We start from the raw sequence: 144,179 nt of genomic DNA on the forward strand, positions 1-144,179 counted from the left end.
CTAGGGCCATGACAAGGACCATTGTCCTGTATTCGCAAACAATTTGGCAGGAGGGGGACCAATGCCATTGAAACCAGAGGCACAGGTAGGGCCAAGTGTGGCACCCGCGCTCTGGTGCACAATCTGTCAAGTGGGAGGAAAGCACATGATGGACAACTGTCATTTGTTGCAGAAGTATACACAGGAGTCGCTGATAAGAATAATGTCAACAACGAAGGGAGCCGTGTAGAGTTCTACGCCACTGGTAGGGGATGCACCAGAAATCCCTAAATCGCCCTGGACGTTGAGGCCCAAGAAGGACCCACAGGCCATAGGACCAGTCCGTATGTCTCCCCAAAATCCACGGTTTGGCAAACTGTCGATGGAAGAAAAGGGAAAAACAGTTACTATTGACAGCAATGATGAGGAGGAGGATCATCAGACCTTTGTGGAAGAGATGGAACCAGAGGAAGAAATGGAAGAAGACATCCAACCAGTATGTGCCACAATGAAGCTGCCCAAGTATGTCCCTTCGTGGAAAGGGAGGGTAAAGGTACCTAAAGATTTGGATGTTGTTAAACACTCGCTCCAGACCTCGTTCCTCCCAGAGGAAATCCTGTTTGAAGGGTCGGCCTTTGGCCGCGTACCGACAATGAAGTTTGAAGAGTGGGACCTCGTGGATAGCGAAAAGTTCCCACATCTAGAAACTCCCAAGATCATGAAACAAAGCAAGGAGGGGGGCGTTACAACGTTGCAGCCACGGAAATGGTTGCACGGGGTGGAGGTAGCTAGGCTACTCCATCTCCTATCGATTCCACACTTTCATCGCGCCCCAATCACCATATTTGTCATCAGGAAACTGCTTTGCCTAGTGCATGATGGGTACTTGTGGTTAGAAGAGCCCATTCTCATAATGGCGGAACTCATTCATAGGATCTCTCGGTTTCTCTATATGGGGTGGGACCTCGTCGAGATTTTCGGTACAAGTGGAGACTTGGCAGAGGCCATGAAAAAGAAGTATAATTTGGAGAAAAAGCAGAGGGGTTACGTCATAATTAGCATTCCATACAAAGTGGTCTGGGTCGCTACCCTGTTTCTGGCAGGAAAAGTAATGCGGAAATGCCGTAGCAACGAGGTACCAGCAATGGTCATCGCACTGGCCGAACAATGCGCAGATGGTGTACAATTCAACTTAGCGCAGTTCCTCTACAAGGAGTTCTTGACAAACTGGAGGGAGGCCCAGGAACAAGGTAAGGCATTCCACTATGCGTGGCTACTCTTATCCATCCTTTTGGTTAAAGGGGAATTGCCGGAGGATAGTTAGTTTCCTACCCCTGACCAGGATTGGCCAGAGGGAGCCAAGTATGCGTCGCTATGGGCGACAAAGGACGTGACGTGAATCCGTGAAACTAATATTTTCTGGATTTCGATGGACGCAAGCGTACGACTATGGATACAAAAATGGTCGCGTCTATTTGCCTTGGTGTACAACAGTCTAAAGAGCTTTGCAAACTTTAAAGAAGATATGCACAATGTGTATGTCAGGGCGCGAAAGGATCTAGAATAGAGGTGGACCATACTTCCCTTCATCGCATTCGATTACACTATGTTTGGGGTGCTAGACAAATGGCCACCGGAACTGTTTGCACCAGACCTAGTGGTGCGCGATGAGATGAAGATTCAATGATAGAAGGTTGCCGCCAGAAAAGATAGCAACAATAGGGACCACTACGACACAGGAAGAGACAGGCCAGAACTTGACCATAGGGCATGGGGCAAATGATACAATATAAGGCACGGACCCAAACACCACCTCTCCACAATTGAAATGGCCATGCACGATAGAACGAGCTGGGCCACAGAAAAAGGCCAAGGCTTCCAATTTGGATGGGGAGCTTATTACATTGATTGAAGGTGACCTATGCGACATCAGCGATACAGTTCGTGAAGTCATCAGGGAGGCGCTCAAGGAGGCAATGACGGAGCAGCAGAATGTGTTGGGGGCACTCCAGATGCAACTCCAGGAACTTCAAGAGTGGGCCTCACCACATGGAATGGTAGCCGCCAACGAGGCTACGGGCACATGAGCAACCAATCAATTGCTACAGGCCAAAATGGCTAATACCATTGCGTTTCCAGAAGGAGCACTGATAGCAGAGAACGCAGAGGATAGAGCCATGGTAGGCCAGCTCAAGGGACTTGGAATAAACTTGGCTGCCCTTAAACAAGAAATATTATACTGGTTATAGGATGGAACAACGACAGAGCTTTGCGCTAGGGAAGGACACGTAGTATGGATGCTCAGTGAACAACTAATCAACATCAAGTAGCTGAGCCTCCAACGTGATGAAGCAGTAGCATAGACTCTATAGTTGGAGCAAATCATTGAGGAAGCATGTCGCTGCATCCATGAGCTCGAGATTGCAGCAAAATTACCAGTAGGCATATGGATCCACAAATTGGCCAGTGGATTCTGCAAGGCGAAGGAGGAAGCAACCAAGATCTAGTTGGACCTCCACTTGCAGATCACAGAGCTGAGGCTGAAGGCACAACCCTCTACCCCATCAGAGGTCAGAGAGTAGTGGCACCATGCCATTCAAGCAGGGTTGGAAGTAATACATCACGCCATACAGGAGTGCACTGGCTTGCTCGATCAATCACTCGTCACCCTCACTTCACTGCAGGAAGACCCAACGCTACAACGGTTAGAGACAGAAGTGAGGGAGTTGTAGTATACTTACAACAATGTCTAGGGGACCACACAGATGGTTGCCCTTACATAGCGTCTAGCCAAGATGAGGGAGGCCTGGGCTCTAAAGGCACAGGTGGATGCCGCGCATCAGAAATAAGCAGTGCTTAAAGAATGTATCCAGCCTTAGCTCGAGGAAGCATTCACGGTCACCGCCACAATAGAGGGAAAGCTGGCACAGATGCAGGGTGTATATGCACTCAGGCAAGGGATCGCACCTAACAATGAAGCATTGGAGATAAGAAAACAACGGGTACAACAGAAAATAGAAGAATTTGTTCTGGATGTAAGCAAAATGCAAATATTGCTTAATGAACTTTGCGCGAAGATCCCCGCACCAGCCGAGTGACTCGGGACGAGTCACGATGATTGTGTTGGGGGCCTATTGGGTAGCGGATCTCCCCATAGTGGGTTTTTGGGGCTTGTAGCCCAAATTTTTTTCAAAAGTGATGTAAGACCCCACAAAATGCGGGCACGAAGCGTGAGAGTCTAGGGTTGTTCGCCCTAAAATATTGTAATTTAATCTAGGATGTGTCAGCCTACCCATGGCCCGTTGGCCATGGGAATGTATAAATAGAGCAAGGCTCTAAGGGTAGGAGGCAGTTCAACTTTTTGGTTCTGATTGGAAGTATTATGGGTTTTTGAATGTGATATTCACTCTGAGTTTGTAAGTCCGAGTTGTGGGTTATAGTAGGAGATAGAGGCTCTGCAGTTGTGGGCGCAGAGGCCTGGTAGATTTCACAGTTGTGTGCATAGACCCCTGCATCTGAGTGCACAGGGTGGAGTTGAGGTTGTAACAGAATAGAAGTTTAATAAAAAGATAAGTTGATTCTGAAATATTGTGCATCTATTCGCAGATCTGTATGTTTATGCTTTTGTTATATGTTATGCATCTCGTGATAGTTTATGATTGCGTGCATTGATTATAAAGGTTAATTAAGTAAATAAGAGTACTGGGCCCACAAAATTAAGTCAGATCTAGAATAATAACACTGTAAGGATAATAGATCTGGATAGCGCTTCCTCGTGCCCTATATAGAGCTATGCGAAGGCCAGACTACTGCGCGGAGCAGCGCGAGCACGCAGGACCAGTTTGTGACCTTTCTAGACCTTGTCAAGACATCCCTAGGGTGTGGAAACCTGATTCCAGCACCCTCCCATACTACCTTGGGTTAGACCTCAGTCTGCGCTCTGCGGACTGTTGCCGAAAGGGTCAGTAGTGTCGGGATTTGTTTGGCTAAAACACTTCTGAACCTGGGTCAGGCCCCAATAAACCAACAAAAATTAAACAATAGAGGCCATGAAAACATTAACATACAAACCCTTCAAACCACATACCTTTGTAAAACTCCAATGAGGAGACATTCCAAGTTCTTCCTGTGAGACCTGCCTTATGTCTCATGTTTTCTATAAACAAACCATTGTTGAATAAATAGTAATGTATACTTTAGTCGTATTGATCTAGTCGACTTCAAGCCATTTTGAAAGGGAAAAATTAACCCCTTTTTTGTATTTATCAGAGAAACACATGCATATAAGATCTTAACTTTTCATCCACTATTGGTAGAATGAGAGATGAAAAATACACGCACTCTGGATCCAATTCCCTTTGGAGTTTTGTACAAACATGTCCTTTTCTAGTTTCAACATAACAACTTCATTTTGCATTTTTATCTTTGATGATACCATAACCAACTTAACAAATAATTTCTTAAGAAGAATAAAACAATATGTAACTCAAATATTGAGTCTAAAGATAATCTTTATAATTTCATACAAGGAAATTGCCAATTATAACAATTATAAATGTTGGGACATACCTTCCCCGATGGATGGAAGTAGCAAGGCCTCCAAAACCATACATCCAAAGCATGACAACAATGATAATATTTTATTAGAGGAAATCTCAAGCAGCAAGCCACACATAAAAAGACAATGAAAATAATATTTTAAAACCAAGTAATTTACTTATAAACCAAATAGAATAAGAAAACCAAAATACTTTAACCTTAGCACAAATGTTTGAAGAAAAATTACATTTACAGTTTGATCATAATATATGCTCTTTGTTAGTGCTGGTATCTTCATCCCTCCATCAGTGATCAAATTTCTCTTTTTGCATGCATATTAGGTGTCCCATTAGATCAGCTGCATTCCATTACGTCATGGATCAACTGATGGTAGTGGTTCATTGTCAATTTCCCTCATGGCATTTACCTACTGGCATGTTTTCACATGTTTAGGTCATTTACTATCATTTTGTTTCATTTCATTTACCAAAATCAGTTTTAGGGTTTTAGTCTCACTAGGTCTAGGGTTTGCCACCATGGTCATCCAAAACTCAATAAAAGGTCAGCAGGCACATGAGGAGGTTTTATAAGTTCATAAGATCATAAATTCACTAATGATATGACCCAATAAATTGTTTTTACCTCAAAACTCTGTTTTGAGGTGAAAACAGAGTTTTTTTATTTCTATGTACAAATTTTATGTAATTTAAAGTGTTTTCTATATGTAATAAGTTCCAGCTGCTGCCCTTGGTCACCTTGCCAACTCCAGCCACTACAAGAAACAAAAGCATCAATGCATTAGTTCATCAAGTGATCAAGAAAAGTCAATTCAAATGAAAAAAAGAGTTTATGAGCAAAAGTGACTTTGACATTATAAAAGTGGGTTTGAAATAAGGAAAAATTAAAAGGCATCCATATATAAAGTGAAAACATACTAGTCATCTATTTCATTGTGCAAGACATCCATGAAGAGCTAAAATCGCGATTTGGAGGAAAATTGGGCAAAAGAAGGTGAAAACCCTGTTTTTCTAGCAAATCTTCTTGGCACTGCGCATCAGACTGGCGCTGCACATCAGCGGGTTTCTGCTAGTGTAAATTTACAAGGGCACTGCGCATCAGGAGGGCGCTGCGCATTGGGCCCAGTGCGCTACACATCAGTCAAGAAGCTGCCAAAACATTCCAAATCACCCAAAAACCCTCAAAAACACTGCATTTCTCTCCTACAAGTAATTTATCATTGTTCTTGAGCTGAATTTGATCTCCTACATGTTTTCTTCATAAGTTTTTCATCTTGAAACTCAAACCCTAGCTTGTCTTCATCAATTTCCATTTCATTGTAAAGCTTTCACTCCATAACCAAAACCCACATAATTTTCCCCTTTTCTATATTTCATTGCCCTAAATTAATCCATTAATTTCATTTTCCATATCCCACTCCCCTAAGGACACTCACTCCCCTCATCAAACCCTAAGTTCCCCTCAAAACCCTAATTTCCCAAAACCTCTCCCTTCATTCCCCAGCTCCATTTCACATTGGTAAAATCTCTTCATACTCATCTCTCTTGTCCTCCCCCATTATCATTTTCCACCATATCATCATCACATCACTTCCCTAAGACAAGAACCATGACAAGAAGTAGTGAATCAAGTTATGAAGAGGAAACACTTAGTGACAGCTCAAGGGAAAGAAATGTACAGCCTAGGAGACCTCACAAGGGTGGAAAAATTATTAGAGAGGAACCTATTAGCATGACTGAACTCCTTGCTTGCCCTCTTGCTACCACATGTTTCAGATACCAGTCTTGCTTTGAGTTTTGTGAGATGGTTGAGAGGGTTAAATACCATCATGAGTTGGCAAGGAAATTTGTCATAAACATGGAGAATAATGTGGTGCACCTTGCTGGGATCAATTTCACTCTTTCACCAGCTATTATTGCAGAAGCCACTAGAATGCTAGATGTAGGGGAAAAGTGGAATAAAAGGCAGAATATCAGCAAGCAACATTATGAACCATATATTAAGGCCAAATATCATGGTAAATTGAGCAGGGTGTTTCCTTTCAAGTTCTTGGAGGACCGGTATGTTCCACTTATGAAACTTATCATCAAATACTTCACATGTGAGGGTAGGTTCTCCAGACTCTATGCCTACCATATCAGATTACTTATGCACTTCACCAGGGTCAGAATGATGAGTATTCCATATTTCATATGCAAAAACATAGAGAGGATGACTGTGATTGCAAAAAGAAAACCATACCCACAACAGCTCAACAGTATTTATCACTTTGCTGTCATCAAAATTATTGTTTTGCATCAGCTCACTCAGTTGGGAGTGTCATGGGAAACTTTCATTGCCCATGAAATCTTCAAGGGGCCTCAAATTTTTGCAGATCCTCAAGAGGAAGGTGAACCTTCCGGGCAACAAAAAGAGCCTAAAAGCAAAAATGATGAGGCTCATATTCTTGTGTTTGTAACTTATGAGAAAGGCACTAGGAGGTTTTTTGCAGCTGCCAAACGAGTACTATCTCCACCAGGGGTGGAAGGGGTCTTGTTTTCTTCACCGGATCATAGGAAAATGCTATCTTCACCTGGGGTGAAAGGGGCTTTGCCTTCTTCTTCAGCTGAACAGGTATAGGACAAAGACAAAGGAAAGCAACAAGTGCATGATGAAGGCCCTACTGAAGGGCAAGACAAAGATTTTGTTTTGGTTGAGGAAGATGACACTGATTTGGGTTCTCAAAGCTCAAGACTCAAGGATGTGATCATCAAAGAGAAGGAGGCTGAAATCCAAGCCTTATCACTTGACCTAGAGAGGGCCAAATGGATCATTAACTTTCTTGAGCAAGAGAACAAGCAACTGGAGGACAAACAAGCAATTATGGAGCTGCAAACAATTAGAGAAAACCGGCAAGTGGCAAAAAGAAGGAAAATCAAGATGACATCACTTGAGCAAGAAATTGAGGCTGACCGAGAATCATGGTTGGAAAGAGTGAATATCCACCTTGAGAAGATGATTGATAAGGCTAACAAGGAGAAGAAAATGTTGCACCACATGGCTTATCATTACTTAGCTCAGAATAGAATTTGCAAGACAAGGATAAATGGCCTAAAAGCTAAGTTAAAGAGAGCCTTAAGAGCCAAAAAGGAACAAGACAAACTTAAAATTTTGGGTGAAGCTTCCTTGGCTCAGCAAAGCAATTAGTAAACTTTCCTCTTGCCAAATTTGAAGCAATTTTGAGAAAATTTCGTCATTTCACGATTTTTAAATGCAAAACACAGGAATTTTCAGCTGTGCACTGCACATTGAGTTGGCTAATAATTTTACAAAATGGCTTGCATTTTTGGATTCCTCATGGAAAAATAATGAAACCCAAAAAGTTTCATAAGTTTTGGATGAGATCTGGGTCACCTAAAGGGCATAAAACACCTAAAAAATGCCCTCTTTGCCACTTTTTGGACCCACAAGAACCAGTCTTAGGAGAAATGATTTTTGAAGGGGCAAATGGACTCCCTATCCAAAAATTATAGTTGTCCTAGAAAGTAGACAGGCAGAGATTTCCAACAAGCTATCTTGGGCCTGATTTGGTGAAGTGGAAGGCCTCCAAACTCAGCCTTGAAGTGGCGTTGTGCATCAGGCTCAGGGCACTGCGCATCAGGCAAAATTTTGCCAATTTTGCCTAAAAACTCAGGATTTCACCTAGTTTGCTGTCAGTTTGACTTTTTCTTCTCTCTTTGGTAAATTGATGATGTAATATGATGTAATATGATGTAATATGATGTACTATGATGTAAGAATGATGAAAAATGACTTGAGGGGGTAGATACATCAGTTAGAGTTGGTTTGAGGATGAATGAATCAATTTCCATAGTTTTAGAGGCAAGCTGTTCCACTACCTATTTTCTAGTTCTTAGTTTAGATGTTGTTGAAACAGCTCCTTGGCTCATGGATTCGACCCCTAATGGCTAGCATAGGTGGTTTGATGCCTATATCTTGTACTTTCTTAGTCATTTTTCAAGGTTGGACTCTTGTGAATGCATTGAGCTACTTTGTGAATCACTTCTGCAGTTTGGCAAAGAAATGAACCAGGGTTTTGTAGCATTTTTTGGGATTCTTGTTGTAATGTGAATTAGCATTGTTTTCTCCTATGTTATTTAGTTTATCTTATGTGTATATGTGCCATCATCTATCTTTTTCTACATAACTAAAAGAATCAATATTAAAGGGTGGAAACCATTGATGTTCAGTGCTCTGCCTTGGGGTTTTATTTAGTTTTAAATGTTTTCTGTTGTTTGAAGAGGACTCATGAAACTTGCATGCCCTCTCCAACTCCACACCAGTCTTTAGACTCACCATCACATTCATATCAAAGTGCTAAAACACTTTCCTATCTTGCCCCACAGAAACCTCTGCAAATCTGAGTTGATTTCCCGGACCCAAAGCTGCCTTCCTCATCTGATCCAGCAACCAACCATTAAAATCAAATAAAATCCTCTAAGCAAACATACCTAGCCTAAAAGTAGTAGTCATATCAGTCATCTCAAGCCTTATTTGCCATATTATTTTTGAAATTGACAAGGAGAGAGCCCTCTCCCAACCTGGTAGGGCTAGCTACCAGGTTAAGCATGGTTTGATGTTACCCTAGACCTGCCTTTCTTCAGCCTGAGGTAGATTTAGGCTATAACATAGTGGCGACTCCACTGGGGAAGAATTGAAAACTATTACTCTAGTACATTAAACAATCCTAGACTTTTGGATGATAAGTGTAGAATTCAGTAGGCTGAAAAGATTGTAATGTCTATTTGAAATTTTGGGAACAATTCAACACACTGGCTTCTAGACGATACACCAGGGCCAATCCTGATCTTGATCCTTCTCCCGTGTATGAAAACCCAAAACTCATTCCAAGAATTCTCTGGCAAGAAAGTTTTGTGATACCGGTTTTCAGATCTCATTCATGCCCAGTTGTATTTCAATATCTCGAAGATCTCCCGTTTGATGAACATTTTGATAAATCTTTGTTTGAAACTAAATCTGAAAGTGCAGTTGGTGATACTGTTCTAAATCCAAAATTCGTCCAATATCTTGAAACTGAAAGAGAAAATAGATCAATTGATGCTTACATCCTGAATTCACTTCAAAACTCAATTGTGGCTACCAATATTCCCAAACTCTTAGAATATGCTTCTGCTACTCTGGGTTCATTTTCTCTTTTGTCTAGTTCTGAAATTTCTACTGAACCTCCTTTTATCCCCACTCTTCCCATGTAGCCCACCATATATGATCAAAGATTTGCTATCTCTTCTCCCCCTTCAACCCCTTCAACACCTCAAACATCTATCATTTCTTCACCTCCGTTGACACCTCATACACCCATCACATCAACTGCCATTGTTATTACAAATCCTCCATCTTCTCCAAGGCCAGTTTCCAATCCACCTCGAGCAATGGCTGCCAGATATGCACCTCTCGTTTTGCCACAGAACTTGGATGCTATGCCTGCTGATTACCAAAGTAAAATTCCATTGTTTGATGCTACCCAAGGTATCACAATGCAGCAGCATGTTGATAGGATGAGCGACTTCTTTGATCTTCATGAGATAGATGAAGAGAATGTGACTATGAGATTATTTGTGCAAAGTTTTGGAGGCGAAGTGCGAAAGTGGTTTAGAGCACTGCCCACAGGAACTATCAATACATTGACGGTTCTTCATAGACAATTTCTGGATCGTTGGGAGGTAAAGAAAAATCCACTCCAAATTCTTTCTGAGTATGAAAATATAAAGAGGAATGTTGGTGAAAGTGTCTAGGATTACTGTGTAAGATTCAATACTTTCTATAATGCCATTCTAGCTAATATCAAGCCACCGATGGGGCTGGCTTTGATAAAATTTCCTGATGGTTTTGATCATGACATGGAATACCAATTGAGAGCACGAGACCCTACTACATTGGAGGATATGCAGAAAATTGCAGTGAGTGTGGAGGAAAATATGCTAGCTAAGAGAGCTAGGACAAAGACCGAGAAGAAGGTGACCATAAAGGAAGAATCTTCTTCCTCAGATCATTTGCTTCATAAAATTGAGAAAATGTTTGATAGATTAACCATTGCAGATAAGCCCAAGACACATATCAGAAATCCAAATTTCTGTGGTCAGTAGTAGCCACAGTTTAGGATTAAACAACGAGAGCAAAGAGCGCAAGACCAAACAGCACAACAGAAAGTCAAAACACCATTACAGCAGAACTATGTGCATGGCCCGAATTCAGAGGATGATGAGAATCCAATAGGAGAGGAGAATCATTTTTTTACACTAGATGGTTTGCCAATTTATATCACGGAGGATGAGGAATATTCAGAAAGCCCGGCTGTAAAGAAAGATGAGGATTTTATACTAGCAAATGAAACAGTCTTAGAAGAAGAATCAGATGAATATCAGAGAGGATATGTGAATGCAATCACAACGTAGAAAAGATAGTATTCACTCAGGAGAAAAGATGTACCAATTAATCCAATTCAAAAGCAGAAGGAAGCAACACCACCAAAGAATGATTCTCCAAATGTTCAGAAAAAAGGAAAGGAGCCAGCAGATCCTACTTCTAGCAAAGTACAATCTGCAAATGAAAAGTCAAATCAGCCAAGTGTAGCAAAGGAAAAATCTGAAAGGAAGGATGCTCCGGTCAAAGAGGTAGAGAAAACTACAGCCTTTAGCTCAGAGAATGAGATTTCTAAGTTAAAAGTGTCGATACTTTTAACTGAATTAATGAAGAATAGCAGTTATAAGAGTCAAGTGTCAAAGATTTTAAATGTAGATCCCTTGTCTGATATGGTTAATGTGGAAGATGACCAACCCGAGCTTATTTATGGTCTGGAATTAGAAGGCCAATCTGTGGATAGTGATGTGGCCCCATTTTACATCAGCCTTAGATTGCATGATTATGTCTTGCACAATGCCATGTTTGATTCAGGAGCATCTCACAACCTAATGCCAAAGGCAATTATGGAAAAATTGGGTTTGGACATCACTCGCAAGTATCATGATCTTTATTCTTTTGATTTCGGTCAGGTCAGATGTATTGGTCTCATTAAGGATTTGGTTGTGACTTTAGATCAGATTCCAGCAAAGAATGTTCTCATGGATGTAGTTGTGGCCGACATTCCCCCTAGATTTGGCATGCTTTTATCTAGGTCATGGGGTGCAAAACTCAAAGGGACATTGCAGTTAGATTTCTCCTATGCCACTATTCCCGTGTTTGGTCAGTTGAGAAAATTATATAGGGAGAAAAAGATGAAGTATATGATCACGAGCAAGGAGAAACCTTTGGATCATCTGATTAATTATGTACATACATATTTAGAATCTTTTGTTCTTTATTCTGACAGTGGTTTTAATGATGTAAATAGTCATCTTGTTGAAGTCAAAGATATTCCAGAGATAACAGAAAATTTTAGAGAAGTACTTGATCAAGAGAGACAAAGGCTTGAAAGTATCACTGAATAGTCTACATTCTACCAGCAGCAGAATATTGATGGACAATGGCCAAAGGTAGAAGAGCAGGCAGAGTTCCAGCACTTGGAGGAAGAAGCCAGTTTGTGGAGTATGGATTTTGATGGAGTAGTAGGTAAGGATGGTGCAGGAATTGGTATTTGGATACATAGCCCTGTTTTCCTACCAAATAAAGTCCGGAGTAATGTAAGAGTTTGTTCATATAAATTGGTTTTTGATTGTTCCAATAATGAAGCCAAATATGAGGCACTGATTGCAGGCTTGAAAATCCTCAAGAAGTTGAATGCAAAGAGAATTTCAGTTTATGGCGACTCCGAATTAGTAATCAAACAAGTCAAGGGTGAATACCAAGCGAAACATCCTCGAATACGGGCTTACTGTAATGCGGTTCTGGATATTTTGAGGTTGTTTCTAGATCATACTTTGACATGTGTCCCTCGTACAAAAAATGTTATTGCAGATTCCCTTGCTACAACTGCAAGTAACTTAAAGATCACAATGAATTGAAAAAATAAGTTTGAAATTCATGTGAAGCATCACCCAGCTGTCCCTGATAATCTAAGATATTGATAGGTGTTTCAAGATGACAAAGAGATTGAAGATTTTCTACAAAATGAAGGCAAATATAAAGAGACTTCTATGGATGGTGAGCAAGATGATGGTGAAATAGAAATGGAGGTAAACCAGATGGAAGTCTTACAGTTGAAGGACAATGTTATCCCTAAAGGCCTTATACCTTTAGAGGAATTATTTGATCAAGATGATGTAGCATGGAAACCAAGCTTAGTGCTGACCGAGAAGGGAGTTGAAGATGTGAATATTGGAACAACATAAATCCAAAGATGGTGAAGTTGTCAAAGGCATTACCTCCTCAGGTAAAAGCTAAATACATTAGCTTATTGTCTTCATTTTCTGATGTATTTGCATGGGACTATATAGATTTGAAGGAGTACAAAAAAAGTGTAATTCAACATATCATTCCAATTAAGCCAAATCAGAAGCCATTTCGCCAAAAGTTGAGAAGGATAAATCCGAAGTTGCTACCATCAATAGAAAAAGAGGTGAATCGATTGTACAAGGCTGGTATAATCGTTCCAATCAGATTTTTAGATTGGATCTCCAATTTGGTACCCATGCAGAAGAAGACAGGTGAGATTAGATTATGCATAGATTTCAGAAATTTGAATAAGGTATCATTGAAAGATAATTACCCATTGCCGAAAATGGACCACATACTACAAAGAGTAGTTGGGGCATCTCTTATGTCACTGCTCGATGGGTATTTCGGCTATAGTAAAATTTTGGTTCATGAAGATGACAGGGACAAGACAACATTCACCACTCCATGGGGGACATTCCACTATGCCAAAATGCCGTTCGGTTTAAAGAATGTTGGAGCAACATTCTAGCGGGCCATGGATATCGCCTTCGCAAATGAAAAAGATGTGTTTTTAGTAGTGTATCTTGATGATTTGACTCTCTTTTAAAATTTAGATGAGGAGCATCTTTACCATCTGAAAATTGTTTTTCAACGTTGCAGAAAATATCAAATATCACTCAATCCCAAAAAGAGCTTGTTTGCCATGGATGAGGGGAAACTTCTCGGTCACATAATATCAAAAGAAGGAATCCGCATCGATCCTGCTAGAGTGGAAGCTATTCAGAAAATTGATTTTCCTCGTAGTAAGAAAGAGATCCAAACATTTAACGGTAAGATGAACTTCTTACATCATTTTGTGCCTAATCTAGCTAAACACTTGAGGGAAATTACAAATATGTTGAAGAAGGATAATGTAGTCAAGTGGACCGAAGAAGCCATGAAGTCTTTTAACCTGGTAAAGTTGGCTCTTTCTTCAGCTCCGATTTTAATCAGTCCAGATTATTCACAGGATTTCATATTATTTTCATTCGCTTCTGAACATACTATGGCAGCAGTTCTAATGTAGAAAAGAGATTAGCTTGAAAAGCCAATTTCCTTTCTCAGTAGGACAATAAGAGATGTAGCTTTAAAATATAACATTATCGAGAAGAAAGCTCTTAACTTGGTGAAAGCTTTGAAAGATTTCTAGGTATATATTCTGCACTCATATTCTTGCTTTTGTCCCTAATGTAGCCGTCAAAGATGTTTTGGTAAAAACAGATCCGGAAGGGAGGCGAGGCAAATGGATCGCAACATTGCTAGAATATGACTTGGAGATAAAGCCCACAAAGCTAATCAAGGGGTAGGGTCTAGCAAAGTTGATGGCGGAGTCTAATTTACATGCATTGGACATAAACCTGATTGCAGCCATGTCTGAAGAAGATGAAGCTAGTTCGCTGATTTATGTATCTGAAATTTTTCTCCATTCTCCTTGGTATTCAAAAATTGTATATGAGCTCCAGCACCTTTCACCGCCACTGGGAATGGCTAAAAATAAAGGTAGAACTCTGAAACTGAAGGGTGCTAGATTTTGTATTTTGAACAATGCACTTTATTGGAAAGATCCCGGAGGCATTTTGCTGAATTGTTTGGTTGAAGAGGAAGCAAAATAGGTCATGAATGATTTTCATAAGGGAGACTGTGGAGGTCACTTATTTTGGAAGATGATAGCTAACAAAATGTTGAGAGTAGGGTACTATTGGCCTACCCTCTTTGTTGATGTTTATAAAACTATCACAAGCTATCATAAATGCCAGATTTTTCAAGGAAGGAGAAAGTTGTAGCCTCTACTTCTCAAGCCAGTCAAAGTTAGTGCTTCGTTTTAGCAATGGGGCCTATATTTTATTGGAGAGATACATCCCACATCTTCAGCTCAGCATAAGTGGATCTTAACAGTGGCATATTATTTCACAAAATGGATTGAGGCGATCCCCACTCGGCAGGCTATAGACTCGGTAATAATTCAGTTTCTTGAAAATAATATTTTGTCACATTTTGGTTGTCCTAACAAGCTGATTACAGATAACGCAGCAGCTTTCAAGTCCAAAAAGATGATTGACTTTTGTAGCAAATACAAAATTACCTTGGGACATTCTACTGCATATTATCCGCAAGGTAATGAATTGGCTGAATCTTCAAACAAATCATTGGTCAACATCATTAAAAAGCTGTTGGAAACCAATAAGAAGAGTTGGCATAAAAAATTGGTTAATGCACTATGGGCGGATAGAGTAAGTCAAAAGAAGTCAATCGACATGTCTCCGTTCAAGATTGTATATGATATTGATATGGTGTTCCCGACATCTCTCACAGTCCCGGTTGTTAAACTTTTACAGGAAGCTGGCAGCGAGGAAGATCATTTTCAACGGAGAATAAGCCAAATGATCCATTTACAGCAGATGAGAGAGGAAGTTTTTTAGAATACCTTCAGGCTGCAAGAGAGAATTAAGAAGATTTATGATCGGAAGGCAAAAGCGAATAAATTTCAGATTAAAGACATAGTGCTAAAGTGGGATGCTAGAAACAAGGATAAAGGCAAGCATGGCAAGTTCGAGAACCTGTGGAAGGGACCATATAGAATTGCTACATATCGAGGTCAAAATGCTTTTCTACTCAAAGAAATGAACGGGGAAGATTGTCCAGGAGGGCCAGTCAATGGTCGACTTCTGAAACGGTATTATCTTTGAGAAGTTTTCTACTGTCACATTTTGTCATTGTACATACCATTTTATTTCTTTCATTGCAAAGTTTGTACTGTCATCATTCATTCAGTTTGGGGCCCGAAGTGAAGGCTATAAAGCTGAATGTTTGGCTTCAGTCTTTAGTTATTTAGTGTCAGTTGTTCGAGTCATTATTGAGTCAGTTTTGAGTCAAGATATTTGTTTTAGTGTTCTGAAGTTATTGACTCCATATTGCCCAATGGATGAAGGCACTTATCTGATTTTCCAGATATATGGTTCTTGGCACCTCCCAGGAGCTACCATCCCCATTGGAGCCAATGTTAGTGTCGGTATCTTCATCCCTCCATCAGTGATCAAATTTCTCTTTTTGCATGCATATTAGGTGTCCCATCTGATCAGTTGCATTCCATTAGGTCATGGATCAACTGATGGTATTGGTTCATTATCAATTTCCCTCATGGCATTTACCTACTGGCATGTTTTCACATGTTTAGGTCATTTACTATCATTTTGTTTCATTTCATTTATCAAAATCAGTTTTAGGGTTTTTAGTCTCACTAGGTCTAGGGTTTGCCACCATGGTCATCCAAAACTCAATAAAAGGTCAGCAGTTACATGAGGAGGTTTTATAAGTTCATAAGATCATAAATTCACTGATGATATGACCCAATAAATGGTTTTTACCTCAAAACTCTATTTGGAGGTGAAAACAAAGTTTTCTTATTTCTATGTACAAATTTTATTTAATTTAAAGTGTTTTCTATATGTAATAAGTTCCAGCTACTGCCCTTGGTCACCTTGCCAACTCCATCCACTACAAGAAACAAAAGCATCAATGCATTAGTTCATCAAGTGATCAAGAAAAGTCAATTCAAATGAAAAACAAAGTTTATGAGCAAAAGTGACTTTGACATTATAAAAGTGGGTTTGAAATAAGGAAAAATTAAAAGGCATCCATATATAAAGTGAAAACATACTAGTCATATATTTCATTGTGCAAGACATCCATGAAGAGCTAAAATCACGATTTGGAGGCAAATTGGAGAAAAGAAGGTGAAAACCCAGTTTTTCTATCAAATCTTCCTGACACTGCGCATCAGAGGCAGTGCACTGCGCATCAGCAGGTTTCTACCAATGTAAATTTACAAGGATGCTACACATTAGGAGGGTGTTGAACATCAGCGGGTTTCTACCAGTGTAAATTTACAAGGGCACTGCACATCAGGAGGGCGCTGCGCATTGGGCCCAGTGTGCTATGCATTAGTCAAGAAGCTGCCAAAACATTCCAAATCACCCAAAAACCCTCAAAAACACTGCATTTCTCTCCTACAAGTAAGTTATCATTGTTCTTGAGCTGAATTTGATCTCCTACATGTTTTCTTCATAAGTTTTGCATCTTGAAACTCAAACCCTAGCTTGTCTTCATCAATTTCCATTTCATTGTAAAGCTTTCACTCCATAACCAAAACCCACATCATTTTCCCCTTTTCTATATTTCATTGCCCTAAATTAATCCATTAATTTCATTTTCCATATCCCACTCCCCTAAGGAAACTCACTCCCTTCATCAAACCCTAAGTTCCCCTCAAAACCCTAATTTCCCAAAACCTCTCCCTTCATTCCCCAACTCCATTTCACATTGGTAAAATCTCTTCATACTCATCTCTCTTGTCCTCCCCCATTATCATTTTCCACCATATCATCATCACATCACTTCCCTAAGACAAGCACCATGACAAGAAGCAGTGAATCAAGTTATGAAGAGGAAACACTTAGTGACAGCTCAAGGGAAAGAAATGTACAGCCTAGGAGACCTCACAAGGGTGGAAAAATTATTAGAGAGGAACCTATTAGCATGACTGAACTCCTTGCTTGCCCTCTTGCTACCACATGTTTCAGATACCAGTCTTGCTTTGAGTTTTGTGAGATGGTTGAGAGAGTTAAATACCATCATGAGTTGGCAAGAAAATTTGTCATAAACATGGAGAATAATGTGGTGCACCTTGCTGGGATCAATTTCACTCTTTCACCAGCTATTATTGCAGAAGCCACTAGAATGCCAGATGTAGGGGAAAAGTGGAACAAAAGGCAGAATATCAGCAAGCAGCATTATGAACCATATATTAAGGCCAAATATCATGGTAAACTGAGCAGGGTGTTTCCTTTCAAGTTCTTGGAGGACCGGTATGTTCCACTTATGAAACTTATCATCAAATACTTCACATGTGAGGGTAGGTTCTCCAGACTCTATGCCTACCATATCAGATTACTTATGCACTTCACTAGGGTTAGAATGATGAGTATTCCATATTTCATATGCAAAAACATAGAGAGGATGACTATGATTGCAAAAAGAAAACCATACCCACAACAGCTCAACAGTATTTATCACTTTGTTGTCATCAAAATTATTGTTTTGCATTAGCTCACTTAGTTGGGAGTGTCATGGGAAACTTTCATTGCCCATGAAATCTTCAAGAAGGTGAACCTTCCGGGCAACAAAAGGAGCCTGAAAGCAAAACTGATGAGGCTCATATTCCTATGTTTGTAACTTATGAGAAAGGCACCAGGAGGCTTTTTGCAGCTGCCAAATGAGTGCTATCTCCACCAGGGGTCGAAGGGGCCTTGTTTTCTTCACTAGATCACAGGCAAATGCTATCTTCACTTGGGGTGAAAGGGGCTTTGCCTTCTTCTTCAGCTAAACAGGTACAGGACAAAGACAAAGGAAAGCAACAAGTGCATGATGAAGGCCCTACTGAAGGGCAAGACAGAGATTTTGTTTTGGTTGAGGAAGATGACACTGATTTGAGTTCTCAAAGCTCAAGGCTCAAGGATGTGATCATCAAAGAGAAGGAGGCTGAGATTCAAGCCTTATCACTTGACCTAGAGAGGGCCAAATAAATCATTAACTTTCTTGAGAAAGAAAAAAAGCAATTGGAGGACAAACAAGCAATTATGGAGCTGCAAACAATTAGAGAAAACCGGCAAGTGGCAAAAAGAAGGAAAATCAAGATGACATCACTTGAGCAAGAAATTGAGGCTGACCGAGAATCATGGTTGGAAAGAGTGAATATCCACCTTGAGAAGATGATTGATAAGGCTAACAAGGAGAAGAAAATGTTGCACCACATGGCTTATCATTACTTAGCTCGGAATAGAATTTGCAAGACAAGGATAAATGGCCTAAAAGCTAAGTTAAAGAGAGCCTTAAGAGCCAAAAAGGAACAAGACAAACTTAAAATTTTGGGTGAAGCTTCCTTGGCTTAGCAAAGCAATTAGTAAGCTTGCCTCTTGCCAAATTTGAAGCAATTTTGAGAAAATTTTGTCATTTCACAATTTTTAAATGCAAAACACAGGAATTTTCAGCTGATGCGTAGCACCACCGGCACTGCGCATTGAGTTGGATAAGAATTTTGCAAAATGGCTTGCATTTTTGGATTCCTCATGGAAACATAATGAAACCCAGAAAGTTTCATAAGTTTTGGAGGAGATCTGGGTCACCTAAAGGGCAAAAAACACCTAAAAAATGCCCTCTCTGCCACTTTTTGGACCCACAAGAACCAGTCTTGGGAGAAATGATTTTTGAAGGGGCAAATGGACTCCAAATCCAAAAATTATAGTTGTCCTAGAAAGTAGACAGGCAGAGATTTCCAACAAGCTATCTTGGGCCTGATTTGGTGAAGTGGAAGGCCTCCAAACGTAGCCTTGAAGTTCCACTGCGCATCAAGCTCAGGGCACCATGCATCAGGCAAAATTTTGCCAATTTTGCCTAAAAACTCAGGATTTCACCTAGTTTGCTGTCAGTTTGACTTTTTCTTCTCTCTTTGGTAAATTGATGATGTAATATGATGTAATATGATGTACTATGATGTAAAAATGATGAAAAATGACTTGAGGGGGTAGATACATCAGTTAGAGTTGGTTTGAGGATGAATGAATCAGTTTCCATAGTTTTAGAGGCAAGCTGTTCCACTACCTATTTTCTAGTTCTTAGTTTAGATGTTGTTGAAACAGCTCCTTGACTCATGGATTCGACTCCTAATGGCTAGCATAGGTGGTTTAATGCCTATATCTTTTACTTTCTTAGTCATTTGTCAACATTGGACTCTTGTGGATGCATTGAACTACTTTGTAAATAACTTCTGCAGTTTGGCAAGGAAATGAACCAGGGTTTTGCAGCATTTTGTGGGATTGTTGTGGTAATGTGAATTAGCATTGTTTTCTCCTCTATTATTTAGTTTATCTTATGTGTATATGTGCCATCATCTATCTTTTTCGGCATAACTAAATGAATCAAGATTAAAGGGTGGAAACCATTGATGTTTAGTGCTCTGCCTTGGGGTTTTATTTAGTTTTAATGTTTTCTGCTGTTTGAAGAGGACTCATGAAACTTGCATGCCTTCTCCAACTCCTCACTAGTCTTTAGACTCACCATCATGTTCATTTCAAAGTGCTAAAACACTTTCCTATCTCGCCCCACAGAAACCTCTGCAAATCTGAGTTGATTTCCTGGACCCAAAGCTGCCTTCCTCATCTGATCCAGCAACCAACCATTAAAATCAAATAAAATCCTCTGAGAAAACATACCTAGCCTAAAATTAGTAGTCATATCAGTCATCTCAAGCCTTATTTGCCATATTCTTTTTGAAATTGACAAGGAGAGAGCCCTCTCCCAACCTAGTAGGGCTAGCTACTAGGTTAAGCATGGTTTGATGTTACCCTAGACCTGCCTTTCTTCAGCCTGAGGTAGATTTAGGCTATAACACTCTTCAGTTAGAAGTTAGGATACTCTAATTCAAAATTCACACTAACATTCCTTTGTTTTTCAATTCTTTAAAGAACTTCTACCTTGAAATGTCCAACAGTGATAAGAATTCCTTACCAAGCAACCCCACATAAGGTAAATGGCTCATTTTAATACAAGCTAAATGATTTCATATTTCCTTAACATGCATAGTTGTATAAACAAGCAACTTGTGCATGCACCTACTGAGTGATTAAATATTGTGAATATAAAAATATGGCTACCAAATTGACACGATTTTGTTAAAGGCCAACTAGTATAAGCCAAATTGGTAATTAGAGTGGAAAATAAAATTGAAAATCTAGTAGCAACGTGAAAAATTTAGCCTTAAATTGTTCCTAAGTACCAATAGACATCAATGATGAAAAATAGCAATTAGAAACAAAGTATTAGAAACTCAAATTTCATTTCAAGCTAAGTGGTAGGAAACAAAAAATTACACAAATGAGATATCGAAGAATCAAAAGAGCTTAGTTTTCTCAACTATGAATGGATTTTAGTCTTTTACTTCATAATTCTTTCAACTTCTAGTTTCCTTTGATGGAGGATATCTTCCTCATTTAACCAAAAATGGAGCTGAGAAGGTGATAAAATATTCCAACAAATACCAGATAAAATTTTTAGTGATATTTTAGGTTCAACCACTAAATTATATAGTTTATGCTTTAGTGGTCATATAATGTCTTATACTTAGTACTGAGGACCAAAGGAGCTTAGTTTTCTCAACTATGAATAGATTCCAACTCTTTTACTCCATAGTTATTTCAACTTCTAATTTTCCTCAATGCAGGACATGTTCCTTATTCAACCAAAACTAGAGCTCGGATGGTGAGAGAATTTTCTAACACAAGCCAGATACAATTGTTTGTGATATTTCCTGTTCAACCCTTAAATGAGAGTTTATTTTTTAAAGGTCATGGTGTGTATTATACTTGTTACTTTCTTCTTTCGTTAGGGGGAAATACATCGAACACTAGATTGTAAATAAAGTTGAAATCCAAAGAGAACCCCAAATTCCCAAGTAGTGAGAGAAAACCATGGACCCCATGTCACCAAGAAGAGTTGCATGCCAATGAATTTGTCCTAGAAGCAACACATAATATCAGTCCTGTACCATTTTCTAGCATGACTTAGCAAAATTTCACAGGAAGTTACTTAGTGTGTTCATGTTATGAGCATCTAAATAAGTAAATCAACTTCAGCATTTAATAAACTCACATGTCCTTTTTTCTTTGATTCACTATGCAATGTTTCTTCTCTACCATACATCTCTCTCTCACACATATATCATTATGTATGGATAAAATACACACATTGAATAATACATAAGATTTCTCTCCTCCCTCTACAAGTGTTCTGCATATGTGAAAGTGAAAGTCTGATATGGAAATGATGTCAAGCTACATAGTTAGCATCTAGGAGGTCAAAGCGCTAGCTACGAATTGACATAAAAACAGGGACCCCAAGTCACCAAGAAGAGTTGCACACTAATGAAGTTGTCCTTGAAGAAGCACATAATGTAAGTCTAGTACCAACCACCAACATGACCTAGCAAAACTACACTGGAAGATACTGAGTAATTTTGAGTTACGAGCATTTATGAAGTGATTTAAGCATTTAATTCACATTTATTTTCTTTATGGCTGCATTTCCCAGTGGCACTGGTCTACCTTACATCTCTCTCTCATGGAGATATCATTGTGTATTGATAATTAAACATTGAATACTATATCAAATGTCCCTCCTCTCATTACAAGTGTTTTGCATATGTGCATGTGCAACTTTAATATGGTATTGATTCCAAGCTACAAAATCAACATCTATCACATAACTCCTTTCTCAAGTGTTGATCATAAATTTTTAATACAAGTCTCCTCTGCCTATCACATTTACTTAAGTGGTATTTTGTAACATTTCTTTTACAACAACATCCTTTATATACTCCAAATTTAACTGGAAGTAAACTTTTGAGTGCCTAAGGTGGTGGAGGCACAATTCCATTGCTTGGAAGTAGCTAAATTTAGTATCAGTTCACTTGGCTTATATTGTTTTGGGCTTATTTGGAAACAATATTATTCTATTATACAATAATAAATTTCTTTTAACGGTTAGTAGGAATTCCAAATTAAGTCATTTCAATGGCTTGGGATGTTGTGGGGGCTTGTTTCATTCATTTAAAGTAGATTGTATTAGGGAGTCGTAATCTAAAATACTCGAACAAGACTTTTGTAGTGTAGTAGGAAATTTATGTCCTAGTGTTAAATGTGAAGTAGCCAAACAAGACTTTCGTTGTGTGGCAAGATGTTTCACTTCCAATATTAAATACTCGTGTTGAATGGAAGTTTGGGTCCGAAAAAAAAGAAAAAAAACAAACATATATTAGAAGGCATGTTTACATTCAAGATATGGTTATCCTTAATAAATAGATATAAAATCAAATTTCAATAAAATATCACTCCCTTCCTCTGACAAGAAATATGTTATTATTTCTTCATAAATAAGGAGAGTTCTTCAAAATGAGTTAGTTAATTTTGAAAGGTATTTATACCTTCAAATTCAATACCATCTACGAAAGGACATTTAAATGTCATCTTCCATGTAGCATATGCCATAAAGTCAAAGGACATGGTTTCTCTTGCCTAAGCATGCTTGATATTAATGTGGTTATTTTTTTAAAAGGAAATCCATGATAACAATTATAGTTATTAATGCCTTGTATAAATAGGAAATGGGTATTCATTTTTTAGTCTTACAATCTATACACCTATCAATGGATCTGGGCAACTTATTGGTCTTTATTCACCCTTGCTAAATCCTATTGAAAGGGTTTTCTTATTATAGCATTCTAGGAAGCTCTGATGTATGTATCTTGAAGCCATGATTTCAAGGGATTGAAGGAAACAACAACAACCTTGTTCTAAATATGTTCTCTCAAAGGCATAAACGACTTTGTTTTCCCTTTTGGAAAGTAAAAGTCTAACCAATATTTCTCCTGATCCTGAAAAGGTCAGATGATTGTGCTACAATGTTGCGGTGTGCTTGGGTTCTTCTACATTTCTTTTCCTATAGCAGTTTCTATTCATATTTCATACTTCCCAACTATTATAGAATAACATTTAGTCTTGTATGTTTCTTCACAAACATGCAATAACTTTAGAAATTTTCTTGACATTGATTACTCTCAACCAAGAAGCTGGCTTTTGATGTTTTGCTAGTATAATTATTGAAATTTAGAAGACACAGAGGTGGATTTTATGTAGACTTGGGCAACAACTATTCTATTTTTCAAAATTTTGGGGATCCTCATCTAACTGAAAAGTATGACAATTTTCTCTTGTAAATATTGAAGTCACATCCTTTCCAAGGATTGGCTCATGTTGGTGTCTATGTGTTGTTAACTCGATGTGTAGAATTTATGGCCATTTGTGCTTCTTGTGAATAGAGAAACACCTTTTGAATCAAGAATCTCAAAGCAATATCATTTTTGAAACTTACTACTTTAATAGTGTTTATTTTGGTGTAGTAATGAAACAAAATTTCCAGTACACATTTAAAGAAATTTTAAATTTACCCTTTGGCTACAATGTGCTTACAATTCACTGTACAAATGTTGTGCAAAATTCAGAGATTGTCTAGAACAGACTATTACAAAATGAATCTAGAGTGAGGAAAAGTGGCTATCATGGGTCATGGATACTCAGAGATGGGGGTACTGCTACTCAGTATTGTAATATTCTCCTTATTTATCCTGGAAATATGCAGCCTTAATTTTAATTGAGGGTGTATGTTCTTGTACAAAACTGAGCTGCTTGCAGAGGCTTAGCCTCACCTTACATCATTGGATTTATTGTCCTCTTATATAAATAGAGGAAGGAGAGAGCCCTCTTATACATTTTTTTGACCATATTATCTTAGATATGGGTAGCACATTGGACATGCCCCTTTTCTTGATACTCTTCATCACCTTATCTTCCTATCCTGGGGTACTAGGTCTTGGAGTAGTTCAAAGTTCCACTAGAGACAATATTTGATCCTAAAGGAGGTATGCCCATGAGAATGGTGCTCATGCTGACCCTAAATGAGATAATTGACCGAGTAGGTGTAGGATACAAACAATTGAAAAGCTTAAAAAAAAACATGCATTCAACAAGATTGAATGTCATAGCTAGACATATGCAAAATGGTCATGGTAATGATAACTTTGTACACATTTATATAAAAAAATAAACCGACATATGTTCTCATACAGAAAACTATGGTACTTCTAATTATAAAATTATTTTTGGGTGGGAAGGGTATGGAAGTTTAGAATACAACTAACTACATGAAAGAGACTTTGTCAATTCTACTACATATTTTTTTTTGTAAATCTTTTTTTTTAAATGTGCATTAGATAAGCTTATTCAGTTTTGTTTGTAATATTTCAACATGCTCGAGAGGATGCATGAATTCATGTGTATGCAAGAATTAAGTGAAGATATGGGGTATCACCTTGGTGGATTCAGAGGTGAGATAACATAGCTAATAGAAATGATGATGTCTTCCTCAAAGAGTTCTTTCAAGGAACAAAGAATTGCTAGTTGCAAGACTTACAACAGAAAGAGATGCACCAAATTGTAATCCATCAAAACTGTTGTTTGATTAGTTATAGTTCTTCCATTTCAAAATGTGCATTAGATAAGCTCCTTTAGTTTTGTTTGCAATATTTCAACGTGCTCTAGAGGTTGCATGAATGCATGTGTTTGCAAGATTTAAGTGAATATATGGGGTATCACCTTGGTGGATTCAAAGGTGAGATACCATAGCTAAGAGATATGATGATGTCTTCCTCAAAGAGTTCTTTCGAGCAACAAATAATTGCTAGCTGCAAGACTTATAGCAGAAAGAGATACACAAGATGAAGATCTGGAAGGGAATTTATATGAGATAATAGTTTCAACTAATAAACTCAAACCATTGACAACTGAAGTAGTGATCCTTAAGTTTCTAAAAAACTAGCATTGTTAAAAAAGGACAAGGATGAACAAATTCTTTCAAAGGATAACTTCAACAATTTTTCTTGTAAGTTTCATTTTAATGGCATAAGAGTCTTCGTATGAAGTTATCATCCCTTATTTGTTTGTATTTTATCCCATTTTTCTCAATCTGTGTCAAGTTAGACTCCAAATGCTAAAGAGGTTAGACAGATACATAACTAGAAACCTAACAATCCCAGGTTTTTATACAGTGAGAAAATTTTAGATATAGAATGCATGGTAAACAACCATGGTTGAAAATCTAATTAACTAAATATGTACACCACTACAATTTAAGCACACCCACCATAGACAAAGGATCCAATCTATAATTCTTGATGGCAATGCATAGTTTTATGCATTTAAAAAAAATTAAAATATTGATGGAACAAGCTTCAAAGATTACACTTTGTGCATAATATCTGGTAGCAAATTTCTATCTCTATCAATCCTTGGAGTGAAAATATTTTTATCAAGGAACAAAAGAGACTATTTGATTGCAGAGTTAATAATTAAGGATAAGAAATAACTAAGGGAACAAGAGAAAAACACCAAAATCCAATCATGAGATGATTGGATGTGTGCCTGGATTCTCTACTATTTCTAATTTATTCAAAATATAACATCAATGTTGATATCTTCGTCAGTTTCTAACCATTAACAATGTCTATTTATGAAGAGATGATCTCCTCTTCTGAAATAAGTAATATGAAATAACCAAACTACAAGTATCTGATACCAACCCTAGGATCCATGTTCACCTCGTCATCTTCCATGCTTTTGTGTCTATGCAGACAATCTAGATGTAGCTAAAAGCTACATTCATAATGAAATTAATGGAAACTTAAACCCCTGCATTCATAAAGAGACTATTACAACCCATAAAATCCAATTAAGGAAGTCTACTTCACCCTGGAAAATTACATAAGTTACTATAGATTAATATCAACATTTTTTTAAAAGAGGTTCCATTAAACTTCAGAAGCATTACAATGGGTCTGCAATATCATGCACCACAAGCAACCCACTTTCATGGGCAGGACACGCCCTTGAGGACAAACAATTAATCACGAGCACTTTAGCTAAGTTGTCGCAAGAAGGAACCTCAAAATCACCAAGACCTGCACCTAGCACTAACTTCTTATTCATGCTTCTGCGAGAATTGAAGATTTATGGGTGGCCTGGAATGTCACTAGCTTCAACGTTGAAGCATCGATATTACATACAACCAATACTTGAATATGAAGATTTTAGTACTTAAAACTAATAAATATTAAAGTGTTGTGGAGATCATTTTCTATTAAATATCAAAGTAAACATGAATAACAAATTATAATTAGGACAAATTGTCGTAATTCATTGTAATAGATATGAGCAATGCAGAGCTAAAAAAAAAATAGTAAAATACAAGCATTTACCTTCTTCTTCTCCTCTTCTTCGAGACGCCTCTCCTCTTCCTTCAAGTAGAGACTTGATTCTGTATTCAAGTCCCTGCACAGAAGAAATGATCCTAAATAAATAATTATTATTTCCGCTACTCTGAAGAATTAAGCAGTGAAATGGCTTAAATACTTGTAAATCCATGTACACAAAAAAAAATAGAAAAACAACAAGTGTGGGGACAAACGAGTGATTTTTTTTTCAAACGAAAATCACAGTACAAATGGATTATTTAATCAAACCATTATCTGCATTGCAACCATAAGGTTGTTCAACACTTTTGCAAGGTAACTCTTCTTGGCTTCCACTTTTTCAAGGTAATTCTTCTTGGCTTCCATGTCATTAGTGGGTTGTTAATGTTGTGTCCAACAGGGCAACCCTATGAATAACCTCATCGCCTTGACATAATTGGTGGTATCAAGGGTAAAATGGTGGTACATTCTCGGTGGGAGGACTATGAGATTCCCTTTCTTTATGTGAAACCCTATCCATTTCTCATCGTTGTCTCGGATGTCAAAGTAACCTCCTCCTTCCAGAACAAATCAAATCTCCTCCTAGGCATGGACGTACTGAGTGAAGAAGTGTTTGATATTTCCTTCATAATATTCAAGGCTTGTGTATCTGATCAGATCTAGTCCTTCATATGATTCCCTCCTAGGAAACATACCATTCCAAATGGGTTTCTCCACGCGAAATTGTGTGGAAATGACATTGAGTTCAACTCCGAAAGAATGGGATTGGAATGAAGTGAAACCAACGTTCATGAATGCTAAGGTTAGTAGGCATAAAAAACACATGATATCTATCTATTTAATTGAATTATTAGGTAGGTTTTGTATCAAGGAGAGTCCTTCTCTGCATGGAGTCTCAATCCTTCCCTTTGCCAATTGGTTTCCTTTGTGGGTGTGTCTTAAGTACTCTAGGACTACTACTCTTTAGAGATTATCTCACTCAAGACTGAAGTAAATTCTGAAAATTAGTATATCCATGTGGATTGGGAATATTGAGTGTCACATTATTCGGAAAGAGATAAGTACAATCTCTTTAATTTCTAATTCTGACTCACAGAGTTTCAATAGAGCAATGAGATGTCTTCAACCGTCACTATATCCAAATAATTGTAACCTCATTGTTTCTTGAAGTTTTCAAGCTCAAGGTTGTTTTCATAGTTATCAATATCCAAATCCCATATAAGAACCCCAAGTTCTTGCAGATGGTGAGGAGAAACAGGGCGGTTGGGGTGATACTGGTGGAAAAGCCTCCAGACATCTCCAGCCGAATTGTAGTACCAAGCTTCCGTGACAGAAGCTGCATGCATAGAGTAAAATTCCATTAAATACTGGACATATTAGAAGAGTAGGGGAGAGTCTAAAGGAATATGCATTCCTTCAATGTATTGTCCCATCTACTGGCTGTGAGTGCGAATAATCACGACAAATGGATGAATATAAGAGAAATTATTATGATTTCTGACTTCTTTCTAGTAACAGTTGCAGGGGTTTCATGGTGTGAGGGTTCATTCTGGGAAGTAGACATTGATTGTTGGTCCTCTGTAACATGTCCGGTCATGTTTGCTTCTCCCCATATCCTTTTCGCTTGCTGGGTCCTTGGGGGAGACTGGCTCAATAGGGAAAATGTGGAACCAATAGGTATACTTTTCTGGCAAAACCTGGATAATTTTTATAAGTAGGGTTTTCATCATAGCTCCTTGTTACATTGCAGAGAGTGCCAAGAATAACGTAGATGTTACTACTCTTTTATTTTATCTTCTTAAAACACTTCTTTCTTACTTGTTTTCTGCCGAACTCAAATATGCAAATGGCATTAGAGACACGACTAATTTAGGTGAGTCCCAAAATAGGGGAGATGGATTCATGTAAGCGTGTCAGTCAGGGAGATATAACATGATATAAGTAGCGATAAAATTCATTTCATATTAGGAAAGATGGGTCTTGTATGAAACGCCAGAAAGAATCCTTAACCCAGATGAGTAATCTATAATGAGCATCCCTAACTAAGCGATAAAACAGATTCTTAGTAATAAAGTTGGGTCAACTGGGCTTGGCGCTAGGAATGACCCTCTCCCTCATACCTCGGTCAAGTGATTTTGTACCTCGCCCCCTCTCCCTTTCAGCTGAGAGCTGAGGTGAGGTATGTCTCAGCACACTCTACGTAATCAATAACGTTGAGATGAGTAATACATCGACTAAGTCGTTAATGGAAAAGAGGGAAAGGGAGGAAATTTAAATGAAATGATCATTCTTCATATTATTTTATTAGTTTTTTAATTTCTTAGGTTTTTAATTTATTGGGACAAACTTCAATTAAAAAATCATTCTTAATATTATTTTATTAGTTTTTTAATTTTTAGGTTTTTAATTTATTTTTTAATTTCTTAGGTTTTTAATTTATTGGGAGAAATTTAGCTCCTACGCTTTTAATTGTGACTAGAGGATTTCTAACATTTATGGTAAAGATGTTACCAGGGTTAGTTAAAAGTGTAATGTCTCTTTAAACATTTTGACTCGGTAAAAATAAAAAAAAATGAAATATAAATATAAATAAAAGCCCAACATAATAGAGATGTTGTAATGTTTTGTTAAACATTTTGACCCAATAAAAATAAAATATATAATTAATAATTAAACTACCCTAGATCCATTTTAACTCTAGATCTACCAAGCACCAAGAGGGATCAAATATCTTGAGATGCAAATCTCTTTTAGAGTGAAAAGAAATTTGATCCCTCTAAGTGCTTAGTAGATATGTAATTGAGATGGATCTAGGTTGGTATAAAAGTAAGTTATGATTATTTAAAAAAAAAATAGAAGAAGAAGATGAAGAAGAGAGAAAGAGAGAAGTGTCACATTGTTAAACTTTGTATTTTATTTTAAAACATTCCTATATAATTATAAGAATTTAGTCATTATTTAAGAATGTTATATAATTGTAAAAATTTAGTAATTGCATAACATTGATAGACTTTGCTAGTTAGGCATAGCAATCTATGCTTAACCAACATGTTTTAATTGAACCCAAAGGAAGTAACTTAAATTATAAAAAAAGTTGCAATGTCCATTTAGTGTTAAGTAATGTTACATCATCACCACCCAACCATATGCAACATTATACCACCTCCTTTAAGCCAACCATTGTTGAACAACTAACCACCCAATATAGAATTTTGTTGTCTCCATCAAGGCCAACCTGTTTTAGTCCTCAACGATCATGTACCTAATGGAAACAAGATTCCACTTACATTTCACTCATCAATGATGTTTCCTTTCCATGGCTAACACATTATTCAACACATTTCCAATTTACATCATCCTCCCCTAAGCTTGTGTTACAATTCTTTGTCAATGATCAACCCTTGTTAAGGGGATTTCCTAGTCCACACCAAACTAGTACACCATCCTAATTGTCTCATGAAACAACCTAACTCACTCACAAAGTATACCAAACATATAAACTCATTGTCCACTCTTAGTCATGTTTACCTGACATGCCATCCATTGTGCCATTTCTAATGGCACCTCAAGTAAGATCCTTGCATTCTCCCCCCACTTTAATTGTTGGCATCTTCATCAACATGGCTCCATTGGATTCTTTAATGGAGAGGGCATTGATGCTGATGATACATTTTTTAAATCATGTGGTTTTGATACCATTAATCAGGATGGTAAAATTTTCAATTTAATTAATCATCTAATACCACTCAAGAATCCTAGTTGTTTTATTCCATTGATGTAACATTACTAGTTGCACATGAAAATCAACCTCCTATATCACTTGAACTATGCCTAGCCAACATGTCCTAACCGAATCCAAGTTAGGCACCTTAAAATATAGGAAATGTTGTATTGGTTGTTTCATTATTGGCGATGTTTTGTCATCACCAGTCACAGATAAACAACCTTTCACTTCCTCCCTCAAGCCAACACACTTGAATAACTAACTACCTAGTGTAAGACTATGTTCTATCCATCTAGACCAACTTTTTATAATTCTTTAAAGGGCATGTAACTAGTGGCAATAGGCTTCCACTTACCTTCAATATACTCATCAACGATGTTTCCTAGCCATGGATAACACACTATCAAACACATTTCTAGATTGTGTTATGATTTGGAGAATTTGTGTTGCAACACTTCATTGATCATCCATCCTTGTTAGGCTAGAGATCCTTCATCCTCCTAGTCGAAACCAAACTAGTACATCATCTTAAATTTCTTATGGATAATGGTGAGTTAGTCACGAGGGCTAAGAAACATATAAACTATTCATGCACCCTTTATCATATTTTCTTAGCATGTTATATAGGATAACATTTCCAGTGGCACCTCGAGGAAGGTCCTTACATTATTCCCAACTTGAATTGTTAACATCCTCATCAATATAACCCCATTAACTTCTCCAATGAAATGGGTGTGGATAGTGAAGAACATTTCCACAATTTTTCATTCAAACATGGATTTAAAACCATTTGTCATGGGGCTAGAATTTTTATTGCACTTGAGTGTCCAATACCACTCAAGAAACATGCTCACCAAGCATCTTCAATGTGACCTTACTAGTTAAGCATGACCACCAACCACTTGTATCACATGTGTTGCACTTAACTGCCATGTCTTAACCAAAACTAGGCTAGGTACCTCAAACTGTGTGAAATGTTGTAGTTCTCATCTCACTCTAGGTACCTCAAACATGAAGTAACCCTAAAAAACCACATAGATACTCTTTAAGGGATATTTAGATTTCAACTTGGATATGGGAGCCATGGCATGTTATTCTACATAAAGAGCCACAATAATTGTTAGTATGTATGGTTTTCTAATAATAATGTGTGCACATTCTAAGAATGTGAATGCACTATTAGAATTTGTGCATATTTTTGTAATGCATGTATCTGGCTTTAGATTAATCTAGATTTATATTAATTGACCAAGTTTAAATCAACATACTTTGAATTCAAATTAATAAAATCATTGTCTCTATGAATTTAGTGCAATAATCAACCATGGTATGTAACAACACCACAAAAACCCCACAACAAATAGTGTGTCATCTCTCTAAGATGTGAGGAACAAATTCTTATTAACCCTTAAAACCCTTCTATAGTAGTTTCAAACTCTCTTCTTGTTCCTCCTTCCAAAGGGTGTATAAAACTATTATATATTGTAAAATTATATTGTATATTGTATAAAATTGTTATAATTTTAGCATTATAGATGGATTCATAGACCCCTTTAATGGGGTCATTGAATCCATCTACCTAAATTTTAACATTGCAGATGGATTTAGAGACCCCCTTAAAGGGGTCTCTAAATTTTAACACTCTAGATGGATTTAGAGACCCCTTTGTCTCTAAATTTTAACACTGTAGATGGATTCAGGGGTCTCTAAATCCATTTGCAGTGTTAAAAATTAGTGAAATGTAACACTTCAATATAAAAATTGTAATTTTCCATTTCCGAAGTGACACAATTATAAATGACTAACATAAATGAGTAATTCATATATTTGTTGTACTCGTTAGTTGGGCATATTTTTATTCTTGGACTATAGTAGTATTTTATGTTAATCACTTTCAATTTTGTCACTTATTATCTATTCATATATTTTAGTCCTGGACTAAATTAGTCATTTACGTTAGTCCTTTTTAGTTGGGTCACTTAAAATTTCACAAATTTAGTAGTAATTCACTTGAAATCATTATGGTGACTAAATTTTTTAGTCGCGTGGTCACTAATCTCTCATTTTGTACTAGTGTGCCTATGGGGAACATCAGCATACAGAGTCTTACCATTTGGGCTGTGCAATGCAACAACATCTTTTCAAATGGAAATTCTAAGTATTTTCTTTGATTTAATTAATGAAGGACTTGAACTATATATGGATGATTTTACCCCTTATTTTAATGTTTTTGACCAAGCATTTCATAATCTTGAGAAGGCTATTGCACAATGTATAGCTACCAGGTTGTGCCTTAGTAATGAAAAATTTCATATGATGATGACAATAGGCATAGTTCTGGGACATTTTATTTTTGCTATAGGCATTCAGGTAGACCCAACTAAGATTGATGTAATTCTTAAACTCCCCATCCCTCATACATCGATAGAGGTACATACCTTCCTTGGTTATGCTGATTATTATCATTGTTTTATAGCAAAGTTTTCAAAAATTGTAGCATCACTGTATGTATTAACTGGACATGTGGAATTTGAGTGGACTAATAAATGTGACATTGCTTTCGTAGATCTGAAAAATTTCGTCTCAATAGCTCCTTTTCTGTGAGCACCAAACTAGAGTCTGCCATCCCATATATCCTTAGATGCATTAGATACAATTATAGGAGAAGTCCTGGGATAATAAGAGGATAATTAGCCTTATTCGATTTATTACATCAATAAAAAACATACGCCAGCTAAGTTAAATTATACTGTGACAAAAAAATAATTTCTAGCCATTGCTTTTGACATTAATCTTAAGAAGATTAATGTCTCTGCTTCATTCAAACCTCTCAATACCATTAAAAATTCTCTTAGATCTGTTAAGGACCCTATTGATCATAAAGACATGAAAGGAGTCTACCTTGTTCCTTGCTCCTGTGGTATCCCCTATATTGGAGAAATAGGTAGATCTATTAAAGAAAGGATTAATGAACATGCTACTGACATTAGACACAATCATTCCTGCACATCAGCACTTATCGAACATGTAGAGAAATCGAAACACCGCGTCTTCATTGAACAATCCAAAGTAATTGCTAGGGTTGATCATTTCCACCACAGGAAACTTAGGGAAGAAATTGAAATTGAAAGGCATGCCAATAACCTTAATAGGGATGATGGGTGGAAATTAAGTAAAAGTTGGATTCCAGCCCTCTCCATGGGACTCCTCTTCTTTTTTTTTGTCCTTTCTCCCTCCGTTTCCTCCTAATTTTCTTCTATCCTCTTCTAGTCTTATCCCCTATTTTCATTTTTAATTCTCTTTAACTTCATTTGTCTAATATGATCAGTTTATTATATTTTTTTAGCATCCTTTTTTTTTTTCAACTAAATTTCATTTTGCGCTTAATAATATACTTAACTATTAATATTTCAATTAACCTTTAGAGTTATCTATGCTTTCCTCCTACGCTACTATCCTCGTATTTAAGGACACGTTATCCACTAATAAGGAATAATCATATTAAATGGACAACGTTAATAAATATTCTTATTAAAGAAATCGATAATATTAATAAATTATCATTAAATATACTAAAATAATTTTTATTTTTATTTGTTATGATTATTATTTAATTTTTTATATATTTCTAAATTATCGTTAAAATATATTTTTAATTTTGGATTATTCCTAACAGCTAGTTTTCAACCGAATTTATTCTATTTAATAAGTCAAATTATATTATATAAATTAACTATTACCATATAAATTGATATCATTAAATTATTATTTTATAATATCGAAATTAAATAATTAATTATCACATAACAACTAGTTTTTAACTAAATTTTGAATAATTAAATAGATAATCCCTTACCACTTTTTCTTAAAATAATATTTTACCAACGGCTAGTTTTCAATGGCTAACTCTGGGCAATGATGCATCCATGCTATTTATTCCTTCAGATCGATTGATTTCTCACCTTGTCTTGAGGATGAACCACATTAGTTGGTTCGAAACATCGACCAAATCCTAACGATGTGATTAATCTGAAAGACTTATATCTACATTATGGATCACAAAATTCTTAGATCTAACATAAATAAATTTCGTCATTACATAATGGGATACCTAGTTTTTCTGTACACTGATCATTCTTCCATTTATTATTTAGAGAAAAACATCTCTTACCAATGGTAGAATAATTCGCTGGTTACTATTATTGTAGGAGTTTGACATTATTGTAAAGGATCAGAAAGGAAAATAGAACCTTCTTGTAAACTTCTTGTTAAGAGTTCAAGCCACAATTGATTCTTCCCCACTTGACGATCAATTCCTAGATGAACATTTGTTTGTTGTAACTATCAAAATACCTTGGTATGTTGATGTTGCAAATTACTTGACATTTGGGAAATTAATGTCACACCTGTCATTCCAGGAAAATAAGCTTATTATCCAATACAACACATGATTTTCATGGGTGGATGATTACCTCTTTCATATAGGGGTTGATCTTCAAATTTGAAGATGCATTAGAGAAGGTGAAATTTATGATATCCTCAAGGCTTCTCAAGATGACCCCTGTGGAGGTCATTTTTCTAACCAAAGAACTTGACATAAGGTATTATAGATGGGCTATTTTTGGCCCACGATATTTAAATATGAAAATAAATATGTCCAGAGTTGTGATAGTTGTCAAAGGATGGGTCATCCCATTCAGGCAGATGAAATAACCCTCCAACCACAAATTGTATTGGAACTATTTGAAAGATGGGAAATGGGATTTGTAGGCCCTTTTAATTCACCTTCAAATCAGAAAGCATATATTCTATTTTGTACAGATTATGTAACTGAATGGGTGGAAGAGGTAGCACTCCCAAGGGCCATGAAAGAAGCAATCATCAATTTTATTATTGAACTATTTGTTCGATATGGGCTGCCTTTGGAGCTTGTAATTGATTGGGGATCACTGTTCACTGCTCCTAAAATTCCAACCATGCTACAAAATTACCATATTAAACACATAATCACTTCTCCTTACCATCTGCAAGCGAATGGGCAGGTGGAAAGCACCAATAAAGTCTGAGAGGTGATTTTAATTAAAAAAGTATTAGTAAATCACCGAAATTGTGCTACCAAGATTTTGGAAGCCCTATGGGCCTGTCAAAAAACCTGGTACATTACCACTAGCTATTCACCTTATTAGCTCTTTTTTGGTAAGGATCCCATTTTTCTGATTTAATTCAAAGTTAATACCCTCAGAACTGCGAAGGAAGTTAGATTGGATCTTATAGAAGAACCAAAACCATTCTTCCAACAAATCAATGAACTAGATGAAATACGTCTTTTTTCTTTAACATACTACCATAATTCTGCAATAGAGATCTAAATGGCATGATTGGTTGATTAAAAAAAAACTTTCAGAAAGGGGATTGGGCGATGTTATATGACTCTAGATTTCAAGACTTTCTAGGAAAACTTCAAACAATATGGCTTGGCTCTTACGAAATTACCGAGGTTTGTGAAAATATAACATTGTGCCTTACCACAATTAATAATTCTGGCATTTTGCTCCTTACCAATGCACATCGACTTTATCTGTAACACCAACCACATACTTGGGAATCTTTTCTTCACAAAATTGATAATGACACCAATTTGTAGGTTGTATCTCATCAAGAAATGTCCCCTTGGTCACAACTAGGTATATTCTTCATCGAAATATTCTCTATTTTGTACAAAATGTAAATAATTTTTTTATTTTGTTTTATATAGGCATGGAAAAATCACTGATATTTCAATCATAGTTGTTGTTCCCTTAGTCATATCCATTGTTTCCTTTATCACATTTGTTGCTCCTTTAGTCACAACCATTGTTTCCTTAATCATAGTTGTTTTTACCTTAATCACAATCATTGATTCCTTTATCACAGTTGGTGTTTCCTTAGTGACATCTGTTGTTTACTTTATCACAATTGTTATTTCCTTAGTCACAGTTATTGTTTCCTTTATCACAGTTGTTGTTTCCTTAGTCACAGTCGTTATTTTCTTTATCACAATTGTTGTTTCCTTAGTCACCTTCATTGTTTCCCTTATCATAGTTGTTGTTCCCTTAGTCATAGTTGTGGTTTCCTTAGTCATAGTTGCTACTTCCTTAACTAAAGTTGTTGTTTCCTAAGATGTGATTATTATTTCCCTAGCTTATTATTGTTTCTATTTATTTAGGGTAAGAAACATTTTTTTTAATCCTTTCTTTCATATGATGGTGGGATACTAACTTGTTTAATGGTTATCATTGGAGAATTCTTTATGAGAATCACGATCTGAATTCTGAAATGTCCATGATTTTTCATCCCTTTATATATTGTAGAAAATTCTTAAAAATTCTCATGATGCATTCCTCACATCACCACTTAAGGAGAATTCTTTCACTTTAATCTATAAAATATTATATGATCATAAGATTTGAGGAAAAAATTAGTAAGACAAAAATGTAATTATTATAATACTTTTTACACCATCCCTACCTCTTAAGGAGTTGACATGCCACCCCATTAACTAAGTATTCTACTACGATTAATAAAAATCACAATTTATTTGAGGATAGGAGGTATCATCATGAACTGACTGATCCAGGTGGATATTGGTGGCTAGCCGCCTATTCCACTTGAACCCTCACCATTGTTTCTTTTAGTTTTTCAGTTTCCTTATTTGTAGCATAGTTTACTATTTTTGGCAATTTTGTGGGTCCTAAACTTCCGGATTTGTTTTGAGGCCCTAAACGATGTTTTATGGGAAAATTTTCATTTTTTGGGCAAACTTTTGCCCAAAAAATGTTGTTTAGGGTGTCAAAATAGCGCCGGAAGTTTAGGACCCAAAAAACTGCCAAAAATAGTAAATTGTGCTACAATTAAGGAAACTAAAAAACTAAAAGAAACAATGGTGAGGGTCCAAGTGGAATAGGCGGGTGGCCACCAATATCCACCTAGATGATTCATCCCCCCTTAGGAAGCAGTGGTCCCCATTGCGTTGAGTTCCTCCATGAGATGAGGAAACTTCTACTAAACTTGGTCCCTAGTGAGCCATTTGCCTTGGTGAAGGAGTTGACCTACTTTGACAACTTGATATAGCTATATCCTCTATTTCCAAGTGTTCTTGATCTGTGTGTCCTTGATCTGATCAGTTGTGTCCTGTTCCATGCGATCCGGGTTGAGCTCTGTTGGTGTGAGCTATTCTGCATTGTTATATGTGTCCAACAATGGTGGAAAGTATGGCCGAAGTCGATCTACATTGAACACTAGGTGTAGACTAAGGAACGTTGGGATGCTAAGCTCGAAGGAATTGTCCCCGACAGCCTTAGTGATGTTGTATGGCCCATATTAGAGCGGGCAAAGCTTGCGGTGGGGTCCAACAAGGTGCTCCTTCTGCAAATGTAACCAAACTTCATTGCCCACCTAGAATTTGTGCGACAATCGATATTGATCATGATGCTGCTTGTACTTAGAATTGGATCTATACAATATATCATGGACCTATTGGCATATGTGTTGAATGTGCTCAATGAAGTTTCTAGCACTTTTAGCTTTGGACTACACGTGACCCAAATCTACCTGAGTGGCTGCAATGGTATGGACACATCAATGGGGCATAATGGCTGAAATCCTAGCCCTACCTGAAAGGGGTTGTGGCTTGTTGAGTTGTGGAGAGCTCTGTTGTAGCTGTGTTGAACATAGGGGAGGATTTCATCCCATGTGCGTGGATTCTTCGAGTTGTACATGTGAAAAATGTGTATGATCATCCAATTGACAACCTCTGTTTGGCCATCAGTTTGGCAATGGAAAGTCATGGACTTAGTGAGTTTTGTATCCAGCATTGACCAAAGACTTGACAAAAATGCACTCAAGAATATGTTGTCCCAATCTAAGGCAATGGACTGTGGGATCCCAAAGTGTACCCACTCACTCAAAGAAGAGCTTAGCAGTGGCCTCTACTATGATACTCATCTTGTAGGCCACCATGATGGCCATCTTAGAGAATCTGTCGACGACCATGAAAACGCAATCATTTCCGTGCTTAGTAGAAGGAAGGCCCAACATATAATCCATGGAGATAGATTCCCAAGGCCAACTAGGTGTAGGTAGAGGAGTATACAGGCCTTGCTTCTTGACGGCTAGTTTGGTAATGGCGTAGCTGATGTAGGATCTAATGTACATCCCAACATCCTCACGAAGTTTCGTCTAATAAAAATACTTCTGAAATAGCACCACAGTTTTCTCTACCTCGAAATGTCCAGTGACCCAACTATAGTGCGCCTCCCAAATCATCTTGGCACGCTCACTTGAAGGAACACATATGTGTCTCGAGTGGCATGACAGTGCATCCTGAAGGTGAAAATTTAGAACTTTCTTCCCTTCCAGAAGTGTTTGGTATATGCTGCCGAATTTGAAATCTCTCTTGTAAAGGTGTGGCCACCCCAATGTCTCGTTCCCATAGGAGTCGAGCATAGTGATTAGCACCATGACCGGTGGTCGGTTGAGGCAACCAGTGACATTACTAGTGTTGCCCTTCTTATACTTAATGTTCAAATGGAATTGTTGCAGATAGGTGGACCATTTCTGATGATGATCGTTCTGCAACTTCCCTTGTGTCTGTATGAACTGTAGAGGCCAGTGGTCTATGTGGATAACCATTTCCTTCCCGAGAATCTAATGCTTCCATTGATAGCAGGCCTGCACAAAGGAATACATTTATTTTTCATAAGTGGGGTACTTTCGGACTGTGTCTGAAAGTGTCTCACTGTGGTAAGCCACTGGATGCCCATGTTGAGTAATAACTACACCAATAGCATAGTCAGAGGCATCTGTCTCAATCTCAAATGGTTGTTGTAGGTCTAGCAATGCGAGCATTGGTGCAGAACAGAGGCAATTCTTCAACTCATAGAAAGCCCACTGCTAGGTTTCTAGCCAAGAGGACTTGGCTTTTGCTCTACCCTTGGTTACTTGAATTAAAGGCAAAGCGATATGAGAGAATCCCAACAGGAACTTTTTGTACATTAAGAAACCAATTTCCTGGTTTTGTAGAAATTGTGTTTATGATTATAATGATTTTCAATTGTTTGTCACTTGTTTGTCACTTAATTTTATGTTGTGTTCTCAAATGAAGCACCTGGGAAATCTATTTCTTAACCCTCAATACTTAGGTGGAATGCCATTTGATTGTTCAATATAAATGATGAATGAAGAAAGATTGAATAAGTCATAGACAATATGTTGTTTCACACAGGATCTACTATCTGTGACACTTAGAGAAGTTATAGATAATATGTTGTCTTACACAAAAACTACTATCTGTAACTTAGAAGAATTACAGAGGTGTGAACTTCAATTATAGAAGTGCTCTTTTAAGGCATTTTAACTTCATTTACATAAGACAATAAAGACCTGCAGCGTCATTACCACACTTAAAAGAAGAAAACATAAGATGACACATAACAGAGAGGTCACAAAATCATACCCAACAATGTAAGGAAAAATTATGATTCTTTCATTCATCAATAGTTGTATCAAGAATTCAGTAGATTAGTCTCTAGGTTCTCCAAAATTCGAACCCCTTCTTCCTAAATTTTCTCGTTTTTATACATTATGAGACAGTTGGTAATCACCAAACTGTCAAACTACTTAACTATTTTCCTAACTCTCTAGAGTAAAAATTATTACAGAACATTACACAGAGGGTAAAAGACAACTCATTCTAAAACAACATAGAATAACAGGAAGTAATGGAAGTTAGAAAATGATGATGACTATTAGATTTTCAGCTTTGTTGTTTGGCTATTGATGAAGTCTCTTTGTAGATGCTTTAATAAGGATTAAATTGTTTTAATCATAATAAGTTATATTTGACAAAATCCCGTGCATGGACCTGGGCCCACGGATGTATCAGGAGTGTTTTGATTGGCCAAAACATAGGGAAACCCGACCAATCACCGACCCTTCGAAGTTTTGATCATCTCCCTCTAATTTTGATTATTTCACTTAAACAACAGAATTGGCTAATTTACGCGGGACATAGTTTACCACAGAACTGAAAAGGATTAACAATCTAATTCATAAACCTGTCGGGTCCGCTTTAGTTGTACGTGAACCGTCCGATCACTCATTCAATCAACAGTTAGATCCTTCGGAACTCATGATACTTTAAACGCTATTGAGTATACGTTTTCAACGCTCCATTGACTCCCATACAGACCCGATGGGAAATATAAACCGCTAGTTAATAATCTATTGGGTCCGATTTTAGGGATAAAATCTGATTAGTTTTCCACCCGATATCCATCGGATCTTGTGTCTTTGGATGGATGGCTAAGATTGGCCCGGACATCAGCAAATTTAAACTGTTTTTGATATGCCATCACGTTCGATTAGTTACCCACCCGATTGTCGTCGGATCTGTGGCCTATTGATCAAATGACCCAGAGCTTCTCACAGGTACACCGTTGCATCCGATCTTCGAAATGAACCCATTCTAGTTAACTTATGCGATTATCGTCAGATATGTGGCTTGTTGATCTAACAACCCATATCTTCTTATAGGTTCACATTCAAAATCCAATCAAACAAAACACATTATTTATTTTAATCTTTGCAGGGGTAAAGAATATAAGGGAGCTTCATTGAGTTTGAACCCCCACAGAGATTTTAGGCCACACATTGTGGTCAACCATGCTCACGTCACAGTCAACTATGGGGGTTGAGCCTTAACTAACCATTGTGCTTATTGTTTCCCTAGAGCACACCTCATTGTACCCATCAATCTATCATTTGATCGCCCCTCTTGAACCTGCACGACCTTTAGACAATGGTTTGATTTTTCATTTCTTTTGATTTTTGTTTCATTTTGTGATAAAACTAAAAATAAGACTAAAATAACAATGGAAGCTACAACATCTGGCTCCACCTGGGGATAGTGATTTTGCCACAGAAGCACTAAGAACCACAGATCAGTGCCTTCACTTCGGGCATGGAGTCATATATTGCAACTAATTCAAATTCTATGGCATTTGTACACTGAATTCACTCTGGTATCTACAATGATAAGATGCTTATGTGTTAGAACTGGAAGTAATGCTTGAGGTACTTCCCATTGACAGGCAGTTGTAGAGTTTCACGATCAAGATTCTCAAGAAGGAAAGTGTTATTGGACCTTGCTTCAAAAATTATAAAAGGACCATACCAGAGAGGATCAAACTTCCCATGCTTATATTTATCTTCTCTTCTGGTATCCCATCTTAATACTAGATATGCAACTTTAAAATCAATATCCTTGGCTTTTTTATCAAAAATCCTTTTCATCTTTGATTGATACATAATCAAATTGTCTCTTACCTTGTCCCTATTCTAACATAGCTCCACTCCTTTATTCATTCTTCTTATCAAAGCATTGGGTTCTTCTTTCGCTTCTTGAATCATTGCAATCACAATCTTCATAAGTTGACTTGGAAATAGAGCCTGAGTTCCATATACTAATTCAAAAGGTGAATTGCCTATAGATCTCTTTGTAGTCACTCTAACAGCCCATAGAGCAAACTTTAACTTAGAATCCAAGCCTTTTTGGTTCTCTGTAATAGTTTTCTTAAGGATCTTCATCAAAGTTTTGTTAGTGGATTCAGCTAATCCATTTCCCTGCAGATGATAAGTTGTTGAATGAGAAAAAATAACATTATACTTTTGACAAAAAGAAATAAACATACTTGAGTTAAAGGCTTGAGCATTGTCGCTTATGATTTTGATGGGACATCCAAATCTGCTGAAAATATTCTCCTCTAAGAACTTCATCACCACCTAATCATTTTCCCTCTTAGTAGGTACAACTTCTACCCACTTGGTGAAGTAATCAGTAGTTGTGAGAACCCACTTGTGTTGTCCACTTGAATGTGGGTTAATCTCTCCAACAAAGTCCAATCCCCATTGTCTGCATGGTTCTTCTATGAAGACTGGGATCAAAGGAAAGGGAGCTAACCTCTTCTTCTCAGCAAAAAGCTGACACTTCTGACAGCTTCTGATAAACTTAAATGTATCAACAAATAAAGTAGGCCAATAAAATCCTGTCTAAATGATTTTATGTGCAGTAACTTTCCAACTATAATTTCCTCCACATAACCCCTCATGATGATCTTTGATTGCCTCTGCAAACTCATCTTCTGTTAAACATAGCAACAAAATTCCTACAGGATCCTTCCAGTATAATCTGCCTTCCATAATCACATATGGTTGTGATTTGATCTTTAATGCTCTATACTTTGTTCTATCCAAGGATTGGGGACATGAGAGATAACACAAATAATGGATTATATGCTTGTACCATTTTGAACATAAAAATTTATACCTGATCTTCATACCTGGATCTGGCTTTTCTTCATTTTCTTCAGTTGTTCCTTCATCCACAAGTGTCAGCAAGTTGATTCCCAATGCCTGAAAGTTCGACTCTGTCAACATTTTTTCCAATCCTTGCCCTTTCACCAACTTTGTGGGTTTTATGTCCAAGTCATACTCTTGGATCTTGGCTATCCATTTTCCTCTTTTTCCTTCTACATCTCCCTATACTAATACATCTTTTACTGTAGCATTTGGCACATAAGCAATGATCTGTGACTGCAGCACATAAGTTCTAAAGGCTTTTATGGCTTTTACCAAAGCATACACCTACTTTTCAAGAATATTATACTTTAGCTCAGCATCCCTGAGAATCTTGCTGAAGAATGCAACAGGCTGCTCCTTCTCTTCATCATTCTTCTACAGTAAGACAACAACTATTGGATCAGGTGATGTGAATGAAAAAACATGGAAAGGATTTTGATGATCAGGGTTGATTAGGACTGGAGCTTCCTGCAATGCTTCTTTAATCTTGGAAAATGATTCTATAGCTTCCCTGGTCCAATGTACTTCATTCTCCTTCTTCAACATATTAGTAATTTCTTTTACAATTTCTGCATAATTGGACACAAATATCCTTAAGAAGTTTATTTTTCCCAAAAACTTTTGAATATCCTTTTTACTCCTAGGCAGTGGTATTTTTTTCACAGCTTGTACTCTTGCTGGATCTATCTTCACTCCATCTCTAGAAACAATATGCCCCAATAGTTTGACCTCTTCTAGAGCAAAGATGGATTTCTTGAGATTTAAGGAAAGCCCAAATCTTCTACATTTTTCAAAAGTCTTTTTCATTTGGTCTAGATGTTCTTCATCAGACTTTGAGAAAATAGTAATATCATCCAAATATATTACTACAAACTTATCTCCCACAAAAGCAATGTCCATAGCCCTCTGAAATGTAGCACCTACGTTCATCAATCCAAAACGCATTCTGGAATACATAAAGGTCCCCCAGGGAGTTGTGAATGTTATCTTCTTCTGATATTCTCTAACCACAGCGACCTGGTTATACCCAGAGAATCCATCCAGCATTGACATTCTAAAAGATCTTGTTACATTCTACAACACATGATCCATCTTAGGCAACGGATAATTATCTTTCAAGGAAGCCCTATTGAGATTTTTGAAGTCCACACAAAACCTTATCTCTCCATTTTTCTTTCTTATAGGCACTAAATTAGTCACCCAATCAGAGTACCTGAGTGGAACTATTATTTTGGCATCAAGCAACTTTTTCACCTCTTTTTCAATTGATGGTAGAAGCAGAGGATTTATTTGTCTAAGGGTTTAATTCCCTCCTTAAAGGGGATCTTGTGCTGAATACTATTTACATCGTATGCTTTGAGATCCTCATAGGACCATGCAAATGCATCAACACATTCCTTGAAAAGTTTAATATATCTCTCATGATAATTAGGTGAAACTCCACTGAATAATTTGACTAGCCTGGGTTCCTCTTGAGTTCCAATATTATGATCTTGAATGTGTTCATCCTGTGAAATTTTCCCTAAGTCAATAGCCACATCATTGGGGTTAAAAAGCCTTTCAAGAGGGACAGGCCCCTTTGGCAGAATATTATCTTTCAATTGAAAAACTTTTTGATTAGCTATTGAATCTTTTAAACCACTAACTTCTGCAACTTCTGTTGTTTCATCTTCATCCTGGTCAATTTCTATGCCCTGAAACTCTTCAACCATAGTAAAAAATTCTTTAATCTGCTGATCATCTTCTAAAACTTGCCAATGTTTAACTTTATCAGGAACAGAATGTCCGTGCCTCATTTATACCTCATATCTTAGCTTTGGATTAATAGGAGGCCTGAAATTACTAGCAGCCACAGCCAATGAATCTACTAATCTGTTCCCATCGCTTGGAACAAATTGGATGTTAAAAGCTTCGAAAAAGTTCTCAACCAAATCCCATACTTCATTTATGTATGCCCTAAGCCTAAGGTGTTTTGTTTGACAATGATTTTTTAATCATTTGATAATCAGCTCCGAATATCCAAAAGCAGAAATTGACTTAATTCCCATCTGTTTAGATGTTTGTAGAGAAATAATCAAGGACTCATATTCCACCACATTGTTTGTTGCTTCGAACTCCAATTTAAAGGAAAAAGGGATCATATTACCTCCAAGTGCAATTAGAAGGAAACCATCACCTGTTCCTTCCTTGGAATAGGCTCCATCAAAGAAGCATTTCCACATTCCTTCAGTTTGCAGCTCTGTATTTACATAGGCTGAAGTAAGCTGCCTTTGGTTATCTTCAGCCAACTCTACATTATCATGCAACATGAAGCAAGAAAATTTATATTTCTCCTGGATATATACAGGTGAATTACTTGCTCCATTTTTTGTAATTGTTTTTACAAATCTAGTTTCTCTGTACAATCTCCCCTCTTCCCCACCAAAGGTTGGTATAATAACATATGTAAAATCTAGTTTCAGGACACCACCCAATTTAGCCCCCCATGACCTAGATAGTAGCATTCCAAATCTAGTAGGGATATCTGCTACTACTACATCCATGACCAAGCTTCTAGCTAGAATCTGGGCTAGTGACACTACCAGATCCTTAATGACCCCTAGACACTTGACTTTGTTTGAATCAAAAGAGTACAGGTCTCTATAGTGTTTGGTAACTTGTAGATTTATTTGCTTCATCGCTGGCAATGGCATAAGATTGTGTGAAGCTCTTGAATCAAACATACAATTATGCAGGAGGAAATCATGGATCAATAAGGAAATATAAAAAGGAGGTGTTGAAGGATCTACTTCCTCTACATGTGGACCAAAAACCACTACTGGTTTATCTTCCTACAAATTTACAGTGTCATTTATATTCACATTTTCTTTTAAATTAATAAACTCAGCAATCTCCCTCTGATAAGTTGGTGTTTTTGCTAATTATGTAAGGGGAACTTGAATTCTAACCTTTTCCAACTCTTTAGTAAGACTAAACAAATGACCCTATTTAGCATTCTTTTCATTTTCATCTTCTCCTTTCTTCATGACTGAAATTACTTGGGGAATTGAAACAAGTTTCTCCAAAGGAATTTTTCCACTTTGGTCTTGAGAAGACTCACCTTGAAGTATTTGTGTCTTGCCATTTGCATTCTGTTGTTGCTTTCCTTTATTTACTTGTTTCGCGGGCTGAGATTCTTTTGGATTCACCTTTGGTGAGGAAGCTGGAACTTGTTGCTCACTTTCATTTTCTTGACTTCTTGATCTTTTCCTCGAGCTCAAGTCATATTTCTTATGTAGTTCTGCCTACATAAAATTAGAGAATTGCTTCCAATATTCATCAAATTTATTTTCATCATAACTGGCATATGTTTCAGCATACTCATACTCTTCTCCTTCAACACCAATTTCATCTTCATCTACTGCATATAATATAGAAATTTGATCTTCATGGTCCCTAGGGTGCTCTAGTACTTCACCAGGACCTGCCTCTATATACAATGGTGCTTGAATCTGATCTTGATCTTTTCTCTCCTTTTGCAAGATTTGCAAAGGTTGTCTTCTATATTGGGGATTAAAGTTTTTATTATATTGCCTTTGTTTGTGATAATTCTTATTTTCCAACTCTAACTTATTCAATTTATCTGAAATTTTTTTAATTACATTACTCATATCCTCTAATGTTTAACTTTGAGAGGATTCTATCTTTGCCTTTCCCTTGTCTTGGATAGGCTGTGTCTCTGGTGCTTTGCCTGCAGCCACCAGATTTTCTTCTATCTCTAACGCATTTGTTTGGATCTTATCAAGGGTTGGGGATCTCCTCTCCCTCAATGTAAATCCAAAATATGACTCAAAAGCCCCTACAAATATTATTTTTGCACCAGCAAGAGGGGGCTTAATCTCCACTAGAATACTACTGTACAATTTATTAAATCTTCTGAAAAATTCAACTATAGTTTCATCAGATTTCTTATTTATAGTATTAAACTCTGTTAGTGAATACCCATGGTCTCTTTTTTCTCCCCATCTCCAGGTGAACAAGTGCTCCATCTCTTCCCAAGAAGGAATAGATTTATTAGGAAGCCCTTTAAATGATTTTCTTGCTTCTCCATCGAAGGATTGAACAAAAAGTATTAGAACAACATCCAATGTTAAACATTTAGGTTTTATACAAAATTACAAAATATTGATACATGATTCTCTGCTGTCTATTCATATTCCCTGTAAAACGAGGAAGAATCTTGAGGTATTCTTATGGAATTTGATTCAACGGTTGTGGCAGTTGAAGAGGTGCATATCTATTCATCAATAATGCAGGAGCTGCCATGTTTTCTCCTGAATTTATTGAACCTTGATTACTAGCAGATGTGGAACCTGACTAAGGATTAAATGGAGTGTGCAAAGGTGGTAATGCAGTTATAGGTTTAGGCTAAATAACTATAGCAGATACTGGAAAAGAAACAGACTCTAAAGATTATTCTTGATAGTTGGGTTCTTGAAATGAATTGGAAGTAAAAGGTGACTCTTGGTCAATAAAAGATGAATGTGAAATATGTGATGAACTGCTGCCTGGTGCAGACAGTGTAGGACTTGGTGTAAGTGGATTTTTAAGCCTTCCAACCCTCTTGGAAACTAGCCTTTCAAGATCTGAAAGGGCTTGAAATTTCTGCTGTGAGGTATCTGACCTTGTATGGGGTCTCCTTGGAGCCAGAGTTATTGCTTTTGTTCAAAATAGCCAAATATTTCCTCCTCACTGAACAACTAGAGGAAAATATTGAAAACCTAGGGAAAAGTGTTCTTGTATTCTCTCCCCGGCAGCGGCGCCAATTAATGTTGTACCTTAAGAAACCAATTTCCTGGCTGTGTAGAAATTGTGCTTAAGACATTAATGATTATAATGATTGTCACTTGTTTGTCACTTAATTGTATGTTGTGTTCTCAAATGAAGGACCTAGGAAATCTAGTTCTTAACCCTCAATACTTAGGTGACAAGAAAATATCAGAATGCCATTTGATTGTTGAATATAAATGATGAATGAAGAAAGATTGAATAATTCATAGACAATATGTTGTTTCACACAACATCTACTATCTGTGACACTTGGAGAAGTTATAGATAATATGTTGTCTTACACATAAACTACTATCTGTAACTTAGAAGAATTGCAGAGGTGTGAACTTCAAGTATAGGAGCGCTCTTTTAAGGGATTTTAACTTCATTTACATAAGAAAATAAAGAACTGTAGCTTCATTACCATTCTTAAAGGAAGAAAACATAAGATGACACATAACAAAGAGGTCACAAAATCATACCCAACAATGTATGGAAAAATTCTGATTCTTTCATTAATCAAGAGTTATATCAGGAATTCAGTAGCTTAGTCTCCAGTTTCTCCAAAATTTGAACCCCTTATTTCTAAATTTTCCCCTTTTTATACATTATGAGACAATTGGTAATCACCAAACTATCAAACTACTTAACTATTTTCCTAACTTTCTAGAGTAAAAATTATTACAGAACATTACATAGAGGGTAAAAGACACCTCATTCTAAAAGAACATAGAATAACAGGAAGTAACGAAAATTAGAAAATGATGATGATTGTTAGATTTTTGGCTCTGTTGTTTGGCTGCTGATGAAGTCTCTCTGTAGATGATTTAATAATGATTAAACTATTTTAATCGTAATAAGTTGTATTTGAAAAATCCCCGTGCATGGACCTAGGCCCACGCATGTATCGGGAGTGTTTTGATTGGTCAAAACACAGGGAAACCTGAACAATCACCGACCCTTCGAAGTTTTGATCATCTCCCTCTCATTTTGATTATTTCGCTTAAACAGCGGAATCAACTAATCTATGCAGAACATAGTTTACCACAGAACTGAAAAGGATTAGCAATCTGATTCATAAACCTGTCGAGTCCACTTTAGTTGTACGTGAACCGTCTGATCACTCATTCAATCAATGGTTCGATCCTTTGGAACTCATGAGACTTTAAACCTATTTGAATTAAACCTTATCAAGTCCACCTTTTCAATTCTTTGTTGACTCCCATACGGACCCGATGGGAAATATAAATAGCCAGTTAATAATATATCAGGTCCGATTTTAGCGATAAAATCCGATTACTTTCCACCCGATATACGTCGGATCCTGTCTCTTTGGATGGACTCTGAGATTGGCCCGGACTTCAGCAAATTTAGATTGTGTTTGATATGCCATCACATCCAATTAGTTACCCACCGATTTTCGTCGGATCTGTGGCCTATTGATCAGACAAACCAAATATTCTCGCAGGTACACCATCACATCCAATCTCCAAAATGAACCCATTCTAGTTAACTTATACGATTGTTGTCGGATTTGTGGCTTGTTGATCAAACGGCCCAGATCTTCTTGCAGGTTCACATTTAAAAGCCAATCAAACAAAACACTTTATTTCTTTTAAACTTTGCGGGGGTAAAGAATATAAGGGAGCTTCATTGAGGTTGAACCCCCGTAGATATTTTAGGCCACACATTGTGGTCAACCATGCTCACGTCACAGTCAACTGTGGGGGTTGAGCCTTAACTAATCTTCATGCTTATTGTTTCCCCACAACACACCTCATCATACTCATCAAGCTATCACTTGATCGCGCCTCTTGAACCTACATGGCCTTTAGACAATGGTTTTATTTTTCATTTCTTTCGATTTTTGTTTCATTTTGTGATAAAACTGAAAATAAGACTAAAATAACAATGGAAGCTACAACAGAACCTATGGTAGAAATTTGCAAGACCCAAAAAGATGTGGAGCTCTTTCATAGTGGTTGGGGCTGGCCAATCCTAAATGACTTGTATCTTGGATGGGTCCACAGATACACCATGATCATCAATGATGTACCCCATATATTGAACCTAGGTTAGGTCAAATGTACATTTCTCCAAGTTAGCACACAACTTATGTTGTTGAAGAGTTTGAAGGACCTGTCGAATATGGTGGAGTTGCTCTTCCCAACCTTGGCTAAAGATCAAGAAGTCAACTAAATACACCACCACGAATTCATTGGTGAGTGTTCGCAAGATTTCTTCCATCAGTCTCATGAAGGTTGTAGGGGCATTCGTTAATCCAAATAGCATGACCAACCATTCAAAAAGGCCCTCCTTGAATTTGAAGGCAGTATTCCACACATCGGATGGTTCAATAGGCACCTGGTGATCACTTGATTCCAAGTCAATCTTGCTGAAATATTTGGCCCCCTTGAGCTGGTCCATAAGGTCATCAATCCATGCGATTTGGTACCTATTTAGGATAGTTATCTTTTTCAGCGCTCGATAGTCAATACAGAGCCTCTGGGTCCCATCCTTTTTCTATACCAATACAATCGGGCTCCCACAGGGTGATGAGCTTTGCCTGATGTGCCCTCTTTGCAGTAGTTCCTGAATCTGCCTCTTGATCTCATCATTCTCCAAAATAGAGTGTTAATAGATCAGTGCATTAGGTAGCGACAGGCCGAGGGTTAGATCGATTGAGTGCTTGACCTGACAGTGGAGAGGTACCCCTATGGGTGAGGAAAAAATTCCCCTGTACCGTCCACAACCTTGTCCATCTTTCGCTGCTCTACAGAGGAGCCCTACCTAGAAGTTGTGGACACAACCTTCTTCTTGCCTTGGGGGTGAATCATAAGGAAAACGAATTTCCTTGTCTGGGAAATGATCTTATTTCATTACTTTTTAGTGATCAAAGAGATGGTGGTAGGTGGGGCTACCTCCAATATCTTGTACAACTTATTAGCCAAAGTAATAATCATAGAGCGAGGTCTAGACTCATATGTAACATGTCGCTTCCGCAAGTATGGTTGTCCTAACAATACATCAGAAATGTCAAGAGGAGAAACGTCACACATAACCTCATCCATGAAGGGCTTGATGCTATAGGGAAGGTGACACTACTGGATGAGGTGAAGATCTTGTCCTTGGTGAAGCCACCCGATGGCATATAACTGTGGATGTGTTGTAGTCTTTAGGCCTAGCCGCCTCATGACTTATGCTAAAATGAGGTTCTTTTGGCTCCCGTTGTCGACAATGAAGTGCAACGAAGAACACTTCACTCACATCTGTGAGTGGAAGAGGCATTCCCCCTCCTCTGGATCTTCAGGCTCAATTTTCTAGATCTTTTTGGTGGCCATGGTGGCACTGGGCTCTGCATCAATGATCTGCTTCCCTTTGTTAGTTCCCTTATCGGGTTTTGATTTAGAGTTGAAACCTGTGTCTGATTCAGAAGCCTTTAACTCAGCCACTAGTGACTGCTTGGCTCGACACTCACTTGTATTGTGAGTGGAGCTCTTATGGAACTCATACCATTTTCTCATATCCTTCTTTGTCTTTGTGGTGTTGTTGTTTACTTGTGGCTTCGACAGGTTGTTATGGGTAGTCCTACCTTGGCTTGGTCCCTTGTTCTATGGTTTGGGGGTGCCCTTTCCTTGCTTTGGATTCTCAGATCCAAAGTCTCGCTTCTTCTGTTTAAACTTATGCTCAATCTTCACAGCATACCGATACGTCGTGCTGAGTGAGGAAATGTCTAGGAACTCCATCTCATCTTGGATGTACTTGTGTAGACAGCCGTGGTACTTGAGTACCAAATTCCACTCATTATCGTTAATACCCAGCTTCGTGCAAAGGGTATGGAAAGTATTTGTGAACTGCGACACATCTTGGTCCCTTGCCTGCCATAGCATGGTCCACTTTATGTATTTATCTTCATAGATCTTGATAGGGTAATATTGTTCCTTGATGGCGTCTTGGAAAGAATTCCAAGTGGTTGTAGCTGAAAACAGTGAGGGTTCACTCTCGTCCTTTTTTTCACAGTAGGTTTCCCACCATTCCTTGACGTGTGGGACAACTTTAAGAAGTGAAAACCTAATATTTTCTCGATTGGAAAAGTCATGAACTGAAAAATATCCCTCCAATAGATTTAACCATTTACCTATGCCATCTGCATCCATGAGGCCTTCAAATATGGGAATATCAAAGTTAACTTGTACCTTAAAAGGAGTGGCACCTAGAGAGTAGTTGTTGGATGAAGATGCATTGCCTATGAGTAGTCGTTGAAGGATCTAGGGAAATTTATCCATCATCACGTCCCTTTGTCACTCGCGAGCTTCTTCAAGCAACATCTTGAAAGCATCTCCTACCCCCTCATCTTTCTTTTCTTCCACCATGGGAGGTTGTCAGGTTTTGCGAGGCTCATCCTGCAATGGTTCAACTAGATCGAGCCCTAACTCCTTATACCCTAACCTCATTGGGGACATGAAAAAAAAAAAAATAGAGAAGGAGTAGACCGCTCTGATACCACTAATCCAAACTTAAATAGGAATGCAACAACTTACAGTTATACTCATAAACATAGAGATGTAGTAGAAAAATACTTCATTTCATTAATAGAAAAATACTGAACTATGCTTACAAACATAATGGAAATAAGATAGCATGGGCGATGGTAGCTTATCTCTTAGAAGAGATGTGGTGGCTACATGCCTTTGAATGAGTTACAATGAGGCTTAATGGCCTTTTTATTGTTGAACAATAAGATAAAACCCTAAACAACCAAAACCCTAACTCGAGGAGATGTAACACCAAAAGTTTATGGGCCCCGTTGGTGTTAGTTGGGCAGCCAACTTCTTGGCGTCGTAACTTGGTCATATTATCTCTATTTGACGTGTATGATACCTCACTGGAAATATCCCTCCAAGGCCTACAAATGCTGATGCGATTACTTATGTAATCACTGTTAATTACATAGGTAATCATGTCTTTAGTTGTATTCCTTGGAGAGATATTTCCAACAAGGTATCATACGCGTCAAACATAGATAATATGACCAAGTTACAACCATAGGAAGTTTGATTCCCAACTAACTCCAACGGGGCACATAAACTTTTGTTGTTACATCTCCTCGAGATAGGGTTTTGGTTGCTAGGGTTTTCTCTTATTGTTTAATAATAAAAAGGCCCTTGAGCCTCATTGTAACTCAGTTCAGAGGCATGTAGCTGCCACATCTCTTCTCAGAGATAAGCTACCATCTTCCAAGCTATCTTATTTCCTTTCCGTTTGTAATCATAGTTCAGTATTTCTCTATTAATGAAATGAAGTGTTTTTTCTGTTGCATCTCTGTGTTTATGAGTATATCTATAAGATGTTGCATTCTTGTTTAAGTTTGGATCACCAAACTACAGTGATCATAGGATCTAATGGAGTGACATTACAATTTCTAGTTAACAAGCCAAGGTAATGGCCTTTGGTCTTTAGATCAAAGGACAAGAGGTCTCATCATGAGCCGACTTGCTCACCTCATTAGATCTAGTTAATGTCATTATTACTAACTGGTTACCATGCCATAACAATGGCCTTATATATATATATATATATATATATATATATATATATATATATATATATATATATATATATATATATATATATCAAAACAAGTTTTGAAACTTCCTTAGTAAATAGAACAATTTCATCTAAAAGGGTTGAGAAGGAAACCTTGTCAAAACTATGGATGCGTACTGACAGAAAAGGATATGCCTGTGGTATTGAGGTAAAATTAAAAATTACGATATAGCTTGGCTATTTTTTTCCTTAAAACTTAATAAAGGAAAATTCATTATATTTATTATGGAAATTTATAAAATCCTCCTAGAAAGTGGTGATGTTTGGTTGTCCATGACTATTTTATCATAATTCTACATAGTAAGGATATTTGTTTTTTGGAAATTCAACATTCTAAATTAATATCTTTTATTCTCTCTAATGATGTACTTGATGCAACTATTGTTTCCATCCATCTATTCTTTGTATAAATATTTGCATGCCTTTATTTTGTCCGCACCTTCCATGGATTATAATAATTCGAGTTATCATTACACCACATGAGTCATAAATATTTCAATGATTTCCTCACATGTCATAGATACCCTCTACTTTCTATTTTTTCCTTTTGACAGTTACTTTATTGCACTGCATTAATACAACCTTATCTTCTAATCATGTCAAACATTCCATCCTATTAAAACCTGATTGACGATCGTAGACGCCCTCCAATTTTATTGGGGAGGTGAGTTGGCATTGATAGATGACATGTTACCTGAATTTTCAAACACCATTGCATGTCATGATTACTAATCCTCTATAATCTTTACAGAATTACTATTATCATACATTTTGAATTATGTTGCTTCCAACTCCAAAATTGTGTCTTATTGAACAATTAACAATTGGTGGCCATTTGGTCCAATATGAACCTATTCAATTACAAGCTTTAGAACAGGTGCCGAACATCTCGATTCAAAATGGATGGATGGAGTATTTTGAATGGTTACAGGGTTTCGATAATGAGGTAGCATTAGAATTCACAAGGAATTTGGACAATGGCACAACGATGGTGAGAAACACATATATACAAGTAAGCGAAGGTGCAATAGTAGAAGTAATAGGTCTTCTGACAGAAGGAGAAAAATGGTACGAGATACATACTTCTCTCTAGAATGTTACCCTCTTGTTTCTGAATACTGGTGAAGAATTGATTAGGAAAGGGAAGTGGTATAAACCCAATTCATTACCAAAACCATGGATAGAAGTAGCAGGAATTGTCTAGTGATACATTACCTATGATGAAGGGTACGATGTGGTAAGGGATGCCATCTCAAAATAATGCCATCCTAGAGGTGAAAAGTAACTCTAAAATATCCCCACTTTCTCAATCATTGTTCCATGAGACCACTACTAGGTTAGGAGGGTCTAAATACCAAGTCTTGATCATCAGTCACCATGGAATTATCAAGTTATTAATCATAATAAGTCTCAATCAAGTTCAACATATTTGGGAAGGGTTCCTTCGAAACCCTGATGCAGGTCAAGGCATTCCTTTGGGGAATGAAACAATCATTGGAACATCTGGAAACACTTAATTTAGTGGCATGCAACTATAAAAAGTAAATGAGGAAAATTTAAATAAATTTCTAGTGGCATAAGATATGTCACAGTGAACTACAGAAACTGCAAAACCTCAAAAACTTAGTAGAGATGAGAAAAAAATGCCATTTTTTTCTAGCTTTTCTATGTAAGATAAGAAGGAGGTTAGCTATACTTGTTAATAAAGGTCAGCACTCTTTGAACTCTCTTGACCAACTACTAGAAGGAAACTTGATTCAAGGTTTCTTCAATATAGAAGACATGCACCAAGAATCCTGTGGAGAAAAATCAGTTCAAAATTTACTAGCTTCGAAATAGACAGAAAAGAAAACAAAAATAACTCAATCATTAAAAGGGCTAGAGATTTTACTAGAAATTGTGAATTTCAAAGAATACATGACCACTTCAGTAGAAGAACCTGTAGCTCATTCTAAAAATCATCTTGACCAGGGGGCTTCACCTAATTGACCAGCTGCAACCTCTCCCATTAATTCTTCAACTACTGTTATTCTAGAATCAGATATTGACCATGACGTTGTTCCTTCCCAAGAGTGTTCTAGAGAATTTGCTGCTACAATACTGGAGCCCTCCTCTCCAGAGGAAATGCCTCCATAGTACCTTGAATATTTGATTGCTGAAGGAATAGATGATGGCATTGGTTTTTCAGCTGAATTTCAGACTGATTTCCTGATGAATACTTCTTGAAGTCTAGAACTGAATCGATGAAAATGGAAGTTGAAAATTCATTGATTAATCTATTGACATTCAAACCTATTCAAAAAATTATTGTTGAAAAGCCTGAGACAGTAGTTGTTGTTTCTTCTCCTTTTAATCCAGTAACCTTGGTTAGCAGTTTTGTTTAGAAGACCATATGTACCAGAGTTGTGAGGAATAAAGGAAAAGGAAAATTTCATGAGGATATTGATAAATTGAAGAAAGAAAATAAGAAACTCCGAAGGAAGGTACACCAGCAAAAAAATTGGTTGCATGGTAGTAAGAAATTTCATAAAGGTCACGAGAAGAGACATAGAAGAAATAAGGAAACTCAAGAAATGGAAGTAAATATTTATTTCATACTTTCATCTAATGAAGCAAGTACTCCCTTCAATGTAGAAGTGACCATCAAATTCTTTCACAAAACTATGGAGAAACAACAAGAGACCGTAGCAAGGTATTAGGGAGAAATGGTTCCTTGGAGGGAACATCAAGAGATCCTCCAATGATTCAAAGGATTGCCAACAAGAGAAGATGAGACGGCACAAATGTGAGCATCTGAGAAGGAAGTACAAAATTTAAAGGATTTCCTTGAGAAGGCTACAAAGAAAATGAAGGAAATATGCTTGATTTATTCAGATGTATTGGGATACAGGTCCCCAGCTTGAAATTATGCTTTGTATTTACTTGAGTGATATTTGGTCCTCAAGTTTAAAGCTATACAATCTAGAAAACCATATGATTTTAGAAATGTATTGTATTTTATTACTACTTTCCACAAATAGGATGAGTATAGACATTATCTTCTGTGTGAATTATATATGCATGATTTCTTCTTGGAAGAGCAAGTGGAAGAAAATCCTATCCCATTTATTGGATACATTCAATTTCATGGTTTCATATCATTTTCCAGGAAACAAGTGAGATTGGCAAGATCTTATTACACCTTGTAGAGGAGAGAACATGGTATTTATCTTTGGGTCAGAGGGAAGGATAATAACCCCTTTCGCACACAAAATTGTCATGGTATATTCATATAAATATTTGGTGCTTCTTCTGCACTTGCACAGATTCATTATGATGTTTTGCATTCAGGGATGGAATGTTTGGAAGATATCAGAAATGAGGCTCTTGATGGAGCTAAAGTGAGATGGCAAGAATCACTTAATGAAATTAATAATAGAGAACCCTTTGGATACCATAATTTCCAGTATGCCACAACGAGAGTAGAGGACTATGTTCACTTGGTATTGGAAATAGGTATCAATTGGATAGGAAGAAGGTATAAATGCTCCATGATCTAGTGCCCTTAGTATTTTTATAAATCTGATTATGACTTATCAGAAGCAAGTATGTTGCTTTTGAAGAACTCTAAAGTAGAAATAGGTTCATGCATAGAGGAGAGGATCTTATGAAGCTTACTCCTTAACTACCTTACATATTATTCATTTGTTTGCATGAGGTCATGAAAAAAGGTCAGTTGGAGGGTGATGTTGGGGCCCATCATTATCATAATTTCCTTGCCATACTTCTTATTTTTCATAGTATTTTCTTTTGTAATTAGGCCATGATAATGTATGAAGTATGGATTCTAGTAGTGTTTTATATGCATTTATTATTTTATTATTCCTATGAACAGATATGACCATTAATGCATTATTTACTGATGAATGGATCCTTATTTTGGACAAGAATCTATTGATGAATTGGTGTTTGATGTTGCTTCCTCAAATGCTCATTGGGAGATTGTAAAGCTTTAGGCTGTTATACTTGTTTAGAGAAAATTAGTTAAAGATGGGTTTCCAACCTAGTCCTTCAGATGCAATAATATCTCTTGTAGCTTAAAATGAGAATCCAGAGAATATTTAGATTCTCAGGATCGATCTTCATCAGAAATGGATTCTCTATTCTTATCTTTTATCGTCATGATATAAAAAGTTGCACCAAGACTTGAAATGGGTTGTTTAGTTTTATTATTATTATTGACATAAGTTCAACTTGTGAAAGCATCGATTGTAATTGGTTCTCCGTAATTGAATGTAAGTATTTATTACTTAAAGTTAATTTGTTGTGTTGATTATTTTCACAAGGAATTTTAATTCTGATGATTTAGACCCGATCCTGGAAACAACATTGTCTTTACTTGTATAATTAAATTGGTGTTTGGTTCTCCTACTTCAGTATTTCCATTTGTGTATTTTCTCTTCATTTCTCATTGCTTGTGCATTAAATCAAATGGTCTATTTTGAATATGATTTATTGAGATCGTTACAGAATAAATTTGTTGTAGTTAATCTGTTAAGAGTATTATCATTTCTTGTCGTTTCCTGTAGATTGTCATAGATAGTTATCTTGCTTACTTAATCACTTTCAATAGCATGTTGTTGTAGTACTATTTTTCCATTCTATAGTTATTGTTCCCTAAGAAACAACTTAATGTTAAATAGGTTTTCATTTTTTGTTTCCTTCAAAGAGAATTTAGAAGTTAATTTTTTGAATGGTTTGCTATAATTAGAAATTGCATTCCGAGTTGATTTCTTTGATATTGTAGCTTCGATTTTCAATAGGATAGGAGTAACTAGTCATATCAACATTTCTCTTGCAGAAACTTTGTTGATAACCTTGAAATAGAAAAACGAAACCTCGGGTTGATAAATTAATGTGTAGTAGTTAGTTGTTCCTTTTGGGAACAATTAATATGCTCAACAATACACAACCTCTATTAAAAACATTCCATGTCAATAATTTGGAGCACAAAAACTTAACAGGATGATAGGAAATGAATTATAGCCCATGCATGAGATCCCCCTAGAGCCAATGAACTTTCATATCATAGAGATTTTGTTACCACCATGATCAAAACCTCTACAAGTAAAAGAAAAAGGAAATTGTCCCACTTTGTAACTAGTTGCAATATCTGAATGGTACACACAATAGGTGAAATCAACTTCATTTGGCTCAGTAACTACTTTACCCTATGATCAAATTGATAGTCAATAGGTTAGGACTGGTTCTTAAAACTTTATAATTTATAAAATTTGGGGACAAAATAGGATACCAAGAAAGACATTATCGGCATACACTCTTTCAAAATGAAAAACACTCTATGAGTGAATTGAGTGGAGGCATTGAGCAAACACAGAAACATTGAAAAGCAAAACAATGCAATAAAGAGGCAGGTGAAAGATATTCAACCAAGATATGCATTGATATTTAATACTGGCAACTAAAATTTCCCTTATAGAACATAAGGACATATATGCTATGTCTTCGGTAAAAGTTATTGCGATGACACGAAGAATATTAAAGCTAAAAACCATCCGGGAAAGGTGCTTGGTTCTTTGAAAGAAGCACATCAATATATATATATATATATATATATATATATATATATATATATATATATATATATATATATATATATATATATATATATATATAGATATCTCTCTCTCTCTCTCTCTCTCTCTCTCTCTCTCTCTCGCTATATATATATGTGTGTGTGTGTGTGTGTGTTAGAGGTATTTGGAGCATTCCATGTAATCTCTATTTGTAATTGTGCTAAAAGGCACAATTATACAACCTAGGTGACGTAGACCATCAATTCATTATGTGTATACACACATGTATGTAATATTCTACAAATAAAAATCCAAACCATCCAGACATATCTCAAATAAAAAAATATAAAATGACTTAGACACCCTGTGTAGTTTTCCATGTGAAAAGGAAGGATGTATGAGTCTCTCTCTCTTACAAGTGTCAAGCATTGTCCCAGATAGAATAAAAATAACCTCCAAACTTACACACCCTATGACTGACTTGGATCTTAACATGATTCTAAAATTTCATTAAACCAGACTACATATTTTGGGAAGAATGTAGTTCAAAATTGTTGCAACAGAAAGTGGAAGGTAGCATTATTTGAGACTTTCATGGGTAAAAACTAGTTTTGTGGAGGTTATATTGCGTAACTAGTGGCATACTATATATGAAATGTAATGATGTGGGATTTAGAATTGTCAAGTCTAATTAATTTAAGTCATGCTACTAATTTTAGGGGAATGTTGATGTTCTACATGTTAAACAATTTGTATCAATTTGACTGCAGAGTATGTGAGGTAGACTTGTTTTGGAGTGATCATGTTTTGTGATAGCATGTACTCATGTTTTGGATGTCTATGGTTCCTAAAACCATGGCTTATGCCTAGTTATAGTATATATTTTAAGAAAATAATTTAAATGTACTATTTTGTGCATGTGTACTTAGTCCTTGAAATTCCCATTATTCTGTGGTTTATTTCCATATTCTTCCTGATAAAAAAAAATATATGGTTTCTCTTTGTAATGAATTTCATATCCCTTTTTGTTTAAAAACATATATTCCCTTGATTTTCCATATTGTCTTTGTTTTCATTAGTAATTCCTTTATATAATACTTTATGGACAAAATTTAACTTAGAATTATTGTAAGAAAACTCTATGTAAATAGGGTGGTTATAGGCTTCCTTATGCAATAACTTATATCACAATATCCTAAATGTAATTATACTTAACCAAATACTTAGCCGAGGTTATCCTCCATTATAACTACACCATGAATAGGTATTTGTAATGAATATATAGTAATTAACTTAAAACTATTGATATAATTTGGAACATTATATTTTTTGTCCTCCATCTCAATGCATTTGGAGTGGGAAAAGTTGAGGAATCAGTTCACAAGACCGTTTTTACTAGAAGTTTAGCGAAAGTTGGTCTGAAACCTTCCAAAAGCATTTTAAGGCATCAAACACTGCTTTTTGTGGGTAAATATTTTATTCTTTAATGCCACACATTTTTATACTATTCTACACACAGAGACCTTTCCAATGGCATAAGAAGCACGTCAATCAGAGTCTGTATGAAAAATATATACCATTCATAATTTGACCTTCTTGTTTTCACACCTATAGTTCGGGAGGATGCCACATTAACCCCCATTATTTACGAAAAATGGGCTAGCCATGTGTTTGTGATATAAAAGAATCTAGAAGATTCTATTTTGTAACTCTAATTAAGATTTGATGTAGTCAAACTTAACCACTAGTAGGCTATTGGGTTGTGTTATAATTGGGGCACTAAGAGAAAGGGGCATTCCATTCTTTCAAGAGCATTTTCTTCTATATATGAGAAAATATAGATAGGAGAGATAGGTCATAGAGTACATAGAAACTATTTGTGCACTGTAGTACACAACAGGACACATGAATTACTTGTTTGTACCTACAACTATATTTCCGGACAGAGAAAGAGAGTGAAGCGACCTCACCTTCCAGCTAGGTTTTCTCCCGAGAGGGTTTCCTAGAGAGCATATCTTGTGTGTTGGCTTAGTGGTCCCTAACCTAGGTTCAGCGTTAATTTAGCCAAACAAATCCCTACGCTACTAGCCCTTTCGGCATCAATCTGCGGAGTGCAGACTGAAGTCTCACCCGAAGCAGCATTTGGGGATGTCAGAACCAAGTTTCCACACCCAAAGATGGTAGTGATGTCGTTTTATGCCCTAACTCTTCCTTTGTGCAAATCGATAAGCCTTTTAGGGCTTATCAATATACTTCTCTTAATCGGCCTTTGGTCATTCATGAAGGTCTACGACTGTCGTTCGCAGACCCTAACTAGGCGAATCAACCACTTACACGCTTCTACAATTACTCTTACTTCTGTATTTACCTAGATCGGCTTAAGTATCTAATAACTTCAATATGCACTGATATGTTCTTCAAGTAAACGGATATTATTACTTGAGAACAGATAACAATGTAAAACATATATATTCACACATCAATACATCATTAAATATGAAACCATTATTTAGCATAACATAACCGCATTTGTTCATAACAGAAGTAAATAGATGAAACATAGATATTTTCAGAGTAATCTTCTTTATTACTACTTCAGATCTTCTTACAGACTCTAAATACTCTGTGCACTCAGCTGCAAGGGTTCGCGCACTCAGCTACAGACTTCTACCCTAGGCCTCTCCACAGACACCTACAGAGCCTTCCTTCTACTTCTAAAACTCTTCGCTCTTAGTTCTTACTGACCCATCAATTACTTAACTGCCTTAGAATCTTCTAAGACTCTCCTTTTTATACAATCCCATGGTCTGCGGACCATGGGTGGATCCTCTAAAGTCGACACAACTTACATAAAAGTAGGGTGAAAAACCTTTAAGACACTTTACTTCTACGCACTCTGTGACCACAAATTTCAGAGACTTTACACTTTACATACAAAAACTTGGACTTTCTGCCCCAAAACTTGGTCTTTTAACCCCAAAATTGACCCTAGGGGACCCTGTCCCAACACCCGAGTCCTTGTAGAATAATATTTGCATGAAATTATCAATAGGTAGGTGGTGGAACCTCTCCGTGTCCACCAAGTCCCAATCTTCAAGCTTTAGATTGGGGATGCACGCCAAGCGCAGTCCTTCAAATGTGATATTTTCTCGTATCGGGGGTGTATGAAAGAGAAACTTTCCCTTGTCTCGGTCCTTTGGGACCTTCACCTTACCCCAGCGCGGAGGGATGTATTCTAGTAGCTTTGAGATAGGGTCTACTCCCTCAATATCGATGTCCTTTGTGCCCTCGTCAGAATCTAGGTTTGCCACCTTGCCTTTCTCCTGCACAGAGGGCTTCTCTTTCTTCTGATGCTTCCTTGGTGACTTGCACACTAGATTTGTCACTTTCTATTTGTCCTTCTTCGTCTTGGAAGTCTCTCCAGCCGGTATAGGCTTCGGCCTAGACGACCTTTGTGATTTTGGTACCGCGATGGGCACCTCCACACTTATGACCTCAGAGGCAAATCCCTTAGAGGCCATAGATACTCCAACGCTGGTAGTTTCCACAGGCACTAACATGAGGCTATTAAGGAGCTCTTAGGTTTCCTTAGGTAACTTGTCAAACACTGAACTAGCCACCAAATCCTCAAAAACCGTAGGATTCATGCACAACCAATAACACGACACAAAAGCTCTCAAAATGAAAAGTGTTTTTCGTTGGGTGGCCATCTATAATTTATAGGCAAATTCGAATTCAAATCTAACCGTTCCCCCCAAAATCCACTCATAAATGTTAGATTGGAGGCAGATTTTCAAATATATTGCTCTTAATTTCAGCCTTAAATGCCACCCCCCCACTCCTCTTAGCCGTTTTCTCACTTTCAAATCATGAACAGTTACTATAATGGTCACTTTCTCGCTACCTTGCGTGGTCTCTCCTTCTATAGCGCATCTCCCGTCGTGCTTCTATTGATGCTATGACGTTCTTCCATCCCGCATAGTCCCTTAGTCATACAGCTCTACAACACATGCAGTGTAGTTTATAGTCCTGTGCATCCTTTCAGATGCATGGAGTGCTAAGACTGTGCTTCCATCATATAGTCATCTGGCCGAATCCTTGGTGTATGGGTTTAATCGGATGCCATTTACCTTTCTGGGAAATGGATCTCCATTCAATTTCACTAGTTGAACTACTCCACCATTGGTAATCTCTTTGATGACATATTGTCCCAGCCAATGCATCTGAACTTTTCCTGGAAATTTAGCAAACTTGTTGTTGTATAATAAAACCAAATCATTTACCATGAAGGTGTATAGTTTGATGTGCCGATCGTGCCATGCCTTTTCGTGTTGCTTCTGAACTTGTTGATGGAATCCAACCAAAAATCTATCTTCTTCAATCTCTATCAGCTGCACGATCCTCTCTTCTAGGGCTTCACGGTCCACCATTCTTGTGAATGCCACTATGCGTAGACTAGGTACAATATACTTCATTGGCATCACAGCTTCTACGCCATAGACCAGCCTGAAGGGTGTCAGTCCAGTCAGCTTCTTGCAAGTAGTTTTGTAAGCCCATAACACTGCGGGTATGTGCACGTCCCAATCATTCCTTTGTGCATTGAAAACCTTCATCAGTGCGTTCCCCAATATCTTATTAAATGATTTTACTGTCCCATTATCCTGCGGGTGATATCGCGTGCTTTTTCAATGATAAACTTGGAATTCCTCCGTTAGTGCTCTAATCATTTCATTAAGGAAATGTGTTCCATGATCGCTTATCAAAATATTCGGGCAACCAAACCTAGTCAGCACATATTCAAAGAGGAACTTCACTACTATTTCCACTGTACAATCCTTTACAGGCTGCGCCACCACCCATCTAGTCAAATACTCCATCACGATGATGATATACCACGCGCCTGCCTTCTTTCCTGGAGGCTAAATCGGGCCTACAAAATCAATTTCCCATTTCTTGAATGGTTGTAATGACACTTGCGGATTCATAGGAATCTCATCCCTATGCAATGGCCTGCCCATCCTCTGACATGCATCGCATGCCTTACAATAAGCCTTGGAATCCTTATGTAGCATCGGCCACCACAACCCTGCACCTAAAATCTTCTATGTTGTTTCTTTTCCTGCATAATGTACTTCTTCACACACCTCTGGCCAGGCTGTTCTATTGATCCAGGTGGATATTGGTGGCCACCCACCAATTCCACTTGGACCAACACCATTTTCTCTTTTAGTTTTTCAGTTTCCTTAATTGTAGCACAATTTACTATTTTTAGCAGTTTTTCGGGTCCTGAACTTCCGGCACTGTTTTGAGGCCCTAAACGACGTTTTTTTGGAAAACTAGTAGCAACATGGGTCCATGGATTGATGTTCCTCTATTGAAAGTTGTAGTTCTCGGATAGATCTTTCTAATGAGGTATTGTGCGCGTCAAACAAAGATTGTATACCAAAGTTACGACCCTGGGAATTAGATGTGCCAATTTACCCAAAACGGGGCCCATAGTTTGGCTCTTCATCTTCTAGGGTTAGGTTTTTGGATGTTTAGAGTTTTCCATTATTTCTCAACAATAAATAGGCCTTCGAGCCTCTCTATAAGATAGTTCAGAGGCATGTATCCACCACATCTCTCCTCAGAGATAAGCTACCATCACCTGAGCTACTTTATTTCCATTTCTGTTTGTAAGCATATTTTAGTATTTTACATTAATGAAATGAAGTATTATTTCTACTGCATCTCTATATTTATGGTTATCTCTGTAATTTTTTGCATTCCTGTTTAAATCTGGATCAGTGGTATTAGAGTGGTCTGGTCTTTCTCTGTTTTTCTTTGCATGTCCCCAACGAGGTTGGGATATGAGGAGTTAGGACTTGAGCTGGTTGAACCTTTGCAAGACCAACCTCACAAATTCCAACGGCCTCCCATGGCAGATTAAAAGAAAGACAAGGGGGTAGGAGATCCTATCAAAATCTTGCTTGAAGGAAGCCCTTGAGCAACAAAGGAACATGATGATGGAAAACTTTGCCTAGATTCCTCAACGGCTTCCCATGGGCAGCACATCTACTTCAAGCAACTACTCTGGAAGTGCCACATCCTTTAAGGTACAAGTTAACTTTGACATTCCCATATTTGAGGGTCAGATAGATGCAGACACTGTAGATAAATGGTTAAATCTAGTAGAAGGGTATTTTTCTGTTCATGATTTTTTCGGTCGGGAAAAGATTACTTTTGCTCTTCTCAAAGCCGCCTCCCACATCAAGGACTGGTGGGAAACCTACTGTGAGCAGAAGGATGAAAGTACGGCCTCAGTCTTTCTAGCCGTACCCACTTGGAATTCATTCTAGAATACCATCAAGGAGCAGTAATACCCTGTCAAAAGCTATGAGGATAAATACATAAAGTGGACCACGCTGCATTAGGGAAGGGACCAAGTCATGCCGAAGTTTACTAATATTTTTCATACCCTTCATACAAAGGTGGGTATCAAGGATTTTGAGCTATATGTGGTACTCAAATACCATGAGTGCCTACATAGGTACATCCAGGACGACATGGGGTTCCTGGGCATCTCCTCTCTCAGCATGGCATACCGATAAGCTATCAAGATTGAGAAGAAGTTTAAACAGAAGAAATGAGACTTTGGATCTACAAATACGAATCAAGGGAAAGGCGCCCCCAAACCGCTGAACAAAGGACAAAGCTAAGGTGGGGTGGCCCAAGACAACCCACCAAAGCTACAAGCAAAGGACAACACTGCAAAGCCGAAGAAGGACATGGGAAAGTGGTGTGAGTTCCATAAGAGGTCCACTCACAACAAAAGTGAGTGTTGGGCTAAGAAGTCACTGGTGGCCGAGCTAAAGTTTTCGGCATCAGATGCATGTTCAGACTTTGAGTTAGAACCCAATAAGGGGAATGACAAAGGGAAGTAGATTATCGATGCAGAGCCCAATGCCATCATTGCCACCATGAAGATCCAGAAGGAGGAACCTGAAGATCTAGAGGAGTATGAGCTTCTCTTCCACTCCCAGATGTGGGTAAAGGGCTCCCCGCTACAGTTCATTGTTAACAGCAAGAGCCAAAAGAACCTCATTTCAGTAGAGGTTGTGAAGCAGCTGGGCTTACTGAGCACAACACATCCACAACTGTACACCATCAGGTGGCTTCACTAAGGACCAGATCTTCATGTGAGCCAGCAGTGTTATCTTCCATACAACATCAAGCCCTTCACAGATGAGGTATTGTGTGATGTTGCTCCCCTTAATGTTTGCGATGTATTATTAGGCCAACCATACTTTTGGATGTGACATGTTGTATATGAGTCAAGGCCTCATGTTGTTATTGTTACTTTGGGCAAGAAGTTGTACAGGATACCGGAGGTAGCACTTCCTACCACCATCTCTTTGGTTACTGCAAAACAATGCAGTAAGCTCATTTCCAAAACTGAGAAATTTGTTTTCCTGATGAGACACCCTCAAGGAAAGAAGAAGATGATGGCCATGACCTCCCGACACAGCCTCTCCACACGACATTAACAGATCGACAAGGTCGTGGAGGAGTACAAGGAGATCTTCACCTCCCCTGCAGGGGTTCCTCTGTATTGTCAGGCCAAGCACTCCATCGATCTTACCCCAGGTGTGGCACTGTCCAATGGACAAATCTATTGGCGCTCCGTTCTAGAGAACAATGAAATCAAGAGGCATATTCAGGAGCTCCTGCAGAGAGGTCATATCTAACCGAGTTCATTGTCCTGTGGGAGCCCAATCGTGTTGGTACCGAAGAAGGATGGGACTTGGAGACTCTGTATTGACTATTGGGCGCTGAACAAGATCCCTGTCTAGAATAGGTACCCAATCCCATAGATTGATGACCTTTTTGACCAACTAAAGGAGGAAAAATATTTTAGCAAGATCGATTTGAAGTCAGGATATCACTAGGTACCAGTTGAACCCTTCGATGTGTGGAAGACTACCTTCAAAGCCAAGGAGGACCTTTTCAAATGGTTGGTTATGCCTTTCGAGTTGATGAATGCTCCTACAACCTTCATGAGGCTAGTGGATGACCTCTTATGGCCATTCACCAACTCATTTGTAGTGGTATACTTGGATAACATCCTGATATTCAACCAATGTTGGGAAGAGCACCTCCACCACATCCGACAGGTTATCCAAACACTGCGGCAACACAACTTATGTGCCAATTTGGATAAATGAACTTTTGGCATGACTCAAGTTCAGTATCTAGGATACATTAGTGATGAATAGTGGGTGCATGTGGATCCAGCCAAGATCCAAGTCATTTGGGATTGGCCATCTCCAACCACTCTGACAGAGCTTCGCAACTTTCTGGGCCTTGCCAACTTCTACCATAGGTTCGTGTTGGGATTTTCTCATATCACTTGGCCCTTGATTCAAGTCACCAAGGGAGGAGCGAAAGAAAAATTCATTTGGTCTGAATCTCAATAGAGTGCATTCACAGAGTTGAAACATCGCCTCTGCTCGGCACCAGTGCTCGCATTACCAGACTTGCAACAACCATTTGAGATCGAGACAAATGCCTCTGACTATGCTATTGGGGTATTCCTTACTCGACAAGGACATCCAGTGGCATATCACAGTGACACAATTCAGAAGTATTCCACTTATGACAAAGACATGTATTCCATTGTACAGGCCGGCCGACAATGGAATCATTACATTTTGGGGAAGGAAATGGTCATCGACACAGACCACCGGCCCCTACAACTCATACAGATGCAAGGAAAGTTACAAAATGATCGCCATCAAAAGTGTTCCACATACCTACAACATTTCCATGTGAATATCAAGTATAATAAGGGCAACACCAATAATGTTGTAGATTGCCTCAGTCAACCACCGATCATGGCATTAAACACTGTGTTGAACTCTTGTGGGCACGAGACTTTTGATTGGCCACTTCTCTAAAAAAGCAACCCCGAATTCAGCCACACATACCAGACACTCTTGTAGGGTCAACATGTTCTAGATTTTCACCTCCAGGATGCCCTGTTATGCCACCTGGGTCACCTTTTTGTTCCTTCAAGAAAATGTGCCAAGATGATTTGGGAAGAACACTATAGTTGGGCTACTGGGCATTTTGGGGTCAAGAAAATGGTGGTAGTATTGCAAAAGTATTTCAATTGGCCGAATCTTCGATAGGATGTTGGGAAGTACATCAAATCCTGTACTGCCTGTGCCATTTCCAAACTGACCATCAAGAAGCAAGGCCTCTATACTCCGCTACCTACCCCTAGTCAACCTTGGGAATCCATCTCCATGGATTACATGTCGAGCCTTCCTTCTACTAAGCATGGAAATGACTGTGTTTTTGTGGTCGTCGACAGGTTCTCAAGGATGGCCATTATGGCGGCCTGTAAGAAGAATATCAGAGCAGAAGCCAATGCTAAACTCTTCTTTGAATGAGTGTGGGTACACTTTGGGATCCCATAGTCTATCATATCAGATCGGGATATCAGGTTCCTTAGTACATTTTGGTCTAGTCTTTGGTCAATGCTGGACGCCAAACTCACTAAGTCCACAGCCTTCCATCCCCAAACTGATGGCCAGACAGAGGTTGTCAACAGGATGATCGTACACATTCTACGTATGTACAACTCAAAGCATCCACGTACATTTGATGACAACCTCCCCTATGTTCAGCATAGCTATAACCAGGCTCTCCACAGCTCGATTGGACACAACCCTTTTTAGGTGGGCTTGGGATTCCAACTATTATGTCCCATTGATGTGGCCATGCCATTTGCAGCTACTTAAGCAGATTCAGATCATGTCAAGTTTGAAATAGATAAGGAAAATAGATTCATTGGTCACATCCAACATATCCTCCAGTAGGTCCATGACATTCTGGAGAAATCAAATGTCAAGTACAAGTAGCAACATGATCGACATCAGGTGCCACAAAAGTTTTAGGTGGGCGACAAAGTCTGGTTGCATTTGCAAAATGAACGCCTTACCGGAGCCTATCGGAAACTTAGACCACTATGATATGGTCCTTACACCATTACCAAGGCTATGGGAGACAATGCATTTGAGCTCAACATTCCCTGATTCCTTGGCTTGCACCTAGTGTTCAATGTGGACTACCTTCGGCCATACTTTCCACCATTACTAGACGCATCCGACATTGCAGAACAACTCACACCAATAGAGTTAAATCCAGATTGCATAGAAAAAGTTGCAACTTATCAGATCATGGACATGTAGATCAAGCACACCTACCAACAGAAGATCCAATTGTATCGAGTTGTCAAATCAGGCTGACTCCTTCACCAGGGCAAGTGGCTCACCAAGGACCAAGTTCAACAGAAGCTTCCTCGTCCCATGGAGAAACTCAATGCAATGGGGACCATTACTTCCTAAGGGGCAAGGAATGATCCAGGTGGATATTAGTGGTCACCCATCAATTCCACTTGGACCCACACCATTGTCTCTTTTAGTTTTTCGGTTTCCTTAATTGTAGCACAATTTACTATTTTTAGCAGTTTTTCGGGTCATGAACTTTCGAAGCTGTTTTGAGGCCCTAAATGATGTTTTTTTGGGAAAACTTGGAGCAACATGGGTCCATGAGTAGATGTTGTTCTACATAAATTTGTATTCCTCAGATAGATCTTTCTAGTGAGGTATTGTGTGCGTCAAACGAAGATTGTATGCCAAAGTTACAACCCTGAAAAGTTGATGTACCAATTTACCCAAAACGGGGCCCATAGTTTAGCGCTTCGTCTCCTAGGGTTAGGTTTTTGGATGTCTATGGTTTTCCATTGTTTCTCAATAATAAATAGGCCTTTGAGCCTCATTGTTAGATAGCTCAGAGGTATGTAGCCCCCACATCTCTCCTCAGATATAAGCTACCATTGCCCGAACTAGTTTATTTCCATTTCTGTTTGTAAGCATATTTTAGTATTTGACATTAATGAAATGAAGTATTATTTCTACTGCATCTCTGTATTTATGGTTATTTCTGTAATTTGTTGTCTCCTGGTTGAATCTGAATCATCTATATTTCTTCAGACTCTGCATTTCTAGGCAAAGGTTCTGTAACTGCACATGAATCTGTTGAACCCCCATATTAGCATCTTGCATCGGTGTCTCATGCAATCTCATTGCAATTTCCAGGGCTTCCACCTGGGTCTCAATATTTTTTTGTGATAGCGCAACCCTTAGATGAGGCAGGAGAGAAGTGTTGGGCATGGAATCCCCCTAAGGCATGTTTTGGGGCTTAAAGCTCAAGTTTTGACCAAGTCCATTGTAAAGGCTCCACGATTTGTGGGTGAGAAGCGTGAAGTCATAATAGAGTTACAGGGTTGTCTGCCCTTGTTTTTGTAATGAAATGTCAGCTTGATAGACCTACCCATGGTCCGCGGACCACTGGATTGTATAAATAGAGCAAGGCTCTAAGTGTAGAAGATAGCTAGAATCAATGAATAGAATAGAAGCATGATGAGTCTAAGAGCTTGAGTCGAAGTGTAAAGTGTGTCTTTGGGTCGTAGAGTAGGAGAAGGCTCTGTAGCTGAGTGTACAGAGGCCTAGTAGTCTGCAGCTGAGTGTGCAGACCCCTACAATTGAGTGCGGGGGGAAGGTCAAGTCTGTAACCATTGGAAGCATTAATAAAGAGAAGTTTTATCATATTTTTGTGTATCTTTTCCTGTTTTATGTATTATTGGGTATAAATTGCGATTTTATTGTTTATTTGTTGCACGAACTCATATGATTGTACTGTATAAATAAATATAGCGTAAGGCATCCATTTACGCGAAGATAGCTAACTGGTGTAGGAGGATAAGTAAGATCTTAGGTGTGACTTAGGGAAATAATGCAAAGTGCTCCTCTAGCAGCGCGAAAGCCCCACAGCCCCTAGTTAGGGCTCCACAAAGGCAAGGATATCAGGGCGCAAAGGAAAGGGAAGTGTGCCAAGTAACCTGCGTGAAGGGACTAACAGTTGGACCAATTCAACCTCTCAGACATCTCAAGGGTGCGGAAACCTGGTCCTAACACCCCCTCATACTACTTCGGGTGAGATTCCACGCTCTGCGGACTGTTGCCAAAAGGGCCAGTAGTATAGGGGTTTGTTTGGCTAATTAACTCTGAACCTAGGTTAGGCCCCAACAAGCCAACATATGGTTCCATTTCCAAGACCGGGATCGACATAGAGATGTCTGATGTCACATCACTGGAATCTAACAAAGAAAGGAATTGAAGATTGGTTGGATAGGAAGATTCACGAGTTCGCAGCGCAGGAAAATAGGAATTTGCAACTATGAAAAGAAGAGTGGTTACACTACTAATTATACACAAAGATCCATGAAATTTTCTTTGCATCTTTCCCTACTGAGATATACGAATGGATCGCGAAGCTAGCAGATATCCAAGGAAGGTGCAAGCTGGATAAACCTATTGTGTGGACCCTAGAATTGGTAAGCAGATTGGAAGCATCAGAGGATAAGATCGCACACATTGTTGATCACTGGCTCGATCGAATTATAGGAGGATTCATCACTAAGTTTGTGGTAGATATATCAGTCAGCTATAGCAAGGGAGAACGACGCTTCCTAAAAGTACCGTAAGGTAAGTATGTTAAGTATTTGAACACTTGGATTAAAATGTTACTATGTGAAAAGTAGGTTATGCGAGTAAATTGATGTTTGGGGTTACGCGAAGTGGGAGAATCTACAAAAATGAAGGTAGAGAGGAGCTAGAAACTATCCTCTTGAGTTCACCTCCGTGAGGGGGTGAAGAGCTCATGAAGGTCTCACCAAGGAGTGTGATCAATTTGATAAGGCAGAAGATTCCACACATACCACCCCCACCCACACCACCACTAGTTTCACTGTCATCACCCCAATCTTCGCCCATACCACCTCTGCCACCACCGCAAGTCAATATGGCGAGCATGATAAAGTTGTCAGTATTCAAGGGAGTAGGGAATCATGATCTGGACTAGTTTTGGTCCATGATAAAAGATGTATTGGAAGCGCAGGGAGTTACGGATGACAATATAAATAAGGTGACATTGGTTAGTGCTCTGCGGGATCGCGTGCTTACCTAGTACATTAAGTATTCTAATGACAATCCAAATGCAAGGATCGTGGATATCGAAACTGTGCTAAACAAAGAATTTAGCAGGCCGATGTCAAAGGCGTAGTCGATCATTAGGTTCAAGGAAATCAAAATGCTACTAGGCGAGACCCCTTGGGAGTTGGATCAGCGACTGAAGTGCACAATTTGTGAAGCTAACATGACATTGACGGATGGACAACACTGTGAATGGTTTGTAGCATCATTAACGCCGCATCTAAGGAATGTGCTCTAACAACAGAGGCTGAAAACTTAGGTCAAGGCCTTGGAGGTCACGATGAGACTGCACGAGACCCTGATATAGGATCCCAACCTGGGAGTTCAGCAGATTCATGCGCAGTTGAAAAACTTGTGCCTTGAGATGTAGAGTTTGAAACAAGATAGGACAGCTCGCCCAGAAGTGTGCGACGAGGTATGGTGCATAAAGTGCAAGGGTCAGGGACATGACAAGGACCACTACCCAGTGTTCGCGAATTACCTCGCAGGAGGAGGACCAATGCCATTAAGACCGGAGGCACAAGTAGGACCTAGCGTAGCACTTGCGTTGTGGTGCGCGATTTGTCAGATAGGAGGAAATAATGCTACATATAACTGCCATTTATTACAGAAGTACACGCAGAATTCACAGTAGTTGTTCTATAATTTTTGTAGATTAGTGGAACATGATGAGCGCACCTGTAGAAGTTATGAGATGATGATGGATAAGACTCCTACCTACATAGTTCAGGCCAAAACGCAACCCCTTGACCAAAACGCGGGGATGGTGCGACTCAAATTTTAGTGGTGAGGATGAGGCCGAGGTGGAGGAGGACCTGGAAGAGCTCACAGACAACTGATATGTTACAATTGCAGAGCGTCAGGACATTATGCTCCTGATTGTATGAATCCAACACTACCATCATGCTTGTATTGTACATTATTTGATCATGAGATGGAGGATTTTCCCACACTAATAGCAAGGTTGTACAATAAACACTAATAGCGAGGTTGTACGATAAAGGAGCACTCCAACCTCCCTCGACTCAGAACCTGCAAATGATGAGGTCTGAGCCACGCAAGGAAGACCCTAATGTGAATATTGTGCTCCGAAGTGGAATTATGACAGGGGATGACAAAGGCAAGCAGCTTGGAGAAAGTACTTGGGTTCGCAAGGCCCCAGAAAAGGAACCAGAGTTTGATTTAGAGCACGTTAAGGAAACCTTCATGGAAGCGAAGAAGAGCTTCATTGATGCCTCCACTTCAGAAAGTAAAGATAGACCCATCGATGCTCACAACATCCCTAGAAACATGCATGAAGCTGCTGCGTGACACCAAGGCTGTAAAGGGGCTGCAGGAACTCATAAACAGATGCACAGGGATCGTGCCAAGAGAACCACGTGTAGTCCATAAGCTTGGAAAGCATACGATGAGGACAGGAAGGGAGATGAGATTGACTACATAGATTGGGGAACATGAGATGGACCAAGAAATTCTGGATCTAATATCGGATGTGAACATTCTACCGAAGCAGACATGGGAGCACATGAGAAGGCCTACGCTGCAATGCTCTCCTATACAACTGTGAATGGCGAAACAACAAAAGATCCTACCTATTGGGAGATTGTAGGGAATCACAGTGGATATCGAAGGAGCAAACACACTAGCAAACTTCGAAGTAATAGAGACTATTGATGACAACAATCCCTACCTCGCGCTATTAGGAATAGATTGGACCACTGGCATGAATGGGGTGATAAATCTGAAGAAGCACAAGATGATTTTTGAGAAAAAGTCTCTATGCGTAGTTGTACCTTTAGACCCTGCAGAAGGATCACACTACACAGAGATAGTGTGCGACTATGAAAGCGACGACGACTTGGACTGCATCTACAAGATAACCACGCAAGAACAAGACTGGGTGAACCCAACCGCGGATGGATGAATCCCATGGGAGTGTGAAACCTCCTGCACCTTAGATTCTGACGAGGAGATAGAACAATGGCAGAGCCAGTTACACGAGGTAACCATGCTAAACTATAACATGATAACGAGATCATTGCGCTACTATCAACAGAGGTAAGGGATCTGCCTACATATGATTGGTTAAGTAAGCTGGATGAATTCCTGAAGAGATTTGAAAGAGAATTGTTGGAACAACAATGTTTTGAAGCTTTGAAATGGGTATTTTTCACTACGCCCGCGAGGTGGTGGGATACGCACCAAAGAAACTTTGAGGACTGGCACGAATGTAGGAGGATGATGCGCATGCGGTTTGGGAAGCCTCAAATGCTATTAACAGACAAGATTACCAGACGAAAGGGTCCACATGCCCACCTGTCTAGATGGATACATTCATATGGTATGAAACCTGTGCAGATACACACAACCTTCGCTTTAGGAGACACGGTCAGTAAGTAGGTGTGGGCAAGGAAATGGCGTGAATGACCCTTCCGATTGGAACCACGAAGTATGGAATGACCAAGTGCACATAAGGTTATACACGCAGAAGCCTTTAACGAGGTATGTGAAGCACTGAACAAGGTCCACAATGCGCAGTGGACTAATTGGGACCTGCGCGTACCAGCGGTTCTGTGGGCTTATAGGACCATGTGCAAAAAACTAACGGTGTAGGCGCCTCCAAGGGTGGAGTATGACACGAATGCTCTAATCCCCATAGAGCATAAAATTCCTAGTCTACGCATGGTAGCACCCGCAGATACGATGATTTGCATAACCTTGGAAGAAGGGGTAGCGTAGCTGAACGAAGGACAATGCTTGGGACCTGAGGAAGAAATCTGACAAGGTGATATTAGGCTCCAAGAACTTAAGAAATAAAGGGTGCGATTAAGGGAGAAAAGTGCTCTGGTGGAATTGGAAGTCAAGAATCTTGAGGACGAGATAAAGGAAGATTTTCTTGATAAGAAGACTAGGGTGATAAAACAAGTTGCGCACGATCATGTTGAAAAATTTGGGGACTATCACCGTAAATTGATCAGCCTGATGCCTTGGATTGAACCGCATATTAGTAAACGGATCAACCATGGTGGCACGCTACCAATGATAAAGTGTGCAATGTAGCCCAAACAATAAAAGGTGAGTATTTTCCAGGAAAAGCGATGGATGACTGGATGAAACCCTATACAGGTGGTGCGGCAACCTGACTAGCCATGGGAAGTATAGTCTTATCACTCCAGGTATTTGAAAAGAGGCGCGAGACTATAAACTACTCTGCCCAGGAGCTGCGCGATGTTGGAGCTACACGCATGAGTATAGTGTCACAAGGTCCGTGACCGCACAAGGGAGTTGCGCTGCCACATGGGTTGGCCAGAAAGTGGCCATTGGAGTCACTATTCACGATGTGATGCTCGACTTGAGACCAAATGGAGCGAGCGGCAGGCATTTATGACGTGATTTATGGAAAAGATTTGGAAAAATCTACCACCAAGGGAGCATTAATGAACTGGATTTGGGGGGGATGGTCGAATTCAAATTTAAAAGGTGCTATAAATTACAAAGGGATGCCCCTGAAGGCGCCATGATTATGGTGGAAATCCCTAAATCACCGCACTCGCACACGTTCAGCCTTGGATTGACAAGCCCTTCACCATCACAGCAAAAATTGAAGGCAAGCTTGCACAAGTGTAGGGGATGTAGGAACAGGTCCAGGGAAGCAGTTCTGACACCGCGGTCTCAGAACAACGGGTCCAGGAGATTCAGCAAGCAGCCTCTCAGTGCACTACCGACCTTGCAGTGATTTGAATAGAGTTGGACGGACTCCGCACAAAGATCTCCGCAACAATAGAGTGACTCGAGGGCGAGTCACGAAGTTTGTGTTGGGGGCTTATTGGGCATGGAATCCCCCCAAGGCATGTTTTTGGTCTTAAAGCCCATGTTTTTACCAAGTCCATTGTAAAGGCTCCGTGATTTGTGGGAGCGGAGCGTGAAGTCATAATAGAGTCACATGGTTGTTCACCCTTGTTTTTGTAATGAAATGTCAGCTTGATAGACCTACCCATGGTTCGCAGACCATGGGATTGTATAAATAGAGTGAGGCTCTAAGTATAGAAGATAGCTAGAATCAATGAATAGAATAGAAGCATGATGAGTCTAAGAGCTTGAGTCGAAGTGTAAAATGTGTGTTTGGGTTGTAAAGTAGGAGAAGGCACTGCAGTTGAGTGCGCGGACCCCTGCAGCTGAGTGCGTAGGGCAGGTCGAGTCTGTAACCATTGGAAGCATTAATAAAGAGAAGTTTTATCATATTTCTATGTATCTTTTCCTATTTGATGTATTATTGGGTATAAATTGCAAGTTTATTGTTTATTAGATGTGCAAACTCATATGACTATGCTGTATAAATAAATATAACGTAAGGCATCCATTTATGTGAAGACAACTAACTAGTGTAGGAGGATAAGTAAGATCTTAGGCGTGAATTAAGGAAATAGTGCAAAGCGTTCCTCCAGCAGCGTGGAAGCCCCAAAGCCCCTAGTTAGGGCCGTGTGGAGGCAAGGATATCAGGGCACGAAGGACAGGGAAGTGGGCGAAGTAACCTACGTGGAGGGGCTAACAGTTGGACAAATTCAACTTCTCATACATCTCAAGGGTGTGGAAACCTGGTTCTAGCACCCCCCATACTACTTCGAGTGAGACCTCAGTCCGTGCTCCACGGATTGTTGCCAAAAGGTCTAGTAGTACAAGGATTTGTTTGGGTAATTAACTCCGAGCCTAGGCCAGGCCCCAACAAGACAACAAGAAGCCACAAACCATTTGTATTGTTTCCCATCTATCATATCCATGTTAGCTTCACGGATTGTACACTTCAATCTCTGATCCAGATACCAGGGTGTCTCACCAAGCTTCATCATGATATCTTTGAATCCCACAATTGATTGCGCTTTTGACTGTTATAGCTCCAAACCTCACTCTTGATGTTTGTGATGCTGCACTCATGGCCTAGGGCAACCCCTCCTTCCAGACCTGGTCCAAATATTCAAAAAACATTGTTTTACTCCCTACACACGACATTGCCTTGACCTAAACGTGTGTGTAGACGGGTCTGTGTATACCCAACCTGCTTATGTCTTAAAACACTTAAAAAAATATAAACTCCTCAATTTCGGGTGGAGATCGTGGGTTTTACCTGCTGATTACCTATTAGTGCCCGTGGCCCAACTGTTCCCAATGAATTCCCAACTAAAAAACTACTTTGGGAGAAGTATAAAAAGGCTTCAATGGGAAGGCCTAAAGGAGGAGAGAATTGAGAGAAAGATCACTTTGCTGAGATTTTCCCTGACCAGGTCTGAAGATCCTTGTGCTTCTAGCACTTCCCCTATCTATAGGAAACCCTTGTTTCCTTGTGTGATGATGTCTTTCTACTTGAGAGATCATTGAGTAAGTCATGGAAGGAGTTTGTTGAAGGCCTGAGACTGGACAAATCTAGAGGATGGTTCCGCTTGGAGCCTGCGAAAGGATGAATTAGGTGAAATCATTCCTTTTTGTACTTTAGTTATTTATAATAAAAGAAACACTTGTCTCATTCCTGATATAAATCTTCTTCATGTTCATGATGTCAATGTTATAATTCATATGTGAACAGTTGTGTTTAATCATATAACTAACTACCTTTCCTTATGTTATGAAGATTTATGATGCTTGGTCAATATACTGTTGTACTTTCTGGAATTGTTTGTTTTGCAGGTTGAAGGACTAAAAGGAACTCAAAGAGGGTTTGGACCCTAACTGGATCTTCTCAAACAAAGGACCTCAGGTGCACCCCTTTTTCGTATAGTTTGTTTATAATAGCATCATGGGTGTATGGAATGTGTGTTTCTCTGTGTAAATAACCTCTGATCCGCTAGGGTATCAACCCAAGACCCTAGGGGAATTTATCCCTTAACAGAATTGGCAACTCCACTGGGAACAACAGTATTGTTGTTCCTAGTTTGGGTTTATTCAAGCCAATCAGGGCTCAGCTGTTTGTTTGCTTGCTGTTACTATGTAGTCTATTCATGTAAGAACTTGAATTGTAAGTTTGATCAGTTTCTTCAGACTATTTTTTGTTTTTTCTTGAAATCTTTTATATACGTTGTTTTTTCAGTTTACAGAAGCATATATACGCATGTTTCCTTAGGCTGAGTCGCATATACATGCAATTGTGCATTAACACAGTCGCATATATCTTGTAATTTTCAAGATTTTTCAAATCTTTTTATTTTTGAAGGTCCGTCTGCTGGTTTGATTCAGTCCTGAACAGTTACTTTTTTGTGTCAGTCTTTAGTTTTACAACAAGTATTTGATTTCAAATTCTCTCTAATTGTGGAAAGTGTTGGCCTTATTTGTTTTTTCAAGCGTCATCATTTTTGTTTAAGCACGCAAGATTTCTTGATGGGAATCTTGGCTGCTCTGATCCATCAGGGCAGGAAGATTGATCTCAATCTTTGTGTCTAATCTTGTTTTGGTGACCTTTTTGTTTGCTTGTCAAAACTACACTTTTGTGACCATCTACTTTTCTTGCTTTCCGAAAGTTGTCGATTGACACTTTCTTGAAAATTGTCTTTTTGATCTTTTGGTCTTTGTTGCCAAGCTCTTATTGCTACTTTTGATTGTTAAGAGCATCTCGAAACACATTTTTTTTGTTGAGTTTTCATCCATTTTGTGTTGTCAGCTTGCAAAGTGTTTTGTTGCCAATTTTTCAATCACAAAGTTTCAGTCTTGTTGAAAGCACTTTCGAAAAGACGTTTTTGCTTTTGCTTATGAAGAAAACTTCTTGAAAAACTTGGTTTTGCTTTCTTGAACTTGGTTTTGATTTTAGTTTCTTTTAGTGAATGAAAGTTCATTTTTTTTTGTCTTGAAACTTGCTTTTAGTGTAGAGACGAAAATGAGCATTAGTAACTCATATTCCATCTAAACATTTTAAGTGGCAAATCATATTGATAAACAAGTTACTTTCATTTCTTGATTTAGAGTAGTCTTAAGTCTTGCATCAACATGTACTCATTGCATTAGGATAAATTTTCACATCTTTTTAGGACATCCCTAGTTTTGTTAATTTTTGTGAGTGTGAAGTTTGAGTAAAAGAAAAGAAAAGAAAAGAAAAATTTGTTGCTTTCTTTGAAGTTCCTCTGAACCTAGTAGAAATTTCTTTCATCGAAGAACAAAACGAGTGCATTTGCATATATTTTGGTTTTTATTAATTTCTTTTGCATCAAAACACCACAAGTTTCATTTCCGCTTATCCCTTGACTTAAGAACAGCCCATTTAAAAACAAGCGCTAATTAAAATATACTAGAACTTTTCATAATTGTCAAGTTAGACACACCAACAAGTTTTAGGATATTTTAGGGCCTTGGATTAGGCGAGTGGAGAGAAAACTCTCCAAGGCCATTTAAACTGTCAAACATAGGAGTCTAAATAGTGAGTGAAAATCAAATAGCGTTAGGGAGACTAGGAAAGCTCCGGATCTAGAAGCTAAGCACGAGGGTTTTTGAGGATAAGGAAGAGAGATACCCCCTCTCCTACTTGTCGAATCTAACCTCAAGACTGTTCTACCTGGCTTCTGATACGAGTTGGTAACCTTAGTTGCTACTCCTAGGGATCTACATAGGTGGCTGCGGAGGGGAATCCCGTGCCACCTGAGGTCGATGTTGTATCACTCTCAACGATACTACTGGAGGGCACCCTTGCGAAGCTTGGAGGCTTGCACAGGTGCAGGCTATTGTTAGGAGGTCGGCGTAACTTCCTCTGTTACCTTTGCTAGTAGGATTGCACCGTCATTATCCTAGACTATCTTCGGAAGGCCCCTTACTTCACTTTCTTGTATTTTGATGTCCGATCCTAATCACCCGAAGCGGAAATACTTGGAAGTTGTTTGACTGGTTGACTTCTTTTAGGGACTTTATAGTGGAGTGCTCTTTGCTCTTTGTATATAGTTGGCTTTAGGTATTTTGTCTAGTCAATTTTTGGACTTTGTATCCTACGTGACTGACTTACCACTCCACCAATCTTGAAAGGCTTTTGGTCATTCTTTTGGAAGTTGTGGAGTTGCCTCCTCAAAGGCAAAGGTCTTGATTGTGTGTATATCTTCCTTGAAAAGTAATTTCTACATTCCCGTAAGGGAAGGGTTTGCAAATCAATTAGATATGGCCAATATTCCTATGGAAACCAACCAAGGTACCTTTCCAAAAGGAGATCCTTGTGCTTTTCCTTTCTTTGGAAATGTTGGTACTCCCTTGATGGCCACTTTGAATATTCTTGGATTGAATGTTGGACTACCAATTTGGTTGTGGTCCACTCCGAATATTCCAAATGCTCTTGAAGCTTCTCAGTTGAATGCTTTATTTCAGGGGCATCACATGGGTGCTAATTGTTCATATTCTTTCAAAGAGAAATCTGGGATTCCTTCTTCTCCTCCTTCTTGTAACAAGAAATCTAAAAAGAGGAGAAAGAGGAAGCCAAAGAAGAAGAATAATTCTATCCCTTCATCATCAACCTCTGCAGGTCATGTTGAAGATGAGCCTTTAGCTGCTGCAAGTCATGTTGGGGGCACAATTCTAGTCACTACAAGTCATACTAGCACTTCATCATCAACCTCTGCCAGTCATGTTGAAGATGAGCCTTCAGCCACTGCAAGTCATGCTGGGGGCACAAGTCTAGTCACTGCAAGTCATACTAGCACTTCATCATCAACCTCTGCCAGTCATGTTGGAGATGAGCCTTCAGCCGCTGCAAGTCATGCTGGGGGCACAAGTCTAGTCACTGCGAGTCATACTAGCAAAGAGTCAGGATCATCTGTAAGTCATGTTCAGGACTCTCCGCAAACCACTGCTAGTCATGTTGGCAGAATGGAGGTTGATAAGAAACCTGGATGTAGAAGTTTTAAACCTAAGTTCCCTTGTAAGATATGCAAGGAAGACCATCTTACTCATTTATGCCCTGGTATTCGAGAGGTTCAAAGGATATGGTCCGAGTCTGAAAGTACTTCTACTCCTAGATCTGATATGGTTTCTCATCAATCCCATCAACCATTGGTTGATAATGTGGTTGAGCCAGTGTAATTGCTGGTTGATTAAACTCCTCTTTTGGGGGGTGAAGTGCCTAAAAAAAGAGTCTGTTTGATCTCTAGTACTAAGTCTTCTAGTATAGGGGGAATTCCGGTTTCTTCGAATGTTCCCCCTCCAAGTTCTATGAGTGCTTCCTTTGATTGGGATAGTCTTGTTGAGCCTCATCTTCCTTCCGTTGCACCTTTCCAAATAAAGGTCAGAGTTAATTCCACAAATGTCTATCGATGTATGGTGGATGAAGGATCCTCTGCAAGTATTATATCCTCTTTGACTTGGAAAGCTTTGGGTTCCCCAAAGTTTTTGATAGCTCAGAGTCAGTTGTTAGCCTATGATAGAAGACCTGGTGAATCTATGGGTGTTCTTCCTCAATTGCCTATCACTTTAGGTGGGAAGACTATCTTAATCGATATGATCGTGGTTGATAGCCCTTTAGACTTTAATATGCTACTTGGGCATGATTATGTCTATGCTATGAATGCTGTGGTGTCTTCACTCTTTCGAGTAATGTGCTTTCCTCATAATGGGAATATTGTCACTATTGATCAGCTTGCATCTGATAATTACCACCCTAATTCGACTTTACTACAGAATACCCCTTGGTTTTTTCTAAGTGTTCAAGTAGACTCTACCCCACCATGGGTCAATTATGTGGCATTGAATCCTTAATGTTCAATCGCTTCTAAGAAGGATCCTTTGACCTGTTATTCTCCTTCTTGGGACTTGGTCCAAGCAGTTGATCGAGAGATTCTTCCTATAGGGACATGGGACCCTTTAATTCCCTCTTTTGATCCTTGTAGTTCTCATGGTTTTCTAGAACTTGATTTGACTTCACAGGAGGAACTCTTTGAAGCCATGAGTTTTGACTACCAAAGGAATCCTTGGCCTAAGCCCTGCAAGGGGTTTGTTCAGAAGAACCATTATGCGTAAGTCGCAAGGTTGCGTGGTTCCTTGTACCATATTGTATATATGAGGTACACATTTTCAAGTTTTGTATTCTATAACACAAGATTTTATATGAAGTTTATATGTGGGATGTATTAACTTCTTGTCTAGTGTTCCTATTTATGTTTACAGAACTTGGAAAATTTCTCCTTTGGAAGTTTATGGTTGGTCCGTTCTGATAGGTATTGGTTCTCGAAACTGGCATATAGGTTAGGTTTTTTCCGCCTGCATTATGCACTTATCAGTTTCCTTTCCCATTTTGGCCTTAGGATCGACCCCACCAAGTTATGGTGTGGAACCTTCTCATTGCTTAGAAGTATCATGACTTGTGTGGTAGAGCCTACCTTATCATGGGTGCCCTAGTTAGTACCTTGTTGTCACTTGGCACTCATGCTGATTTTTTGTCCCTGGGCTCCAGATTCCTCTGTAGTCCCGCCATGACTTATGCGACGCAAGACTCATTCCTCTTTGCTTCTTCACTTCGTTCTGGCCTTATACCCTAGAGGCTTCTTTGTGTTGATTTGTACTACTGCATTGCATTTTGACCATTTGCACCCTTTTGGCCTTAAGCCGGCTTCACTTTGACTCGTGTTTAAGCCAACTTTTGACCATGACTACTGTGAAATCAAACTTGCATGCCCTTTCCTTCTGCAACTTGACACATCTTTGATCCATGGAAGGAACACACCTTTGAGTGTATTTGACCAGTTTTCACCTCCCTACATTCAGCATAGGGATGTTCCAATCCCAGAAACTAGATCATTTGCTTCACCGACACTCGTTCTTTCCACTGTACTATAGCATTATTTTATTCTTTTTCCAGCTTAAAGAAAAAGACAAAAAAAATATATATTCCAAAAAAAGAGCGGGAATGGGACAATATTTCCACTTATTGTTGGCAGCTAGAGTCAGTCGTGTCACCCTTGAACAAAGCACTCAAAGCAAAGTCTCCTCTGTTTGGGCGGGATTTAGTTTGACCTAGGCACGCCTTAACCTTGTTATTGAGTCAGTCCTCCCCCGATTGGTTATCTCTTCCAATCATATGGAGGGTTCGTTCGTGCCTCCTGCATGATGAACTTATACAGAGTCCTCATATGCTGCCACATAGTCACATTCAGTCGTGCTTTTGTTCCAGGGAAGTTAGCTTGAGTCAGCCTCTCTGTGGTGTCTCTTGACTCATTTTTCAGTCGGCCATTCCTGGTTGTTAGTATCATGTCTATCATCACATCAGCTATATTGGTCCTTTACTCATTCCGGTTTGAGAAGGTCTCCATTGACTTCTTGCTGGTGGGTCTTGTCCTTATCGATGACGACTTCTTTCTCTGAGGACATGCTTAGAACTACACCCTGGCCCTATTTTCATTATTGATAGGTCACCTTGTGCTCAACATCGATCAGTATCATGGGTCTTTGACTGAGTGGTTTCCCTTGTGTTCGACATCAGCTTACATTATCACACATTGGGATTCGTGTAGTACCTTGGTTTCCATTTGACCCTATTGGTGGATACCTCGCCTCTGTGTCAGCTTTCGTTATTGGTTGGTTCAGAGGGTTTCTGTTGTGCGCTAGCTACATCTTGTGTACGCCAGAAACGTGCTTCGGTTGGGTTACTACATCTTTTTTCATCCGACTCCTTCCACATTATTGGCCTACGGGTTACACTCGTGCTAGATTGATGAAGGATGCCTTAATGCCTTCCTTCTAGCCGGTCTTTCCCTATCGAATACAACTCATTGCTCTAGGGTAAAGATCTAGAGTCCATTTGGTAGTACCTTGGGGTTTGCAGTCATTAGTGGCAGATCCTTCACTATCGACAGTGGGAAACCATCATTGTCTCCTGATCGATAGATTCTTATAGGTGTTTGACTTCAGCTCATCTATTCACACTTGTTAGATTGTACTGGGTACCTTGATGCTCATTATCATTATCGGTGAGTAGTCTCACGTTTGTTAACAATATACATAAATGACTGGTAATCAAACGATTTCTCACATAGTCGACTTCAAATCATTTATCCCCATGCTGTAGAAATGTACCATGGTGGTGGGTGAAGACCTCAGGTTGGATCAACATTCATTGGTTCACTTGTCAGTTGCTCCTGTTGTTGCTAGTTGATACCACTCCACCTTATATGTTGCAGTCATTCTTGGCGACATTTTATATGCTGGCACCTGAGTTTGTAGTGTAGTACCATCTTACTCCATAATGTTCATTTGGTACTTTTTGGGATCAGTCTATGATATCAGTGATCCGCTTCATTCTTCAGCATCATTGACATTCTTATATGTGATATTCAGACATGTACTTGTTCGATCATGATCAGATGATCCATTATGTATTTTCCAGTTCTTTATACTTGTATACTTAGTGGATCTACTTGTACTTGATATGCGGACATGCTTTACTTTCTTTGAGCATGGGTATGCCTGACTCAGACAGTGTTTCTTTCTGATCTCCTTTTGTGGCTTGGCAGGCTGAACTCTGGTGAAGTCCTTCTCAGTTTTTGATAGATTTCCTTTCCATGTACTTGCTTAATACATTTTGGCCATCAGGTACCCCTTCTGACCTCATATATTAGGGGGCATCTGTTATAGCTCCAAAATTCACTCTTGATGTTTGTGATGCTGCACTCATGGCTTGGGGCAACCCCTCCTTCCAAACCTGGTCCAAATATTCAAAAAATTGTGTTTTACTCGCTATACACGACATTGCCCTGAGCTAAATGCATGTGTACGCGGGTCTGTGTATACCCAACCCGCGTATATGTCTTAAAAAACTTTAAAAAATATAAACTCCTCAATTTAGGGCAGAGATCACGGGTTTTACCTACTGATTACCTATTAGTGCCCGTGGCCCAACTGTTCCCAATGAATTCCCAACTAAAAAACTACTTTGGGAGAAGTATAAAAAGGCTTCAATGGGAAGGCCTAAAGGAGGAGAGAATTGAGAGAAAGATCACTCTGTTGAGATTTTCCCTTACTAGGTTTGAAGATCCTTGTGCTTCCAGCACTTCCCCTATCTATAGGAAACCCTTGTTTCCTTGTGTGATGATGTCTTTCTACTTGAGAGATCATGGAGTAAGTCATGGAAGGAGTTTGTTGAAGGCTTGAAACTGGACGAATCTGGAGGACGGCTCCGCTTGGAGCTTGTGAAAGGACGAATAAGGTGAAATCATTCCTTTCTGTACTTTAGTTATTTATAATAAAAGAAACACTTGTCTCGTTCCTGATATAAATCTTCTTCATGTTCATGATGTCAATGTTATAATTCATATGTGAATGGTTGTGTTTAATCATATAACTAACTACCTTTCTTTATCTTATGAAGATGATTTCTTTATGATGCTTGGTCAATATACTACTGTACTTTCTGGAATTGTTTGTTTTGCAGGTTGAAGGACTAAAAGGAACTCAAAGAGGGTTTGGACCCTAACTGGATCTTTTCAAACGAAGGACCTCAGGTGCACCCCTTTTTCGTATAGTTTCTTTATAACAACATCATGGCTGTATGGAATGTGTGTTTCTCTATGTAAATAACCTCTGATCTTCTAGGGTATCAACCCAAGACCCTAGGGGAATTTATCACTTAACAATGACTTAGGTTTGTTGAATTCCTTATTCAGTGCGATCTAGATATCTACCAACACAAACGTCGAGTTATTAGTGCAGTACCTAATGTACCACGTTAGCACACGATCCTACAAAGCATTAACCAATGTTGCTTTCTTCATTTGATCATTTGTGATACCCTGAGCTTCCCATACAACCCTCACGATGAACCAAAATTGGTTCGGATCCTCATTTCCCAAACCCTTAAACACCGGTAGCTTTACTGAGTTTCCCATACTGAATGGTGATGGAGGTGATGGTGGTGTAGGCGAAGGTATATGTGATGGAGGTGAAGATGGAGGCAGTGTGGGTGGATGGGGTATTTGCAGGAACCCTTGTTTTATCAACTGAATAGTGCTCTACCGAGAGTCCTGTGCTGGTTCCTCATCATCACTTAGAGGAGGTTCAATCAGCGGGCTATATTCAGGGCTTGTATTTCCTATGTTCCTAAAATTCCTTCCACTTCGTATAACCCCAATAATCAAGGTAGCTACATAACCCGCTTTTCACATAATAGCATCTTAATCAAGGTATTTAAATACCTTAAATACTTACCTTACAGCCCCTTGAAGAAGTGGCACTCTGCCATGCTACAACTAACCCAGGTATCAACCCCGAATTCTCTGATGAACCCTCCTATGATATGATTAAACCGGTGATAGACAACATGTGCGATCTTATCTTCAGAGGCTTCTAATATCCACACTAAGTCCAAGGTCCAAACTATTGGACCGTCACGGCTCAACCTTCCTTGGCCGTTTGCCAATTTCGCGATCCACTTGTACAACTCGACCAAGAAGGAACATAAGGATATCTCATGTATCTCTATGTACATGTATCTATCCAACCACTGTTATTTCATCAATTGTGGATTCCCGTTCTCTTGTGCCATGAATTCGTGGATATTTCTAACCAACTAGTCTTCGATCTCTTTCTTAGTTGGATTCCAATGATGCGACATCACACATCTCTTTATGAATATCCGGTCCTGAAAATGGAACCATTTGTTGGCATGATGGGCCCTGAACCAAGTTCAACATTAATTAGGCAAGTAAATCCCTACACTACTAGCCATTTCAGCATCAATCCACTGAGCACAGACTAAAGTCTCACCTGAAGCAGTATGGGGGGATGTAGGAACCAAGTTTCCACACCCTGAGATGGTTGTGATGTCGTTTTATATCCTAGCTCTACCTTCACGCAGATCGATAAGCCCTTTAAAGCTTACTGATATACTTCTCTTAATAGTCCTTTAGACCTTTGTGAAGGTCTACGAGTATCCTTCATGTACCCTAAATAGGTAGATTAGGGACTTACGCGCCTCTGTAATTACTCTTACTTCTATATTTACCCAGATTAGCTTAAATGGTGGATAACTTCAACATGCATTATGCTTATCTTCGCATAAACAAGATATTCTTACTTGTGTTCATATAACAAAGTAAAACACGTAGATTTGCGCATCAAAACAAAATTAAATAATAAACCCAGTATTGAACATAACATAATCGCATGCATTCATAACAAAAGTAAAACAGCTCATATACAGGTAATTCCATAATACTTCTCTTTATTGATGTTCAGATCTCTCTTACACACTCTAGCTACCCTGTGCACAGAGCTTTGGGGGCCCACACACTCAGCTACAGACTTCTACCCTAGGCATCTTCGCACTCAGCTGCATAGCCTCTTTCCTATGCTAGGGCTCTTCGATCTTAGCATTCACAGACCCATTACATTCATCAACATCAACTATCAACTATGAATCTCCTAGACTCTTCTAAGACTTCCCTTTTTATACAATACCATGGTCCGTGGACCAAGGATGAATTTCATAAATCCGACACAAGTTACATAAACCAAGGGTGGAGACTCTTGATGACTCTTTACATCTTTGCACTCCGCGACCACAAAATGCGGAGACTTTACATTCTTTATACAAAACTTGGGCCTTTAGCCCCAAAACATGGGATTTTAACCCCAAAATTGACCCTAGGGGACCCGTTCCTAACATTAACTGAACAACACTTTGCGGTGAAGCTTGTGTTGTTTCCTCATCATCACTTAGAGGAGGTTTGACCAATAGGCTATATTCAGGGCCCGTTCTCCCTCTATCCTTGAAGATCTTTCCACTTTGTGTAGCTCCAAACATCAAGGTAACAGTATAACATTTTTTTCACACAAGAGCATCTTAATCCAAGTATTTAAAGACCTTAAATACTTACCTCGTGGTCCCTTGTAGAAGCGGTGCTTTGCTTAGCTGTAACTGACCGAAGTATCAACTGCAAGCTCTGTCACAAATCCTCCTATGATACGATCAAGCCTGTGATCGAAAACACATGCGATCTTATCTTTCGAGGTTTCAAATCTCCGCACTAACTTCAGGGTCCACACTATCAGACTGTCAAGCCTCCACCTTCCTTGGTAGTCTTCCAATTCAGGGATCCACTCATATAATTCAACTAGGAAGGAACAAAAATAGATTTTGTGTATCTCTGTGTACAAGTATCTCTCCAACCATTGTTCTTTTGTCAATTGCAGATTTCTATTTTCTTGCGCCGTGAATTCTTGGATCTTCCTATCCATCCAATATTCAATTTCCTTCTTAGTCAAATTCCAGTGATGTGACATCAGACATCTCTTTATGTAGATCTCGGTCCCGACAAATGAACCATTTGTTGGCTTAGTGGGCCCCGAACTAGGTTCATTGCTAATTTAGCCAAACAAGTCTCGTCAATACTGGCCCTTTCGGCATCATTCCACGGAGCGTGGACTAAAGTCTCACCCAAAGCAGTATTGGGGGATGCTGGAACCAAGTTTCGACACCTAGAGATGGTAGCGATGTCGTTTTATGCCATAACTCTACCTTCACGTAGATCGATAAGCCTTTTAGGGATTATAGATATACCTCCCTTAATCGACCTCTACACGTTCGCAAAGGTTTATGACTATCGTTCACAGACCCTAATGAGGCGAATCAACCACTTACGTGCTTCTGTAATTATTCTTACTTCCATATTTACCTAGACTGACTTAAGTATCTGATAACTTCAATATGAATTAATATGTTTTTCGCGTAAATAGATATTATTACTTGTGTATAGATAACCATGTAAAACATATAGATTCACACATCAATAGAAAATTAAATCATGAAACCATTATTTAGCATAACATAACTGCATTTATTCATAACATAAGTAAATAGATCAAAAACAGATATTTGCAGAGTAATCTTCTTTATTAGTACTTCAGATCTTCTTATAGACTCTAACTGTCGTGCACACTCAGCTGCAAGGGTCTGCGCACTTAGCTGCAAACTTCTATCCTAGGCCTCTACGCTCACAGCTGTAGATCCTTCCTTTTACTTCTAAAGCTCTTCACTCTTAGTTCTTACTAACCCATCAATTACTTAACTACATTAGACTCTTTTAAGACTCTCCTTTTTATACAATCCCATGGTCCACGGACCATGGGTAGATCTTCTAAAGCCGACACAACTTACATAAAATAAGGGCAAAAACCCTTTATGAAACTTTACATCTATGCGCTCCGCGACCACAAATTGCGGATACTTTACACTTTACATACAAAAAATTGGTCTTTCTGCCCCAAAACTTTGGCTTTTAACTCCAAAATCGACCCTAGGGGACCTTGTCCCAACATTGTGTCTTATGTGTGTGAGTTTATTTTTTCGTTCTCTACTTTTCTGCATAATGCATCCATGCACTAATAATAGATAAATCCACATATCTTAAAGTTTAATAAATATTATTAGTGTAAAATTTTAGTATTTTAATAAATTATTATCAGATCTGTTGCGACGAATTGTCCAATGGAATATCCATGGAAATTTACAGATCATTTCGTATCAGAGCAGGTTTCTTTGGGTGTTTTTGGATATTTGTAGGGGATCCAGGTCGGCGGGCTCAGAAATCATAAAAATCTAATCATAGATGATGAATTTGTAAATGAACCGCGTGATCCTGCAAAGGTGAGGTTTTGGCTGCTTGAACAACAAGTCGTGGATATAAAATGCAATGTAAATTTCCTTATGGTGACCCTAAGCAATAAGCTATGGATATTTGGAGAATATGGGATTTTGAATGTAGTAGATGAATTAGAAGGGGGATCGAGAGATCAGGAAGACACGAAGAACCAACTGAAGAAAGAACCTAGAAAAAATCAACCCAGTTCAAGTGTCGTGAATCAATCCCTATTCAAAATGGAAACAAAAGATGATATGAAGAGGTACCGCAATGTGATCTACGGTTTGAATTTGAACCATTGGTTGCATCAAGTAGAAGTTTATTTCAACATCCATCAGATCAAGGAAGGGAAAAATATCTCATTCACGTGATTGAAATTAGAGGGAAATACACTGACTCTATGGGAGAGCCACACGGAAACCCTGTGGATGGAGGGAAAACCTGCAGTGACTAAGTGGGAGGATTTCAAAGCCCTAATTAAGTCACAGTTTTATGTTTTTTGGTACGTGGAGTACCAATAGATCCGGTGGCATTACTTCAGGCAAAAGTTGGGCCAAAGTGTGTAGGAGTAAACCACATGATTCAAAAAGATGGCTATAATGTAGGGTATCCCCCCAAAGAACCCCGATTTCCACAAGTGTTTGGGGGCTCTACATTGCCATCTTCATGAGAAAGTGATGTTGTTCAAGTCCAAATCGGTGGACGAGACTTATGTATAGGCACAATACCTGGAGAATATAGGTTTGGAAAGAGCACAATCAAGTGGATTGAAGCAAAAGGAGCAACAAGAAACTTTTGAGGGGAATAGGAAGAAAAAAGGGGGAAAACACTCTAGTGCAAATATCCTAGCAACCATAGAAACCACTACAACCACCACAACGTTCATGATCATAGAGAGGAGAAGTACTGAAATTTGCATCCAGAGCTAAACCCGAAGAACAAGAAGAAAAATAACAAGAAGGAGAATCTCATGGTTCCAGCACTCCCCCCCCCATACTACTTCGGGTGAGACCTCAGTCCACACTCTACAGACTATTGCTAAAAGGGCTAATAGTACAGGGATTTGTTTGGTAATTAACTCCAAATCTGGGTCAGGCCCCAACAAGCCAATAAGAAGCCACAAACCATTCGTAGTGTTTCCCATCTATCAGATTCATGTTAGCTTCACGGATTGTACACTTCAATCTCTGATCCAGATCCCAGGGTGTCTCACCAAGCTTCATCATGATCTCTTTGAATCCCACAATTGATTGCGCTTCAGACTTAGGTCTGTTGAATTCCTTATTTAGCACGGTCTAGATATCTGCCAACGTAGACGTCGGGTTATCAGTGTAGTACTTAATGTACCACGTTAGCGAGTGATCTTGCAAAGCACTAACCAACATTGATTTCTTCATTTGATCATCCATGGTACCCTGACCTTCCCATACAGCCTTCATGATGAACCAAAATTGGTCTGGATCCTTATTTGCCAAACCCTTGAACACCGGTAGCTTTACTGAGTTCGCCATACTGAATGGTGGCGGAGGTGATGGTGGTGTACGCGAAGGTATATGCAATGGAGGTGAAGACGAAGGCGATGTGGGTGGATGGGATATTCACGGGAACCCTTATTTTATCAACTGAACAATGCTCTGCAGAAAATCTTGTGCTGGTTCCTCATTGTCACTTAGAGGAGGTTCAATCAGCGGGCTATATTCAGGGTCTATATTTCCTATGTTCCTGAAATTCCTTCAACTTCGCGTAGCCCCGAACATCAAGGTAGCTGCATAACCTACTTTTCACACAATATCATCTTAATCCAGGTTTTTGAAGACCTTAAATACTTACCTCACAACCCCTTGAAGAAGTGGTACTCTGCCTTGGTGTAACTAACCTAGGTGTCAACCCCGAATTCTGTGATGAACCCTCCTATGATATGATTAAACCAGTGATAGACACCGCGTGAGATATTATCTTCAGAGGATTCTAATCTCCACACTAAGTCCAGGGTCCAGACTATTGGACCATCAGGCCTCAACCTTCCTTGGTCATCTGCCAATTTCGCGATCCACTCGTACAACTCGACGAGAAAGGAACATAAGAATATATCGTGTGTCTTTGTGTACATGTATCTGTCCAACCACTGTTATTTCATCAATCATGGATTCCTATTCTCTTGTGCCATGAATTCATGGATCTTTTATCCAACCAGTCTTTGATCTCTTTCTTAGTTGGATTCTAGTGATGCGACATCACACATCTCTTTATGAATATCACGGTCCCGACAATGGAACCATTTGTTGGTTTGATGGGCCCTGACCCAAGTTCAACGTTAATTAGCCAAGTAAATCCATACACTATTGACCCTTTTAGCATCAATCCACAGAGCATGAACTAACGTTTCACCTGAAGCAGTATGGGGAGATGCAGGAACCAAGTTTCCGCACCCTGAGATGTTTGTGATGTCATTTTATTCCCTAGCTCTGCCTTCACGTAGATCGATAATCCCTTTAAGGCTTACCAATATACTTCTCTTAATCGTCCTTTAGACCTCTGTGAAGGTCTACGACTATCCTTCACATACCATAAATAGGTAGATCAGGGACTTACATGCCTCTGTAATTACATTTACTTCTATATTTACCCATATTAGCTTAAATGGTGGATAACCTCAACATGCATTATGATTATCTTTGCATAAACAATATATTATTACTTGAACTCATATAACAAAGTAAAACACGTAGATTCATGCATCAATACAACATTAAATCTTAAACCCAGTATTCAACCTAACATAATCGCATGCATTCATAACAGAAGTAAAATAGCTCATACACAAGTAATTCCATAATACTTCTCTTTATTGATGTTCAAATCTCTCTTACACACTCTAACTACCTTGCGCACACAGATTTTGGGGTCCACGCACTCAGTTGCGGATTTCTACCCTAGGCCTCTTCGCCCTCAGCTGCAGAGCATCTTTCCTACGCTAAGACTCTTTGATCTTAGCCCTCATAGACCCATTACATTCATCAACATCAACTATCAACTATGACTCTCCTAGACTCTTCTAAGACTTCCCTTTTTATACAAACCCATGGTCCTTGGACCAAGGATAAATCTCATAAATCCGACACAAGTTACATAAACTAAGGGAAGAGACTCTTGATGACTCTTTACATCTTCATGCTCCGCGACCACAAAATGCGGAGACTTTACATTCTTTATACAAAACTTGGGCCTTTAGCCCCAAAACGTTGGATTTTAACCCCAAAATTGACCCTAGGGGACTCGTTCCCAACATTAACTAAACAACACTCTACGGTGAAGCCTGTGTTGTTTCCTCGTTGTCACTTAGAAGAGGTTTGACCGGCAGGCTATATTTAGGGCCCGTTCTCCCTCTATCCTTGAAGATATTTCCACTTCGCGTAGCTCCAAACATCAAGGTAACAGTATAAAATGTTTTTCACACAAGAGCATCTTAATCCAAGTATTTAAAGACCTTAGATACTTACCTCACGGTCCCTTGAAGAAGCGGTGCTCTGCTTAGCTATAACTGACTGAAGTATCGACCGTGAGCTTTGTCATAAATCCTCCTATGATAAGATCAAGCCTGTGATCGAACACTCATGCGATCTTATCTTTTGAGGTTTCCAATCTCCGCACTAACTTCGGGGTCCACACTATTGGACCGTCAAGCCTCCACCTTCCTTGGTCATCTTCCAATTTAGCGATCCACTCGTATAATTCAACCATGAAGGAACAAAGAAGATTTTATGTATCTCTGTGTACAGGTATCTCTCCAACCACTATTCTTTCATCAATTGCAGATTTCTGTTTTCTTGCGCCACGAATTCGTGGATCTTCCTATCCAACCAATTTTCAATTTCCTTCTTAGTCGGATTCCGGTGATGTGACATCAGACATCTCTTTACGTAGATCCCAGTCCCAACAACTGAACCATTTATTGGCTTAGCAGGCCCTGACCAAGGTTCAATGCTAATTTAGCCAAACAAATCCTTCCACTACTGGCCCTTTCGGCATCAATTCGCGGAGCGTGGATTGAAGTCTCACCCGAAGTAGTATGAGGGGATGATGGAACCAAGTTTCCACACCCAGCGATGGTAGTGATGTTGTTTTATGCCCTAACTCTGCCTTCATGTAGATCAATAAGACTTTTAGGGATTATCGATATACCTCTCTTAATTGGCCTCTAGACCTTCACGAAGGTTTATGATTATTGTTCATGGACCCTAATGAGGCGAATCAACCACTTACGTGCTTCTGTAATTACTCTTACTTCCATATTTACCTAGATCGACTTAAGTATCTGATAACTTCAATATGAATTAATATGTTCTTCGCATAAATAGATATTATTACTTGTGTACAGATAACAATGTAAAGCATATAGATTCGCTCATCAATACAAAATTAAATCATGAAACAATTATTCAACATAACATAACCGCATTTATTCATAACATAAGTAAATAGATCAAACACATATATTTGCAGAGTAATCTTCTTTATTAGTACTTCAGATCTTCTCACAGACTCTAACTACCCTACACACTCAGCTGCAAGGGTCCGCGCACTTAGCTGTGGACTTCTACCCTAGGCCTCTATGCACGCAGCTATAGATCCTTACTTTTACTTCTAATGCTCTTCACTCTTATTTCTTACTGACCCATCAATTACGTAACTGCATTAGAATCTTTTAGGGCTCTCCTTTTTATAAAATCCCATGGTCCATGAACCATGGGTGGATCTTCTAAAGTTGACACAACTTACATAAAATAAGGGCAGAAACCCTTTATGACACTTTACATCTACGTGCTCTATGACCACAAATTCTGGAGACTTTACACTTTACATACAAAAAGTTTGGCTTTCTACCCCAAAACTTTGGATTTTAGCCCCAAAATCGACCCTAGGGGGCCCTATCCCAACATTGTGTCTTATGTGTGTGAGTTTATTTTGTTGTTCTCTACTTTTCTGCATAATGCATCCATGCACTAATTACAGATAAATCCACAGTACTTAAAGTTTAATAAATTATAATAGTGTAAAATTTTAGTATTTTAATATATTATTATCAGATTTATTGTGACCAATTGTCCAGTGGAATATCCATGAAAGTTTACAGATCATTTCGTATCAGAGCAGGTTTATTTTGGTATTTTTGGACATTTATAGGGGATCTAGGTTGACGGGGCTGAAAATCATAAAACTCTAATCATGGCCGATGAATTTGTAAACGAACCTCGTGATCCTACAAAGGTGAGGTTTTGGCAGCTTGAACAACAAGTCGTGGATATAAAATGCAATGTAAATTTCCTTATGGTGACCCTAACCAATAAGCTATGAATATTTGGAGAATATGGGATTTTGAATGTAGTAGATGAATTAGAAGGGGGATCGGGAGATCAAGCAGACACAAAGAACCAATTGAAGAAAGAACCCAAAAAATATCAACCCAGTTCGAGTGCCATGAATCAATCCCTATTCAAAATGGAAACAAAAGATGATATGAAGAGGTACCACAGTGAGATCTACGGTTTGAATTTGAACCATTGGTTGCATCAACTATAATTTTATTTCAGCGTCCATCAGATCAAGGAAGGGAAAAATATCTCATTCATGCGATTGAAATTAGAGGGAAATGCACTGACTCTGTGGGAGAGCCACACAGAAACCCTGAGGCTGGAGGGAAAACCTCTAGTGACTAAGTGGGAGGATTTCAAAGCCCTAATTAAGTCACAGTTTTATGCTATTTGTTACGTGGAGTACCAGTGGATTTGGTGGCATTACTTCAGGCAAATGTCGGGCCAAAGTGTGTAGGATTAAACCACATGATTCAAAAATATGGCTATAATGTTGGGTATCTCCGCAAAGAACCCTGATGTCCACAGGTGTTTGGGGGCTCTACACTACCATCTACATGAGAAAGTGATGTTGTTCAAGTCCAAATTGGTGGACGAGGCTTATTTATAGGCACAGTACCTGGACAATATAGGTTTGGAGAGAGCGAAATCAAGTGGATTGAAGCAAAAGGAGCAACAAGAAACTTCTGAGGGGAATAAGAAGAAAAAAGGGGGAAAAGATAAAAAGATGGTAGCCAAAACACACTAGTGCAAAGATCCTAGCAACCATTGAAACAACTGCAACCACTACAACATTGATGATCATATAGAGGAGAAGCACTGAAATTTGCATCCAGAGCTAAACCCAAAGAACAAGAAGAAAGATAACAAGAAGGAGAATCTCATGGTCGCTGATTCGAGCAAATAAGTTGAAAGTAGCTTAGACATGGATGAGAAGATCGTATGTACATCACTATAGAAGGAGGTGAATCTGAGTAGCCTTTAACAATAAGAAGAGAAATAAATGACTAAACGCTTCCATATAAAGATATAGGTAAAGAAGACAAAGATTGATGCTCTACTTGACTCAGGATCGTGGGCGAATTTCATTGCAGCAAAGCTAGTCAAGAAGTTGGTGTTGGAAGTTTGTGACCATCCAAACTAATATCCATTGGGATGGGTACATAAGGATGCAAAGCTAAAGGTAACAAAAAAGTATAAAATTTGATTTACTATCAGTGTTGACTTTATTAATGAAGTAGATCCATATGTGGTTCCTCTTGATGTATGTGGATTTGTGTTTGGGAGTCCATACATGTACATGTGTGACATAATATTCATGAGGATAGCTAACTAGTACCCACTCATCAAACATGGAAAATTGTTCATACTTAATGCACACAAAGGCAAGTCAAAAATTTTAGTGCTAAGTTCCAACCAAGATGAGAAATTGGTCAGTTCAAGCAAGAAGTATGTTTTATTGCTTTTAAGATAAATTGAGTCTGAAGAGGAGTCAATAAGAGGCAAGGCATCCTTGGAGGGGTGTACTAAGAAACATAAACAACAATTGGATTTCTTACATGAATACAAGGATGTGTTTCAAGAGCCTAAAGGGTTACATGGATCTAGAGATCCAGATATATCTAGACTCCCCATTGCCAAATATTGGGTTGTACAGGTAGTGTGTCATGGATGTAAGTGAGGTGAAGAAACAATTGCACTAGCTACTGGAAGAGAGGGTAATTAGACTGAGTACATCACCTTATGGTTCACCCATCATCATTTTGATGAAGAAGGATGTGACTTGGCGAATGTGTATAGATTACAGGGATTTGAACAAAATCACGCTCAAGAACATATACCCCCTACCCAAGATAGACGATCTGCTAGATCAGTTGCAGAAAGAAAAATATTTCACCAAGCTAGACTTGAAGTCTGGATATAACCACGTTCGATTCAAAAAAGAATATACATCAAAGACTGCCTTCAAAACCAAGCAAGTTTTGTATGAGTATTTAGCTATGGAATTTGGCCTATGTAATGCACCAGCTACGTTTATGAGATTAATGAATGATATACTGCACCCTTTCATAGATTCATTAGTTATTGTCTATCTAGATGATATACTAGTATATAGTGCTACCTGGGAGGAGAATATTTCACATTTGACGTAGGTATTGGAAACATTGATGAAGAAATAGCTACTAGAAAATCTCAAGAAGTGTGATTTTTCGCAAAATTCTTTGGTGTATCTAGTTTATGTGATTGGTGTAGGAGAGAGCATGATAGATCCTTCCAAGATGGAGGCCATCATGAAATGATCAGTTCCTACTAATGTTTTTGAGGTTAGGAGTTTCATTGGAGTAGCACAATACCTGAGGAAATTCATAGCCTCATTTTCAATGGTAGCATCACCACTCCACACCATAATAGAGGTCGTAAGAGTTTCCAGTGGGGAAAAGGTGAGCAAAAGTCTTTCAAGGAGCTAAATAAGAAGACTAGTCAAGCACTAGTTTTGGCATTACCAAACTTGCACTGGCCCTTTCAAGTGGAGACAAATGCGAGTGGGTATGCGATGGGAGCTGTCTTGATGCAAGGAGGAAGGCTTGTTTTCTACCATTCTGAAGTATTTCATGGGGCAGTTCTTAACTACCCTACCTACAATAAGGAGCTCTATGCCATGGTGCAAGTTCTGAAGAAGTGGAAGCACTATATGGTGGGAAAGGAGACACTAATCGATAGATCTCTAGTCATTAGAGTACTTACAGGCCCAAAGTAAGCTACAACAGACCAAGCATTACAAGTGGATGGGGTTTTTGCAATAGTTTCATTTGGTAATCAAGTATAAGAAGGGAATCACAAATAATCTAGTCGATATGCTTTCAAGGCCATCCACATCAAAGATTACAACTTTGGGGACTCTTATTCACATGCAGCCATTGACCCATGATGCATACAGAGAGGCATATTCAGAAGATGAGCACTTCAAGGAGGTGTATCAGTAGTTGCAGAGTCAAAGTCATGTGCACAATCATGACAAAACCACTGAGTACTTCGTGAAAATGTGAAGATGGGTTACACTTTTGTGAGAAATCCCCCGAAAAATTCACAATCTCAATTTTTCAGCTAAACCAAAATTTTCTTTAGTTGAATTTTATATATTTATTCGTCTAAACTATTATACTAAGATTTAGCCAAACTATTATTCATTTAGATTAACTGTGGCCATTAAACGTATCATTTTCTGGATAGTTTGGCCGAGCAAATAATTCAACCGAACTATATATTCGGTCAAACTATTTAGTCGGACAAACAAAATTCTATATATATGAGGGCCCTGATTGTTTTGGGTGAAATCACCCTAGGGTTTTGGGTTAGAACTCCAATAGAGAAGAAGAAAACTACAATAAGAAATACTCATACAACTCAGGCAAGATGCTTATATTATCAAACTACGTAAGAGTGACTGTACCTGAATTTCCTGCGTTCGAGTAGGTCCTTCAAGGTTCAGACCCTCTGCAACTCCCGATGTTCTTCAAACCTGAAAATCATTTAATTCGAACATACATAGTAGTATAGAAATAAATCATATTCATGAAATTGACTTTATATCATATAAACAAATGATTGATAATACATCAAAACACCATTCTTATATGAATTAAAACATAATTTGATGCATAAACATAGTTAATTTTGGAAACAAGACATCATTTCTTTTATTGAAGTAAGCTATAAATAACATGGAGATAATTCACCTGAGTCTTCTTCTGGCTCCAAGTGGAACCATCATCTGGATTCGTCTTATCTCAGCCTTCAACAATCTTCTTCCATCACCAACACCATGATATCTCAAGCAAAAGGAAGTATATAAATAATCAAGGAAATAAGGGTTTCCTGAAGCTTGGGGAAGTACATGAGGCATAGGGATTCATCAGACTCAGTCAGGGATAATCTTAGTATAATAACTCTATCTCTTCTCCTCCTTAAGGCCTTCCCATGGAGGTCTATTTATACCTCTCCCAATTAGTTTTTTAGTTGGGAAACAGTTGGGCCACGAGAAATAAGAGGTAATCAATAGGTAAAACCCGTGAACTCCACCCATAATTAAGGAAATTTAATTTTTTTAATTGTTTTAATACATATACGCGGGTTGGGTATTGTCTAACCCACGTGTACAAGCTTTTAGCTCAGGGAAAAGTAGCGTACAGGGAATAAAACATTGTTTTTTAGATATTTGGACCAAGTCTGGTATGAGGGGTTTCCCTAGGCCATAAACAAAGCATCACATATACCAAGAGTGGTAAATGGTTATATAACACTGATGTTGTTGTGAAATTTTTTGCACTATTAATTTGTTACTACAGTTGATCCAAGTGCTGCTATTTCGGCTAGCCCATCGGTTCGGTAAAGGAAACAATCGGGTAAGTAAATAAATTCTTTTTAATGTTTTTTATGGCTTTAATAATTTTTTGTTGGTTTTTTTGCAGGGTTTGTTGGCACCAGAGGAATTTTTGCAGGATTATTGCACGAGGTTGGTTGGTTGGTGCTAAGGTTGGTTGCAGCTTGTCATCGCTAGAGGAATTATGTTAGCATCTCCTCATCTAGACTAGGTAAGTATGCTAGGAAATAAAATCCTTAAAAACTTTGGTTGTGATAAAATGATTTCTATAATATTTCTCCTTCCTCTCTCCAAACTGCAGAGGCCATCCTCATTGGTAGAGAGAATAAAACATAGACACTTTTGTTGACTACAACATACATACAAAATGTCAGCCTCCTCACTTCATCCTTATTGTCAAATGTCTTTAGTGGATACCATTTTTCACATTTTTCTTCATCTATACATATTTTCCATACAGAAAGGCTTGTCTTATTAAGTAGAACTATATGTCTTTCACAGCCAATAAGTACTTTTGATGGCATGTTGTTCTAGTGGCAATATCTTTACTTGGTTCTAGAGGTTTGGATTCCTTCTCGTTTTGAGACTGATTGCTATCAAGGTTCCTTTGTATTTTGTGCGTTCATATTCTAAAGTGTTATGACCTGATTGTTTAATGTAAAATCTTGATGCTTCTTGGTAACATACTTTCCTTTCTTTTGTTGTTATATGTTCATTTATGTTTCCTTTTTCATTATGTGTAATTCACTTTTCTTGTGATAGGGACATCCATTCCCATATAAATTATAATGTTGTCCTTGTTGTCCTCAAAACGTAGTGAATAAAATTCACTATAGCTGAGCATGTTGTTCTCATGGAAGTATTTTTACTTGGGTGTAGAGGTTCGGCTTGGTTCTCCTTTTGAGACTGACTGCTATCAAGGTTCCTTTGTATTGTGTGCATTCATATTCTACTATTTGGGTAAAGGATCATGACATCAAACAAAAACACAACATCCATTACCTAATCACTATAAAGCATTATAACCTTTACAACTGCATCCTCATGGTCATCAAAGGAACACACGGTTCTTACCCTCGCATCTTGTGAAGCCGAGTACGTTGCAACAATAGCTTGTGCATGTGAAGCCATTTGGGTAAGAAATTTGATGAAGGAATTGCATCATCCTCAAGAAGAAGTGAAAAAGATATATGTTGATAACATGTCAGCCATCTCATGATTATGTTATTGATTCTGGTTTCTCCCAGCTTGAAAAGACTGCATATCTATTTTTCTATCCTATAACATGCATATCTTCCCATAGATAATTTTAACTTAGAAAGTTGAAAGGAAGGGGAAATATTTTAGTCCTAATTTTCACTTTTACTATGTTCAGGGACTATCCCTATCTCATATAACTGACCCATACCTTGTATCATTTGTATCTATCCCTATAGTTTTAGTCCATAATCTCCAGCCTGCCTCCTCATTGACTAATCCTCGTTTACTGACTGGTCAGGGGCACACAATACCCTAACTTGTTTAGCATAGGAAGCATTCAGTTGAGTCAGGAAAATCCTACTCCCTCCTTTCTAACAATCATAGTTTTAGGTCCCTTCTATTCCTGGCTATGAGTCATAGTGACCTCTCTCGAGGACCTCTCAACTTGTGAAACTATCTCAAGGGATCTCGCTGTGGCATGTGGACCTCTTCTCTCAAGAATCTCTATCTGTTTATAACCCCTTTTCTTTTGGACCTCTTTCCAAGGACCTACCAAACAGCGAACCTAAAGGGGGAAGGGTCAAAGCTTATGTCTTGTTTACATGGGGTAAAGCATTAGGGCTTCTAGGGCAGGAGAATTGGAGGATCGTGAAACCACTTTTCTAATAGTGTGATGCATTGAGTTTGAAAATGGAGTATGCCTAGTCCTCCTTAAGAACTTGATCCTCTACATACATGCCAAGCAGCTAGAGTTTTGGCTGTGTTAGAATTATCTGGACATGAAATAGCTTTCATTATCTTTGGTCTTTGATTCTTATCTCAGGGTTTAGGGTGGTGTAGCAATTCAGGATGGATAGCTCGAGCTACCTTCCCTCCATCTCGATTAGTGAAAATGTGGTGGATTTTCAAAAGGGGAACCTGGTCGAAGACCCATAAGTTTTGGTAATTACTCGCTAAAGTGTTCTGACCTAGTTCTTTAATGTAAAACCTTGATGCTTCTTAGTAACATACTTTTCTTTCTTCTGTTGTTATATGTTCATTTATGTTCCCTTTTTCATTATGTGTAATTCAATTTTCTTGTGATAGGAACATCAATTCCCATATAATTTATAATGTTGTCCTTAATAGCAAAATTTTGTGCACTATTCTTCAAGGTTGCTAGTATAAGTGCATAACTGCATCCACCATTCAACATGAAGGAAAGTATCCATCTCATCAAGTGGTAGAGCATATAGTCCTACTTGTAGTTCCAAATATTGGATTTGAATAGGGATTTTATGAAACCTTCCTACTCCTTTGACCTTTCATCCATCAAATACTGTAATTGTGAGGTCATTGGTGGGGTACACAAATAGGTTTAGTTTCTTAGTGAAATCAATGTCGATGTAGTAAGTTTTGTTGAAATCCATGAGTATCATTACATTTCTATCTTTTATGATTCCCATGAGCTTTAGGTTCCTAGGTTGTAATTGCCCCATCATGATTGCAAGTGGAACTGTAGGTTTTCTTCCCTATTTGCTTGGAACATGGGTCTTATTAGCTTCCTAAGATGAGGCAGCATACGGTAAAATGAAGGTTGTTGTACTTTCTCTTTCTAAGTAGTAGTTTCTTTTTGAGATACATATTTTTCATTTCCTTTTTTTTGGGTGCATGAGATTGAAGATAATTAGAGTGTTGGCATTGCTTTGTCATCTATTTTTGGTGTTTCAATTTTAATGTTATTCAGCTAACTTGTTCTACATTGATTTATCTCATGAATTGTGGTTGGCGTTTTAGATTTACTGGGAGATTTTTGAAAGTTATTGATCAATTATTGACTCACACTGGCTTTCAAATTGTTTTTCAATACATTCTATATGCTCATTAATTGTTCTTGATTCTTTTCTCTTATTGTTATTACATCTTATTAGGTCTTACCACCATTTTTCGATTGTTGATTAACTTGTCAATTCTATCCATATTTGTTATTAATTTGCCAAAAAAAAATCGACTCTTTTTGAGACTTAAAAATCATATCTATAATTTTCTTGGTGATTGATCTAGGTGGATGTTCAGAAAAGTATCAATGGCATGGTGAAAGGCTCAAAACTAAAAGTGACAGAAAATGGATAAGCATAGCATTGGATCAAAGTGCTCATCATTCTGATTCCAACGATGTGAATGACACTCAAATCTGAGTCCAGATGACGAAGTTAGAACAAGTAAAAGTTTGAGTTTGACTTGTCCAGGTAGCAGGGAGAAGATGACATGAAAAGGTTTCAGTGAATGAGGGAGCGTCATATGGCAGGTTTCCACTCGGACTTGCATATCCCATATCAATGAAAAGGAGGCGAAACTTAAGGAGAATCATCCCTTGGTTTTTCCGGCTACGATTGTGATATCACATATCGCAAGCTAGAGGAGGAACAAAAATGTTAAGAATTGACCCAACGAAGACCTGGTTATGTCGCATATCGCAATCCCAGAACAGGGATGGTTTCACAAATGGCCCTAGCGGAAAGCGTCGACTGCAATTTCATGATAGGCATCGATTGTGATATTGCGATGGAGGGCCAAACCCGATATGTTATATATTGTGATTTACAAATCTCGGCGGGTCTGCCATATTGCAGAGCACTGGAGCTAGGTTGATACGCTAATGGTTTCCATTCCGATTACGATTTGCAGGCAGGATCTGAACGCAATATTTTATGTCGTGTGTTCTATAAATCTGGCAGGTCCATATATCGCAGGATGCTTGTGTCTTGGCTTGGACAACCCACCGATAAGTTGGAAATGCCGAAAAACATGTCGTCGAGACTCATGCACAGTTGAGATGCATTTGCCTTGTTGGAAAGGGGCTTCACTATTGTGGTAAGGTTGTTGCCACGAATCTTCCGGCTTGATTCCGCTTACTAACTTGTGTTTTTCTATTAGAACTTCCTCGATTTTGATGGATGTCGCCATGCTTATATATATGATTGTTTGTGTTGGGAGAATGTGGAGAGGAATAGAGGAATACTTAGAATCTATTGCACACAAGAGACCCTGAACCTAGTAGCAGGCTGGAATAGCAGGCCAGAACCTTGCCTTGAGCAATAGGGAGGTTTCGAGAAGGTTGGAGAAGGCTTTATTATCCAAATTGGGAGTTTGAATAGGATTTTTGCACTATTTTTCGCCAGGAGTTTAGTGGTGTTGTATGTTTATGAAGCTGGGATCTCCATTCTCTGCATGTCTTTTAGATTGGAGGTATTAGGGTTGTCATCGCTTGTTTCTTGTACTTTTTATCTCTTTTATGCCACTAATAGAAAGAAGGCCTCCCCACTATTGAGCAGGGCCTAGAGACATATTTTAAATTGGACGAACTCTGTAATAAAATCATCGTGACATGGTTTTCGATTTATTATTATTATTTCTGTATTATTTATGTGCTTTTAAGTTCCATTGTTAATTAAATCTATTATATGTAATTATGATTCATATGTAAGTAAAAGATCTTGGATCAAGTTTGGTATTAGAGCAGGTCTTTGTAGATGCGAATTGCATGAGTTTATGCTAACCTGAAACAAGCTGCAGAAAGGAGAAGGATCACTTAAGTCCTTTGATCCTGAAGTAGGACATGTTGGATACCTATACTAATAGGTTTCATATTTCATGATTGGCAAGAGAAAAGCCAAATATGCTCTGCTCTGGTATCCCAAAGATCCCATATTTCCTAGAAAGCAAGAGCTGGGTAAAGTGTTTCAAGTATTGAGGACCTTATTTCAATTTTTGTGGATGATTCAACAGTCTAAACTGGATCATGCCATGTTTCAATTTTGAGTTGTAGAATAGAGAAAGAGGTCTGTCCAAACAGCTTAATCTTGGCAGACAAGTAGTTCAAGTAGAGAAGCAAAGGTTCCCAAAGGTTTAATCTGGGACCTTGGAAGACATAAGGGTAGAAGTAGATAGAGAGAAAAGGAAAAAGCCAAGGAAAAGAAAAGGCAATTGAGGGTTGCAAGTCCAAGTGCCCCTCCAAGAAGAAACAAAAAATGCTAGGCAAAATAGTTGGGTAGGTAGTTGGGGTCGCAGAAAGTGAGTCCTATCATTGCAGAAATGGTGATGATGGACAGCAAAGTAAAAGACTACAGCAGGAGCATGACTAACTTCCCTCTTCCCCTTTATTCCATTACTAACACTCCCTTTCTTTCAGCTGAGATTTATGGAGAGAGATCATGGTTTTATGGTGGTTCTAGTTCATTCAGAATCCACATTTCTTGTCTAAGATCTTTTCATTTTGATCTACTCTCAAAACCAAGTCAATTTCAGATAAACTCAGTAAAATCCCTTTCATTTGCCCCCTTCATTCATATTAACCCCTAATTTTACTATATAACCTCCCCTATCTTACCCCCACCCCTAATAATACTAACACTAAGGTGTATAAAACCCCAAATCTTATGTATATTCCCTCCCCTAGGCATAATAGCCGTGTATTTTTCAAAAGGGACCAAAATGGCATCTGGCCACTTTGGTGAACCTATTCCACCCTATTCCCCCTTTGCTGCAAGATAATTTACCCTCAAATCACCTCTGCATTGATAAAACCCCCTCTCCAAACCCCTTTTGCCTATAAAAACCTTTGCAAAGGTTAATACCCGCCTCTGGCACGTTCCTCAATCCTACCACATTATTGGTTAAGCGAAACATTTGAAAAACCCATAAAACCCACAAAGTTTAATCTTTTCCGCCCGTAGTATGAAGCGCGCACCTTTCTCATCCACCAGCCGTCGGATCAAGCCCATCAGATCCGACGGTCCACATCAATATCGGAGCGCATCCTATGGCGGCACTTTAACCTCCGGGAAAGTGACGTTGCGCCTTGTCACGCCTCCTCCACGCGTCAACCGATGAACCATCTCGGAGCCGACTCTGACAGCCTCTGCGCCATACCTAAACCGCCCCGAGAAACCGCGGCGGTTAAGGCCTTAACCGTAACCGCTGCGGTTTGACTGCCACCTACCCGTCGCTGACTCGCCGCCACGTCCTTATCTGCTCGTACCTGCCTTTGTCATTGGTCCACCTCACTGCTGACTGGGTTGCCACCTCACCGCCCCTTTGACCAGTCACCCACTGCCACGTCGCCCGATGACGTCAGCTGACGTCACCTCACCATGACCCACCAATGACGTCATGCTGACGTCAACAGAAAAAAGCGCCAAATTGGTAAAATAACCCATATTTACCAATTTTCCCGTGTTTTTTACCACTTTCACTGTTATTTCTGTTGGACGCTCTGCATGACCGTTTACACTCCAATTTTCGCCAACCAGTCTATTAGCCCGGGCGACCTCCTCAAGCAGCAACTGTGCACCTTTGCTTCAACCTCTGCTCATCGAATTACAGGTATTTAGACCGTTTTGCCCTCCATACGACCTTCATTAAGCTTGAAATTGCTCAGAGGGATAGTAGAACCATAAAAACGCTATTTACACCGTTCACTTCCATTCATTCATCCACCATTGTCATTGTGAGGGCCAAGAAATACCTGCAGAGCTTTAGAAACCTGCAATTCACATAAAACCTCTGTAGTTCTGCGTTTTCCCGGCAGAGTTCTTAATAGATATAATTCACCCGATTGGAGAGTTCAATTAGACCACAGAGAAGTTCTGTCACTAGACTCCAGTAGTATTTCAATTGCTATTGAGAGAATTCCCCTTGGATACTCAGAACATCAACTGTTTCCACAGAGAACTGCCTCCAGACTGTGTTTTCACCATTCCACCTGTCCACCTGCAATTCTTGCAACTTGAAGAGCTATGGAGACCCCTATTGCACTGAATATTAAGCCCATCAATACTCCTCACCAGGAATTAGCATGGAAAGCCCTGGGAGACATGGACTACCAAATGCTGGATTGGTTCCCCATGGGAACCAAGTACAATATTCAAATGTTGAATGAATTAAGAGCCCAACACCTCAGTGGGGCAGATATCTTGGGGATTTGGGAGTCAGATTTGCCCATATACAACCTTCCCCAAGTCAATCCTATGCCAGAGCTCATTTATAGCTGCCAGGAATGCTATGACCCCAGCCAAAGAGCAGTCATGAGCCCCACAGGCCTAGTCCTGTTCCAGATCACCCCAAAGAGCATAAACCAGATGCTGCGCTTCAAAACAGCCAAGAAATTGACCCCTCTATCCATGCAGAATCTGATTAACAAAGGGATCAAGCTGTCCAGTGACCAGATTATCAAAATCAACCAACTGTTTGTCACACCAGGCTCTGAAACAGTCAGAACCCCTCCTATTGGGTACCAATATCTAAATGAGTTGGGCAGAATGTTGGTGGATCTAATTGGCTATGTCCTAGGATTCAGGGGGCTGGAAGATGTAGATGACAGCATAATGGCAATGCTGTCTATGTTTGCCCCTGGTAAGCCTCCAGCTGTGCAGTATGATTATGCAACTTACATAGCAGAGAAAATCCATGAGCAGTTCATGAATTTGAAAAGGGAGAGACTGTTCAGGTACACCTCTTATATATATCATTTATTCCTTTTCTACCAGCCAGCTACCTTCTCTGTTCCTTTGAGGCCACTCAATGCCCAAGGAATCCCAAGATCAGTTGTTTTCTGGACCTCTGTTTTTCATTCTACCTCAGTATCACCCTATACATACTGTGAGTTTATTGATTTATTTGTTCATCCAGCCCTAACAGCGCTGCAAGGTACTCCTCCTCCTAGATTAACCGATGAAATGAAGAGGATTCTACATTTGAACAAATCTTACAATATTGGCAACTGGTACTTCTACCAGAACCACACAGTCATTAGGATATATGGCTGTGAATTGAACCCATTTAGGTTGCCGAGGTATGTCCCCATGAGGCTTTTTGCCTTAGAATATTTCAGGCAGTTTGGGAACTCAGATTACCTTCACTTTCAGAGTAGAAACAAGAAGTCACAATTGAAGGTAAGAAACCAGCTAGGTTCCTTCCTATATAACAGGAAAGAGGAAGGGTGGAAAGAGGCACACAGCATACTGGAAGGCCTCAGATTGCAGACCAGTTTTGAATGGATTCCCTATGACCCCAATCATTCTATCTCCCTCAGGAGAATTAGATACAAATTGGGCAACTATGCACATAAAAGACAACCTGAAATTGAACAGTATGCCAATACACTAGATTGGGAAGAGGGTACACTAGTAGAACAAGTCACTGAGGTAGAATCACTTGAGAAAGAAGCTAGGAATGTGCAAAAAGAAGCTGACTTGGAAACTTGTGGACAGGTGCCCCTCTCCTACAGAAAGCAAATTGGAACAGCTGCTAAATCTTCAGCAGCACAGCAGCAAACTACTGAGAAGACACCCCAGGCAGCAAGCAAAGACAAAGGAAAACAGGTGGAACAGCCACCTATATTGACAGAAGAACAGGTTGACACCTTGCTACAGCAGCAAGAAGAAATGGAACAGCAAGAACTGGGGCAGCAACAAGAAGAAGCACAGTCCAGTGAACAACAGCCCTTGCAGCAGGAAAAGGGGACAGATCTACCTAGTTACACTGAGCAGCAGCCCCAAACAGAGGTGCCTCCCAGGACAGACATCAATGTAGACACCTCAGTCCTCCAAACACCACAGAAGGAGGACTTGACCAGGAAAAGGGAGAGAGAGACCCCCTACACCTCATCCTTCATCAGAGGAGAGAAGAGACAAAGACTGAATGACTCCCAAGAGGAGGACATAGCAGTAAGGCAAGCCATGGGCATGGGCCCACCCAGTGGAGAACTTTCGGCCAGCTCATCTCAGCGTGGACATGACATGACTATGGGAGGAGAGGTCAGCTCCTCCGGTCAACATAGAAAAGGGCAGTCAAGTATAAAGCAGCAATTCATTGACATCAAAAGGAGGAGTGATCCCATAAAAGTGCAGCTGTATGATCACTTGTTAAACCTAGCTCCTAGCAACCAGCAGAGACTCATGTCTGCTTTCGATGTGAGCGAAGGCAAAATGGTAATGAGCCACTTCATGCCCACAACTTTGCAGCCTCAGTCCACCTCGGACTATCTAAGAACCAACATGGAGGTTCTTGCCAAAGACATACACCCTATGGACAAGATTGAATTACATAAACAAACTGGTGAAATGGTGTATGCCTCCCTGGCAGATGAGACATTGGAGAATTATAAACTAAAGAGCAGCCTGGATAACACAGCTTCTCAGCTGGAATTAGAAAGAGCATCATCACAAGCCAAGGACAATAGGATCAAGTCCTTGGAAGAGGTAATTATAGAAATAGGGCATGATCCTAAAGATGTCAAAGGCATCCAAGAACTCCTGAAGATAAGGGATGCAGACATGGCGGCCCTAAGAAAGAAAATCAAACTCCCGGCCACCATCCATCCACAAACAGATGAAGTTGCCCAGCAAAGGCAAGAAAAGGATGCTACAGATCTGCTGGTATCCCTATACAAAGAGCTGGTTAGGACTCAAGACCAGCTAGGACAAACTGAAGCTGCAAAGGCAGCACTACAAGAAGCACTGAAGCAAAGAGAAGAGGGCCAACCCTCCCAGCCTCCTCCTGTAATAATAAATCTTGAAGAAGTCCCTCCAAAGACTACTCCTCCTCCTCAGCAAACAGAAGCTACAGCACCAACTACAGCGCCATCCACAGCAACAACAACTACAACATCGGAACAGGCTACTAGTTTAGACATGCAAAAGCTGCAAGCTGAGATCAAAGCCATGGAATCTCAAATGAAAGAGCTGGATGAACTTAAGAAAACCTTGGCTAAGGTAAATGAAAAGTTTGACAAGAGCAAACAGAATGAGGTAGCCAAGGAGAGAGAGGTAAAAGCTCTTAAGAGGAGAATTGCTGAACTAGAGAAAGAGCTTGCACTAGAAAAAGTGACAGCTGAAATGAAAGCAGTGCTATGGAGCAACATTGGGCGGTCCATTGCCAACCAGTGGCAATATATTGAGACCATGGATGAGCAAATGGTGCTCATCACTAAAGCAAACAAAGAAATACAGAGAGCCAGGGCAAGCCTCGGACACATGCCAGAAGCTGCTACTAGGATGATCAATATTCTGAACTATAAGACTAGCTCTCAATTAGCTGTCATGGGAATCACCAACAGGACAGAAACAATTGCTGTAGCCAAAAGAGTCATAACATTGAGGAACTTGGTTGGAACACTGGAGAGGAGGACACAGGATATGTAGACTGAAATCAACAGATTCCTGGAAAAATTCGTGGCACTACAGAACAGAGGCCTCCCCAGCATTTTAAGCAGTGTAGGAAGACTGCTCACCCTAGACAATTACAATAAGAGAATTGATGCCCATGCAGTAGCAGAGATTGCAAAACCGCCCAGCACTTCAACAGACACAGGGCCAGCCACCGGGCAGACTATGTATGACAGGGTGGAGAACCTGTTTTTACTCATGAATGAAGTTGAGCATCTGTTTGATACACCACCTAACTTCTTCAAATTCACAGAAGCAGATGAAACTCTAGGGGCAATCTTAGCACACCAACTGCCCACACAGGATGTCTGGAGAAATTTGACACAGACAGTTTTGACAGGCCAGAATCAGTAGCGCTAATTCTCCAGGCAAGTGAGCATACATGCGCAGGCACAATTTTGAAGAAAGATATCTACAGAGAAGAGGCAGAGGCTGAGCCAACTCAGCAGGACCATTGACTCACCACAAGCAACAGTCACAATCACAGGTGACAAGTCCAGGATACAGCGTACAAGCCTTAAAGACAGGCCTTCCAGCATTTATTCAGAATATCTCGACCGACTTAGCTGTTTTCAAAAGCTAAAATATCTTCTGACAGAGCATTAAAATGCCTGTACTCTGTAATCAATGCTGTATTAAATTTTGGTCATAATATCTTAAGTAGTTGGTAAGAATGTAAAATCTGAGATAACTCAGAACTCAGATATTTTGTAAATGACCGCAAGTATATATTCACCCTTCACAGCAGTTGAATGGGGTTGTTGTAATTTTCCTTTGAAGAGCTCTCGCTCGTTGTAATATTTTCAGAGAAGTAATACAAAGGAAGAATGGAATTTCCAAGGCTTGGTGTTCTTTGATGTATTGTGGTGAAAGATGAATGTTACAGGATTCCAGGGTGTTGCATAAAACAATAAGTATTCTCAAATCTCTTTGTTATATGTTTTCGAGTCTTTTGTTCTCTTTTGTTGTTCAAATGTTTTACACTTGATAGCAAGGTGAAAGGATAGTTCCAGGACTTAACCATGATTACCCTGGACTCAAACTGAGCTATTATACATGTTTTCCTCAGATACAGTGACAGAATTGTAATTCTTAATTGCTGCATTTCAAAACTGTGTCTTTTACTGTGATAGGCATTCTCAGGGATTCAATTTTGCCCCTGAGACCTCTGTCTTTTCCTCTTAAAGCTGTCTGTTGGGAATATATAGACAATAAGTGAAAATTCTTAAATGCTTTCACTGTTTGTGTTACCTGTTTCCAGTCATTTAATCAAAAATCTGTTCTATTAAGCACTCAAATGGCCCTGTAAGTTCCATCTTTCATCTCAAAGTTTCAAACACATATAGCCACAGACTCCATTGCCCAATGGTACTCAACCTCTCTGAAAACTACATCACTGGAATCTAAAAGGAGTTTCATCAACCAAAACATAAACAAAACCTGTGCATAATAGCTAGCCTAAAACCCTATCATAAACAGTTACAAATCATAAAGAGAGAGCCCTCTCTGATCACAGTTTGGCTAGAAACAGTGATCCAAAGATTGGTTAGTGGTTACCCCGGCCGTATTCCCTTGGGAGTCATAGGGAACAACCTGGGTGTTAACATAATTGGCGACTCCACTGGGGACTTAAGATTTTTTCAATTACTGTCTATTTTCAAAAGCTACCATCAAGCCTGAAACTAGCCAAGAGGCCTTAGGACTGTTTCTGTAAACACAGGGACAGCTTTAAGGAAGAGCTAACTAGGGAATCTTCATCTTAGCTTTGAAAAATATATAGTCATTCCAGAATTCTTACCTAGTCCTTGTACATATAAAACTTCTGTATAAAGTTCTAAAAGAATACTTAGAAGCTGGCTCCCAAAAGAAACCCAAGGCACACTAGGGCAAACCCTGACCCTGATCAACCCATCATTGTCGATAACCCAAATATCATACCAAAGAACATAAGGAGACAGCAAAAGCAGGACAAGCCTGCTGATTCAAATATAAGTTCGGACCAACCTATCCTCATTCCAACTCCTTGTAAAGTCCTTTTCCGTTCCACACCTAATTCCCCTAGCTCATCATCAACACCTCAAAGCCCTCCTCTCCCATCTTCACCATCTGCACATACTCCCTCAACCAGTTCCCCACTTATTACCCATCCTCTTAACCCGGTTACACCTGTAATCCCTGTTGTCCCATTTGTTCCTATTAACCCTATAAACCCCATAAATATGGCTAACAGATATGCACCTCTGCAGATACCAGCCAATGCTCCAGCTCTACCCCAAGACTACCAAACTAGACTCTCATTTTTTGACTCCCATGGCCCTTTGACAGCCATCCAGCATGCTAAAAAGATGCAAGACCACTTTGAGACCTATGAAATAGATGATGACAGTGTCAGGATGAGAATCTTTGTTCAAAGCTTAACTGGGGATGTCAGAACTTGGTTTAGATCCTTAAACGCAAATTCCATTGCAACCCCTGAAGTTCTATACCAGGAATTTACCAACAGATGGGAGAAAAAGAGAGATCCGCACCATATACTTGGTGAATATAACACTATTAAAAGAGGTCCCCAAGAAACGGTTTTGGAGTATTGTGCTAGGTTTAACAACATATACAATGCTATCCCCCAGAACTTAAGGCCCCCTCCTGATTTGGCCCTTTATAACTTCCCTGATGGTTTTGATTCTGATATGGCCTATCAGTTGAGAGAGAGAGACCCTCCAACCCTTGCAGAAGCCCAAAGGGTTGCAGTCACTGTAGAGGCCAACCTAATTGCCAAAAGAAACAGGGCAAAGCTGGAAAAGAAGACTGGTTTCAAAGAAGAACCCTCGGGTTTTGATCAAAAGTTAGATGCAATTCTAAATAGCATGAAAAGACTAGGTGAAAGAGTGGAATCGGTTGAAAGAAAGTCATCATGGGAGGCACCACAAAACAATCCGCCTAGAAACCCAAATTTTAGGAGAACACAGAACCCAAATATAGGAAAAACAAGTGCAGACCAAGATATCAGACCCCCTTTTCAAGAAAATTATGCAGAAACTTCCTCAGCTAATCAGCTCAATGAAGATCCTGAGATCAACTTAATAGGTCTGGATGGTAAAAGCCAGGTTTTCTTAACTCAGGAGGACCATGAGGAGGATGAAAGCAAAACATTCCAAACTCAATCAGGAGAATCCTTTGACTTTAAACAAGGATATGATACTGCTGTCTATGAAGTCCATAAGCAATACAAACTAAGGAGTAGGACTGTGAACGTGAATCAGCCTGAGAAGGTAAAGGAGAAACAGCAATCTAAAGAAACCTTAGTCACTGAAACTAATGACAAAACAAACTTACCTACAAAAGAAGTAGTGGTTGAGGAAGTCACTGAATTACTGTCCACACCACAACAGCCCACGGCAACCTCGTCCTCTCACCCTAACCCAAACATTAACTCTCAAGACATCAATATAAGGGGCAGGTTCCAAAATCAGGATGAAATCCACCAAGAAGATCTAATGAACAGAGAAAGAAATGCTACCCGTGACTCCAAAATCCAAATTGATAAACCCTTTGACCTAGGAACAGAGATTGGCAAGTTAAAGGTAGCAATTCCCCTTTCAGAGCTAGCCAAGCATGACATATACAAACAACAGATCAAAAAATACCTTCAGCTCACCAATAGCAAAGATGATGTAAATGTGTTAGATGACACTCCAGAATTACTGTTTGGCCCAGAGGTAGATGGAAAAACAGTGGTCACAGGGGTTTTACCTTTTTATGTCAGCTTGCATATACATGACAAAATACTGCATAATGCAATGTTTGACTCAGGTGCCTCTCACAACCTGATGCCAAAAGCGGTCATGGAAAGATTAAACTTAGACATCACAAGACCATACAAAGACCTGTTTTCTTTTGATTCTAGTCAAGTCAAATGCTTGGGCCTAATTAAGGATTTATGTGTGTCCTTGGTTCAATTTCCCAACAAAACCATTTTAATGGATGTTGTTGTTGCTGATATCCCACCCAAATATGGGATGCTCTTATCAAGATCATGGGGAGCGAAACTCCAAGGCTCCCTGCAATTAGACATGTCATATGCAACCATCTCTGTCTTTGGACAACCAAAGAGACTTTATAGGGAAACACTCATGAAATATATGGTCAGCAGTGAAGAGAAACCCCAAAATTTCCCAATATACGCTGTTCATTCGGACATAGACTCCTTTATCCTCTTCAATGACAGCGCAAGCTTCTCAAACAATGACATTAAGACCGAAACACTCATACAAGAACAAAACCTTGATCAAACAAGTAGCACCTGTCAAACACCAATCAGTTCAACAAGACACTTTAGCTCTCCTCTAGTTGTCAAAGATTGTCAAGCAAATGATGAAGTTATCCTAGAAAACAAATGGGAGAACAAACCCCAACTCATGCTCACATTGCCATCCCATGAACAGAATTTGAAATCTCCTATTCAGCAAGATAGTCTGTGGGTCCTAGAGTTTGATGGCTCAGTTAACAAGTTAGGGGCAGGAGCTGGAGTATGGATACATAACAAAGAGAAAAGCTATGCAGAAGGCCGGGCTTATAGATTGAACTTTAAATGCACTAACAACATGGCAGAATATGAAGCTCTGCTACTAGGCCTCAAGATTGCAAAATCATTACAAGCACATAGCCTCTCAATCATGGGGGACTTTGATCTAGTAATTCAACAAGTAAAAGGGAATTTTGTCACCAATGACAAAAGGCTGAGGTCCTACAGGTCTGCTGTAATTGAAATACTAGAGACTTTCTCCGAGTTTGTTATCACAAAGATTCCAAGGGGCCACAATCTCCATGCACATAGCTTGGCAACATTTGCCAGCACCTTCAAATTCCCACTACAACCCAACAATTGTTTCACAGCAGAGGTCAAATATAGGCCTTCTATTCCAAACAATGTCAAAGAGTGGCAAGTATTTGAGAATGACATGCAAATAAACAACTTTTTAACCTTGCAACAAGAGTTTACAGGATTAAATATTGACCTTGAGACAGCAAGTCAATCTCAAATAGTTGATGGAGCAAGTCAATCACAATTACAGTTTCAACAATCTGCTCACCCAATGTCACCTAGGACAGCAAAACAACTACTCAGTCCAACCATTTTTAACAATGAAAACATTCATCAAATTAACCAAATTGACTGTGAAGAGATGAGTAACGTTGAAACTGAAATCATACAACTCAAAGACAATTTCCTCCCAGTAGGCCTTACCCCTCTAGAAGACATTTTTGACTCAAATGATGTCCCCAGGAAACCAAAAATGCAGCCATTAGATGCAACAATTGAAGAATGTAACATTGGTACCGCTGACAAGCCTAAAATAATAAAGCTATCTGCTGCTTTGCCCCCTGATCAAAAACCCAAATATATCGATCTCTTTAAAGAGTTCCAAGATGTCTTTGCTTGGGGTTATGAGGACTTGAAGTCTTATGATACCTCTGTTATCCAGCACACCATTCCCCTCAAGCCTAATCAAAAACCATTCAAACAGAAATTGAGAAGAATCAATCCTGTGCTCCTTCCTTCCATTGAAAAGGAATTACAAAAAATGTTCAAAGCTGGTATCATAGCACCAATCAGGTTTTCTGAGTGGATTTCAAATTTGGTCCCTACAAGAAAGAAAACTGGTGAGATTAGACTTTGTGTAGACTTAAGGAATTTGAACCTAGTGTCACTCAAAGACAACTACCCCTTACCCAAAATGGACCACATTCTTCAGAGGGTAGTAGGGGCTTCAAGGATATCACTGCTTGATGGATTCTCAGGTTTCAATCAAATCCTGGTACACCCTGATGATCAAGACAAGACTGCATTTACTACCCCATGGGGCACTTTCAAGTATGTGAAAATGCCCTTTGGATTGAAAAATGCAGGGGCAACATTTCAGAGAGCAATGGACATTGCTTTTGCAAAAGAGATTCATGACTTCTTGGTCATTTACTTAGATGATCTAACACCCTTTTCAAAATCTGACCAAGAACACTTGAAACATTTGAGACAAATCTTCATAACATGCAGAAAATATGGTATTTCCTTAAACCCCAAGAAGTCATTATTTGGCTTGGAAGAAGGGAAACTTCTAGGGCATATTATTTCAAAAAATGGCATAAGAATTGATCCAGATGGGATACAAGCTATCCTACAAATGCCTCACCCAAGGAATGTCAAGGAGCTGCAAGGATTCTTAGGAAAAATCAACTTTTTGAGAAGGTTTATCCCAAATTTAGCAGAGTTAATCAGATTACTAAACAATATGCTAAAGAAAGATTCAAAGGTCAAATGGACTGTTGAAGCAAAACAAGCTTTTGAAAGTATAAAATTGGCTTTGACTCAAACCCCAGTGTTAACTAATCCTCAGTTTGACAGAGACTTTATCATTTTCTCCTTTGCCTCCCAACATACTATTGCTGCTGTTTTATTACAGAAAGATGACCAAGGGAATGAAAAGCCCATTGCTTTTTTCAGCAGAGCTCTTAGAGATGCTCCTCTAAAGTACCAAATAATGGAGAAACAAGCCTATGCCTTAATCAAAGCTATCAAAGACTTTAGGATTTACATCCTTTACTCCCATGTTGTGGCTTATGTACCAAGTCCTATTGTCAAAGACATTCTCACCCAAGAAAACCTAGAGGGTAGAAGAGGAAAATGGATTGCAAACATACTTGAATTTGACATTGAAATAAAGCCTACAAAGCTGATAAAAGGGCAAGGTTTGGCCAAGTTAATGACAGAAGCAAATTTCCAAGCCTTAGATATCAACCAACTGGACAGTGAAACAGAGCTGGCGACTCCAAAGATCAATGTAGCCTTTGAACAATCTCCATGGTATTCTGATATCTGTTATGTGTTACAAAACCTGTGTGCTCCCCCAGGACTGTCCAGAACTAAGTCTAGGTTCCTAAAAATGAAAACATCTAAATTTTGTGTGATAGATGAGAATCTACTCTGGAAAAACCATGAAGGTATTTTGCTGCACTGTCTTCTTGAGAGTGAAACTGACAATATCATGCAAGAATTCCATGCTGGAGACTGTGGTGGACATTTGTACTGGAAGTCCACTGTAGACAAGATATTAAGGGCTGGTTATTACTGGCCCACTATGTTCTCTGATGTGAAAAAATTCACAACATCATGCCACAAGTGCCAACTGTTTGAAGGCAAAAGACAGTTGCTGCCACTTCCTTTGAGGCCCATTGCAACAGAGAGACCTTTTCAACAATGGGGCTTGGATTTCATTGGAGAAATTCACCCTTCATCTTCAGGACAACACAGATGGATCTTGACAGCAACAGACTACTTCACCAAGTGGATTGAAGCTGTCCCATGCAGACAAGCAAATGATTCAGTAATCATTCAATTTTTGGAGAACAATATACTGGCTAGATTTGGCTGCCCAGACAAAATAATAACAGACAATGCTGCTGCCTTCAGATCCAAGAAGATGGTGAACTTCTGCCATAAATTTCACATTACCCTGGGCCATTCTACAGCTTACTATCCTCAAGGAAATGGTCTTGCTGAATCATCAAACAAAAGCCTGATAAACATCATAAAGAAAGTGCTGGAAGAGAACAAAAAGAACTGGCATAAGAAACTAGTAAATGCTTTATGGGCAGACAGATTAACCACTAAAAGATCAATTGGGACCAGCCCATATGAGTTAGTCTATGGATTAGAGGCCAGATTTCCTTCATCACTAGGAGTGCCGGTTATGAAACTTCTACAAGAAAGCCAAGCAGAGCCAAATGACATGCAAAGAAGGATTAACCAGATAATCTGTTTACAGCAGACCAGAGAACAAGTTTTCAGCAGAGTGCAGATATTACAAGAGAAACTAAAAAAGGCCTTTGACAGAAGAACTAAAGCAGAAGATTTCAATGTAGGGGACAAAGTTTTAAAGTGGGATGCAAGAAGAGAAGAGAAAGGAAAACATGGGAAGTTTGATTCTTTATGGAAAGGACCATTTTCTGTTCAAGCAGTACAAGGTAATAACACCTATTTCCTAAAAAGTTTGACTGTAACTGAACTGGATGAAGGTCCTGTCAATGGCAGGATGCTGAAGCACTATTTTGACTGTTCACTATGATAGAAATTCAGAGGTTCATTGTATATATGCAGCCTTACATATTATCTTCTATTTTAGAATGTAAAAAAGGGTTTTCCCAAATGCTGCACCTAGCAGCAACAGGCAGATAGAATCAGAGGTTCTCCAAGAAAAGGCACACAATTTTGACAGATTACATGCAGCAAATTTCAAAGATTAAGATGGGCAGTCAAGGAATAAGGCAATCTGACCTGCTGTTCTTGGTCTTTCAAAAGAAAAACCATCCCCATGTGGAGCCACTGTTGGATACCTATACTAATAGGTTTCATATTTCATGATTGGCAAGAGAAAAGCCAAATATGCTCTGCTCTGGTATCCCAAAGATCCCATATTTCCTAGAAAGCAAGAGCTGGGTAAAGTGTTTCAAGTATTGAGGACCTTATTTCAATTTTTGTGGATGATTCAACAGTCTAAACTGGATCATGCCATGTTTCAATTTTGAGTTGTAGAATAGAGAAAGAGGTCTGTCCAAACAGCTTAATCTTGGCAGACAAGTAGTTCAGGTAGAGAAGCAAAGGTTCCCAAAGGTTTAATCTGGGACCTTGGAAGACATAAGGGTAGAAGTAGATAGAGAGAAAAGGAAAAAGCCAAGGAAAAGAAAAGGCAATTGAGGGTTGCAAGTCCAAGTGCCCCTCCAAGAAGAAACAAAAAATGCTAGGCAAAATAGTTGGGTAGGTAGTTGGGGTCGCAGAAAGTGAGTCCTATCATTGCAGAAATGGTGATGATGGACAGCAAAGTAAAAGACTACAGCAGGAGCATGACTAACTTCCCTCTTCCCCTTTATTCCATTACTAACACTCCCTTTCTTTCAGCTGAGATTTATGGAGAGAGATCATGGTTTTATGGTGGTTCTAGTTCATTCAGAATCCACATTTCTTGTCTAAGATCTTTTCATTTTGATCTACTCTCAAAACCAAGTCAATTTCAGATAAACTCAGTAAAATCCCTTTCATTTGCCCCCTTCATTCATATTAACCCCTAATTTTACTATATAACCTCCCCTATCTTACCCCCACCCCTAATAATACTAACACTAAGGTGTATAAAACCCCAAATCTTATGTATATTCCCTCCCCTAGGCATAATAGCCGTGTATTTTTCAAAAGGGACCAAAATGGCATCTGGCCACTTTGGTGAACCTATTCCACCCTATTCCCCCTTTGCTGCAAGATAATTTACCCTCAAATCACCTCTGCATTGATAAAACCCCCTCTCCAAACCCCTTTTGCCTATAAAAACCTTTGCAAAGGTTAATACCCGCCTCTGGCACGTTCCTCAATCCTACCACATTATTGGTTAAGCGAAACATTTGAAAAACCCATAAAACCCACAAAGTTTAATCTTTTCCGCCCGCAGTATGAAGCGCGCACCTTTCTCATCCACCAGCTGTCGGATCAAGCCCATCAGATCCGACGGTCCACATCAATATCGGAGCGCATCCTATGCGGCACTTTAACCTCCGGGAAAGTGACGTTGCGCCTTGTCACGCCTCCTCCACGCGTCAACCGATGAACCATCTCGGAGCCGACTCTGACAGCCTCTGCGCCGTACCTAAACCGCCCCGAGAAACCGCGGCGGTTAAGGCCTTAACCGTAACCGCTGCGGTTTGACTGCCACCTACCCGTCGCTGACTCGCCGCCACGTCCTTATCTGCTCGTACCTGCCTTTGTCATTGGTCCACCTCACTGCTGACTGGGTTGCCACCTCACCGCCCCTTTGACCAGTCACCCACTGCCACGTCGCCCGATGACGTCAGCTGACGTCACCTCACCATGACCCACCAATGACGTCATGCTGACGTCAGCAGAAAAAAGCGCCAAATTGGTAAAATAACCCATATTTACCAATTTTCCCGTGTTTTTTACCACTTTCACTGTTATTTCTGTTGGACGCTCTGCATGACCGTTTACACTCCAATTTTCGCCAACCAGTCTATTAGCCCGGGCGACCTCCTCAAGCAGCAACTGTGCACCTTTGCTTCAACCTCTGCTCATCGAATTACAGGTATTTAGACCGTTTCGCCCTCCATACGACCTTCATTAAGCTTGAAATTGCTCAGAGGGATAGTAGAACCATAAAAACGCTATTTACACCGTTCATTTCCATTCATTCATCCACCATTGTCATTGTGAGGGCCAAGAAATACCTGCAGAGCTTTAGAAACCTGCAATTCACATAAAACCTCTGTAGTTCTGCGTTTTCCCGGCAGAGTTCTTAATAGATATAATTCACCCGATTGGAGAGTTCAATTAGACCACAGAGAAGTTCTGTCACCAGACTCCAGTAGTATTTCAATTGCTATTGAGAGAATTCCCCTTGGATACTCAGAACATCAACTGTTTCCACAGAGAACTACCTCCAGACTGTGTTCTCACCATTCCACCTGTCCACCTGCAATTCTTGCAACTTGAAGAGCTATGGAGGCCCCTATTGCACTGAATATTAAGCCCATCAATACTCCTCACCAGGAATTAGCATGGAAAGCCCTGGGAGACATGGACTACCAAATGCTGGATTGGTTCCCCATGGGAACCAAGTACAATATTCAAATGTTGAATGAATTAAGAGCCCAGCACCTCAGTGGGGCAGATATCTTGGGGATTTGGGAGTCAGATTTGCCCATATACAACCTTCCCCAAGTCAATCCTATGCCAGAGCTCATTTATAGCTGCCAGGAATGCTATGACCCCAGCCAAAGAGCAGTCATGAGCCCCACAGGCCTAGTCCTGTTCCAGATCACCCCAGAGAGCATAAACCAGATGCTGCGCTTCAAAACAGCCAAGAAATTGACCCCTCTATCCATGCAGAATCTGATTAACAAAGGGATCAAGCTGTCCAGTGACCAGATTATCAAAATCAACCAACTGTTTGTCACACCAGGCTCTGAAATAGTCAGAACCCCTCCTATTGGGTACCAATATCTAAATGAGTTGGGCAGAATGTTGGTGGATCTAATTGGCTATGTCCTAGGATTCAGGGGGCTGGAAGATGTAGATGACAGCATAATGGCAATGCTGTCTATGTTTGCCCCTGGTAAGCCTCCAGCTGTGCAGTATGATTATGCAACTTACATAGCAGAGAAAATCCATGAGCAGTTCATGAATTTGAAAAGGGAGAGACTGTTCAGGTACACCTCTTATATATATCATTTATTCCTTTTCTACCAGCCAGCTACCTTCTCTGTTCCTTTGAGGCCACTCAATGCCCAAGGAATCCCAAGATCAGTTGTTTTCTGGACCTCTGTTTTTCATTCCACCTCAGTATCACCCTATACATACTGTGAGTTTATTGATTTATTTGTTCATCCAGCCCTAACAGCGCTGCAAGGTACTCCTCCTCCTAGATTAACCGATGAAATGAAGAGGATTCTACATTTGAACAAATCTTACAATATTGGCAACTGGTACTTCTACCAGAACCACACAGTCATTAGGATATATGGCTGTGAATTGAACCCATTTAGGTTGCCGAGGTATGTCCCCATGAGGCTTTTTGCCTTAGAATATTTCAGGCAGTTTGGGAACTCAGATTACCTTCACTTTCAGAGTAGAAACAAGAAGTCACAATTGAAGGTAAGAAACCAGCTAGGTTCCTTCCTATATAACATGAAAGAGGAAGGGTGGAAAGAGGCACACAGCATACTGGAAGGCCTCAGATTGCAGACCAGTTTTGAATGGATTCCCTATGACCCCAATCATTCTATCTCCCTCAGGAGAATTAGATACAAATTGGGCAACTATGCACATAAAAGACAACCTGAAATTGAACAGTATGCCAATACACTAGATTGGGAAGAGGGTACACTAGTAGAACAAGTCACTGAGGTAGAATCACTTGAGAAAGAAGCTAGGAATGTGCAAAAAGAAGCTGACTTGGAAACTTGTGGACAGGTGCCCCTCTCCTACAGAAAGCAAATTGGAACAGCTGCTAAATCTTCAGCAGCACAGCAGCAAACTACTGAGAAGACACCTCAGGCAGCAAGCAAAGACAAAGGAAAACAGGTGGAACAGCCACCTATATTGACAGAAGAACAGGTTGACACCTTGCTACAGCAGCAAGAAGAAATGGAACAGCAAGAACTGGGGCAGCAACAAGAAGAAGCACAGTCCAGTGAACAGCAGCCCTTGCAGCAGGAAAAGGGGACAGATCTACCTAGTTACACTGAGCAGCAGCCCCAAACAGAGGTGCCTCCCAGGACAGACATCAATGTAGACACCTCAGTCCTCCAAACACCACAGAAGGAGGACTTGACCAGGAAAAGGGAGAGAGAGACCCCCTACACCTCATCCTTCATCAGAGGAGAGAAGAGACAAAGACTGAATGACTCCCAAGAGGAGGACATAGCAGTAAGGCAAGCCATGGGCATGGGCCCACCCAGTGGAGAACTTTCGGCCAGCTCATCTCAGCGTGGACATGACATGACTATGGGAGGAGAGGTCAGCTCCTCCGGTCAACATAGAAAAGGGCAGTCAAGTATAAAGCAGCAATTCATTGACATCAAAAGGAGGAGTGATCCCATAAAAGTGCAGCTGTATGATCACTTGTTAAACCTAGCTCCTAGCAACCAGCAGAGACTCATGTCTGCTTTCGATGTGAGCGAAGGCAAAATGGTAATGAGCCACTTCATGCCCACAACTTTGCAGCCTCAGTCCACCTCGGACTATCTAAGAACCAACATGGAGGTTCTTGCCAAAGACATACACCCTATGGACAAGATTGAATTACATAAACAAACTGGTGAAATGGTGTATGCCTTCCTGGCAGATGAGACATTGGAGAATTATAAACTAAAGAGCAGCCTGGATAACACAGCTTCTCAGCTGGAATTAGAAAGAGCATCATCACAAGCCAAGGACAATAGGATCAAGTCCTTGGAAGAGGTAATTATAGAAATAGGGCATGATCCTAAAGATGTCAAAGGCATCCAAGAACTCCTGAAGATAAGGGATGCAGACATGGCGGCCCTAAGAAAGAAAATCAAACTCCCGGCCACCATCCATCCACAAACAGATGAAGTTGCCCAGCAAAGGCAAGAAAAGGATGCTACAGATCTGCTGGTATCCCTATACAAAGAGCTGGTTAGGACTCAAGACCAGCTAGGACAAACTGAAGCTGCAAAGGCAGCACTACAAGAAGCACTGAAGCAAAGAGAAGAGGGCCAACCCTCCCAGCCTCCTCCTGTAATAATAAATCTTGAAGAAGTCCCTCCAAAGACTACTCCTCCTCCTCAGCAAACAGAAGCTACAGCACCAACTACAGCGCCATCCACAGCAACAACAACTACAACATCGGAACAGGCTACTAGTTTAGACATGCAAAAGCTGCAAGCTGAGATCAAAGCCATGGAATCTCAAATGAAAGAGCTGGATGAACTTAAGAAAACCTTGGCTAAGGTAAATGAAAAGTTTGACAAGAGCAAACAGAATGAGGCAGCCAAGGAGAGAGAGGTAAAAGCTCTTAAGAGGAGAATTGCTGAACTAGAGAAAGAGCTTGCACTAGGAAAAGTGACAGCTGAAATGAAAGCAGTGCTATGGAGCAACATTGGGCGGTGTATTGCCAACCAGTGGCAATATATTGAGACCATGGATGAGCAAATGGTGCTCATCACTAAAGCAAACAAAGAAATACAGAGAGCCAGGGCAAGCCTCGGACACATGCCAGAAGCTGCTACTAGGATGATCAATATTCTGAACTATAAGACTAGCTCTCAATTAGCTGTCATGGGAATCACCAACAGGACAGAAACAATTGCTGTAGCCAAAAGAGTCATAACATTGAGGAACTTGGTTGGAACACTGGAGAGGAGGACACAGGATATGCAGACTGAAATCAACAGATTCCTGGAAAAATTCGTGGCACTACAGAACAGAGGCCTCCCCAGCATTTTAAGCAGTGTAGGAAGACTGCTCACCCTAGACAATTACAATAAGAGAATTGATGCCCATGCAGTAGCAGAGATTGCAAAACCGCCCAGCACTTCAACAGACACAGGGCCAGCCACCGGGCAGACTATGTATGACAGGGTGGAGAACCTGTTTTTACTCATGAATGAAGTTGAGCATCTGTTTGATACACCACCTAACTTCTTCAAATTCACAGAAGCAGATGAAACTCTAGGGGCAATCTTAGCACACCAACTACCCACACAGGATGTCTGGAGAAATTTGACACAGACAGTTTTGACAGGCCAGAATCAGTAGCGCTAATTCTCCAGGCAAGTGAGCATACATGCGCAGGCACAATTTTGAAGAAAGATATCTACAGAGAAGAGGCAGAGGCTGAGCCAACTCAGCAGGACCATTGACTCACCACAAGCAACAGTCACAATCACAGGTGACAAGTCCAGGATACAGCGTACAAGCCTTAAAGACAGGCCTTCCAGCATTTATTCAGAATATCTCGACCGACTTAGCTGTTTTCAAAAGCTAAAATATCTTCTGACAGAGCATTAAAATGCCTGTACTCTGTAATCAATGCTGTATTAAATTTTGGTCATAATATCTTAAGTAGTTGGTAAGAATGTAAAATCTGAGATAACTCAGAACTCAGATATTTTGTAAATGACCGCAAGTATATATTCACCCTTCACAGCAGTTGAATGGGGTTGTTGTAATTTTTCTTTGAAGAGCTCTCGCTCGTTGTAATATTTTCAGAGAAGTAATACAAAGGAAGAATGGAATTTCCAAGGCTTGGTGTTCTTTGATGTATTGTGGTGAAAGATGAATGTTACAGGATTCCAGGGTGTTGCATAAAACAATAAGTATTCTCAAATCTCTTTGTTATATGTTTTCGAGTCTTTTGTTCTCTTTTGTTGTTCAAATGTTTTACACTTGATAGCAAGGTGAAAGGATAGTTCCAGGACTTAACCATGATTACCCTGGACTCAAACTGAGCTATTATACATGTTTTCCTCAGATACAGTGACAGAATTGTAATTCTTAATTGCTGCATTTCAAAACTGTGTCTTTTACTGTGATAGGCATTCTCAGGGATTCAATTTTGCCCCTGAGACCTCTGTCTTTTCCTCTTAAAGCTGTCTGCTGGGAATATATAGACAATAAGTGAAAATTCTTAAATGCTTTCACTGTTTGTGTTACCTGTTTCCAGTCATTTAATCAAAAATCTGTTCTATTAAGCACTCAAATGGCCCTGTAAGTTCCATCTTTCATCTCAAAGTTTCAAACACATATAGCCACAGACTCCATTGCCCAATGGTACTCAACCTCTCTGAAAACTACATCACTGGAATCTAAAAGGAGTTTCATCAACCAAAACATAAACAAAACCTGTGCATAATAGCTAGCCTAAAACCCTATCATAAACAGTTACAAATCATAAAGAGAGAGCCCTCTCTGATCACAGTTTGGCTAGAAACAGTGATCCAAAGATTGGTTAGTGGTTACCCCGGCCGTATTCCCTTGGGAGTCATAGGGAACAACCTGGGTGTTAACAGGACATGCACAATGAAAAATAAACATGGCCAATGAAGAATCGTGTCGGGAATATGAATAAAATTTCCGAAAGGTATTGTACAATATGGTAGGAAAAGTGGACAAGTTATTCGCAGAGTATGAGAAGGAACTGGGGCATGAGAAGAAGGATGTCGATGATCATGAATCAGAAAATTAGGAAGGTGCTGGAAAATATCCTCCTCCCTCTCCTTCTTCCAGTGAAATTTCTCATCACTCTCATCAAAATTCTAAGCATACCTCTAAGAAACCGTTCTTCAATTTAGACATAAAGTTTGACCTACCCATGTACAATGGAGAGTGTAGTGAAGAAAAACTCAATAATTGGATCAGACAGATAGATGTTTACTGACGAATCTAGCAAATTGAAGAAGATGAGGTGGAAGTCTAGTTGTCATCTCTTTGGCTGAGTAGCACTGCTCTCGTTTGGTGGGAGAGAAAGTTACAAAAGGGTAGCATGATGTCAGGTAACCTTCTTTCCTCTTAGTCTAGTTCCATTTCTGCATTGAAATACCAATTCTACCCTCTGGGTTACAATAAAAAGGAACTTATGGAATGGAAATATCTAATGCAAGGTAAGGGCCAGAATGTACAAAGCTTCACTGAAGAATTTCGGAAACAAGCACTGAATCTAGGAATCTCATTAAATGTGCTTAAGACTGTAACTAAGTATGTAGGTGTGCTACATAGTTACATAAGGAACTCATTATTATTGTTCAGGCCTACTATAATTGATGCAGCTAGTGTAAAGGCTATTCATCTTGAAAGCTGAGGCAAGAATGATCGAGATGATCAAGAAAAGAAGATGCCATTCAAACCTCAACAGGGAAAATTCCAAAAGAAAGGAAAAGGGAAGGATAAGAAGACTACCGCAGCCAAGGAAGGGGACAGAGAAACATCATCTTGCACTCATTGCAAGAAGGATGGTCATGATGTGGACCACTTCTGGAAGCTGCATTCGGAGTTGAGACCGAAGAGATTCATTGGGAAGGGGAAGTAGAAGATAGTGGCAATAGAACAAGACCTTGGATCAGATTCTCGTAATAAGACATTGATCATAGCCATGGGCAAAAGAGGTACTCTTTCTATTAATGATAATTCTGATTTAGTTGCAAGTACTGGTTATTTGAATGAGCCTATAAGTAATGGGCAGAAGGGAATTGAGTTATTCCACATTAGATTTTTCATAAAGCATACAAAGGTGGAAGCTCTGTTTGATTCAGGTTCCCAAGCAAACTTAATCTCAGAGTCCTTAGTGAAAAGGTTAGGCCTTGCAACTAAACCTTATCCAAGCCCATACCCGCTCGGTTGGGTAAGCAATAAAGCCAAATTGCAGGTCACCAAGCAGTGTAGGGCCAGATTTGTAATTACTTCTAAATTATTTGATGAGGTAGAGTTAGATGTAGTTTCTTTGGACATATGTGCAATCATCTTGGGAAGCCCATATCTATATGATAGAAAGGCATTTTTCTTTCGGCATGAAAAAAAATACCACCTCACAAAGGATGGGGTAGAGTATATAGTGAGAGCTCATCATACAAAAGTTAGTGTTAGCCTTGTCAGTGGAGGACAGATTAAAAGACTAGTTAATTCCAATAAATGGTGCATGCTCATGGTAGTGAGGGCGAAAGAAGCCGAGATGGCTAACACTTTCAAAGGTTGTGATCCTGATTATAAGAATAAATTATTTGAAATTGTTTCTGACTATGATGAATTTTTTTAGGAACCAAGAGGATTTTCCTCTAAACGGGAAATCCAACATGAGATCCGTTTACAACAAGATTCTCCTTTACTAAATATTGGTGTGTACATGATGGCTTCTATCAGGATGGAGGAGATCAAGAAATAGGTGTAGGAACTGTTAAATCAGGGAGTCATCAAACTGAGTTAGAAAGTTATGCTGAACAGTATGCTAACGATAGTGATTTTAAAGAAATCTATGCAAAACTAACTCATGGATTGCAGATGGACAAATATTACTTGCAGCGAAATCTATTGTACTACCTTGAAAAACTATTCATACCTAGTGATGAAAGCATTAACATAATCCGTGAGGCTCATACTTCTCTAGTGTCTCGTCATTTTGGAATTGAGAAAACTTTATAGCATTTGCAAAGGTTTTGTTTTCGGCCTCATATGAAAAACATTGTGACTCACTTTGTAAAGGGTTGGGTGTTGCGTTCTATTTGAAAGCCCTCTAATATAAAACATGGGATGTACACACCACTCCCTATTCTGAGTCGACCATGGGAAAGTGTTTCCATGGACTTTGTAGGAGGTTTTCCTACGTCTAGGAAAGGTCACGATTATTTGTATGTCGTTGTGGATTGGTTTAGTAAAATGTGTATTTTAATGCCTTGTAAAAAGCAGGTCACTGCTGAGCCGACTACTTTTCTTTTCTTTTAGCATGTTTGGGTCCATTTTAGGTTTCAGACATCTATTGTGTCAGATCAAGACTATCACTTTCTTAGGGAGTTTTGGACCATCTTGTGGAGAATGATGGACACTAAGCTGAAAATAAGTACGAATTTCATCCATATACCGATGGACAGATAGAGGTTGTCAACCACACCATGGTACACTTGTTGCGAGGCTATTATGGGAAACATCCCAAGTTGTGGGATGAAAAACTTCCTTACATGCATGATGCATACAATCGAGCAACACATTCATCTACACAGAGCTCACCGTTTGAGACATGTTTTGGCTATCTACCTAGAGATCCCTTGGACATGGTCTTTGGGAAAGAGGAGGATATCAATGGATGATAAGATAGGGACAAACCACAAAATTTCATTCAATGGATACAAGTGATTCATTAGGCAATGTATGAGTAGTTGGATAAGATTCAAGCTCGGTATAAAGCTCAACATGATAAGCACCAAGTTGACTACCAGTTTCAAGTTCGGGACAAGGTATGGCTCCACATCAGCAAGGAAAGAATGAAGTGAGAAGGGAAGAAATTGAGACCCATTAGATATTGTCCCTTCACCATATTAGCAAATATTGGAGACAATTCTTTTCATCTTGACTTGCCTGCTTATATAGAAATGTACTCTCTGGTAAATGTGGAAACCTTGAAGATTTATGAACCTCCATTAACTATGGATACTGAGGAGGTTGCAAAAATTCCTACAACGGATTATTTTGCACCAAAGTATCTAGATAAGATGCCTGAAGATATCATACTCAACCGAAGGACTAGAACTTTAAAACAGGGAGATGAGGAGTATATCTGTGTTAGCTTCAAACGAATGCATCCAAGCAAAGCCTGATGGATGGAGAAGGAAAAAGTGAGGGAGAAATTTCCTCACTTGCCATTTGACTAAAAAGTCTTTTGGTTGTCCAAAAGTGCTTAGTAGGGAGAACTGATCTAGGTGGATCTTCATAAATGTACCAGTGACATGCTGAAAGGCTCAAAACTCGAAGTGGCAGAATCTAGATAAACGTAGCACCGAGTCAAGGTGCTCGTCATCTTGATTCCAATGGTGCAAACAAGACTCAAATCCGAGTCTAGATAACAAAGTTAAAACAAGTCAAAGTTTCAGTTTGACTTTTCCAAGTAGCAGGGAGAAGATGACATGGCAAAGTTTCAAGAAATGAGGGAGCACCATGTGGCAGTTTGCCACTGGGCTCGCATATTGCATATTGGTGAAAAGGAGGAGCGACTTAAGGATAATGGGCCCCTGGCCTTACTGGCTGTGATTACGATATCGTATATTGTAGGCTGGAGGAGGAACAAAAGGGTTAAAAATCGGCCCTGGAAAAGACCCAGTTGCGATGCGATATTATCACATATTAAAATCGCAGAATAGGGATGGTGTTACAAAAGGCCCCAACAGAAAGCGCTGATTGTGATTTTGCGACAGGCGCCAACTGTGATATTGCGATGGGGGGCTAGACCTAAAATGTTATATATTGTGATTTATAAATCTCGGCGAGTCCGTCATATCACAGAGCACTAGAGCTGGGTTGATACACTGATGGGTTCCACGCTAATTGTGATTTGCGGGGAGGATCCAGACACAATATTTTGTATGGTGTGTTCTATAAATTAGGCGAGTTTGTATATCGTAGGATGCTTGTGTATTCGCTTGGACTATCCACCGATAAGTTGTAAATGCCTTAAAACATGCTGTCGAGACTCATGTATAGTTGAGATGGGTTTGCCTTGTTGGAAAGCGCCTTCACTATTGCAGTAAGGTTGTTGCCATGAATCCTTCTGGCTCAATTTCGCCTACTAACTTGGGTTCTTATGTTAGAACTGCCCTGATTTTGAGGGCTGCCGCCATTCTTATATGTACGACTATTTGTGTTGGGAGAAAGCAAAGAGGCTTGGCCCAATACTTAGAATCTATTGCACACAACATATCCTCACCATGGCAATAGATTGAAACCTTGCCCTGAGTAGCAGGGAGGTATTGAGAAGGTTGTAAAAGGACCGATTATCCAAATTGGGAATTTGGATAGGCGTTTTTGCACTATTTTGCGTTAGGAGTTCAGTGGTACTACCTGTTTCTAATCGTGGCCTCTCCATTCTCTGCCCATCTTTCATCTTGGAGGTATCAGGGTTTTAATTTCTTATTCCTTGTACTTTTTATCTCTTTTATGCCACTAATAGAAATAAGGCCTCCCTCACTACTGAGCAAGGCCCGGAGACATAGTCCAAATTGGAAGAACTCCGTAATCAAATCATCGTGTCATGGATTTTGAGTTCTTTTGATTATTTCTGCATTGTTTACGTGATTTTAAGTTCCATGGTTAATTAACTCTATTATATGTAATTATGATGCATCTGTAAGTAAAAGATCTTGGATCAGTACTATTAGCTTCATCTTTAGAATGATCAACCTCAACATCTTCTTTTTCAATATCACCTACCTCCATTTTGATACTCGATGCTCTTATCCACTTCTTAACTATTAGGTAGGAGTTAAACATGATGAATTTATGACATCTTTAGGTAGAATGTATAGGTTACTTCGAAAACCTATTGGGTGGGTTAGAACTAAAGATAGCCTTTTATGTAGAGCACTTATGGAACTGTGGAACAAGTTCATTGTTTGACCTTTGTACATGCATTGACATTGGATGCATGCCTTCCATATTCCTTTTGGTTGGTTCAAAGCAGATTCACATAGACTTTGAGTAAAGGAGAAACACCATCTTAATCAGTTAGATAGGATCTGCAAGTAGTGCCATCTTTGAGAGGTTGACATGGGGGAATTTCATCTTACGCTACCCATTTATTGGGATTTGAGGGTACATATCTATCCATTGATACATAAAAATTGCTAGGTTTAATTCTCACTGCCCCCTCTAGAGAAGTACATGCCACTCCCTCTTGTGCCCTGCACCTCTCTGCATCTTGTACCATATTCAACTGAATTATATATATATATATATATATATATATATATATATATATATATATATATATATATATATATATATATAATTATTTGATTTATTCATCTATTTTCTGCATACCATCCATGTTAAATTTAGAATGTTCTAAACATTTTAATATCACTTAATATTTTTAAGGTAAGATATGCTTTCTGGTTACTTGCATCTAACCCAACTTCCATTATTCAAAATATTTTGCAATTTTTCAAATATTCTATGATCTAGTATGCCTCATTTCAACTTTTCCTTAGTCATAAATTGAAACTCACTTAAATTTATACTTTTGTTTCAGATTTTCCTTAGTCATGGATTGAAACTCACTTTAATTTATACTTCTATTTTAGTATCCTTTCATCTTCAAACATTTTGTGCTTTTTACTTGCTTGTTTTTACATGGGAGCTTCAAACATCAAAGACATTCATTTTCATTTTTTCATTTTGTATTAGTAGAAACTCCTTTTTTCTTTCCTTCATTCATCTGCGGCTATGCTGTTGGAAATAATATTAATGGGGGGGGGGGTGAATCAACATTATCAGGTTAATAATTTTATTTCCTAAACAAATATGTGTACGCTACTTCAGCTAAGTGAACCAACGCGTACACGGGACTGTACTAAAGACAACCAGCGTATATGCATAGAACTTTTGAATTACCCAATTTATCATGCATTGATATTTAACTAGTATATCAGAGATTTATTAGACGGTGCAGAAAAAGCAAAATAAAGCATCACACATAAGCAACACACATGAACACCAAGATATAAGGTGGAAACCCAATGTGGGTAAAAACCACCTACTGTTGTCATCTCTATCTTCTTTTAATAATAAGAAAATATGTTTACAATATTGTACTGGTGCAGACTCATACCGGTAGGTAGGCTTCTACCTGCAGAAGGTTACAAACTTCTCTCGTTCTCTAGCTTCTACTGGAAGGGAGCTACAACCCCCTAGCTCTTGTACTAGCCAATATGTTTACTAGTACATAGGCGCCGACCTACAGAAGACTACGACCTTCTTTCTTCCTCCAGGGACCACATTTCATAAATTTTCAAACTCGATCCATCAACAACATCATAATTCAATCATCAAATACATATTCATCAACCAATCACTGAAACTCAATCATAATTGAATCAATAAATTATTTTGAAAACCCATCATCGAATCATAATCAATCTGACCATACAGAATACTGTCGCTAGAATACAGTAACCAGAGCCCAAACCAGAACCCAGAATTCTGCAACAGCAAATAGAAACAAATGAAACATAGTTTATGAGGTATATGGTACTTCCCTGTGTTGAACCTGCGTGTATACATGTTTTATCAAAGCCAACCAACATATACATCTGTAGACCTCAGTTATACCCAGATCATAACATTTACAGAATAAAACATGCCTCAGCATTTAGATCTAGACTATACGTGTTCAAACAATATAATGATAATTCATTTCAAGCCTTAAGATCCCAATCCATCATTAGATCTTATCCCTCATCAAATTCTAAGGTTCATCCTTGGTTCAGATCAAGAAACGTACCATAAGCCAATACCCTACATACTAGATCTCACACTTCATCATATATTTGATACTTGCACCCCTAGCCTAATGATCTTCTCCTCCTTTTATAGTTTTAGGCCTTTCTCAATACCATGGACCAAAACCACTTAGGACCAATACCTTGGACCAAATATCTAGGTTCAATACCTGAGACCAGATACCTTGGACCAATACCATGGATCAAAATACCATGGACCAAATACCTTAGACCAAAAAAATAGTTTTTGAAGGTATACACGCTTTTCCTTCTGTGAAAGTGCATGTGTACGTATACACTACTTGTGCTCAGTGAACCTACGTGTATACATAGCTTGGTCAGGGTGAACCTGCGTATACCTCTCTTTCTTCATTCTGTGTATTTTGATCTGTAATTCTTTGTTGTTAACCTACTGTACTGCGATCTTTCATCTGAGTGAGTTTCCATCAAGGACAACACCTGTATCATAATGCCAACAATCTCATCCTTTGGACTTGATGGTAACAACAACACCAAGTCACTCTCCCCCTTTCACATCAAGGGCAAAGGGTCATGCTCCCCCTCAGTACATGCTGAATTCTATGAAACGCTGAAATGTATTGATTGAGCTCCCATGATTGAGTCCATGCTCCCCTTGAGCACAAGAAAATTCTGCAAAAATATTTTCATGACTTTATACATACATCACCAATGACCTTCCTATCAATACATACATCCATCTCCCAACCAAGTGGGGAAATACCAAATTTGACTCATCCACCCAACCAAGTGGGGATATACCAATTGTTTATACATGACAAAAACTAGAAATATTACATCATCCATCCCATGTAAAGTGGGGATATAAATTACATCATTTGTCCAAGAGGAACCATTCAAATGTATGAGAAGAAATATCACACCCTAAACTTTTACATGATTTGAGCAGCCAATGCCAACAACGCTGAATGTACGTGAAGGCTAATGCTCCCCCTGAACTGATGCTACCTTTCTCTAAAAATTTTGATTTAACAGTAGGATGGTGGAGAAACTACTCCTAGCTTTTGTCTAAGATATTCAAATGTCTCTCTAGGCAGTGGTTTAGTGAATATATCAGCAACCTGTTCTTTGGAGGGAACATATTCCAATTTGACCTTTTGTTCAAGCACTTGTTCATGTAGAAAATGGTATTTGATGGGTATGTGCTTGGTCTTGGAGTGCATGATTGGATTCTTTGAAATACTGATGGCACTTGTATTATCACATAGAATGGAGATGGGTGGAGTGCATGTGATCTGAATGTCTTGCAATGTTTGCATCATCCAAAGTAGTTGTGTGCAGCAAGATGCAGTAGCCACATATTCTGCTTCAGCTATAGATAACGCAATTGAACTTTGTTTCTTGCTGAACCAAGACACTAACTTGGAACCCATATAGAATGCACCACTACTAGTGCTTTTTCTATCATCAACACTTCCTACCCAATCTACATCTGTAGATGCATGAAGAGTAAGATCTGTATCTCTAGGATACCATAAACCAAAGTTTTATGTTCCTTGAAGATATTTGAAAGTCCTTTTGACCACCTGAAGGTGTGATTCATTTGGATTTGCATGGAATCTTCCAACTATTCCTACTGCATACATGATGTCAGGTCAGGTACCTGTTAGATAAAGCATATTGCCAATCATGGATCTGTAAGTTGGTTGATGTACTGTTGTTGATTCGTCATTTGAGCTAAGACTGCATAGTGTTATCATTGGGGTACATACAGGTTTAGAATATTCCATGCCATACTTTTTCAAGATCTCTTTGAGATATTTGGTTTGTGAAAGAAAAATACGATCTTTATTATGTTGAACTTATAGACCGAGAAAATAGGTAAGTTCACCAAGGAAGGACATTTCAAATTCTTACTGAATTACTAAAGCAAAATTCTGACTCATGGATTCTTCATTGCTACCGAAAATGATATCATCAACATAGGCAACAATAATTAGCAATTTATCAGTGTCAATCTTTGTATATAGATTGTTATCTGCTGAACCTTTTGAGAAACCTTGTTGATGTAGATATTTGTCAAGATGGTAATACCAGGTCCTTGGATCCTATTTCAGACCATAGAGAGCCTTTTTTAGTTTGCATACAAGTTTTGCATCATTTCAAAGAATGAATCTTTCTGGTTGTTCAATATAAACTTCTTCTTCTAAATCTCCATTAAGGAAAGAAGATTTTACATCCATTTGGTATACTTTGAATTTCTGAAAGCTAGAAAGAGCAAGAAACACCCTTATGGTTTCAAGTCTAGCAACATGTGCAAAAGTTTCTTCAAAATCTATACCTTCTTGTTGAGCATACCCTTTACAAACTAGTCTGGCCTTGTTTCCAATGACTTCTCCATTTTCATTCAGCGTGTTTTTGAATATCCATTTAGTTCCTATAATATTTTTATCATGAGGTGTAGGAACTAATTCCCAAGTATTATTCTTTTGAATTTTCTCAAGTTCTTCATTCATGGCCTTGATCCAACATTCATCTTTGCATGCTTCATTTACATTTTGAGGTTTGATGGAGGATAGTAATGCTAGATAGCTTGAGGATTCTGTAATAGTTCTTCTGGTCTGTACACCTGCCTATTTTTCCCCTATAATTTGAGTTTCTGGATGATTTTTCTAAACATACCTTGATGAAGTCTTTTCTTCTACCGTTATCTCTTCTTCTGGTGCTTCGTTGGTTTCTTCTTCAGAATCGTTTGTTGGAAATAATACTGAGAGGGAGGATGAATTAGTATTATCAAATCAATAAAGCTTTTTCATTTCCATACTTAGATACATATACGCTACTTCAGTTAAGTGAACCCGCGTGTATACGCAACTGTGTCCAATGCAACTAGCGTATATCCAGAATAATTATTATTCAGTTAGTTGATCTTTAATAAGTGCATCAGAACATTATTAACCATATGAACAGTAAACAGAAGCAGTAAAATAGAACAGATCATCACACACAAGAAGCACACATGAACACCATGATGTAAGGTGGAAACCCAATGTGGGTGAAAACCACCTGCTGCAATATGTCTCTATCTTCTTTTAATTAGAAACTTCTTTTTACAATTATTCTGTACTGGTGTAGTCCTTTACCAGTACGCAGGCCACAACCTGAAGAAGGCTACAACCTTCTCTCGTTCTCCAGACTCTCCTGGAAGGGAGCTACAACCCCCTTAGCTCTTGTACTAGCCGATCCATTTGCTAGTACGTAGGTTCCGACCTACTGAAATGCTCCATCCTTTACTTGTTCTCCAGCTACTACTGGAAGGGAGCTATCACCCCCTTTGCTCTTGTACTAGCTAATGTACTAGTACGTAGGTTCCGACCCACAGAAGGCTACAACCTTGTCTTTCTTCCTCCAGGTACCACGTTTCATAAATTTTCATATTGGATACTCCTGAAGCACAACACTATAATTTGAAATGTCATGTTTCATCCAATTTTCATACTGGACCCATCAATATCATTGAAGCACAAAGTCAATCAATACTAGCATCATCAATCTCTGAATCATTGAAACACTAAAACCCTGTCAACAACATAGTCACCAGAACACAGAGAAAACAACAGAACTCTGCTATAACAATCAGACTCAACTGCAACTTCAAATATCATACTTCATAATGTATACGCTACTACGATGAACCAAACCCGCGTACATACGCGCTTTTACCAAAGCTAACCCGCATACACATCTGCAAATATTAACTCAGAGCTTTGCAGCTGTTCCAGACTTCAGTCATACCCAAATCATAACATTTACAGAACATTACATGCATCAGTATACAGATCTAAAGTAAACAAGATCAAACCGTATAGAGATGATTCATTCCAAGCCATTAGATCCCGATCTATCCTTAGATCTTGTTCTCCATCAACTGCTGAGATTCCTCCTTAGCAAAACGTCATGAACCCATAATCTGCATACTAGATCTCATACTTCATCAGATATTCAAGACTTTCTCGATGCATTTGCCTAATGATCTTCTTCTCCTTTTATAGTCTTAGGCCTTACTCAATACCATGGTCCAAAACCATTTAGAACCAATATCATGGACCTAATACTTGGGATCAACACATCTGATGAGATACCATGGTCCAAAACCATAGGTTCAAATACCAAGGACTAAATACCATGAACCAAAAATAAGTTCTCCCACATGTACGCGCTTTTCCTTGCGTGAAAGTGTGTGTATACGCATACGTGTCTTTCGAACATCTAACCCACGTGTATACACGGATTCGTCAAGGTGAACCTCCATATATATCTTTTTCTTTCATTTTTGTAGTCTGATCATCAATTCTTTGCTACTGACCTGTTGCACTATAATCTGTCATCTTTATGAGTTGCCATCAAGGACAACACTTGTCTCATAATGCCAACAATCTCCCCCTTTGGACTTGATGGCAAAGCTAACTTGTCATACTGAGAACTATCATCCTGTCACATCTGATATCTCTTCATCTAGTTATATATTGTTCTTCTATGGGTTGGTTGCCATCAAGTACAACACATGCATCATAATGCCAACAATCTCCCCCTTTGGACTTGATGGAAACAACACCAAATCTGGCAAAGGGCAGACCGAGATATTCTCTTTCCTTGATAAACCTTCTATTGTCCATACTCCCCCTGAGTACCTGCTGAAATCTCTGAATGAGCTCCCCCTTTGTATATGCCAAGGTGTACTAATCTGACCATGCTCCCTCCAAGTACATGCTGAAGTCACTGCTCTATTGAAGTGTGTTGTTCATGCTCCCCATGACTGTAAGAAAGGTCTGCAAAAAGATGTTCTACAAGAAAGAACATGACTCTATACATCATAAGTGACCTTCCTAGCACCAAAGACTCATACATACATCCATCTCCCAACCAAGTGGGGATATACCAGAATTGACTCATCTACCCAACCAAGTGGGGATACACTAGAAGTTTACATATGACAAATAAGTACATTACATTATTCATCCCAGGCATAGTGGGGAAACCAACATAGGCCGTTACATGACCTTGATAAGAAAAGATATACATGACATAGAGACGAAATATTTAAAACAATTCTATGAGAGTCATCAACAACATCTGTCAATCATCATTCAGATCAACAACCATGTTCTCCTTCTGCACCTGTTCCACCTGAAATCAAACCAACATATATGCGACTGTATCCATAGAAACAGACGTATATACGCGAATGTTCTTCATAAAACTCGCGTACAACCACTTCCAGATCAACAACCTGTAAATGTCCTGTAACAAGGTATGTCTGCATATAGATATCAACTCATCCTTTTGAACATCATCATAAAATTATTCACATTATATCATATGTGAAAAACACCATAGTCATCTCATCATCATCAAGATCTGCATGATCTTATATACCATCCATGTAACATTACCCGGGAATATCCCTTATCTGATAATCATCAATCAACATATGTGAGTATCAACCTATCATCATATAGTTAAGAACTCATCATCATCATATCTCCAACAATGCAACTCCATGTATCCAGCATATTGTATATAGCACTATGTATCTAGAGCTCAAGACAAGACTTCTTGATATCATTAACAGCAACATTCCTCATCCACATGAGTACCAGGAATTATAGGAAACCTGTACCATAACTATATTATATGATCTTTATACATGTGATGAAAGCAGCATATGAGTAACTCATCATCAAGTAAAGAAGATGTGTATTCAAGCTTTGTACTTCTCCTTATCCTTATGAAGATCACCATGTAAACACCATATATGCATCATCAGAGAATCAACCACAAATCTGATCTGAACATCAACTATGTAACCCCAAGAATCATATGAGATTTTGTCATGGATAACTCATAATCATAGCAAGATATATCATTTAGCCATATAAGTATCATCACCAAGGACTACTAACCATAATGCCAACAATGCATTATTCAAAACATAAACTCCCCTTGAACCTGTGCCATTTGTTTACTGTCAGATCTGATCAGCAAGAAGTATCACGACATCATCATCATCAAGTTAGGATCAAAAACACTTCTAAACATCTTATGAGTATCAAGACATTTCCATACATCATTAGAAGATTGTAACCATTATCAAATAGAGCAAATAATAGAATGAATCATATCAGACCCTTTTTCTGATCCCGTCCCTTCTGCTTTTCCTCAGACTGACATATACGCGACTGTGCAGTGTCTAACTCGCATATATACACGACTTCCCTTTATGAAACTTGTGTATGAGATTTAGGACATTGAAGTTTTATACTTTCAACTCCCTTTGAGTCTGTTATGTCTGTATATTGTGTTGTGCCACATCTTTCTGACTGTACTTCCTTCTTCTTCCATATCTTCAAGTGTGATGATGTTTTCTCCTTTTGGTATGGTGCCCGTACTTTGTTCCTGCATTCCTTAGCTATATGTCCAAGCTTGTTACATGCATAACATCTCACATGTTTCATATTTATTCTGTAGCAATCAACAGCTTTGTGACCAAACATATTGCAAGCAAAGCAATATCCCTTAAAGTACCTGGAACGTGATGTTCTTTCTGTGTGATGGTCTTGAACCATTCTACTTCAGCATTTGGCTGCAACATGTCCAAGATTATGACATACATAACATTCAACATTATTCATCGAAGGAGTAAAAGATTTTCTTTGAAGAATTTATTTCCTTGGCTGTTGATGGGGTTGTCCTCTCATCTCCTTGTTGATTATTTTAGATTTTACATTAGAGTTCCTTGCCTCTCCTTGTGAGCTAGATTCATCTTCAACAGATTCATAAAAACCTAGGCCAGTTTTGATAACAGGAGACCTTTGACTACTAAGAATATCATCCAAGATCTTAGTACTATTTTGAAATCGTAAGAGCTTATCCTTTTCTTCTAAGTTATCTTTAAGAATATTTACCTCAACCTGATGTTGCTCCTCCTTTTCATGATACTGCTTCTTCATGTTTTCTTCATCTTTTCTTCCTTCATCCAACTGATGTCTTAGTTCAAGAACTTCATTTTCTTGTTTTTCAAGAGCTTGGAGTAGTTCGTTATTCTGCTTCTTTGATTCTTCAATATCTTCCTTTAGCGAGAGGATCGTAGCTTCAAGCCTTTCATAATAACTGGATCTATCTCTGAGTTTCTTGATTGTTGTGCTCCTTTCATTGACTTCATTTCTTAATGATATCACTTCATCCTGCAACTTTTGACATTGAACTACCTTGTCCTTGAATACCTTCCTTACCTTGTTTTCTTCATCTAGCCAAACTTTTAGTTTGGTGGCTTCTTCTTTGAAAGCACATTCCCTTTTGTTCAACAGATCTTGTTGATCTCTAATTTTGTCTGTAAGCCTTTTAAATTCTGCCTCTATTTGATATCTTTCTTGCTCACCCATAAGAGCAAAATCAGTTGCTTCGCTATCACTTTCATCATCTTCACATGGATGGATACCAGAGGATAACAAATTCATACCTGATAGATCTTGTTCATCTTCATTCTGAAGTGATTCTTCCACATAATCCCCAATTGATGTTCCCACTGTCATAGTCTTTCTGAGATGTCTTCTTCTTCTTAGGTGCTTTCTTCTTAAGCTTCCTTCCCATTGTTCCACGGATCTCCTTCAAGCGATCAAGCTTCTACCAAAGGACCTGCTCTGATACCAATTGTTGGAAATAATGCTGAGAGTGGGGGTGAAACAGTATTATCAAATTAATAAAGCTTTTTCATTTCCATACTTAGATACATATACGCTGCTTCAGTTAAGTGAACCTGCGTGTATACGCAACTGTGTCCAATGAAACTAGCATATATCCAGAATACTTATGATTCAGTTATTTGATCTTTAATAAGTGCATCAGAACATTATTAACCATATGAACAGTAAACAAAAGCAGTGAAATAGAATAGGTCATCACACACAAGAAGCACACATGAACAGCATGATGTAAGGTGGAAACCCAATGTGGGTGAAAACCACCTGTTGCAATATGCCTCTATCTTCTTTCAATTAGAAAATTCTTTTTACAATGATTCTGTACTAGTGCAGTCCTTTACCAGTACGCAGGCCACAACCTGCAGAAGGCTACAACCTTCTCTCGTTCTCCCGACTCTCTCAGAAGGGAGCTACAACCCCCTTAGCTCTTGTAGTAGCTGATCCATTTGCTAGTACATTGGTGCCCGCCTACTGAAATTCTCCATCCTTTACTCGTTCTCCAGCTGCTACTGGAAGGGAGCTATCACCCCCTTTGCTCTTGTACTAGCTGATGTACTAGTACGTAGGTGCCGACCTACAGAAGGCTACAACCTTCTCTTTCTTCCTCCAGATACCACGTTTCATAAATTTTCATACTAGATACTCCTGAAGCACAACACTATAATCTGAAATGCCACGTTTCATCCAATTTTCATAGTGGACCCATCAATATCATTGAAGCACAAAGTCAATCAATATTAGCATCATCAATCTCTGAATCATTGAAACACTGAAACCCTGTCAACAACACAATCACCAGAACACAAAGCAGACAACAGAACTCTGCTATAACAATCAGACTCAACTGCAACTTCAAATATCATACTTCATAATGTATATGCTACTACGATGAACCAAACCCACGTACATATGTGCTTTTACCAAAGTTAACCCACGTACACATCTGCAAATATTAACTCAGAGCTTTGCAGCTGTTCTAGACTTCAGTCATACCCAAATCATAACATTTACAGAACATTACATGCATCAGTATATAGATCTAAACTAAACAAGATCAAACCGTATAGAGATGATTCATTCCAAGCCATTAGATCCCGATCTATCCTTAGATATTGTTCTCCATCAACTGTTGAGATTCCTCCTTAGCAAAACGTCATGAACCCATAATCTGCATACTATATCTCATACTTCATCAGATATTCAAGACTTTCTCAATGCATTTGCCTAATGATCTTCTTCTCCTTTTATAGTCTTAGGCCTTACTCAATACCATGGTCCAAAACCATTTAGAACCAATATCATGGACCCAATACTTGGGATCAACACATCTGACGAGATACCATGGTCCAAAACCATAGGTTCAAATACCAAGGACTAAATACCACAGACCAAAAATAAGTTCTCCCACTTGTACGCGCTTTTCCTTGCATGAAAGTTCATGTATACGCATACGTGTCTTTCGAACGTCTAACCCACGTGTATACACGGATTCGTCAAGGTGAACCTGCGTATATATCTTTTTCTTTCATTTTTGTAGTTTGATCATCAATTCTTTGCTACTGACCTGCTGCACTATAATCTGTCATCTTTGTGAGTTGCCATCAAGGACAACACTTGTCTCATAATGCCAACATCATTATGATTTGATGTGGGAAAATAACCCCCATCTTCTTCATTGTCATGATCTTCGGTTTTTTATCGTTTTTGGATTTTTGCATGCTTCATCAACTACAACATCAATACTTTCAACAATTTTCCCAAGTCTTTTATTACAACATTTATATCCTCTACTTCGAGAAGAGTAACCAAGAAAAATACCTTCATCTACTCTGGGCTCAAACTTACCAAGTTTTTCATCAGTCCTTTTGATATAACATTTGCTTCCAAAAACTTTAAAGTATTTTACCGTAGGAGTCTTACCATACCAAAGTCCATGTGGAGTTTCAGTGATGTTTACCTAAACATTTTCTTGGTTGAGAATAGTTACGGCGGCGAATGTAGCTTCACCCTAGAAGGTTGCAGGAGTTCCAGATTCATCTAGCATAGCTCGAGCCATTTGTTGAACAGTTCTGTTCATTCTTTCTACCAATCCATTTTGCTGAGGAGTACTTTTGGTGGAGAACTGCCTTTTTTTTCCATGTTGTTCACAAAAGTCAAAGAATTCATCTGAGCTAAATTCCCCTCATTGATCAGATCTGAGGCATTTGATTTTGCGATATGATTCATTTCAACCAAAGCTTTGAAGGCTTTGAACTTTTCAAATTCTTTATATTTATGCTTTAGAAGACCTATCCAACACATTCTGGAAAAATTATCAATGAACAAAATAAATTATTCTTCTCCACGAGGTGAATTTTTCCTTGATGGTCCACATAAATCAATATGAACAAGTTCAAGAGGCTTACTAGCTGACCCTTCTTTTTTAATGAAGTGAGATCTAGTTTTCTTACCGAATTGACATGGTTTTCATATTGTATTTTCAGGAATGCTGATATCTAGAAGATCACGAACAAACCTGGAACCTGCATGCTTTTCTTATTTGAGAAAAGCTTAGATGTCCCAATCTTCTATGCCATAGCTAGTTTCCATAATCTATTCTTAGATAGCATTGTTGTTGTCCTCCCTTGAGTATGTACAAGTTGTTTGGAGTTCTTGTACTTTTGATCACAGTTTCTCCTGTATCAAGCTCATGAACAACACATCCGTTTGATCGAAACACCACTTCATTTCCTTGATCACACATTTGACTGACACTCAAAAAGTTATGTTTTAGACTGTCTAAATACATAAAATTCCCAGCTTTAACCTTTTCTGTTAAGAAAACAAAGCCTTTACCTTTTATGACAGCAGGAGTGTCATTTTGAAATGAGACATTCTTTTCCTTTTCTAAGGAATTATATGAATGAAGTTTTTCTTTGTCACCTGTCATGTGTTTTGAGCATCCACTGTCGATGTACCACTGATTTTCTTGTCCTTCTGCATACAAGGCTATACCAAATCTTTCTGTTTGAGGTTCTTTCCTTCTCCATATTTTGGGATTTAATGAAGTTTGCTCCTTTTGAGATGTTTTCCAAAATTTTCTCCTGCATTCAGATTCTTCATGACAAAAGTTGTTACATATTGAGCATTCTATTTCATTTTCAAGAAGATAAAAGTTATTATAGGAACTTTTCTTGATCCCTATCACATTCCTTTGATTTCTTGCTTCTCTAGTCATGATGGTTTTGTAAGCAAAACATTGAGCAACTTTGTGTCCAAAATTATGACATGAGAAACATTGACCATTAAAGAAGTTCCTTCGATTTTTAGATCTATTGACCTAGTGATTGTAGATTCTATTGATATTCATATTTGGAACAAATTGAGTATGGTTTACCTGAGGTTGGTTGTTTCTTCTATTCATCCTTGAAGCAAATTGAGTTTGATTTACCTGGTGATCTACTTTATGCCTTTGCTGATGATTTTCATGCTGTTCACTATTCTTTGCTGCATCTAGATATCTTTTAGTGGAGGTTGACGATTTCTGTGATTGAGATTATTCTTCAGTATACCCAAGACCTATCTTTATCAGAGGAGAACGCTGCAATTTGATAATTTCATTAAAGGTTTTTGATCCTTTAGAAAATCTAAGATTGAGAGATTTCGCTTTCTCAAGATCCTTTCTTAGACCCACAATTTCACATTCTAGCTTTTCATTGTGTTTTTATTTTTCAAAAAGTTGGTATGCCAAGGTATCTATAATGATATTATTTTCTTCTAAACAGATTTTGAGTTTAGATATTTCTTCATGAAGGTCATCTTCCTCTAAAGCATCCCAAAAATTATCATCATCATAAGCCATTAGAAGTCTATAGTCATTACTATTTTCATCTTCATCACTATTTGATAAACCATCGCTATCTTCATGAGTATAGTAACTCTTTTTACTTACAACTTATTTTCTATTCCATTTTACATATTCCTTCCCTTTATCAGATTAATCTTTATGAGGAAATTTGGCAGCATAATGATCGACTCTACCACAAGCAAAACATTTGAAGGGAAGTTTACCTCTAAATCTTCTGGAACCCTGT

At 38.9% G+C, this 144,179-nt stretch overlaps 1 pseudogene; it reads right to left on the reverse strand.

Moving 5' to 3' along the window:
• Nucleotides 1-27,121: 27,121 nt before the first annotated feature.
• On the reverse strand, nt 27,122-91,162 carry LOC149224749 (uncharacterized; annotated as a pseudogene).
• Nucleotides 91,163-144,179: the final 53,017 nt, after the last annotated feature.

This window comes from Pinus tabuliformis, chromosome Q, assembly GCF_031772625.1.
Source record: "Pinus tabuliformis cultivar Carrire ecotype Pingquan chromosome Q, CPIR1, whole genome shotgun sequence".
NCBI classification, from domain to species: domain Eukaryota; kingdom Viridiplantae; phylum Streptophyta; class Pinopsida; order Pinales; family Pinaceae; genus Pinus; species Pinus tabuliformis.